Source organism: Ailuropoda melanoleuca, chromosome 3 (genome assembly GCF_002007445.2).
Source record: "Ailuropoda melanoleuca isolate Jingjing chromosome 3, ASM200744v2, whole genome shotgun sequence".
In the NCBI taxonomy this organism is placed as follows: Eukaryota; Metazoa; Chordata; class Mammalia; order Carnivora; family Ursidae; genus Ailuropoda; species Ailuropoda melanoleuca.
In genome coordinates this window covers 1,922,201-2,066,379 of record NC_048220.1, presented here as the reverse complement: position 1 = coordinate 2,066,379, position 144,179 = coordinate 1,922,201, and the positions used below count along the sequence as shown (strand labels likewise).

General features: G+C 43.7%; 3 protein-coding genes, 2 long non-coding RNA genes and 1 pseudogene across 15 annotated transcripts in view; 2 read left to right on the top strand and 4 right to left on the bottom strand.

Annotated features, from left to right (window-relative positions):
* The window catches only part of BTNL9 (butyrophilin like 9), a 25,615-nt gene extending 2,125 nt beyond the window's left edge, over nt 1-23,490 (bottom strand). The window contains exons 1-9 of one of the 3 annotated variants that reach the window (XM_002930421.4): nt 23,334-23,490; nt 19,468-19,602; nt 17,519-17,866; nt 15,900-16,181; nt 11,189-11,317; nt 10,965-10,997; nt 10,639-10,659; nt 2,224-2,244; nt 1,965-1,991 (exon numbers count right to left, since the gene is read on the bottom strand). In XM_002930421.4, coding sequence (XP_002930467.2) covers nt 1,965-1,991; nt 2,224-2,244; nt 10,639-10,659; nt 10,965-10,997; nt 11,189-11,317; nt 15,900-16,181; nt 17,519-17,866; nt 19,468-19,579 — 973 coding nt within the window. In that variant the 5' untranslated portion in view covers nt 19,580-19,602; nt 23,334-23,490. The remainder of the gene's footprint in view (nt 1-1,964; nt 1,992-2,223; nt 2,245-10,638; nt 10,660-10,964; nt 10,998-11,188; nt 11,318-15,899; nt 16,182-17,518; nt 17,867-19,467; nt 19,603-23,333) is intronic. The other 2 variants (XM_034655794.1, XM_034655795.1) reach the window with 2 other exon arrangements.
* A 30,153-nt stretch (nt 23,491-53,643) lies between these two features.
* Nucleotides 53,644-69,818, top strand: ZFP62 (ZFP62 zinc finger protein). Its single transcript, XM_034655791.1, has 2 exons — nt 53,644-53,770; nt 65,912-69,818. Coding segments are annotated over exons 1-2 (2,781 nt in total). The 5' UTR covers nt 53,644-53,769; the 3' UTR covers nt 68,692-69,818.
* LOC105234632 lies at nt 58,019-103,717 on the bottom strand. Of its 7 annotated transcripts, none has more exons than XR_002141470.2 (7): nt 103,158-103,717; nt 84,399-84,478; nt 83,656-83,872; nt 83,380-83,569; nt 82,917-83,046; nt 77,455-77,500; nt 58,019-59,128 (listed from the first exon to the last, which is right to left on the bottom strand). It is a non-coding gene; the product is annotated as an uncharacterized LOC105234632 (long non-coding RNA). The 7 variants fall into 7 exon arrangements; XR_002141469.2 differs by having other exon boundaries at nt 58,025-58,770; nt 59,093-59,128; nt 82,917-83,569; XR_002141471.2 differs by lacking the exon at nt 82,917-83,046.
* A 120-nt stretch (nt 103,718-103,837) lies between these two features.
* On the top strand, nt 103,838-122,793 carry MGAT1 (alpha-1,3-mannosyl-glycoprotein 2-beta-N-acetylglucosaminyltransferase). Of its 3 annotated transcripts, XM_034655793.1 has the most exons (4): nt 103,838-103,967; nt 104,755-105,187; nt 109,597-109,695; nt 120,156-122,793. In XM_034655793.1, exon 4 carries the CDS (start codon nt 120,284-120,286, stop codon nt 121,625-121,627), a length of 1,344 nt encoding a protein of 447 aa, XP_034511684.1. In that variant the 5' UTR covers nt 103,838-103,967; nt 104,755-105,187; nt 109,597-109,695; nt 120,156-120,283; the 3' UTR covers nt 121,628-122,793. The 3 variants fall into 3 exon arrangements, with proteins under 3 accessions (XP_034511684.1, XP_034511683.1, XP_019648776.2); XM_034655792.1 differs by lacking the exon at nt 109,597-109,695; XM_019793217.2 differs by lacking the exons at nt 103,838-103,967; nt 104,755-105,187; nt 109,597-109,695 and adding an exon at nt 110,145-110,398.
* Nucleotides 107,406-110,153, bottom strand: LOC117801427. The gene is made up of 3 exons (XR_004623917.1): nt 109,922-110,153; nt 109,613-109,671; nt 107,406-108,258 (listed from the first exon to the last, which is right to left on the bottom strand). It is a non-coding gene; the product is annotated as an uncharacterized LOC117801427 (long non-coding RNA).
* Nucleotides 122,794-136,058: 13,265 nt separating the features above from the next.
* On the bottom strand, nt 136,059-136,571 carry LOC109488492 (annotated as a pseudogene).
* Between the last annotated feature and the right edge of the window lie 7,608 nt (nt 136,572-144,179).

The window sequence follows — 144,179 nt, the reverse complement described above, 5'->3', positions numbered from 1 at the left end:
TGGATTTCTGTTTATTTTATCTTACTATGCTTTACAACAGAGAGATCAAGAAGTCACAAAAGAGCAAAAGTGATAGAAATTTCCAGAGCTCCATAAATTTATAGCAAGGCCTTTAAATTCTGGGTTTACATCAGAATAACCAGTAGTTATTCTTGCATAGAATAACTCAATTCTCTAAAGATGTTGATTCTTTCTAAATTTATCTATAAATTCAAAGCAATCCCATGCAAAACTGCTTTTGGTTTTTTTTAAGGAATTTTGTAAATGTATCCTAAAATTTAAAATGGACCTAAAAAGGTCCATCCACTTTTAAAAGGAAGCAGAAATGGAGGAAAACTTGTACTTTTGGGTACTATAAAAGCCATAACAGTGAAAACAATGAAGTAATAGGTGGTCAATAGATAGATCCCTCTACACATGAGAACCAAATATGAAATCACAGACGGTGTAGTAGATAGCACTGGGAAAACTGCCTCACTATATGAAGAAAAATTGCTGTATTCTCACCTAGCACCAAATAAAATGGCAAATTTCAGATGGATTAAAGACATACACACAACACATGTAAAATGAATAGAAGAAAGTGGAAGAGAATATCTTTATGACCTAAGCGTGAGGAAGGTTTTCTTCAACAGAACTTCAAAAACACATGCCATAAGGTACAAATTTGATGAATATATATCTGCATAAGGATATTAATCCCTCATTGGTATTAAACACTGTAAATTCCTTCTTCTAGTCTGTCATCTGCTATTAGTAGCTATGTCCTTGGTTTCCCATTGAAAAGAAACCATTAATTTTGATAAAATCTAATTCTCCAAATTTTTACCTAATGACTTGTGTTTTTGAAACTTGTTGATGTGTGTATATGTATGTGTGTATGTATATATGTCTATATATATAATATATATGTCTATACGTCTACATATATAAATTATATATATATATAAATATATATATATAATTTCCCCTTGAATTGATAAAAGAAAAGATAGCAGCCTCATACTAAAAACATCCAAAAGGGGCACCTGGGTGGCTCAGTTAGTTAAACTTCTGACTCTTGATCTCAGCTCAGTCTTGATCTCAGGGTCTTGAGTTTGAGCCCAGCACTGGGCTCCACACTGGGCATGGAGTCTACTTTTTAAAAAATGGCCAAAGGACATGAACTGGCAATATTCAAAAGAGGAAACCCCAAAAGTCAATTATCATATGAAGAGATGCCCAAACTTAGTGTTCAGAGGAGAACAGACTGAAAGAACAATGAGTGCAGCAATTCCCTGCCTGGGTGTACATCCCAGAGAAATCTCCACATAAAGCCAGAAGGTGACACATCTGAAGCTATTCATTCAGCGTTGCGTGTAGTGGTATGGAGTTAGAGGCAGGCTGGATGTTATTTGAAGAACATGGTTGGCTAAAATGGAGTGCACTGCAGCAAGGAGACACAGACCAGATAACGTGGCAGGGAGGGATACTAAAACACAGTAATGAGTGAGGAAAGCAAGGAACAGCACAAGACTGTAAACATCATTTACAGAAACGAAAATGCTTGGGCACAAAGCCGAAATTCACCTTTTGCAAGAATACATACAAAATAAAGCTACACATCAGACTGTTTGCTTTAGGTGGAGAATAGAGGAAGGGACAGGGAAAATTACTTACATATAGAGTAATATGCCCACTCTAGACCCTCAAGTCATTCTTTGAGGGTGGGCGCCAGGATCTAGGTCATTCCGATGTGCAACCAGAATTGGCCCCAATGGTTTATAGCATGCTTACACCTCAGAACAATAGAAAAGTAAATAGAAAAGTAAAACTTGAATATAACCTCTACTAGGTGACATACATTAATACATGCCATGTGCCTGTGAAAGAAACCAGAATGAAGTATGATTGGTTAGTCAGAGTGAGTGACTGGCATGTTGAGATGTAAAGTGGACAATGGGAGGGAGATGAGCTTCACTCACCAGCCTGGCCTTCAGCCCTTCTCCAGTCTGAAGCAGCCATGGAAAAACAGAATTAGAACATCAGGTCAGTGCTGCTTCCCTGCTCCCCCATTGCATTTTGCACCCACCCTTGCCCTTCTCCCCTTTCTCCCGCCACCCACATGGCTAGAAGAGTTCCACCCTAGGCATCATACCTGGTTGGAAAAAGAGAAGAACATACATGGCAAATCAGATGCTAAAAGGTGGACAAGAAGAAATAATCTGAAGAGGGGTCACTTACCAAGCTCTGTCTGAAGCTTCCCTGTAAGCAAAACACACAGAGAAGACATCAGTCTTTGGGTGAGGGGAACCACCTTCCCAAGGCAGCTAGTCACTTGGAGGAGGTTCCTTTGTCTTCAACTACTGCTCACCCCAATCCCATCTTAGTCTCTGTACCACCCATCTGCGTGATTCTTAGGCCTCATCCTATTCTTTTCTCTAAGGCAGAAATCTGCACAGGGCTAGAAAAGGAAAACAGGTCCTGGTACTGAGGGGCCTCTTCCCAAGGCTCATGTCTAGTTTGAAAGGCTACTGTTCATTTGCCCTGAAATTGAAAACTTTTCCTGGGGAGGAGGTCCTTCATAAATTCAGGCCCTGAGCACAACCTGTGTAAACCTCAGGGTCACTTACTGTGTGCATTATTTAAAGGACTGGGAGGACATCACACTCAATTACTTCCCCCTGGCCAGACTGGCCAGACATTAAGACTTTGATATTTTGTCAGTAGGAATGCATTCTACGCATTCTATGCATTTGACTTTTCCACCTTATGTCTTGTTTTTCTTTTTAATTTACTTTTTTATTTTTTAATATTTTAATATTTTATTTACTTATTTGAGAGACAGAGAGATAGCGAGAGAGAGAGAGCATGAGCAGGGGAGAGAGGCAGAAGCAAGCTCCCCACTGAGCAGCAAGCCCAACATTGGGCTCGATCCCAGGACCCTGGGATCATGACCTGAGCCGAAGGCAGATGCTTAACCAACCAAGCCACCCAGGCACCCTTCTTATGTCTTGTTTTAAAATTAAATAATTCTGGCTAGAGGCTTGGGAAGACAGTGGAGTAGGAAGACCCTGAGTTCACCCCTTCCCATGTTTTCAACTAGATTTCATCCACATCCAAGCCTGGCAGAGAGATTTGAAGACTGGCAGAAAAAATTCCACAACTAAACATAGAGACAAAACTGCTTCTGAAAGGTTAGGATGGTTGAAAAGGTGGAGAAAACAGAGAAATGGGCCCTCACACTAGGGAGCTCACACAGGGAAGACTGATCCCCATAACACTTGGCTTTAAACACCAGAGGGGCTGAATTCTGTGACTTTATAAAACCAGTGGGACTTGGAGCCTGTTGCTTTAAAAGTCAGCTGATTTAGCACTGGGTGAGGCCGGAGGGCAAGTAATAGCTGGGTCACTGACTTTAAGGAGAGAGCAGCCTGCACAAAGAGGCAACATAAAAATGGCAGTTTACACAATACTGGGGGCAAATGGGAGACAGATCTGTCCATAATAATTTTGGAGCATGTTAGGGGACTTCAAAAATGAAGGAGCTGGCAGGCACTATTTTCCTCTCCTGACCGCCCCCCCCCACAGGATAAACACAGAGCCACCCATGGGAGGTTGGGCTGCACAGACACTTGCTACCTAACCCATTAGCAGTGTGCCATGCCCACAAGTTCTCCTGAGGACTAGCCCACACTAAGCCTGCTAGCTTTGACTGTGGGCTCAGGGGAAATATTGTTAAAGCCACACCACCCTCAGCCATGAACTCCCAACCATCATTATGCACCAGCCACAGCTGTGCCCAGCCATCCTCAGGCTCTGCACCCAGCCTCATGACCCCAGGAGCTCCTGCACACAGCCACCAGCCACTGCAGCACTTCAGGGAGTCCAACATCGGGCCGGTGGCCCAGTACAGATTTTGCTAGCACTGCAACCCTACTCCTAAGTTCCCCAGCAGGCACACCCCATCAGAGCTGGCCTGCCTGGGTCCTACTAACACCACAGAGAGCAAACACAGCCCACAACAGCCCACAACAGCCCACAACAGGCAGAGGGTCACTGCAGATGGCTACACTGAAAGGAAAAGTGACTCAGACACAACAGCAGGGTGTAAGCAACACACATAAAATATTCTCCTGAATTGCCAGGTGTGGTAAAAAGTGGACAATGTACTGCAGGGCACTCCAGAACCTCTTCTTTATAAAGTGGTTACTTCCAAGGGCAGAAAACACAGCTGACTTTCATGACACACAGAAACACACACAGAAAGGCAGACAAAATGAGGAGACAGAGAAATTTATCACAAATGAAAGAACAGAACAAAACCAAGGCAGAGATCTAAGCAAAACAGATATAAGTAACATGGCTGACTGAAAATTTAAAGCAATGATTCTAAGGAACTCACTGGACTTGAGAAAAGACTGGAAGACATGATAAAACTCTTAACACAGAGAAGGAAAAACATAGCAGAGATAAAGAGCACAATAAATGAAATGAAAACACATTTGATGGAATGAACAGCAGGCTGGAAGAAGCAGAAGAATGAATTAGTGACCTGGAAGATAGAGTAATGGAAAGCAAACAAGCTGAACAAAAGAGAGAGAAAAGGATTATGCAAAATGAGAACAGACTTAGGGAACTCAGTAACCCCTTCAAGCATAATAACATTCGTATTACAGGAGTCCCAGAACAAGAAGAGAGAGAAAAGAAGATATAACAACTGTAAATACTTATGTACCCCAAATGAGAGCACTCAAATATATTAAACAGTTAATAACAAAGATAAAGGAACTAATCAGTAATAATACAATAATAGTAGGGGACTTTAACACCCTACTTACAGCAATGGACAGATCATCGAAACAGAAAATCAAGTAGAAAACAATGGCTTTGAATGACACAGTGGGACAGATGGATTTAATAGATATATTCAGAATATTTCATCCTAAAACAGTAGAATACAAATTCTTTACAAATGCACATGGAACCTTTTCCAGAATAGGTCACGTACTGGGTCACAAATCAGGCCTGAACAATTCAAGATCCAAGTCACACCATGCAACTTTTCTGACCACAATGCTATGAAACTAGAAGCCAACCAGAAGAAAAAGTCTGGAAAGACCACAAATACATGAAAGTTTAAAAAAAAAAAAAAAGCTACTGAACAATGAATGTATCAACCAAAGAAGAAATAAAAAATATACACGGAAACAAATGAAAATGAAACCACAATGGTCCAAACCTTTGGGATGCAGCAAAAGTGGTCCTAAGAGGCAAGTATATAGCAATACAGGCCTACCTCAAGGAGCAAGAAAAAGCTCAAACAAACATCCCGACCTTGCACCTAGAGGACCTAGAAAAGAACAACCAAAAAAAACTAAAACCAGCAGAAGAAAGGAAATAATTAAGATGAGAGTAGAAATAAACGATATAGAAACAACAAAAACAATAGAACAGATCAATGAAACCAGGAGCTGTTCTTTGAAAAAATCAATAAAATGTATAGCCCTCTAGCTACTCTTATCAAGAAAAAAGAGAAAGGACTCAAATAAATAAAATCACAAATGGGGAGAAATAACAACCCACACCACAAAAATACAATCATAAGAGAATGTTATGAAAAACTATAGACCAATTGAACAATCTAGAAGAAATGAATAAATTCCTGGAAATATATAAAATATGAAACCTAAAGGCAAGAAATGGAAAACTTGAACAAACTAATAATCAGCAAAGAAATTGAAACGGTAATCAAAAAACTCCCAACATATCAAAATCACAATGATATACCACCTCACACCAGTCAGAATGGCTAAAATTAACAAGTCAGGAAATAGCATACACTGGCAAAGATGCAGAGAAAAGGGAAACTTCTTACACTGTTGGTGGGAAAGACAACTGGTAAAACCACTCTGGAAAACAGTACGAAGGTTCCCCAAAAAGTTAAAAATAGAACTACCATATGACCCAGCAATTTCACTACTTAATATTTATCCAAAAGATACAAACATAGTGATTCTAAGGGGCACATGCACCCCAATGTCTATAGCAGCAATGTCCACAGTAGCCAAACTATGGAAAGAGCTAAGATGTCCATCGATAGATGAATGCATAAAGAAGAGGTAGTATATTATATATATATATATATATACATATATATATATATATATATATATATATAATGGAATATTACTCAGCCATCAAAAAGAATGAAATCTTACAATTAGCAATGATGTGGATGGAACTAGAGGGTATTATGCTAAGTAAAATGTCTGTCTGAGAAAGACAAATACCATATGATTTCACTCATATGTGGAATTTAAGAAACAAAACAGAGGAACATAAGGGAAGGGAAGGAAAAATAAAATAAGACAAAATCAGAGAGGGAGACAAACCATAAGTGACTCTTAACTATAGGAAACAAACTGAGGGCTGCCGGAGGGCAGGTGGCTGGGCGGATGGGGTAACTAGGGGATGGGCATTAAGGTTGGCACTTGATGGAATGAGCACTTGGTTTTATATGCAACTGATGAATCACTGCTCTCTACCTCTGAAACTAATAATACACTCTATGTTAACTAATTGATTTTAAATTAAAAAAAAAACTCCCAATGAACAAAAGTTCAGGACCAGATGGCTTCACAGGTAAATTCTACCAAAAATTTAAAGACAAGTTAATGCTTACTCTTCTCCAATTATTTTAAAAAATAGAAAAGAAAATTCATTCTGTGAGGCCAGCATTACCCCAATACCAAAACCAGATTAAGATACCAAAAAAGAGAGAGAGATAGAGAGAGAGAACTATAAGCTGATATTCCTGATGAACATAGATGCAAAAATCCTCAACAAAATCCTAACAAACTGAACCCAACAATACATTAAAAAAATCATTCACCACAATCAAGTGGGATTTATTCCTGGGCTTTAAGGTTGGTTCCACATCCACAATCAATCAATGTGATACATCACATCAATAAGAGAAAGAATAAGAACCATATGATCATTTCAATAGGTACAGAAAGACAAAGTACAACAGTGATTCATGACAAAAAACCCTCAACCAAATAGGTTTAGAGGGAACATACCTCAACATAATAAAGGCCATCAATGAAAAACCCACAGCTGATATCATCCTCAATGGACAAAAAGTGAGAGCTTCTTCCTCTATGGTCAGAAACAAGACAGGGATGTCCACTCTCACCACTGTTATTTAGCATAGTACTGGAAGTCCTAGTCTCAGCAAGCAGACAACAAAAAGAAATAAAAAGAATCCAAGCTGGCAAGGAAGAAGCCAAACTTTCACTTTTGCAGATGACATGATACTTTATATAGAAAACCCAAAAATGTCCGCAAAAAATTGCTAGAACTGATACACAAATTCAGCAAAGTTACAGGATACAAAATCAATGTACAGAAATCTGTTGTATTTCTATACACCAACAATAAAAAAGCAGAAAGAGAAATTAAGAAATCAATCCTTCCTACAATTGCCCCAAAACAATAAGATACCTAGGAATAAAATCTAACCAAAGAGGCGAAAGACCTGTTTTCTGAAAACTATAATACACTGATGAAAGAAATTGAGGAAGACAAAGAAATGGAAAGACATTTCATGCTCATGGATTAGCAGAACAAATATTGTTAAAATATCTATACTACCCAAATCAATCTACAAATTTAATGCAATCCCTATCAAAACACCATTTTTCACAGAACTAGTACAAGCTGTCCTAAAATTTGTATGGAACCGCAAAAGACTCTAAACAGCCAAAGCTATCTTGGAAAGGAAAAGCAAGTCTGGAGACAGCACAATTCTGGACTTCAACGTACAATACAAAGCTGTAGTAATCAAAACAGTTTGGTACTAGCACAAAAACCAATGGAACAGAATAGAAAACCCAGAAATGAACTCACAACTATATGGTCCATTAATCTTTGACAAAGCAGGAAAGAATATCCAATGGGAAAAACACAGTCTCTTCAACAAATGGTACTGGGAAAACTGGACAGCAACTTGCAAAGGAGTGAACCTGGACCACTTTCCTATACCATACACAAAAATAAATTCAAAATGGCTGAGAGACCTAAATTTGTGTCAGGAAACCACAGAAATGGTTGAAGAAAACATTGGCAGTAACTTCTTTGACATTGGCAACTTCTTCTAGATAGGTCTCCTGAGTCAAGGTAAATAAAAGCAAAAACAAACTATTGGGACTTCATCAAATTAAAAACATCTGCACAGCATAGGAGACAATCAACAAAACTAAAAGGCAATCTACCGAATGGGAGAAGATACTTGCAAATGATATAGCTGATAAAGGGCTGGTATTCAAAATGTAGAAAGAACTTATAAAACTCAATGCCCCAAACCCAAACAATCCAATTAAAAAATGGGCAGAAGGCAAAAAAGCTCCACATTTTTCCGAAGAAGACCTACAGATAGCCAACAGACACATGAAATGATGCTCAACATCACTCATCAGGGAAATGCAAGTCAAAACTACAATGAGATATCACCTCACACTTGTCAGAATGGCTAAAATCAACAACACAAGAAACAGCAGGTGTTGGCAAGGATGTGGAGAAAATGTTTGCACTATTTTTTTATAATAATTTTTTATTATATTATGTTAGTCACCATACAGTATATCCTCAGTTTTTGATGTAATGTTCCATGATTCATTATTTGCGTATAACACCCAGTGCACCATGCAATACATGCGCTCCTTAATACCCATCACCAGCCTATCTCAATCCCCCATCCCCTCCCCTCTAAATCCCTTAATTTGTTTCCCAAAGTCCATAGTCTCTCATGGTTCAGTCCCCCTTCCTTTACCCCCCTTCCTTCTTCCCTTTCTTCTCCTACTGATCTTCCTATTTCTTATGTTCCATAAATGAGTGAAACCATATGATAATTGTCCTTCTCTACTTGACTTATTTCACTGAGCATAATCTCCTCTAGTCCCATCCATGTTGCTGCAAATGTTGGGTAATCCTTCTTTCTGATGACTGAGTAATATTCCATTGTATATATGGACATCTTCTTAATCCAGTCATCTGTTGATGGGCATCTTGGCTCCTTCCATCATTTAGCTATTGTGGACAATGCTGCTATAAACATTGGGGTCCATATGGCCCTTCTCTTCACTACGTCTGTATCTTTGGGGTAAATACCCAGTAGTGCAGTTGCTGGATCATAGGGTAGCTCAATTTCTAACGTTTTAAGGGACCTCCACACTGTTTTCCAAAGTGGCTGTACCAACTTGCATTCCCACCACACGTTTGCTTTATTGGTGGGAATGCAAACTGATATAGCCACTCCTGAAAACAGTATGGCGGTTCCTCAAAATGTTAAAAATAGAAGTACCTTATGATCCAGCAATGGCACTACTGGATATTTACACAAAGAATACAAGAAAACTAATTGAAGGGGATACATGTACCCCGATGTTTATAGCAGCATTATTTACAATAGCTAAGATATGGGAGTAGCCCAAGTGTACATCGATTGATGAATGGATAAACGAGATGTGGTATATACATACAATGGACTATTACTCAGCCATAAAAAATGAAATCTTGCCATTTGCAACATCATGGATGGAACCAGAGACTAGAGAGTACTATGCTAAGGGAAATGAGTCAGTCAGAGATAGACAAATACCATATGATTCCATTCATGTGGAATTTAAGAAACAAAACAAGCAAGCAAAGGGAAATATATATAGAGGGAGACAGACAGACAGAGAGAAATCAAGAAACTGACTCTTAATTATAGAGAACAAAGTGACAGTTACCAGAGGGGAGGTGGGTGGGAGGATGGGTTAAATAGGTGATAGGGATTAAGGAGTGCACCTGTCTGTATGAGCACAGGGTGATGTATGGAAGTGTGGAATCACTATATTGTACATGTAAAACAAATATTACACTGTATGTTAACTAACGAATTAAAATAAAAACTTAAGAAAAGTAATCCCTCATGGGAAAGACAGCACTGTACACTAATTTAGACTATGGTGTTAATTACTTTTTATATTTGACCTTCCGCAGGACTAGATGGACTACAAGACAAGCTTCTCTAAACTCATAATTTCCTCTGGAGTTTTACTGGGGCATATAAGGTGGTTCTCGAGGTCTTCCCCACCCCACCTGCCCCCATGGTAGCTTTTTCCTCCATGCCCCCTTTCCTTTGGCTTTACTCTCCCTTCTTCTGTACAGACACACACAGCCCACGGTTTCAAGGTCTTGAGGCCCCTGGGGAGAAAAGCGAACCTGATAAATGAGTCACACTTTGGTGCAAATTAAAGGTGCCTTCCTTCCCAGTGGCATTCGCATTAAAAAGAGAAAGATATCCTGGGAAGATGAACCAGTGGGAGTAAACGTTTAATGGTGGAATTGTAAACAAATCATAGAATTTGCAGGAAAGGGGCAGGCCGGTTTGTCTGAGGGTCTGAAGTCAGACCTCCTTGGCAGCTGCGGGTGAATCACGTGGGAGTGGAGAGGTGGGAGGTGCAGAAGGATGCATTTAGAATTAGATGGTTGCCATCCATCGCTCTCTCCACTGGGAGCCTAAAGCTACTGAACAGTTTCCATAGCGCACGCACCGGGTTACCCCACTAGTCCGCAGCCAGCACTGGGGCCGTGGTACCCAGAACTTACCCAGTTCTGCTGAGAGTCTCTCTGGAGAAGAAACGAAGAAAAGAGGAAAATCTCAATTGATGAACACTGAGGGCTCACTTCCCTAAAGTGCACAGAAGGCCCCGGTGCGTTCTGGGGAAACAGGACCGGCTGCAAGCGTTGGAGGAGGGGGCTCCGCGGCAGGCGAAGGGGCAAAGCAAACCTCCACCACACTGCGTTTCTGTCCTGCTCCCAAGAGCCCCGGTGTCTGAAGCGCTTGCCTCCCCGACCCAGCAAATTCCCCCTTCTCCCACCACTTTCTGCTACTTAGGGAAGCGGGCAAAGAGTGCGCCTCGGTCCCTGCTTACCTTTGTCCTTCTCAGCCTGCTTCCTCAGCTTTTCTGAAAGGTCGAAGGAAGGGGAACGTACGTGAGGGCGAGTGGTCGCCCTTCCTTTCCACGTCCCACCCCAGCCCCGCGTTTCCGCAAGACGGCGCCTCTTGGGTGCCCCGTCCGCCTGCAGCACCGTCTTCCCAGCAAAGCCGGCGCCAGGCGGGAGACCCCCTCACCCCCACCCCCAGCCTGCCCTGTACCTTGGCACCTCCGTTGCTTCTGAAAGAAGTACAGCGCCAGCGTCAGGAGGAGAGCTAGGAGGAGCGGCAGTCCCACCAGAGTCCCGAGGAAAGCCCTCTTCCAAGGGGAGCTTCCGGGTAAAAATGCGTCTGGAAAACACCTCACAGGGAGTTGTTTCGCTCTAGGCCACTAAACCCTTCAGTGACAAGCCTATTCTGGACCCAGCGTGCAAGAAATCCTTCCAAGTTGGCAGGCGTTAAACCTCGTGGGCAGCACCGTAGCAATCTGTAAAATGGGCAGGAGAGGCGGGCCTCCCGGGCGCTCTCCGCAGGGGAGACCCTGAGGAATAGTGGCGGACTCGAACTTGCTTAGCAGCAACGGGAAAATGCAAACTGAAGGGTAGGGAAGGGAGGGGCTGATTGACCCCAGCCTCTCCCCCAGCGTTTGAACTTCTGTGACCACGGCCCTGCCCCCCCCCCAACTTCTTCCCACAATTGTCCTATTTCTGAAGAACACGAAAATCAAAGGTGTTGGTATCCGAAAACCAGTGAATTATTGCTCTCTACCCCCACTGTCAAACCCACAAGTCATTTTCCTTGCTTTTTTTTTTTGAAAAATTAAAACAACACTTCCATAAATCACCCTGTGCTCATCACTACAAGTGCCCTCCTTAATCCCCATCCCCTGTTTAACCTATCTCCCCTCTTAACCATCAGCTTGTTCTCTACAGTTGAGAGGTTGTTTCTTGGTTTTTACTCTCTTCCTCTCTCTTATTTTTTCCCTTGGCTCGTTTGTGTTGTTTCTTAAATTCCACATGTGAGTGAAATCATATGGTATTTGTCTTTCTTGGACTTATTTTGCTTAGCATAATACTCTCTAGCTCCGTCCATGGTGTTGCAAATGGCAAGATTTCATTCTTTTTATGGTTGAATAATATTCCAGTGTGTGTGTGTGTGTGTGTGTGTGTATATATATATATACACATACATGTATATATGTATATACATATATATCAATCACATCATTTCTTCTTGATCCATTCATCAAATGATGGACACTTGAGCTGCTTCCATATTCTGGTTATTGCAAATAATTCTGCTATAAACATCAGGGTGCATGTACCCCTTCGACTTAGTGTTCTTGTATTCTTTGGGTAAATATCAAGTAGAGCACTTGCAGAATCATAAAGGTAGTTCTATTTTTAACTTTTCAGGAACCTCCATACTGTTTTCCAGAGTGGCTGCACCAGTTTGCATTCTCACCGATGGTGCAAGAGGGTTCCACTTTCTCCACATCCTCGCCAACACCTGTTGTTACAATCTTGTGTTTTGATTCTAGTCATCCTGACTGGTGTGAGGGGGTATCTCATTGTAGTTTTGATTTGCATTTCTCTGATGATGAGTGATGTTGAGCATCTTTTCTGTTTTGTTTGTAGTTTCCATATCATTTATTTCTGCTCTAGTGTTTATTTCCTTCCTTCTGCTGGTTTTTGGTTTCATTTGTTCTTTCTCTAGCCCCTTTATGTGCAAGGTGAAATCTTTACCTTTGAGCTTTTTCTTGCTTCTTGGAATAGGCCTGTATTGCTATATACTTCCCTCTTAGAACCACTTTCGTTGCATCTCAGACTGCTATGGAAACGTTTCATTTTCATTTGTTTCCATGTACTTTTTAAGTTCTTCTTTGATTTTCTGGTTGACCCATTCATTGTATAGTAGCATGTTATTTGACCTCCATGCGTTTGTGCTCTTTCCAGATTTTGTCTCATTGACGTCAAGCATCACAGCATTGTGCTCAGAAAAGTTACATGGTGTGATTTCAATCTTCTTGATTTTGTTGAAGTTTTTCTCTATTCTGGAGAATGCTCCATGTGCACTTAAGAAGAATATGCATTCTGCTATTTTAAGATGGAATGTTCTGAATACATCTGTGAAGTCCATCTGGTCTAGTATGTCATTCAAAGCCATTGTTTCCTTGTTGATTTTCTGTTTAGATGATCTGTCTGTTGCTGTAAGTGGGGGGTTAATGTCCTCTACTCTTATTGTATTATTATCAATGAGTTCTTTCATGTTTATTATTAATCATTCATCTATTTGTGTGCTCCTATGTTGGGTACATAAATATTTACAATTGTTATATCATCTTGTTGAATAGACCCCTTTATGATTGTACAGTGTCCTTTGTCTCTTTTTACAGTCTTTGTTTTACAGCCTCTTTTCCAATGTAAATATCATCATTGCTCCAGTTTTCTTTTGACATCCATTTGCATGATAGATGTTTCTTCATCCAATCACTTTCATTCTGCAGGTGTCTTTAGGTCTAAAATGGGTCTCTTGTAGGCAGCATATAGATGGGTCTTGTTTTTTATCCATTCTGTCACTGTGTCTTTTGATTGGAACGTTTGGTCCATCTACATTCCATCTCACTTATTGTGCCCTCTGCTGTGTTTTTCCTTATCTCTGTGTTAAGGGTTTCAGTCATGTCCTCCAATCTCTTCTCAAGTCCAGTGAGTGATCATGAACATGCTTAAAATTCTCTATCATACATGTTACTTACAGCTGTTTCCCTTAGATCTCTACCCTGGCCTTATCTCGTTCTCTCATTTGTGATACATTTCTCTGCCTCCCCATTTTGTCTGCCTCTCGGTGTCTGTTTCTGTGTGCTGAGAATGCTTTCTGCTTTTGAAAGTAGTGACTTTATGAAGAGTAGGTCCTGGAGTGCCCTGCAGTATACTGTCTCCTGTCTACCAGGATCTGGCACTTTAGCAAAGCATCCTGTGTGTTTTACTTACGCCTTGCTGTTGTGACTGAGTCACTTTTCAGTGTAGTTGTCTACCCTCACTCTTTTCCTGTGGTGGCTGTGCTTGCTCTCTGTGATGTTAGTGGGACCCAGGCATGCTAGCTCTAAGGGGGTGTGCCCACTGGGGAACTTGGGAGTGTGGTGGTGGTCTTAGCAATATTTGTGTTGGGCCACTAGTCCAATGCCAGATCTCCTAAAGCACTATGGTGGCTGGGTGCTCTTGCCAGGCTGGTGGGGGTACAAGGCTGGTCGCAGTGCTCGATGATGGCTGGGTGCGGCTGGGCCTGGCATGTGATGGTGGCTGGTGGTGCATGGCTGGGCACTGCACTGCAGCTGGGGCAGCTAGGCACCTGTTGGTTGGGCAGGGTGCATGTGCAGCTTTTACAAAATTTGCCCTGATCTCTGGGTCAAGACTATAAGGGTCTGTGCAGCCCCACCTCCCGCAGGGGGCTCTGTGTTTATGCTCAGGCTGGGGGAGGAAAATGGTGCCTTCCAGCTCCCTTGTTTTTAGAGAAGTCTCCCAACACTCTCTGAAATCAGTATGAACAGATCTGACTCCCGTTTACCCCAGCTTTGTGTAAACTCCCTTTTTTTATGTTGCCTCTCTGTGCAGGTGCTGTCTCTCTAAAGGCAGTGACCCAGCTGTCACTCACCCTGCCAGCTTGCTCAGTGCTGACTCCACTGACTTTTAAATCTCCAGGCTCCAAATCCCACTATTTTTACAAACTTACAGAATGCACCCTGTGTAGTTTCTAATGACAAACATTATGGGAAATAGTCTTCCCTGTGTGAACTCCTGGGTGTGAGAGCCCATTTTTCTACCCTCTCTGTGCACACAGCCTCCCTCTGCCTTTTTGACCTTCCTAAACTTTCAGTTGCAGCTTCTTCTCTATATTGAGCTGTGAGTTTGCTCTGCCAGTCTTCGGATTGCTCTCTGGTTTATTGACTTGGATGTGGATGATCTCTAGTTGTGAATGTGGGAGGGGGTGAGTTCAGGGTCCTCCTACTCCACCGTTTTCCCAAGATCCTCTCCCCCTTACGGCTTTTTTAAAATAACATTTTCTTTTCTCTAGCTTACCTGATTGTAAGAATACAGCATATAATACATATGCAAAATCTGTGTTATTTATGTTAGCAGTCAACCGTATATTATTAGCAGTTAAGTTTTTGGGAGTCAAAAGTTATCTGTGGATTTTCAAAAGCTCAGGGCAAAGGGTAGTGAGCAACCTTAACCCCCTGAATTGTTCAAGGGCCAACTGTAATATAACTATTGATTTGTACCAATGTGAAGAATGACCCATAGGTTAGGTTTATCCTCAAGACTTAAAACAACTAGTCATGAACATCAAACCCTTCAATGTGCGCCTCATGATAAGGCTGTGATCCTAGATAATGGCCTCACCCTTCAACTCATTGCCCAACTATCTTCTTTCCTAACCTACCACTTTTAAATCACATGCACACCCTACCACGCCTTAGCACCCTTCCCTGCATTGTTTTTCTGTACAGCACCTAACATCTTCTAGTCTTACGATATAATTTACTCTTTTGTTTGTGTTTCCCCCACAGGAATGTGAACCTGAGGGCAAGGGTTTGGGGGACATTACTTATAAATATTGTTTGGGGGATGAAATCAGGAACACATGGGCTCTCATGATGACCTCTAATGAGTTGTTTCTGGGTTTTAGGGCAGAGCCTTTGGTGCATAATGTTGATTCCCTGGGGCCTCCCAGCATACTGTATGGGTGAGTGGTAAACTGTTGTGCTCTCAGGAGGCTCCTGATATCCAAAGTGCTGACTTTTCAGGTGTCAAGGTCAGTCCACCCCAGAGACAACCAGGCCCCAGTACCATTGTGCCTTTTAGATGGTATTTGGAAAAAAGCACATGGAGGACATGGTGGATAGGAAGATGAGGGTTAGTCAGCATCTACTAACCTGCTATCTGGATGGTGAACTCTTTCTTCTGGAACAGGAGGGAGTTCTGGATGGAGCAAGACACATTGCTGTGGGCACCCCCTTGGACAACCACAGATGTTTCCAGATTGAACAGGCCCCGGGCATCCTGGACAATGGCTTCCATCTCTGGAGACAGGCACTGTCCTTTATGATCTTTCCATTGAGCCTGGGGTTTGGGGTACCAGCCACTGGAGCTGCACTTCAGCTGAACGCCTCCCTTCTTGAAGCCCTCAAGGGAGATGTGAGGGTCTGAGCCCAGCCCTGGGAGAGGCAGGAAGAGTGGAAAAGATCACGCTCCCTCCCAGAAGTTCAAGCCACCATACAATGTCTGCAGTCATTATAAGTTATCACAAAGAGTGACTGCTCTTAACACACGTGTGGGCTCACGGCCCCCAACTGTGGGCTATAAATGACAGTCTAAATCGATGGTGGCAGGTGGGGCATGGGGACAGTATTACCCATGAGGGACATTTGGAAATATTGGGGGGCCATTTACCCAAAAAGGTCTCCTGGCATTTAGTCATATTATGCAAGAGACAGTCTCCTGAAGTAAAGAAACATCCCACCAGAAATTTCCATAGATTGTCCTCTGTCTCTCTTGAATCCCACCAGAGTTCAGGTCCCTGTGTCACACACACACACACACACCTTCATCTCCCCATCCTGTGGAGCTAACTTCATATTTCGAATATGCAAAACATTGATATGCTTAAAGAGCAATACTGTAAAAAATGTACATCACGAAAGCCCCAGACCTTTCTCCATCCTTTCCATTCCTGGCATCCTCTTCTCCCTTAGGTAACCAATTTCATCAGTTCCTAGTGTATCCTTCCTGTGTTCCTTCTGTGCAACATTTCTTTTTTCTTACACAAAAGTTTACATGCTATAGAACCTCGTTTGCACCTTGCTTTTTTTCTCTTGCCTACATCCTAGAAATCACTCCACGTCAGTTCTTAGAGCACCTCCCCATGTTTTCAGGGGCACAGTGTGGCTCACTCCATTGCATGATGGACCATACTCAACACCTTTGCTTAGATATTTATGTATTCCACTGTTGTACAATTACAGATGATGCTACAAAGATTATACTTATATGCACGCCCTTTTCACATTGGAGCTGTAGGCAGCTTATCTTCAGGGTCAACTCCTAGAGGTGGGGCTGCAGTTCAAATGGTAGCTGTATAGGTCGTCCTGTTAGCTGTTGCCAAAGTCCCATGCCCTGGAGCTTTGCTTTGCTTTCCATCACCAGGGTACGAAGCAGAAGGTCTGCTTCCCCACAGCTCCACCAAGAGTGTATATGGTCAAACTGTTGAGTTTTTGTCAATCTCAGAGGTAAAAAATGGCATCTCAGTGTAGCTTTAATTTGCCTTTCTTTCAGGATGGATAAGGGTGATCCTCTTTTTATGTGTTTAAGGACCATTTGTGTATCTTTTTTGTGAACATTTATTTTGTGCATTCTGTAATGAATCTTCCTTTCTAATAGTTTTTTTTTTAGTTAGATATGTTTTCCCTTTTTCTGTGTTTCTCTGTCTACTCTCGAGCAAAGCGGCTCTGTCCAAATGGACCTCTTACTCTGTCTCTTTGGCCAGGTCACATACCTGCTACCTCTAGGTCCCAGACAGCTTCCTTGGAGAAGTTGCTGGAGAGGAAACGGCATCCGTACAGGCCCTCATCAGCAGGAATGATGCCATGGAGCTGCAGGTTCACGCTGCCATCCATGATATCATCCTTGATGAGTCTGGTCCTGTTCTGGAACTGTGCCATTTGCTGGCTGTAGAGCTCTTGCCGCCCCTGGTACAGGTGCACCACATCAGAGGTCTGACTCCGGAACCAGCGGATCTCCATGTCCTCGGCATCCAGGTATGGGGACAGATGGCACGAGAACTCCACCTCTTCCCCCACAAGTGCCAGGATGGGCTCTCCAGGGCCTACTACCCTGACCTCCTCTAGGACGAGAAACCAGAATGACCCGGAAATCAGCTCTCATCCAAGGTAAGTTCTTATCACATTCCTTTGCAGCTCAGAAATCTACAGTAAACCATTCAGGTGACAAAAGACACTTTGCAAGACAATTGGCTTCTTGAACCAGAAATTGTCATGAAGATGCCAGGTTAAAATATACCTAAGGGATATTACAAGCAGATACAATGTATGGTGCTGGGCTAGTAATTGGTTTGAACCAACCAGCTGCAAATGTTGTTTTGGGGACAGTTACATAAATATGGCCAGAATATTAAATGAAAAGGAATCTTTGACCAAAAACAAAAACAAAAGCAAGTTTCAAAATAATATGTACACTATTCTCTTATTTGATTTTAAAAAATGACATGTTTGCTACTGTGTGGTGACTAACATAACATAATAAAAATTTTTTTTAAAATGACACGTTTGCATAAAAACATGTGCAGAAAAAAAAGGTCCAAAATGAGATATATCAAATAGTTGGATGGTGGTAATTTCTGCATGATAAGAAGAGATGTTTTCTTGTTTTTGCTTGCCTGATTTTCTAATTTTTTTGTAATGCACATGTACAGTTTCTGTAACAACAAAGTGTATTAACATAATCTATGGGGGCTCCTTGCTTCATGGGTTTTTCTATCTAAAGGCCGAATCTTGTCTTCGAGATTTTTATTTATTAAAATTTTTTATTTAATCATCCTCTTAAATGATGCCTCCACGTGGCCCCTCTACTCCCTGTTTCTGCAATTCCCATGAGAGTTGCTATTCCGTTGCAGACCCTTTGCACGTGCTGTTTTCTGCCATTCGGGATGCCCTCACTCCTCTTTCTGGCTTCACCTTTTCTTGTACCTCCTTTTCTTCCTTGAAGCTCAGCTAAGACCCTTTTCCAAAGCTCCCCCTTCATGGATTCCTCCCATCCTTCACTTTGCTCATGGAACATGGCTGTGCTTTTATTTTTGTTCACTGCTTTTGAGACACCTTGCTGCCCACTGAGTATAGCCTCAACACCCTCCCTACCAGCTTCCCTTTCCAGGTTCCCTCAAGCTGTATCTTCCCCCACACTTGATGCCTGGCCCTCTTCCTGGGGGCATGACCTGCCTCAGTTTACCCTCCATCTGTCATCTTCCTGGAAATTATGTATCCTTCAGGGGTCTACTCAAACAGTACTTCCTCTCTAGGGTTCTTCTTGGCCTTCTGGAAAAAACAAATTTCTCTCGTAGCTGTGCTCACAGATCTTTGGATATGTTTCTCTCGCAGCCATAGAGCTGAACAGCTTTTACTTCACATCTGTCCCCCTCCTTTGACCTTCTTGAGGACCTGGGATGTGCCTGGTCATTTTGGTTTCCCTGGCTTCCAGCTCAGGGAATCAGAGAATTGCATTTGCATAATGAGTTTATACTCTCTGTTGGCTGCTTCTTTCATGAAGGTCCTTCCTGCCTTTCAGAAGCTACAGTTTCTATGTGGGAGTGGAGCACCTGACACAGCCTGGCAGGCTGTGGATCTCAGCCCTGGGAGCAGCTGGCAGGAGGGTGGGCAGAAGCTGAAGGGCTCATGGCCTGGCTCGCTGGGCTGTGGGTTTGAAAACTACCTGAGTTCAGCTCTCCGGGCTGGAGGAGAAGAAGGAAATGGGTGAGGAAGAAGACATAGCTGGGCAGAGGAACTCGCTGCGAGAAGTCCGGGAAGACTAGGAAATCCATCATTTCTTCTTGGCGGTGGGGGCCACCTGGAGAGGAACAAAGAGATGCTGGAATGGTTGCAGGAGAGCTGGAACGCAGCCCAGCAGGCCCAATGTCTTTTGCTGCTTCATTTTTTTTCTTTTTTAATAATAGTTCTTACCACTCCCAGGGCCTGGCTTCTTTTCAACCATAGCTGGATGTGAGAGCTGCTTCTAATTTTACCAGGTGTCCCTGCTGACCTTGCCCAGACTCATGGAGCTGCAAGGGGACAAGGCCAAAGGGTCCCAGAGGAAGCAGCTTCTCAGCTTTGCATTGTTTAGAGCCAGGAATAGAGCCACACATTGTGTGGGGGCTCTGCTAAGATTCAGCCACTTTCCCCAAACAAAGGGAAATCTATAAGGATTCAGAGGTATTTTCGTTCTCCCTGCCCCTTGGCCTGGAACATGAGGTCCACAAACAGAGGAACAAACACAGAGTTCTGATCTTTCAGAAGTGGGGTGCATGCTTGGCAGCAGCCTGCCAGCTCCCACCACAGCTGAGATACCTTCCTCCAGGACTGAAGCCTCAGGGGGAGCCTTCAAGAGGTCAGCTGGTAACTGTCCTTATCCCTGCAAGACTGTGTCTTCCAGGCCACATTAACAGAGTTGCCCCATCTAGCCACATCCTCCATTAGTGGTCCACTCAACCCATCCTTGGCACAGGCAAGAGCTGTCCCCTTTCAGTCCTAACACCCCCTTGACACCTGTGGTGACATCTCACAGTCTGAGAGCCAGTGAGTATGGGCAACCCATACATCTTGGGATACATTCAAGCCTTTCCACATTTCTCCTCTGTTTAGTGTTGGGACTTTAAGCAGATCCTACAACTGCCCAAACCTCGAGTTCTTTGCCTGAACAATGGAAGAAACCAATGCCAACTCAGGGGGTCATTAAGCCTTCCATGGGAGAGCTAGGTGCTCTTTTGTAAATAGAAGCCAGCACCTCCTGCCTCTGCCTCCACCTCTCAAACATCTTGTTCTCCATCTTTTTTTAGAGACTGCACACTCTCCTTTCACTCCATCACAGCATCCACGAGGAGAAGGCAGACTTCTTCAGCCCCCAGGCTCCCCTTCTCCCTTCTTCTGCCACCCCACTCCTTTGCTTCATTCTCCTTCTCCTGAAAACATGTTCATGGTGTCCTGGCTGCAAAGCCCTACCCACACAGCAATAGCACCAGGGTGTAGACGAAAGACTTTAAAAGCTGCTGGGTCATGTAGCAGAGGAGTGATCAGAGGAGGTGTGCAGGTGAGTTAATGGTGTGTGCGTGGTGGGGGGAAATCCCTGAGCTGGAAGGACCCAGCCAATGGGAATACAACAGAGAGTGGGCAATGGTCCATGAAGCCAGTGGGCCAGGGGCTGGGGTCCTCCCCTCCTGGAGCTCACATGCAGGTAGCCAGGCAGAGGAGCAAGTTGGAACAGCTCCATTAATGCTTCAAAAGGGGCCCCTCAGCAGGAGAAGGTCAGAGGACTCCCTGGAAGGGTCTCAGCCACTTTGATGGCCAATAGCTGTTGGAATTACTAGTCACACAATAGTCAGCATAAACATAGGCTGTGGGCTGAGGTCTAGGCTCTGGCCAGACAGTCCAGCCTCTTGCCCTTTTGGCTGATGACAAGAAATGCAGCAAAGGAGCTCCAGAACAGGGAGTCCACCCTGGCTTTGCATTTTCTCTCCCTCTCCATTTCCTTCTCTTCTCTTTCGTGTCTCAGTATTTTCTTCTGGACCCTGGAAAGAGAGCCCATGCAGGCAAAATCCATCATGGTATATCAGCACCTGCTAGGACCTTCCCAAACAAGAGGGGCTCAGACGGCATTTATGGGTCCATTTATATCAGTCCGATTTTGAGGAATTAGTCAAGACTTGTGATAGGTGGTAACTCGGGTTCTCCTACCGCACAGTGACAGAGCATCAGACAGGTTTACAGCTGGGTGCCCCACTCTCCCTGAGCTGGGAGGCTGTCACCTCCTGGGGGGCAGTCCGTGTGTTCCAGACCCTGGAGCGACTAGTGGGACCACATTCTCTACTGTGATACACCCCTGTGAATTCCTTCACTGAGGCTGCAGTGGAAGGAGGTCACACACACACAGGCATATAATATGACTTGAGCACTTACTATCTACCAAGCACTTACCTGTAGCAGAAGTATTTATTATTATTATTATTATTATTATTATTATTAATAGGTCTGAATCACAGACAAGGAAACTGAGGCACAGAGAGGCTAGGCAACTTGCCTGCACATGCAGCCAGGAGGTGGTGGACTGGCGGTTTCTCCTAAGCTCTGCGCTCATGTGGATACTGATTCCTCACCAGCTTTGTCGTGTGTCAGGGCTGGAGGCACCCTCTGTTTTCCCATCCCCCAGAACATGACTCCAGTTAGGGACCATCCGACCACAGACCACAGCACTCACCCTCACAGCATCTCCCATGCACTGAAGAAGCATACTGAGTCCCCAGGTCTCAGCCACAAGACCAAGCAAGCAAGCATGAGCAACCAACCCACAAATGAATAAAAATCCCAAACTCCCGCTGCTGATAAAACAACTCAAAACTGGAGTCCCTCTCAGACCTTGCCAACAGCATCTTCTTGGACAGGAGGTACATGCCCTGTGGTCCTTTTGCTCCCAATGCACAGGCCTTGAAAAGCCTTTAACTTGGAGGGAGATTGGCGATTTCCTGAAGGGACTTCAGAGGGGCTGAACACCCCTTTATGCCCTAAAGAGCCCCCCTCCTGCCCACCGACTGCCTGAAGTCCACCCATTCTGACCTCACTCTCCAGCTTAAAGGCTCTGATCTGCACTGGAGTGCAAGTACCCGTGAGGGGAAACATTTTCCGATCTCAGCTAGTCACACCACAGTGTGAATGGATTGCAGACTATTTCTGGTGAGGAGGTTTTGCTGGGGACAGAGTCTGCACACACTGAATCCTGGGGAAGGTGGGGAACCCAGGGAGCAGGACAGCCAGAAAGAGGGTGTCAGGCTGGAGCCAGTCTTTTCAGGTAGTACATATTCTCTATACTCTCCTGGGAGACTCTGGGATGTCCCCTGAAGACACACAGAGGAATAAAGTTCACACACACTGATGATGAAGAAAAGCCTCCACATTCCACCCAGGGGAAGCTTGTTTCTTTGCATTCTCTCCTTGGCCTCACTTTAACGGCATCCGGGTCTTCTTTTTCTGCATCTCCAATTCCTGAACAACACCTGATGTTCTCTTGCAGCCCCTCAACTCTTGAGTGTCTCTTTAAAGATTATTCTTTGCTTTCTCCGTGTCTATGAGATTGGGCTGTGTAGCAGCTGTGTGTTTGTCCTTCTCCCAATCCCGCATCCTAGCCTGTATACCTTGAGAGGTAGAGTACTTTCCCACCTTCCCTCCAGTATCCACTGCAATGTCTTTCCCGCCACAAGCTGTCAATTAATTCTCACCGGCTTACTCTGGCTTGATTTCAATTGGCCCACAAGATGATTTCCACCCCTAGTCTCCAAGGTAAATGAACTGCCCCAAGAAGAGACCTCAAGGAGGCTGGAGACGGAATGGGGTCTGTCAGAATCCTACCTCCTCAGGTGAACCTGGCTGAGTGATTATCTCCCCTTAGCCACACTTGAAACAACCCATCCTGAAGCCAGGGTCAGCCTGTAACGTGATGCCAACCCATCTTGTCTAGTCTCCAAAGCCATCATTTTCTGCTTCCCATTTCTGAAAGGTGGAGGTTTAGACAGGTGTTGAGAAGGAGCCACATACCTGGCAGGTAGCAGCACAGGGTCTGGAATGGCAGATGATTCCTGGTGAGCTCAACTCCCTGCTAAAATGTCTTGGTCTCAGATACTAAGGCCCCCTGGACATGAGCTGGCAGCTGAGTTCAGGGAGCCAAATCATCTGTGACAGAATTACCCACCCACCTTCTACCTTAAGACACACGCTGCGCTCTCTGCCCTTTGCTATAAAAACCAAGATGGACAGAACAAAACAAGGAAGTCTCTGTCACATCCTGTCTCTGTGAGAAAAATCATGAATTGAATTTCCATGGACAATATCCCCCTAAGGTATTAGAAGGAGGGGAAAGGTAGCTGGAAGCTTTGCAGACACTGTGAACTGCAGAGACTCAGAGCAGGGATAAAATGCTCCAGTTGGCTGCCTGGGATCTTTGGGGCCCCCGGGAGACAGGATGGCCATCCCCAGCTAGCCCCTCTCTCCTCAATGTCACAGTGAAGGATGCGGGGACTGGAGTGGACTGGACTATGTACAAAGGGCTTGTGCTCAACTGTTAACCAGCTATGCCCTTGTCTGCATGGCAAGGGAAGTAAAGAAGATAGCATGGGAGCATTGCCATAAGTAAAGCCTGCAAGAGCTATTCACAAACAACTTGGAAATAGGGTGGGCCACTGTTTTGGGATTTCTCTAATGGAGTGGAGCTCAACAAAGAAGAAGCAAGCATTACCTCACACCACCCCATTGCCATAGGCCATGGTGCGGCCACATGGCTGAACCCCACACTGACATCTTTCCTAGGGGACAGGCCAGAGCTGGGGCACTGTGTAGCTCACTCACATTCAGGACACTCTCAGGGACTCCCAGAATTGCCTGACGTTTGGAAATGGGCCTGTGCAGAAGCAAGGGCTTTGAGTGAGTAGGTGGAGGCGAGAACAGTGAGCTGAAGCTGACACTCCATGTTCAGGCATCACAGGATTACGAATGCATAACGATATCCTAGGATGGCAAAGGGACTATGTGGTGAGCTCAAATGGTAGGTGTAGGTCCCTGGAGATGGAGAAACAGAGGAGAGCTCAGGAACAGATTAAGCATAAAATGAACACTTAACAAGATCAGGAGCAGGAGCAGGAAAATGATGAGGGTGAGGAGAAGGGAACAGATATTCTGAGTGGAAGGAGGTGGTTAGCATGTGTAGGGTAGGAAAAGACTATGGGCTTGTCCTGATAGTTTATGAAACTCACCAGCAGAAGGGAAAGCTGGACAAAAGCATGCTAAGTGAAATACGTCAGAGAAAGACAAATACCACATGATTTTGCTCATGTGGAATTTAAGAAACAAAACAAACAAGCAAAGGCAAAAAATGAGAAAGAGAGAGTCAAAGCAAGAAACAGACTCAACTACAGAGCACAAACTGATGGTTACCAGAGGGAGGTGGGTGGGGGGTTGGGTTATATGGGTGATGGGGATTGAGGAGGACACGTGTGATGAGCACAGGTTGTTATATGGAAGTGCTGAATCACTATATTGTACACCTGAAACTGATATTACACCATATGTTAACTAAATGGAATTAAAATTAAAACTTAAATTAAAAAAAATAGTTGGGATCAGATTGCAAAGGACTTTTCACATCACACAGTTGTTCTATGGACAGCCAGGAGCCATTTGGAAGTTGAAAGAACATGAAACGATTCAGGCTAGAGAAGAAAAATGGTGACCGTACAGATAGGCTATTCGGAAACTTTTATCTTGACCTTTTCATTGTCCTTCCCCTAGGGTCCTCCACGCTGCCTGGGGAGAAGAGAGACGGTCACATGAGAAGTGCCAAAGGCGCAGGTGGAGTCCACTTCTGTGGCTCTGGACACAGCCCCGCTGGAATGTGGGAGGGAGGCCCCGCCTGCTGCTGCCTACACAACATCTCCAGCCGGGACAGGACCCTGTGCTCCATCCTTCCAGCTGCATGGCTACCTCCATTCAAAGTCCTCAGGAAACACACAAAGGCCTGTATCCAAAAAGAGAATGACCTCTGGACTCCTGGAAGGCTGTGAGCAGGAAGGGAAGGACTTCCACCTGCCCTTGGACAGTGGAGAACCCACCCCGTTCAAGCCTCTCCATTGAGTCATTTAGACCAATTCTCCTTGGTGTCCACCAGCCCTCCCTAGGGGGTTGTCTGAGGGGACTTGGGGGTGGGGGAGTGAGAGACCCCTGTCTGCAGCTCAAGGGCCTTCCTGAAACACAGCATGGGGCACCAGAGGAGATGGAGCAAAAACTCATGCTGAACTCACAAGAAGATGAGTTATGGCCATAAGAGGGGCTTAGGATGAACTTGAGAGTGCAGAGACAGGCTTGGGAAGGCTGTGGAGCCACCTTCTCTCCGGCGTTTGAAAAACCCTGTTTGCCCCCATCTTCAGGGTCTATGCAGGAATGTGTGTCACCTCTGTCTCCACCTCTCCTCTCGGTTCTCATCCTAACTTCCACAGCCTTCTCTCTCATAGTCCCACCCCTGGTCTTCACCAGTTGGCACCTGCAGCCATCATCGCTGTCATAGAGCCTTCTACTCACCTCTTCTCTCTGCCAATCCATACTCTCTCCCCAAGATCCTGCTCAAAACTCCATCTTCCAGTGTCCTCATGGGTGAACTCCTCCTCTCTTGGTGTACAAACCTCTTCCTTCTTACTCTTCAAGTTGCCCCTAGAGTTTGAACTTGTGTAAATGTCTCATACAGGCACACTTGCCGAATGTCTTTATGGGACTGTATTTTCATCCACAATTCTGGCTTTTGGAATTTAGGGAGCAAGTCTCCCTGGCCCTTGGCATATTCTCATACACCAGCAAATTACTCCTTATGAAGGAGTCTAGTCATTTTCATGGACTGACATACAAAAGAAGAGAAAGTTATCAACAGAAAGGGATTTTGCTCTGTGTTCCTCAGGGGCAGAAAGAACGGATTTGAACATTGTTTCATGTGTCTGTTAGCCATTTGTATGTCTTCTTTGGAGAAGTGTCTGTTCATATCTTCTGCCTATGCTAAGTGAAATAAGTCAAGCAGAGAAAGACAATTATCATATGGTTTCACTCATATGTGGAACATAAGGAATAGTGCAGAGGACAATAGGGGAAGGGAGGGAAACCTGAAGGGGGAGAAATCAGAAAGGGAGATCAACCATGAGAGACTATAGACCCCTGGAAACAAACTGAGGGTTTCAGAGGGGAGGGGGTGGAGGGTGGGGTAACTGGGTGATGGGTATTAAGGAGGGCATGTGCTGTGTTGAGCACTGGGTGTTATACACAACTAATGAAACATTGAACACTACATCAAAAACTAATGATGGACTATATGTTGGCTAAATGAACACTTTAAAAAAATCCTTTCTGGAGTTCGAAAAGAGAAAGAATGGATTTGCTAATTTCTCATCACCGGCTCCCCCCACCCCACTCAGCCAAAAGCATGGCCCCCCTGAGCCTTCCTCATTACATAACTTCCTGTGTTGTTCTCCAAAAAGCTCAGACTGAAAGTCCTGTGCCTGTCAGCTAGCACGCACCCACTGTTGTACTTTTGTCACACAAATGGAAAAGCACACACACACATTGAGAGAGTGGGAGAAGTTCACTGCTCTCCGAGCTGCAGGTGCACATCTTTAGCTGGGTCCCGGGGGGGATGTGTGGAGTAGCTGGGGCTGCACATACTGCCCAACCAGCAAAGTCTCCAAGGGCAATGGGCATTTCTGGGATGACTTGGAGAGTGCTGTCCAAAGGCATCAGCTTTGGGCACTCCCACCTGAGAAGACGTCCTTTGCAGTAAAGAGTTAGCACCTTCTCACAACATGCTGAACTGCGTAGAATGAGAATTGGTTGTAAAGAAGCCACCAGATGAACGTAAGCCCTGTGACAACAGTGTTCACATGAGTCCTTTCCATTTGGAGGAGGGAAGTGGATGAACTCTGGTTAGTATACCTTGATTATGCTTTTTCACAGGGACAGCTCAAACACAGTTGGACAGAGGTGGAATTATATAGATTGTAATAATAATAATAAAAAAAAAGATTAGTCTGTTCTTAAAGATGATGCTTCACGCCCATGGGCACCAAACCTGTGCTTCCTACCCTCGTTCCAAGTGGGCTCCGCTGTGTCATCGACATTACTGCTGAACCGTTCTTGAATTTCTAGAATAAATTCTACTTAGTCATGGTGCAATACTTTTACAATGCTCTTCTCTATATACTAATATTTAATATCAGCTTTTCTTCTATATTCATTAGTGAAGTAGGATACAATTTCCCTTCATTTATCTTTCTCACCAGCCCCACCCCCAGTGTCATTCCCTTTCAGTTTGGAAGGAAGATTGTGTGCTGGGGCTCCTGGCTGACTCAGTTACTGGAGCATGCGACTCTTGACCTAAGGGTCGTGAGTTTGAGCCGCCATTGGGTGTGGAGACTACTTAAAGATGAAATCTTTAAAAAAAAAAAAAAGATGGTGCAGCTATCTTACAACAAGTAAGGAAACTTTCCATCTTCTCTGCTAGGAACTCTTTTTATGTGCCACAGCAGTGGCGTTTTGCTAGAATTAACTCAGAACCATCTGGGCAAGGGATTTGGGGACAATAGATGCTTAACTATTGTAAAAATGTATACTGGTAGTGTCTGTTCAGTACCTGAATAGACCAGAATAAACAAATCGATTTGGATCATTAATATTTCCCTGGAAAATTATTCATTTCACCTGTGTTTTCGTATTTATTGGTGTTTATTCTGTGTGATAATCTCATGATGTTTAAACCTCTATATCTGTTGTTTCTGATATTAATGTGTTCCTCCTTTTTTCTCCTTCCTTCTTTCTTTCTTTTGAAGTTTTGCTAAAAAGTTTATTTTTTTGACATTTTGAAAGAAAAAGCTGTTGTTTTCATTGAGCCTATTTCCTTATTTCTTTGGTAGCTGTTTTATCTTTTAGATTTTTTTTCTTTTTTTTACTTTTGGGGGAGGTCGTTTTATTATGCTTGTTCTGACCATTTGATTGACATGCCTGTGACCTCATTTATTTTGTAACTCTTGCTTTCTAGTAGGTACATGTAAGACTAGTCAGTATTCTCTGCATGTCCCCTAGACCACATCCTATATATAGTTTATTTGTTGTTTATTATTGAGTAGTCTGTAATTTTAATTTTGTTTTTTAAAGATTTTATTTATTTGAAAGACAGAGCAGGGGGAGGGAGAAGGACAAGTGGGAAACCTGACACAGGGCTCGATCCCAGAACCCTGAGATCATGACCTGAGCTGAAACTAACCAACTGAGTCACCCAGGCACCCTTGTTTTCCTGTTTAATGCAAGAACTATCTAGAAGAATACTTTTTGATTGCCCACTCCTTTGTTTATAAACTTTCTCTGTGATCTTGTTTTAGATATTATTTTAAATAAGTTACTATATACAATGTATGTAGACAGTGTCAGGCATATAATTAATAAGCGTTTGCTATTTTCTTCATTAGTATGATCCGTTATAAGAAACATAAGATCTTTTTCTGCCACAAGATAAAGTCTCCATCTTTTAATAGGAGAACTTAAATTGTCACATTTATTGTGGTTACTGATTTTCTTAGACTTATTCTCCCCTTATTTTATGCTCCTGTGAAACAGGCTTTCTTCTTGTGTATTTTCTTTCCTGACTAGGTGGGTCATGGAGTTTTATTCCTGCTCCTCTCATGGTTTGGAAGTTCTATAATCTATTTTTATCTATAATGACCCTTAACAATGTACACATCTACATATATTTTTTCTCAATGTCTAGAAGTGCTGGTCACTTGTGAAGGAGACAAAATATTGAGCTTGCCTTTATTTCTCTTCCCTTCCTTTCTGCTCTTCCTCCCAGGTTTGGTTGAAATCATCTGAAAGTTTTGTTTCAGATGCTCTTACATACAATTTTCCTTCCATTTTAAGAACTTTTTTTAAGGAATTACATTAAGCATCACAGATGCGTTAGCAGCAGTTACAGTAACAATCACCACTTTGGGAAATTTTGTTGCTCCTCTCTGTTTCTCATGTTACAGGTCTTGTCCATCTTTCCTTGCATTTATTTTGCTTGAAAAAATCCCCCAGTATTTTATTTCAATAAATTTCTTTTGGAAATGTAATTTCTCTGAGTCTCTTCATTTCTGAAGATTTTCTTTTACTTTCTTAGTTGGAGGATGATTGTTTAAAAATGTAGGCATGACCATGGGAGGAAAGAGGATCGTAACAGAGTCAAGGAAGGTACAGGATGGGATAAAAGAGATGATCGTGATCTCTCAGAGCAGAGTCAACTGACAGGAAGTCGTGATGTAAAACACATGGTTGAGACACGTGAAAGGTAAGCGAAACTCACTTATGTCAAGGTGCTTTTGAAGAGAGCCAAGAGGCCACTAGAGGTCACTAAGGAGCTGGGCTTTATGCACATTCTCACCAGACAAAACAATAAAATTTGAACTGGGCTAAACTGCAAATATTCCAAGGACTTTGCCCAAACACCTGCAACTTGCTACAATAAGAGACTTTGCTTAGTGATGGCCTTAGCAACCAGTGACATTCAGCCAACCTTAGTTTTCTGCTGCCCACACCAACCAAAAGTCTTTGGAAACGACCCAAACATTTCATTTTGTCTTTTGAAAACCCTTGACCTTTGTTCACTACGGGGATGCAATTTGCATTGCTCCCCACATCTGTGCTTCCCAATTTGTAATTCTAAGACATCAAATAAATGCTTTTGTTTTATTTCAGTTCCTCCTTTTTTCTCATTCAACTAACCTAAGGAAGTAACTACAGAAAAATCAAAATCAAAAGCCACAGGGCTCTCCCTCTGGGCCAAAAGATTGGGAGGGGTAAAGGAAAGAAGGAGAGCTTTCCTTTTTATTTTTCATTACAGTGCTTTTGTCCCATTTCACTCTTCATTGTGTAAGTCATAGTGAGCTAGTTTGATTCATCATGGAACCATTTCACTCTTCAAACATGAGCCTGCATTGCTTTCATTAGAATAAGTCCTTTTAAATACAAAGAAAAATACAAAGGAGCTTCTTAGTTCCAACCAGATCTGGGATGTGAAATCAGATTTTATGTGTGAGTGACTTAGCTCGTAGGCCCAGCTGCATAACTTTGAAGGCTTTGTCTTCACTCCTGACTTACTGATTGGGAATCTATCAGTGAGTGTGACTTCTGATCCAGTGCTCAGAAAAATAGGTCTGTTGAAGCCCGGAAGGGCAGATTTTTGGACTCTGAAGATACTGAGTCTATTCTAGAAGCTGAATTAGAATCCCAGGCAAACAGAGGCTGGGGTAGAGTCCCGGATGTTCCTGTTCATAAGACAGAAAGCCTGTGTTAAAGGCAAGCTTGTTTGCTAGATACTATTAAGAACATGGCAGCTTTTCAGTCAAATGAAATCCCTCCTTCCCAAACCCTCACTAACTATATGCTTCATCACTATGGTATTCATTCTCTTTACTTCCTTTCCTGTTGACATTACTTTACTATGGGTAATTTGCTATTTCAAGGGCTTCTTTGGGAAACTTAGCATCTTCCCAAACTGTCTTATCTAAGATGTATCCTCTCCCATCACCTTCATGCCCCCATCTTTTTATCACCTCCATTCTTCCCTTCAGCTCCCTTAGATCTTTCAATATGTCAGCCTTCATACCCCTACCTCCTGCATCCTTCTGTTCACCCCTGTCAGATCTTCCCTTCCCATTCTAGCCCCTCAACTCCTTGTAGTCACTCAAAGTCCGTGCTCCCCCATCAGGAGTGTCAGGGCCCAAAACCAACCACTTGAGGTCGAAAAGCAAAAAATCTAATTGGAGGAAGACTGGCTATTTAACCCACCATATGGGCTTTGGAGACACCCAAATTTCCAGGTCTCCTCAGTCCCTCAGCCCAGATTTAGTCCACAGTTTCTGTAAGATTACATATTGGGGCAAAGGCAATCTTAAAAGTCTCCTCCCACAAATACGGTGAAGAGTTTTAGCCCCCATATTGAGCCTGTAACCATAACTTCTTCTGTCTAGCAGAAACACAATTCTGATAAAAATATAGAGAAGGGCAGAGGTGAAGATCAACGCTTATACACACTACTGAGTTTTGTATTCTGTGTTTATGCCTGACTCATGGTTAAAATTTTAGAATGAAAACCACAAAATCTCTACTGTGTCTGTCTGTATGTTATGTGTATGTGTTAACCTCCAGATGGTGTTACCAAATTAATTTATAAAATCCCTTAAGGATACTCTATCCTAATTGGTTTAGATGAAAATAAGTGCTTATATAAATTAATGTTCCTAAAATTTCTGGGAATATAGAAATATTTTCCATATTCACTTGATTTGAGTAAATCTTTGATAAATAAGATTGTTTTGATATTGTAGGTTTCATGAAAAACAGCCATGTTTTCCCGATTGTTAGCATTAAATAAAATACAGGCATACATTCTTATTCTACTTGAACTTACTAATCAAATAAGTGAATATTATATTTGTTAGATGTGTAAGACTATAAAAATTATAAATTTGATTTTAATCAAATAACTTTATTCTAACAAACTTTATTTCAATAATAATTGTTTTATGTCTACTTAAAAGAAGTTTCCAATTTTTTTATTATTATTGAAATATAATTGACATACAACATTATATTAGTTTAAGGTATGCAACATAGTGACTCGACAATTCTATACACAGCATTTAGCGTAATAACTTCTAGGTCTATCCATGTTGTCACAAACAGCAAGATTGAATTATTTTTTATGGCTGAGTAATATTCCTGTGTGTGTGTGTGTGTGTGTGTGTGTGTGTGTGTGTGTGTGATCTTCTTTATTCATTTATTGATGGACATTAGGTTGCTTCCATATCTTGGCTGTTGTAAATAATGCTGTGATGAACATAGGGGTACATATATCTTTTTGAATTAGTGTTTTCATTTTCTTTAGGTAAATACCCAGCAATGAAATTATTGGATCATATGTAGTTCTATTTTTAATCTTGGGGGAAACTTCTATACTGTTTTTTGGTTTGGAGTTGTATAAGTTCTTTATATGTTTTGGGTATTACCCTTCATCAGATATATGCTTTGCAAATATTTCCTCCCATTCAGTAGGTTAATTCTTTGTTTTGCTGATGGTTCCCTTCACTGAACAAAAGCTTTTTACTTTGGTGTGGTCCCAATAGGCTGTTTTTGCTTATGTTTCCCTTGCTTGAAGAGACATATCTAGAAAGTATTGCTAAGGTTGATGCCCAAGAAATTACTGCCTATGTTTTCTTTTAGGAGTTTCATGGTTTCAGGTCTCATATTTAGGTCTTTAACCCACTTTTGAGTTTATTTTTGTGAATCATGTAAGAAAGTGACCCAGTTTTTAAAAGAGAAAAGAAAGTTGCCCAGTTTTATCCTTTTGCATGTAGCTCTCCAGTTTTCCCAACACCATTTATTGAAGAGACTGTTGTATATTCTTGTCTCCTTTATTGTAAATTAATTGGCCATATAAGCAGGGGTTTACTTTTGGGATCTCAATTCTCTTCTATTGATCTTTATGTCTATTTTATGCCAGTACCATAAAGTTTTGATTACTATAGCTTTGTAGTATATTTTGAAATCTGGGGTTGTGATAATCTCTAGTTTTTTTGTTCTTTCTCAAGATTCCTTAGGCCATGTCTCAATGAACATATAGGCACTGAAATTTAAAACACAATGCCACTTACAACTCTCAAGAAAAGAGAAATACTGTGCCAGAAATCTCCCCAAACATGTACAGCACTTATCTTCTATATGCAATGCACGTAACTGAATTGTTTTTGGCATTCCTGACATATCAGTATTGTAGTGATGGAGAACATTTTTGTGTTTGCCAGTTGTCAGGGATGTGAGGGTCAGGGGAGGAGGTGGTTGTGGCTATAAAAGGGCAACAGGAGGAATCCCTGTGATTATAGAACTGTTCTGTGGTTTGTCTGTATCAATGTTAACAACCCAGTTATAATATTGTACGATAGCTTTGCAAGATGTTACCATTGGGTTGGTATTGCTGTATTATTTTTTACAACTACATGTGAATCCCCAAGTACCTCAAAATAAAAAGATTGTTTAATACAAATTTTAAAAATGCATACACGTGTAAACACTCACGTTCCCACCTTCAGTCTGTCATCACCTTGAGGGTCTTGAGACTGCCTGGGGATCCCAGCAACATGCTGTTTCAGAAACTGGTATCTGTACTTCACAGAAATGGAACGGGAGACTTGACCTTGGCTGCAAGTTTGTTCTCACACTTTTTACAGGATGTTTTGGTGGATTGCACTTGGGGTGTGAAAGAACAAAAGGAGTTTGTGTTTGGTGCCTGAGCCAGTGTTTCACAGTAGTGCTGTTTACTGAAAGCTGGGGGAAAATAAACAGGCAAGTATCTAATGTGATGTCCGGTGTTGATATGTGCTTAAGAGAAACTAAAGCAGAGTCCTGGGCTGGATTGTGGCAGAGCGGGATTGGGGAGGTGATTTTAGAAAAGGTGCCCATGGGGTAAAGAGATATTAATAGGGCCCTATGCAAAAGAGGTTTCCATGGGGAAAAAAAACTGGAAAATAGTTAAATAAAATTACAGTTATGGCAGGATTCTCAAAGCCATGAGTAGTCTAAGGGCACCATGAATCCGAGGGAGTGCATGACCTGAAAAGGCCGCACTCCTGTGGTTTTATGTCCCTTCTGGGAACAGGAAGGCTGCTGTAGATTGAAGAATGCTGTTGTTGTGAGGTAGGGAAACTGAAGGGACTCCATTTTTAGAAGGGTCCCTCTCTGCTGTTTCTACTCTAGACCCCATTTACTCATGTTCTGTGCTTCACCTTCCATCTGAATTAAACCAAAGAAGCTATGTTCCTATTCCGAAGAGAAAGCAAGAAAGCTAAGTCATTCTCTGAGCTCGTCCTGGGCCCCCAAATACCTGATAACATCTAAGAACTGGATCCCAAACTTGTTCTAGGACATTAGCTTTGAACAAATCTCAGCTGACAATGGCATCCACACCCAATACCTTCGATGATTTATAAAGTAACACCTGTTTTTCACCTGCCATCTGCCCTTGACCAGAGCCTACCCTGGATTCCTGAATGAGCATCTACCCTGGACCCCTTTCCTATATAAACTGCTAGCCCCAAGCAACAAAGAGACTTACTTTCCTTTTCTTTCCAAGTCTCCCAAACAATCCACCTGCTATACTCTATCACTTATGCTATTTAATAAACTCTGCGTTCACTTCCTCCCGGGTCGAGTTTGATGTCTATCCTCAGCGAAGCCAAGGACCCCCTTCCCTGGTCCTGTGTGTCCCCCTCTGGGTCCAACGTCAGTCGTTCTAAGGTTCCTCCACAGGGGCATGTGACTCTGCTCTGGGAACCCCTGTGGCCCCTCGAGCCAGTCACCATCCCTCGGTGTCTCTCCTGCTGCAGAGATGTGGCATCTGCCAACTGGAACCCTGAGCGTGATAAAGGAAATTTTCAAGTTTTAATGGCTGTCGGCCCTGCTCCTGGTCTCCCAAGGAAGCCATACTCTTACCAAGATCAGAATGTCTTCACCAAACTTCAAAGTATGGGCTCTATTTCTGCCCTGAGCACACATTATACAACTGCTTCTTTAGCCAATGACCTAAAAGAAAGGTTTCAAATAAAGATAAGAGTAAAAATCTCCCTACGTTCCGTTCCCATACCTCCAAAGCCTGCAACCTTGCACCTACTAAAAGCGAAAGATAAAGTGTGTATTTTTCTTAAATGTCCTTCATCATGATGATTTGTAACTCTTGATGTAACAAAAAATCATATATAACCCAGGATTAAACATTCCTTCTCTGGAGCACCGTCTTTGTGAAGTTTGTGTATCCAGGGCAGCTGCCCTCACTTGAGCCTGTGATCTCATAAAACTCTCCTCCTTTCTTTTTAGAAATTCTAAAAGGTTTGTTCCTTTTGCAACCATGAGAGCATCCCCTGCTGCGGATATGAAAGGGGCTGTGAGAGCAGAGGCCCAGAGGCCTACCCTGGAGGGTGAATGTGCACAGTATGTCTGTGTATCAACCAAATACTTTCACTTATGTCTTCCTCTTTCCAAAATGTGATTGAGGCTTTTCTCATTTAACACACCCTCTGAAGCCCCGGAGCTTAGGAAAGGCCTTCACCTTCATCATTCCTTGCTCACAGTGACTTGAACTGTGCGGCTTGCTGAGCTGCCTGAGCAAGGATTGCTGTGATGAGGTCCAACAGTGTGTTCCTTCCCCTAACCACACCTTCCCTCAGCTTCTTTTTAACTTTTATTTTGGAAATGTTCAAACATATACAAAGGAAAATAGAATGAACCCCAATAGTACTAAACATCACTAGCTTCAAAAATCACCAATTCCTGGTCATCCCCTGCCATCTAAATTCCCATCTATCCCCTCAAGCTTCCACATAGTTTTGAAGCAAATTTCAGACATTATTTCACCTATAAATAAAAGGTGATAAATTAGAGATATAATGTGATAGTAACCATAACTTATCATCTCTTTAAAAAATTAATAATACCTACTTTCTATCATCCAATATCCAGTTGTTATTCTCATTTCCCCAACAGTCTTCCACAGACAACATATAGATATATTTGGTCTGTGTGTTCTATCAGCGTGCAAATAAATTCCAAATTTATAGTAAATTATAATTAGTTGATATATCTCTTAAGTATCTTGTAATCTGTTAGTTCACTCTCCTTTTACTTTTCCTTGCAATTTTTTGTGAAAGAAAATGAAATTTTTCTGGTAGTCTGTATGTTGCTGTATGTTACTGGCTCAATCGTTTTTAACATGTTTCTCTGTCCCTATATTTTCTGAAAATTGTTAACTGGATCTAGAGGCTTGATAAGAGTCAGGGTTTTTTGTTTGGTTGGTTGTTTTTTATTGTTTTGCCTTGTTTTTTGTTTTTGTTTGGCCTACATCCATCCATTTATTAGCAGTGGCAAGGACATCCCGTTAGCTAGGATGCAATAGGGGGTTACTCAGATCAGAAGGCTATCTGCAGAGGGGAGGAGGGAAAAGGGACCAAAAGCCGAGAAAGAATGCCTCTGTTTTGCACAACAAGCAGCTCCCACCAAGGAGACACATGGCCAGGTGTTCCAAGGAGACACCCTTGCATGAGCCAGTTTGGAGCTGAGGACCTGTGCGAAAGGCCCCTTTAGCTCATAACGCTAAGATCTCCTATCAGCAGGGTTTTCTGCTATTTTTTGAACATACAGTGTATGCACTAGCATGTTGACATCCTAAGTTTGCACAGATGAACTAAAGTGTCTAACTAACAAAATATTCATTTATAAGTTCCCTAATATATCAAGCACCCTGTCCCTGTCCCCTAGGACATTGAATAAAAGGTTCCTGCACTAACCCCAAAGGGAAACAGTGCTTTCAGAACTATTTCCCTCTTACTTGTTGCAATTAATAAAATAGCTTTTGCTCAAACCAAGAGACTTGGGCTGGTCCCCTGGCTGATGTACCACAACAAGCCGACCCTGTGTTCAGCGACAACCCTAACCTTGTCTTTACCACAATGATGATCAGGAAAGCATGTACAAAAGAAACTTCTGGTTAAGTATTTGGTTCTACTCATGTATAGGATAAATGCTTGATTTTTTTTCTTCCTTTATTTACCAGTTTTCTAAATAATGACGTGGTTCCTTAGCACCAAATGAGGTTTTAGTTTTGTTTTTTTTTTTTAGTGCCGTTATGAGTTGGTAGATTTCAACATATTGGATGTGTTTCAGTCCATTGCACTTATAATACCCGCTGAAGCTCCAATAGGTCGCCCAAAGGGAGCTGCATCAGGCTGACCCTAATTCCTCTCGCCTGGACCAGGGATGTCAGGCTCATTCCCTCCGCAATCAGGGTGACCCTGATTACTCCTGGGGACCCCTAGTTCCTTCGTGTGCAAAATGGGATTTATATAGTCATTCTTTTCTACAACCCTTTCACTTCTCCATTCCTATTTACGTTACCATTCCTAACAGTATTACAGCCGCCCTCCGTTTTAGGTTTAGCTCTAAGGCATCCTAAACTAGAGCTCGGGACCAGGAACCTAAGCTCTCTGGGTAAAAGGGCAGTAGGGCGGCCAGAACCAGTGAGATGCGGTCCGCCCATCCTCCTAGAGCGGAATCGGAACTGCGCCGGCGGGCCTCGCGAGCGCTGCGCCGCATCAACACCTCTGCCTGGTTCCGCGGGTGCAAAACGGGGGCTGGGGGACCACGGGTCGTATGAGGCGCCGGCAAGGGCCACGGGGCTGCAGCGGGCAGGGGCGGGCATACGCCTCCCGGGGCGCCCGCACGCTCTGACTGTAGCCGATCGGCACGCGGGACTGGTGGTGGCCGACGCACCGAACCCTAGGACGCGGGGCTGCGGGGCAGTGGCGGGAGCTTGGCCGGAAGGCTGCCTCTGCCGCGCCCTCTCTGCGTCTTGCTGGTCGGGATCCCTGAAGGCGTACCTGCCGCGGGAGTTCCGCGGCCGCCTTTTCGGAGAGAACTTTCCACGTGGCAGGGTGGAATTTCGATTTATTTTACCCTCTGGAAAGTTGGAGAGTTATTTAAATGGGGGAGGGAGGTAAAAGGTAGAAGAGATTATTGAATTTCGCCTTCTTCGTGTGGCCTTTCCAGGCTCTGAGGGAGCCCAGAATGTGCCGCCCCTAAATACGGCCCTTTGGCATGGGCATTATTTTGAGCTGAAGTCAGCTGAGAATCACCAGGTGGAGAAAGAGTTCTCTGCCCTCCCGTTATGCACCTGAGAGCAGGCCATAAATTTCCTTACGTGAAGGTGTGTTTCTGTTTCAGGAAGAATGACTCCTAGGCACCCCAGATAAGTCTGCAAAAGCAAGCTTTCCTAAATATCCCTTATCTTTCATCAGTTCCTCCATGTGTTTCCTAGTTATGTCCCTTGAAACCGAAAACCTCTTTCCTTGGAGATCCTTTGAGTCTAACTTCGTGCAATTTCGCTTCTTTTCTGTATACTCCCCTGTGTGTAAAATATGAATAAAATTTTAGGCCATTTTCTCCTGTTGGTCCGTCATTTGGGAGTTAACGTCACACGCTACCAGGCGCTAAATCTAAGAGCACAGAGGAAGTTTTTTTCTCCTTGACACGTGTGATACATAGTTACCAATTCAAAGTGAGTCAAACATTCCTTTTAAGCTCACAGACCAAATCCATCCTTGAGAATGCTAGAGAGCCCCCAAGTATTTGCAAAATCTGGGGTTGTGTTTCCATGGAAAACCTCAGTCTGTTCTCCCAACACGTCATATTTCTGTAGATTTCACATTTCCTCGTACATTTTTATCTTTGCATCAATGGAGAATCAGACTTACCCCACGTATTTGAGTTCTCCAGAGAGGCAGAAACAATAGGGGAGACAGACAGAGGTAAGACATTGGCTCATACGATTATGGAGGCCAGGAAGTCCCGGGATCTGCAGCGCACGTCAGCAACCTTAAGACCCAGGAAAAGCCACCATTCAGTTCCAACCCAAAGGTCTGGAAAAGTTTGAAGGCCACCAGGCAGGAAGAATTCTCTCTTACTTGCAGAAGGGTCAGACTTTTTGTTCGAGTTAGGCCTTCAGCTTTGAATGAGTCCCACCCAAATCAGGAAGGGTAATCTGCTTTACTCAGTCTACCAATTCAAATGTGAATTTCATCCAGAAACACCCTCACAGGCACGTGAGTAATGTTTGACCAAATATCTGGGCATCCTGTGGCCTAGTCAAGTTGACACAAAATTAATCATCACACCCCATCACCAGAGAGTTGCCTTTAGAGCATCCTGTGTGCTGCTTTATGGTCACAGGAAGACAGGAGGAGCTCTAGGCATCATAGGGACCTTGAAGCAGGAAGAAGAGGGAACAGGCAATATCAGCCCACTCTCTTCTGTGCTGGTTTTCTTTTTTCTTTCTTTCTTTCTTTCTTTCTTTCTTTCTTTCTTTCTTTCTTTCTTCTTTCTTTCTTTCTCTTTTTTTCTTTCTTTCTTTCTTTCTTTCTTTCTTTCTTTCTTTCTTTCTTTCTTTCTTTCTTTCTTTAAGAAAAAGCACTCCTGAGGTCCACAGCAGACTTCCCCCAGACACCCCAAATAGTCACCTGGCCTTTGGTTGCAAGAAGGCAGGGGGAAGGGAGGGGTTGGGAAATTGAATATTAGGAAAAGGAGAGTAAGAATCATTGTGTTTGGTCATCTGACACTAATCATGATTGGTTTGGGTGTATTGCTACCCCTTATAGTCTGGGGGCTGTATTAGCTGAGAAGGGAGATGGAATGGCTAAGGGAGGGGGTGGTGTGTACAACAGTATCAGACATAGTTCACAAATGGAAACCCCAATCTAGCCCTGCCTCTCTGAGTCTCCATTCTTGGCATTTTTAGGGTTTGGGATGTTTATAAACTCAATCACATTTGTATAGACAATTTCTTGGTTTATTTCTAAAACTTGATTCTCTTTATTATATTTGAACTTTAAAATAGTTTCATTCCCAGATGGCAGCCTTCTTTCTCTTGTTCCTGTGTCTCTTGGGTCTGGGGGAGGGTCCTGCTGTGGACCTTTTGTATGGTCAAATTGAAACTTCTCAAAGTGGAAGATGGGGGTCCTGGCACTGGCCATCTGTCTTGGTGGCTCTGTGGATCTGCCTAGATCCCAGGGCAAACCACTCTTTTCCAGAGCAGGTCCCTCCCTGTTACAATCAGAAGACTTCCCCCACCTTACCCTCCCACATGGGTTCTGGCAAATGGCCTAGATGTGCTTTCAGGTGATGCTTGTGACACCTCCCTCCCCCTATCATCCCATCCTCTGACCTGATGTCCCATGCAGTGCCTTGTCTTAGACTGGACCGGGGCCATTTTCTGTGGGATGCAGATGAGAGGTTGCTGCTTTCATGATTCAGATCATTTATGGTGCCCCACACCTGAAGAATTCAGGACCTAGAGTTTAGGATTTCTAACAAAAGATGGAGTCCAGCTGCAATTCGTCCTTCCACCTCCCCCACAGTCTGTCTAATCTATCACTGAGTCCCGAATGTGGAGCTCCTCCTTCAAATCACAGACACACACAACACACACACACACACACACGTACACACACCTGGTTTACCTCACCTGGGCATGATCACTGCCTGACCTGCTCTCCTTGACACTCCCTCAAGGATAGTTGGTGTTAACGTTCTCTCTCGGGGAGCCTTTACTATCCACATTGCCCAGTTACCCATGCTACCCCTCTGTTGTTGCATGTAGCACTGTATATTGCAATCACTTACATGCTGAAAGTCTAGAACACTAGGAATTTGTGGTCTGAGTTAGTTTTAGGACTGCTGTAATAATTAATGCTTCTTAAACAGAATGGCAGATAGGTCAATGCCCATAACAGACTCTTTTCTAAATAATTTTTTAAAAAGACTTATTTATTTGAGAGAGAGAGAGAGTGAGCAGGGGAGGGGCAGAGAGAGAGAGATAGAGAATCTCCAGTGGACTCACCACTGACTGTGGAGCCTGACGCGGAGCTTAATCTCATGACCCAAAGATCATGACCAGAGCCGAAACCTAGAGTCCGATGCTTAACCAACTGAGCCACCCAGGCGCCTCTCTCAATAATAATTTTTATGATAAAATAAAGTATTTCAAATCAATAGGGGATATAAACAATGCAACAATCAGCTCTTTGAAAGGGGACAAAATTCATATTCTGAAATGAATTCTAGGAAGACTGTTGTGGTTTTGAAATATATTCATGAGTTCTTTTATATTCTTCCTTTCAAGCAATGGAGCTTAATCCCCTCTCCTTAAGGGTGGGCTGGACTTAGTGATTGGCTTCCAACAAGGAGCGTAGTGCAACCTCGGAGACTAGGGCACTACCATGGCTTCTGCCTTCTGTTCACTTGCTGCCGTGCCAGGGGGACACTCCAGCAGGCCCACAGAGAGACCGTGGTGAGGAGCTGAGGCTGCCATGAACAGCCACGTGAGGAGCCATCCTGGAAGCAGCTTCTCCACCCACAGGCGCACCTCCGAGTGGAGGCAGCCCCAGCCAACATCTTGCCTACAGTCTCATGAGAGAACTTGAGTCAGAACCACTCAGTTAAGATGCTTTCAAATCCTGACCCAAAGAAACTGTGAGATGATACATTTGTGGCATTAAGTCACCAAGTGTGGAGAAGTAGTATGTTACACGACAACACATCATTAATACAAAGAACAAACAGCAAAATATTAAAAAAATAAATTAAAATACAACATAAGTGGGCGTTGGAGGGGAAAGAACCCTCTAAAGTTTAATGAAAGATTCCTGAGTACCTGAATGTAAGTGTCACCAGCCCATGTAATAGGTGAGGCCTCCTGTCTGCCTCGTTGGATGATGCCAGCTCAGGGTGCAAGAGTTCAGTGTGGCCATAGGGCCTCTCTCTTTCCCTCTTTCTGAAATTCCCTGACCGTAGCAAGATTTAGTGTTCACCAAATACCCACAAGTTCTCCCACTTCAGTCACCTTTGCAGCTGGAATGGAGCTTTGTGACTTGGTTCTGGTCCAAGAGACATGGGCCTTAAGGATATAAGGCACTTCAAGGCCTGCCCCTTAAAAATATCCCATAAGGATCTTCCAGCTTTCTGTCCCCCAACAGTGACAGCCCTGAAGTTCTGTGTTCCAGATGTTATGGCTGTAAGATGGAGAAGGACAGTCTGGTCGGCACAGAACTTTACATGAGCAACAAATAAACCTTGTGTTCAGCCACTGAGTTATAGGGTTTATTTGCTACTGTCCCTAGTCTAGCCCATCCTGACGAAACCGTTGCCTCTTTCTAGAACCTGTCTCTGGGTCACTGGGGTATTCCATATATTCCCTGTGTCTACACTGCTGTCCCCTCCAGCTCAGTTACAGTTCTTTGTATAGACAGATTATCCCCAGAGTTGTAGGGACCACGGCACCCATCATGCAGGTACAAATATGGACCTGAGCCTTGCCCATGATTTTCTATAGCCCAGCCAAGACCAGGCCATCATGTTTCACAAGACTCAACACCCACAAACCCTGGGCAGTCCTAAGGGGCCCCTACAAGACACCCCCTGCTAGCTCCTGGCATGCTCTACGTGTTCCCAGAAGAGCCAGATCTGGGGGACGAAGAAGTCAACCTATGACCCAGCATAAAGTCTCTCTTCCAAGTCTTTGGGTCCTATCTCTTCCCCAGTGGATAAAGGGGGATGATCCACTCCCTTCAGGACCCAATGTCTGTAGGAATGTGACCACAGCAACGATGGTAGTTAATGCTGATATCACGCTTATTGTATGGCAGGGCTCATTGTAAGTGCTTTACGTATACTAATTTCATTTTCACAATAACCCTATAGAGTAGGTACTGTTCCTACCTCTTATCCTCATGAGGAAGTGGAGACCCAGGGAGTGAGGGAGCAGTGCAGGGTTACACAGCTACCTAGCCCCATAAGAAACTCAGAGCCCATATGGAAAGAGCCCAGATGTCCATCGACAGATGAATGGGTAAAGAAGGGTTGGGGTGTGTGTGTGTGTGTGTGTGTGTGTGTGTGTGTGTGTATAAAATAGTGTATTACTCAGCCATCAGAAAGGATGAAATCTTGCCATTTGCAACCACATGGGTGGAGCTAGAGTGTATGATGCTAAGTGAAATAAGTCAGAGAGAGACAAATACCATATGACTTCATTCATATGTGGAATTTAAGAAACAAAACAGATAAACATAGGGGAAGGGAGGGAAAAATAAAATAAGATGAAAATGGACAGGGAGGCAAACAAGAAGAGTTGCTGAACTCTAGGAAACAGACTAAGGGTTTCTGGAGGGGATGGGGATGGGGAGATGGGGTAACTGGGTGATGGGCATTAAGGAGGGCACATGGTGGAAGGAGCACTGGGTGTTATATGCAACTGATGAATCACTAAATTCTATCTCTGAAACTAATATTATAGTATATGTTAACTAAATGGAATTTAAATAAGGAATTAAAAAAAAAAAAAACCAAAACCCGGAGCCCAACACTGACTCAAGAGAAATGCCTTAGAGCAGGATGCCATTTTCCAAGAGCTCACCCTCTGAATGAGGGAAATGAAGTACAATTCCTCTGATTTTCAACTTCTCCAAAGCCTTATGTAACTGTGAGTTGGTCCATGTATACAAGAGGAAGTTCAATTCTGCCTCTCTTTAAAAAACATTTCCTTCCTCCTGCCAAATTGGCAGAGGCCTGCATGGCATCTCCGTGGCCTCTTATTTGGTCTTGGTGTCCTGTGGTCTGGAGAAGAATGGCATCTCCAAGAGGAGACCAGGCAGCTGGGCTTGGACCAGCAGGTGCCAAAGACGTTCTCAGGACAGAGCATTTGAAAGATGGTAAAGATTTTATTTATTATTAATTTATTAATTAATTTATTTATTCATTCATTCATTCATTTATGAGAGACAGAGAGAGAGAGCAGGGGGAGGGGCACAGGGAGAAGGGGAGAATCTCAAGCAGACTCTGAACTGAGTGTGGAGCCTGATGTGGGGCTGGATCTCACAACCCTGAGATCATGACCTGAACCGAAATCAACGGTCTGATACTTAACTGACTGAGCCACCCAGGCACCCCCGAAATTGTTAAAGATCCCAGAGCCAAAAGTGCCCAGCTGTGTGTCCTTGGGCAACTGTTTACATTCTCTGTTTCCTCACCTGTAGAATAGGGTTCTAAAGACAGTGCCTTCACTATAGGGGTGTTAAGCAGTAGTATATCCATATATGTCGACCACTTAGAACAGAGCCTGGCACAAAATTAGCAACATAAAAGCACTCACTATTTTAAATTATCATTGTAGATGCAATTTCAGTCAGGACTTCTGGAAAGAAGATACACCCCTTTGCACAGGACCCACAAATGAACGGTAGTTGGGCTGCTATTCCTTCTCAATCATTTTCCAGGGATTGTGAGTAATCCTTAAAAACCACTGATAATTCGAGTAACTCCAGGTTCGTTCCTGTCTCTCTGGCAGCTCAACGGTGTACCTGCCATGCATGGATTTTACATATCCCTTTACATCTTCCAAATGTGAAAGGAACTCCCCGACGTTAAAAACATTAGGAGCATTTATGGCAAATTCAAAAGGTGAATTTCTTTGATAGAGAATGGTTTCCATGACAGACAAAAATTCCACAAAAGATGTTAAGACTATACTTAATCTAAAGAGGGGAGGTGGGGGCGCCTGGGTGGTGCAGCCGTTAAGTGTCTGCCTTTGGCTCAGGGCATGATCCCGGCATTCTGGGATGAAGCCCCACATCAGGCTCCTCCGCTAGGAGCCCGCTTCTTCCTCTCCCACTCCCCCTGCTTGTGCTCCCTCTCTCGCTGGCTGTCTTTCTCTGTCAAATAAATAAATAAAATCTTTTAAAAAATAAAAATAAATAAAGAGGGGAGGTGGCCCCTGGAGGATATCACTGTAAGAGTAAGCAAATTAAACAATCCTACATGTTTTGTTTTCGTTTGTTTTGTTTTGTTGCCTGCAAATTTAGGAAAAAACGAACCTGCTAAAACCCAGTCCTGGGCAGGTGAGTATGTAAAACACTCTGTACTCATGGTTGGGGGCTTCATAAATTGGTATAATTCTTGAGAGTAGTTTAGCAATCTGATTCAATTTGTTTTATTATGATTAAATATATTTTTAAATAATATAGCACATTCTCATGGTTCAAAATGCAAGGAGTATAAAAAATGATATGCACTAAAAATTATCCTTCCCACCGTTCTCCTCCAGCAGCTCAGGTACCTCCCCACAGACACCCATTTACTGATTTCTGGTGCAAACTCTCAGGGATATTTTTATGAACATACACAAATAGGTACATGTCTTTTTCACCCTTTCTTACACAAAGTATAGCATATTATAATTTGGAATAATGATTTCTTTGCACCTTAGAGATTTTCCTATACCACTTCATAAAGAGCCTCCTCTTTCTTTTTACAGCTGAATATTTGTCCATCGCATGGTATTATGGGTTATATCATGTCCCCCTGAAATTTCATATTTTGAAGTCCTAACTCTGAGTACCTCAGAATGTGACCTTATTGGGAAATAGGGTCACTGCAGGCATCATTATTTAAGATGAGGTCATTTTGGAGTAAGTTGAGATACTAATACGATATGATTGGTTTCCTCATAAAGGCAGGAAATTTGGAGGCAAGGATAGGTTGTTACACACCTAAGCCAAGGAATGCCAAAGATTGCCAGCAAACCACCAGAAACTAGGCGAGAAGCATGGAACAGATTCTCCTTCACAGCTCTCAGGCGGAGCCAGCCCTCTTGACCCCTAGCTCTTGGTCTTCTAGCCTCCAAAACTTTGAGCCAATATGTTTCTGTTGTTTAAGCCGCCAGGTCTGTGATGCTTTGTTATGGCAGCCCGAGCAAACTAATACACAAGGAAGTATACTGATTTCTTCTATCACTTCCTTACCTTGGACATTCAGAGTTTTTTTGCAATCTTTACTTTTAAAAATTCTTCAATGAAAAATATTTCCACACACCATTTCACACCAGCATGGTGCGTTTCTAGAGGAGAACTGATGCAGTAAAGGGCATGTGTGTGGTGACCCATTCTGCCAAGATAACTCCTTGGAGGTTGAGAAAGTCTATATTCCCACTGGTAGGGCAAGGAGAGGGCTTTCCCTCTGTTCTTACAACCACAGTTTGTTATCAAACTTCTGGATATTTACCATTCTGATAAGAGAAAAAAATAATATTTCTGTGCTTTTTTGGGTTTGCATTTTTTATTATGAGTCATTTGAATATTTTTCTGTGAATGTATTTTTCTTTTGGGTTGTTGGTCTTGCTTATCAGTTTTGGAGGAGCTCTTTGTGTATCAGGGACATTTAGCCTTTTAAAAAAAAGTTTTTATTCTAATTCCAGTTAGTTAACTTACAGTGTTATATTAGTTGCAGGTGTGTAATTTAGTGATTCAACACTTGCATACACACCTGGTGCTCATCATGACAAGTGCACTCTCTAATCCCCATCATCCCTCTATCCTCCCATCCCCCATCCCTCTCCCCTCCGGTAACCATCATTACCAACCACAATACTCTCTAGCTTCATCCATGTCATTGCAAATGGCAAGATTTCATTCCTTTTTATGCTGAATAAAATCGCATTCCATATATATGTATATACACACACATACATACACACCACATCTTCTTTATTCAACAATTGATGGACACTTGGGCTGTTTCCATATCTTAGCTATTGTAAATAATGCTGCTATAAACTCAGGGGTGCATGTTTCCCTTTAAATTAGTGTTCTCATATTCTTTGGGTAAATAATCAGTAGTGGATTGTTGGGTCATAAGGTAGTTCTACTTTTTTTTTTTAAGAAAGAGAGAGAATGAGCAGGGGAGGGGCAGAGGGCGAGGGAGAAAGAGAATCCCAAGCAGGCTCCACACTCAGCAAGGAGTCCAATGTGGAGCTTGATCACATGACTCTGAGACCATCACCTGAGCTGAAAACACCCAACCAGACACCCAACCAACTGAGTCACCCAGGTGCCCCAAGGTAGTTCTATTTTTAACTTTCTGAGGAACCTCCATACCGTTTTCCACAATGGCTGCACAAGTTTGCATTCCCACCAACAGTGTAAGAGGGTTCCCCTTTCTCCACATGCTCACCAACACCTGTTGTTTCTTGTGTTGTTGATTTCAACCATTCTGACAGGTGTGAGGTGATATTTCATTGTGGTTTTGATTTGCATTTCCTTGATGACTAGTGATGTTGAGCATCTTTTCATGTGTCTGTTGGACATTTGGATGTCTTCTCTGGAAAAAATGTCTATTCATGTTTTCTGCCCATTTTTAAAAAAAAAGATTTATTTATTTGAGAGAGAGAGAGAGCATGAGTGGGAGGGGCAGAGGGAGAGAGAGAATCTTCAAGCAGACTCCCCACTGAGGATGGAGCCCCAGGTGGGGCTTGATCCCACAACCCCGAGATCATGACCTGAGCAGAAATCAAGAGTCGGATGCTTAACCAACTTAGCCACCCAAGTGCCCCTCTTTCTTCTTCTTTGGGACTTCTGTAATACAAGTGTTATTATGTTTGATGCAGTCACTGAGGTCCCTAGGTCTATTCTCATTTTGCATAATTCTTTTTTCTCTTTTGTTCAGCTTGTTGGCTTTCCACTACTCTGTCTTCTAGGTCATTAATTCATTCCTCTGCTTCTTCCAGCCTGCTCTTCATTCCATCATGTGTGTTTTCATTTCGTTTATTGTGCCCTTTATCTCTGCTATGTTGTCCCTTGTCTCTGTGTTAAGGGTCTCATTCACGTCTTCCAGTCTTTTCTCAAGTCCAGTGAGTATCCTTATGATCTTGCTTTAAATTCTCTATCAGGCATGTTATTTATATTTGTGTCAGTTAGCTTTCTGGTTGTGGGCTTGTCCTGTTCTTTCATTCATGATAAATTTCTCTGTCTTCTCATTTTGTCTGCCTCTCTGTCTGTTTATGTAGGTTAAGAAAGTCAGCTATAGGGGATGCCTGGGTGGCTCAGCTGCTTAAGTGTCTGCCTTTGGCTCAGGTCGTGATCCCAGGGTCCTGGGATCAAGTCCTGGGATTGAGGCCTGCATCAGGCTCCTTGCTCAGCAGGGAACCTGCTTCTCCCTCTCCCTGCCCCTCCACCTGCTTGTGTTCATGCACTCTCTCTCTCTCTCTCTGACAAATAAATAAATAAAATCTTTGGGGAAACAAAAGAAAAAGAAAGAAAGAAGGTCAGCTATGTCTTCCACTCTTGAAAGTAATGACTTTATGAAGAAGAGGTCTTGGAATGCCCTGGTGTGCAGTGCCCCTGTTCCCCAGAACCTGGCACTTTGGGAGAGTGTCTTGGGTGTGTTTCTTACACCCAGCTGTTGTGTCTGAGTCACTTTCCTTTTCAGTGCCCTTGTTGTCGGTGCAGACTGTCTTCCTGGTGTGGGCTGTGCTTGCTCTCTGTGCAGGCCAGCTATGAGGGGGCATGGCTGCTGGGGAATTTGGGAGTGGGGCCATAGTGCTAGTAAAGTTTGAGTTGGGCCACTAGTCCTATGCCAGATCCCCCAAAGCATTATAGTGGGTGGGGGCTGTGTGCTAGGGTAGCCATGTGCATGAGGCTGGGTGTGGAGCACATCCATGGCTGGGCACGGTGCATGATGGTGGCTGGGGAGGCTCAGCTGGGTGTGGCATGGAGGCTGGGCAGGGCATGCTATGGCAGCTGCGCACCTGGTGACTGGTCCCTATGCTAGCTGCGCTTTAAAAAAAAATTTACCCCAGGCCCAGGGCTGAGGCTAGCAGTCTTGGGGTGGCTAAGTCTTTAGGAGAACTGGTGGGCTTGGTGCACTGCTAGCAAGTTAGGTAGCAAGTGTCTGTGCAGCCCCACCTCCTTTAGATGGCTCTGTGTCTATGCTGGGCACTGAGGGAGGAGAATGGCACCTGCCAGCTCCCCTGTTTTTGGAGAAGTCTCCCAGCACTGTCTGAAATCAGTGTGAACAGATCTGTCTCCTGTTTGCCCCAGCGTTGTGCAAACTGCCATTTTTATGTTGCCTCTCCACACAGGCTGCTGTCTCTTTAAGGGTGGTGACCCAGCTGTCACTCACCCTCCCCGCCTGCCTGCACAGTGCTGAGTGAGCTGACTTTTACAGTTTCAGGTTCCAAGTCCCACTGTTTTTACAAACTCATGGAATTCAGACCCTCTGGTTTTTACAGCCAAACACTATGGGGATTAGTCTAATCCATGTGAGCTCCCTGGTGCCAGGGCCCGTTTCTCTGCCCTCTCCATGCCCACAGCTGCCTCCCTCCTGCACGCAGCCTCCCTCTACCTTACTGACCTTCCTAACCTTTCAGCTGCAGCGTCTTCTTTATATTTAGTTGTGGAGTTTGTCCTGCTAGTCTTCAGATTGCTTTCCAGTTTATTGACTTGGATGTGGACGATATCTAGTTGTAAATGTGGGAGGGGGTGAGCTCAGGGTCCTCCTAGTCTGACATCTTCCCAAGCTCCTTCAATTTACCCTTTTTGATGTAAGACTCAAATATTTTTTCCCAGCTATTCCTTTTTTTTTTTTTTTTTGCTTATGGTGGTTTTGCCTTACAAAAATATTTTATTCTTATGTATATGAATTAATTAGTTTTTACTTCTATGATTTCTAGATTTTGTGTTATAGCAGAGAAGAAAACAAAACAAAATGTTCCCCACTCCAAAATGATCAAAGAAATCCCCTGTGTATGTGTGTTTGTGGTTCTTTTTTTCCCTAATACTTTCATGGAGGTGGTAGAAGCAGCAGTATTTTTTACTTTTAGGGATCACTAATATGGGCACATTTAAAAAAATTTTTGCTTAGTTTACTCATGAAAGATCACAGGAGCATGTGGGTGGAGGGGAGGAGAAGAGGGAGAAGCAAGCTCCCTGCTGAGCAGGGAGCCCAATGTGGGGCTTGATCCCAGGACTCTGATCATGACCAGAGTCACCCATGTGTCCTATAATGTGGGCACAGTTTACGTCTTTGATACGTCTGGAGTTTATCCTGACATAAAGACTGAGGTTTAAAGCCAACCTTATTTTTCCTTAATGCTTCATAGTTGTCCTTACACCATCTATTCCCCACTGATGTGAAATGCTACCTTTATCAAATACTAAATACCTGTCTAGGTTTATTTTTAGAATTTGTGTCTCAGAATTACACCAGCTTGTTCATATGCTATAATAGGGCCCCAACCTCATCACTTGCTTTTTTTTTTTTTTTCAGGCACTTTCTAGCTAGAAACAAATGATCTTCATTTTTCCACATGAACTTTAGAATCAATCATGTGTTACTGAAGAAGATTTCATTGCTATTGTTTATTGGGATCATTACAGTTATAGATTAACTTAGAGATGACATCATTCTGATAACAAGTCTTTCCATTCATGCAAATAGGGCATCCAAGAATCTTTCCATAAGTTTAGTCCATCTTTTGTGACTCCTAGAACACTGCAACTTTTCTTCACCTAGTTCTTCAACATGTCTTCTTAATTCCTGGGTATTTGGTCTTTTGCTTGTTCGCTTCTGTTGTAAATGTAATCTTTCCTAATATTACTTTAATTGTAGTTTGTACATAAGGAAAATATTGATTTCTTTATGTTAATTTTGAAACCACACCCCTTACAGAACTCTTTTATTGTCTATTCTAGGGTTTTGTTTGTTTGGGGTTTTTTTTTGGATGAGTTTCATGGGCTTTCCATAAATAAAATCCTTTTATCTACAAATAGGATAATTATACTCCTGCTTTCCATTATTTATATTCTGCCTTTTTTCCCTCTCATCCAGCTGCAGTAGGAAATAATGGTAGTGATGGGTTACATCCTTGTCTGATTCTCTGTTCTTCTTGCCAGCTGTTCCAAAGAAAGCATGGGAAAAGCTTTTGTATACTATTTATTACAGCACTGATTTATTTATTTACTTATTTACTTACTTATTCATTTATTTATTGAGACCCACTTGGAAAGATCCTCAAAGATCAACAACAGAAGAGTTAAGGAGATCATAGTTCAATGGAGTATCACAAAGAGTTGTTACATGAAAATGATACTATATAATATTTGTAAAAACAGTACATAAAAATTGCAGATGTAGTGCTATTCCAACCATCTAAAAAACATCTGCAAATTGGCAGTAGAAATGGAAGTTTATTAAGATGTTAACATTAGTGGTCACTAGGTAACAGGATTAAAAGTGGTTAGTGTTTCTAATTTTTCTTTCTTTTCCAAACTTTACATAATGAGCTTGATACATATGTTATAGTGGGACGGGGACTTTTATTTTAGTAATTCGTGACCAAATGCAATGACTAAAAGTGGAGTTGGTATTAAGCCCCTTTGGGGCTTAACATTAATCTGTACTTGAACTACTTCAAAGAGGTAGATGAGCTCCGAAGGAAGAGCAAACGCAGGACAATGTCACCACTGTACCTATTGGGTTCTTAGAGCCGCACCATCTAATAGACTGTAATGTAAGCCTTATAAATGATTTCTGAGTTTTTGGTAAACACACGAAAAAAAAAAAGAAACAGGTGAAATTCATCTTAATGATATATTTTATTTAACCCTATAAAACCAAAATAATATTATTTCAGCATCTAATCAACATTTTAAAATATTATTTTACATTCTCTTTTTCTACTAAGTCTTAGATATCAGATGTGGATTTTATATTTACAGCACATCTCAACTGAGACTAGGCACATTTCATGCGCTTTTTTTTTTCATTTCATGTGCTTAATAGCCATATATAAAAAAATGGCTTGCATACTGATCAGTGCAGGGCTAGACGCTCTGCTCTGACTTCTAAATATCCAAAAGAGACAGGTAGTGGAAAAGGCTAGCGTGTGTGTGTGTGTGTGTGTGTGTGTGTGTGTGTAGACACAAGGCCAACAAAAAGTGCCTGAAGTATGACAAAGCTCCTGGAAGAAAAACTATCACCTAAAATAACTTAAATACATAAAATAATATCACTTCAATTAAAATGATTTATTTAGCTTCCCAGTGATCCCTCCCACACACATACAACCTTTCACTGAGCGAAATCTCCCAACCTGGACATAAATATTAGGCACCTAGCTGCCTAAAGAGAAAACCCAGTCTTCCCCGCCATAGGTGGCAGGCCAACTAACACCCCAACCTTTCATCATGTGAATTCTTCTGGCATTTCATGAAGACTGCTTGAAGCAACTTCTAGGGGTGTGCTGGCCAATATGGAGGGCATTAGGTACGTGTGCCTATTTATTTATTTATTTAGGATTTATTTATTTTAGAGAGAGAGAGAGAGAGAGAATGCACCAGTGGGTGGGGAGGGACAAAGGGAGAGGTAGAGGGGAAGCACACTCCCTGATAGGGAGCCCCATGCAGGGCTTTATCTCACAACCCTGAGATCTTGACCCCAAACAAAACCAAGAGTCCCACATTTAAGGGATTGAGCCACCCAGGCACCCCTACATGTGCATATTTGAATACAATGTAATCAAAAACAGATTCTCACCACATTAGTCACATTTCAAGTGCTCTGTATAGCTACATGTTGGCCAGGGTAACTGTTGGGGTAGCTCTAGGGGAATCCACTCCCAAACTTCAACCCCTGCATGTGCTTTTGCCTAAAACTGCAGGGCTTGAGAAGGACCTGGTCTCTGCTCCTTCCTAGGGTCTCCCAGCTGTCTTGGTCTCCTCTAACACACTATGCAACTCGCACTGGCATGGGGTTCTGGCATGGAGCCACATATGATAAATAACCCACTGCTACAAGGAAACCCCTTCTATTCCCTCTATTTACCCCACCCCTACATATATAAAAATGAAAATTAGACATAGAATTGATACTGAACATGGGCTCACTCCAGCAAGAAGTGAAATTCATCCAAGTACTTTGCATAACTTGTTTTTTTAAATGCACCTTATTAAAAAAAGTTTGCTTCCAGACATTTTACCTTTTGTCTAAGAACTGATATTAAAAGTTAGCAATATATATAGTTTTGCTAATAATCCAGAAAACAATTAACATTTGAGTGGAAAAATATGTAAACCTCTAATTTTGTTACAGAGATGCATGCTAGAGTAAACAATAAAACAAGGCATTAAACTATTTTATACTAGGTTAACCTTCAGTGAGAATGAAAATATTTCAGGTTAAGATCCAAATCCTGTGAGGGACATAAAATAAAAAGACGGGTTCAAGGAAAAATCCGAAATGATGTAAAATTTGTTAAAAGCGTATGATAGTATTAAATTTAGAGTCTGTTGTACACGTCTGAAAAGAGCGGTTTTTTTTTTTTTAATGTCAGCATTCACAGCGTGCCAAAATATGTTCTTTGCAATTACTTGAGGAAAAACATCTAGCTGTTACTTCCTTAAAAAAGATCACTTTTAAAGTCCTTCCAGGCCGGGGGTTCAGGAGTCGGCACCGGGGGGTGCAATCTGGTCCTGGGGCGCTCTGGCCCGGCGCTGCGCCCGCGCAGCCCAGGCTCTTCTCTGGGCGCGCTCCGTGGCCCGGGGCTGGACTCTCGGAGGGGCCGGACCGGCCCACAGCCGCCGGAGCTCCGCTTCGCCTCCCCGCCTCACTCTGCAAAGCGTTCTGTGTTCAGGTACATAGGTCGTTCGGTGTTTATTCTACCTACCCACTCATTTGCCTTACTCCCTGCCCCACCCCGGAATATAAAGTCCCCGAAAACTGGAAGCTTCGCCAGCACTTTCCCGGCTGCGGCCCCAAGTCCAACGACCAGGCAAGAACCCGGTAAGCTGCACACAAACCAGCCTCCCTCCGCGCCCACGCCTTCCGAGCGCACCACGGGTCACGTGGCCGAAGGGGGAACTATCATCGAGTCCGTCCTCCGGCCTCCCAGAGAGGACTCGGAAGTGCCCTGGAGCCGACGCGGGCCCTTCCGGCCGGGCCGTCCGCGCTTTTGTCCCTCCGGCGGCCGGGCTCCCGCGGCGCCGCCACAGCCAGTACGTGAGTCCGCGGCTGCCCGCGCTCCCGCCCCCGGCCCTTGCCTGCCACGCCCTTCCCTCAGTGGCCGGGTCTTGGCTGCCCCTCGGGCCTCGGGCGGGATATGGGGGGAAGCGTCCCCCCTCCCCCTACGCACTTCGGGAGGCACGTTCCGGGGGAGTGGAGCGGAGGGAGGACCTCAGGCCGGCCGAGGGGTGTGGGGCGTGCCCCTGGAACAGACTGGTTTCTCTGTGGGCCCCACTGTGGCCGTGCGAGCGGCCAGGGCCGGGTTGGGGGTGCCCGGTGTCCGGAGACAGGCTGGGGCCTGGCTCTTGTCTTTTCTCTACTGTTCGCTGCTTTCCCGGGCCGGAAGGGAACCCTGGACACGAGCGCTTTAAAATCACCCCCTTGGCTTGCCCCCTTGCAGTGAAGTTTGGCCCCAGGACTTGTGATGAGGAGCGTTGGAGGGACCCCTAGGGGTGATCCGATTCGATCTCCCCCAGCTCCTCCCTCTCCCCCAGCTTTTTCCCCACGGTTGGAGGGATGATGTTGAGAGGCTCCTGCCACAGGTGCGGATGGAGCCCCGGGGAGCCGCCTCCAGGCCCTTGCTCTGGGGAACCTCACCTGTGTACAGACTGGGGGAGGAGCGGAGGAGCGGCCCGGGCTCCGAGAGCTGAGTTGTCTCGGGGGAGCGTCTGAGAGGCACCTGGACGCAGGGACAGCGGGGACCGTGCGGATGCGAAAGATGAAGGGGACGTGCCAGGGCTCGGTGTGCTGCTTGCTCTAAGACGTATGGACTAGGTGGCCACCGGGCTATTTTCTTTTCGAAAGCACGAGGGTTTTGTTTTGTTAATAAATTTTTAAGTACGTTTACTCCTTTGTTTAATATTAATATGGTTCAGATGTTTAAAATATAAGCCGGTACCAGTGAAAAGGTTTGCTCCCGCTCAGTCGTCTTCCCATGCCCCTCAAACCCCTAGATAATCACATTTGTTAGAGTGTAGCCATCCAGTTTCTTTATGCAAATACTGGCAAATGTGAATGTAGTTAGTTCCCCTTTTTTCACACAGGTGGCAGGGTACTCTCCAGAGTTCTGTCCCCTTGCTTCTTTCTCTTCGTGTATTTTAGGATCATCAGAACACAAAGAGCTTTTAAAAAACGAACAAAAACACAGCACTGTGGTATCGGATTGGCTATTGTTTGGATGTTTTGAATGTTCCATAATTTTTTAGATCTATTCAGAGCCATTCGGGTTGTTTTCAGCTTTTTGTTACTTCAACAATGGTGCACTCAATGACGTTCTACTAGGGCATATGTTAGCAAGGGTTTTTAAAGAAGGGATCAATCAAAATAATTTTTGTTTTACCTTAGCCAGTTATCGGTAAATTGTTAAATATGCCAAATCATGATTATAACAGCTCCTATAGAGTGTTTAAGGAAAAAATAAAATCAAGTAGGTTTTCTCTCTTGGACCTTGTGTTGATGATGCTTAGCCGTATGCTAGCCTAATAAACTAACTGTATTCATGACTCCCTTCCAGCCATTGTCTGCCCCTTTAGCTTCAGAAAATCTCTCAGCCTCCCTTTCAGAATATCTTTTGCTTACCTTTTCCCCCAGGATGACTAGAAATCTCTTCACCGCTACCAGGTATGAGAATGTTCTGTTTCATTTTTTACTTTAAGGAAAAATCACCTTTAATCCTTATTTCTACTTTTAAGCAATAGAACCAACTCATGTTAACCATTTATAGTTTATTCATAAACTAAATGCAGTAATAACTAAAGCACACACCATATTCTCTCTTTTCATCTGTATATCACTGTCTCACTTCTTGGTTCCATCTTTTATCTATGTCATTCTTCAACTTCCTAGATATCTTTCTCCTGAATTGATAAAGCATTTTGTGCCCACATGCCTTGTTTTTTCATTTTCTTTCTCTGGTCATTTCCAATTCAAATATAATATCCAAGAACTCAAGGTACAGAATCCAGGTGTCACACTTAAGGGCAGATTGACTTGTGGCATGTGTTTGGTAATCTGGAAATCCAGCGGAGCTGCTGATGTGTTGCTTGTTGCAGCCTGTTAATAGGCAGGACTTTCTGGGCAGAATGAGCCACAATTCTTTTGTGTGTTGTCCAGGCTCTTGAGAAGTGGTTCCTGACTCCTGGGGCAGGGACAGCAAGAATCAGGGGCCGGTTCTTACTATGTAGACAGGCTTTTTGGGGCATTGATAGTAGAACATGAACAAGTGCAGAGGTGGTGGGACATGTGTAATTTGGAAGGAGTGGATGGCATTCTAAAGCTGGCTGTTGGGTCATGCTTCCTGCTGACAACTAGAGAGGAGTTAGAGAGCAGTTTCCCAACCAGCTTGTAGAACCTTTAAGAAATTAAACCTTTCCAGCCTGCTCTATGCAGGAGTTGTGCTTTTTTTTTTTTTTCTTAAAGATTTTATTTATTTATACGACAGAGATAGAGACAGCCAGCGAGAGAGGGAACACAAGCAGGGGGAGTGGGAGAGGAAGAAGCAGGCTCACAGCGGAGGAGCCTGACGTGGGGCTCGATCCCATAACGCCGGCATCACGCCCTGAGCCGAAGGCAGACGCATAACCGCTCTGCCACCCAGGCGCCCCATGGAGTTGTGCTTTTGGAGTGATTATTTTCTCCTGTCATGGGGGATGTATAACTTAGCCAACACATCAGTCTTGTCTTTTTTTTAAGTTGTTATTTAAATTCCAGTTAGTTAACATACAGTGTAATACTAGTTTCAGGTACACAATATAGTGATTCAGCATTTCCATAGAACACTGAGTACTCCTCACAACCAGTGCCCTCCTCAGTCCCCATCACCTGTTTCCCCCACCGCTAGCCACTTCCCCTCTGGTAACATCAGTTTGTTCTCTGGAGTTAAGAGTCTGTTTTTTGATTTGCCCCCGCCTCTCTTCTTTCCCCTTTACTCGTTTGTTTTGTTTCTTAAATTCCACTTATAAGTGAAATCATACAGCTATTTGTCTTTCTCTGACTGGCTTATTTCGCTTAGCATAATTCTCTAACTCCATCTATGTTCTTGCAAATGGCAAGGTTTCACTCTTTTTTATGGCTGAGTAATATTCCATTGTATTTATATATACCATGTCTTTATCTGTTCATCAGTGGACAGACACTTGAACTGTTTCTGTATCTTAGCTGTAGTAAATGATGCTACTATAAACATTGGGGTGCATGTGCCCCTTCAAATCACTATTTTTGTATCCTTTGGTTAAATACCTAGTAGTGCAATTGCTAGGTCCTAGGGTAGTTCTATTTTTAACTTTTTGAGCAACCCCCATACTGGTTTCCAGGGTGGTTTCACCAGTTTGAATTCCCACCAGCAGTGCAGGAGGAGGGTTCCCCTTTCTCTGCATCCTCGCCAACACCTGTTGTTTCTGATTAATTTTAGCCATTCTGACAGGTGTGAGGGGGTATCTCATTGTACTGTTGATTTGTGTTTCCCTGATAATGAGTGATGTTGAGCATTTTTTCATGTATCTGTTGGCCATATGGATGTCTCCTTTGGAAAAATGCCTGTTCATCTCTTCTGCCCATTTTTTAATTCTTTTATTTGGTTTTTGGGTGTTGAGTTTTATAAATTCTTTATATATTTTGGATACTAACTCTTTATCAGATATGTCATTTTCAAATATCTTATTTCATTCTGTAAGCTGCCTGTTAGTTTTGTTGATTATTTCCATCCCTGTGCAGAAGAAGCTTTTTATTTTGATGAAGTCCCAATTGTTTCTTTTTGCTTTTGTTTCCCTTGCCTCAGGAGACATGTTGAGAAAGAGGTTGCTCTGGCCAATGTCAAGGAAGTTACTATGTGTGTTCTCATCTAGGATTTTTTTATGGTTTCAGATCTCATTTAGGTCTTTTATCCATTTTTTAAAGAGATTTATTTATTTTAGAGAACAAGAGAGAGCATGCACACAAGTGCGGGGAGGGACAGAGGGGGGAGTGAATCTCAAGCAGACTCCCTGCTGAGCAGGGAGCCTGACACAGGGCTCCATCTCATGACTCTGAGATCGTGACCTGAGCCAAAATCAAGAGTCAGACACTACTGCCTGAGCCAACCAGGGCACCCCATCCATTTTGAATTTATTTTTTGTGCATGGTATAAGAAAGTGGTCCAGTTTCATTCTTTTGCATGTTGCTGGCTAGTTTTTCCAGCACCATTTGTTGAAGAGACTGTCTTTTCCTATTGGATATTCTTTCCTGCTTTGTCGAAGGTTAATTGACCATATAATTTTGGGTTCATTTCTGGGTTTTGTATTCTGTTCCATTGGTCTGTATGTCTGTTTTTGTGCCAGTACCAAACTGTTTTGGTCATTGGAGCTTTTTAATATACCTTGAAGTTCGGGATTGTGATGCTTCCAGCTTTGCTTTTCTTTTTCAAGGTTGCTTTGTTTATTCAGAGTCTTTTCTGGTTCTCTACAAATTTTAGATTGCTTGTTCTAGCTCTGTGAAAAATGCTGTTGGTGTCTTGATAGGGCACATAAGTTTTGATTGGCTTATAATAACCTCCTCCAGACTCCAGTACTCAGTTCTCTCTCCAATTCATTCTTCCACTGCAAGTTGTATGAGGGATCTTTATTTCTTTTATTTTTTGTTATGAAAAAATTTAAACACACGGGAAAGTGAAATAGTACAATGAACTCCATACACTCATTGCTCAGGTTCAATAATTATCATAATTCTGCTACATTTGTCTCACCTTTCTTTTTTTATTTTTTCTTTATTAAAGTATTTGAAATTTTTTTAAAGATTTTATTTATTTATTTGACAGCACGAGCAAACATGAGTTGGGGGAGGGACAGAGGGGGAGGGAGAAGCAGAATCCCCACTGAGCAGGGAGCCCAATGTGGGGCTCGATCCAGGAGCCGTGTTGATTATGACCTGAGCTGAAGGCAGACGCTTAACTGACTAGGCCACCCAGGCACCCCTTAGGAAATTTCAGACATCATGCCATTTCATCCTAGCATACTTGAGTCTACAAAAAAAAAAAAAAAAGACATTTCTAACATAGCCACAATGCCATTATCACACCATCCTAAATTAATTCTGATTCCTTGATATTATCTATGAAAGGTTGGCAAACTACTGGGCCTACAGTCTGTTTTTGTATGACCTGCAAGCTAAGAATTCTTTCTACATTTTTAAAAGGATGTTTAAGAGTGCCTGGGTGGCTCAGTTGTTTGAGCGACCACCTCTTGATTTCCGCTCAGGTCATGATCTCAGGGTCGTGAGATCGAGCCCCATGTCTGGCTCATGCTGGATGTGGAGCCTGCTTAAGATTGTTTCTGTCCCTTTACCTCTTCCCCTCACTCCGCTCCTTGCGCTCGCTGTCTCTAAAAAAAAAAAATGAGAAAAAAAAAGTTAAAGGATGTTTAAAAGCAAACAAAAATTAGTGACAGAGTCATATATGACCCACAAAGCCTAAAATATTTTTTATTCCTTTTCAGAAAAGGTTACCAACTCCTGATTTAAAAGAATATGTGATCTTCCAAAATGCATACCTTAGTTTGCTATTCCTTTGCCTAAAACTCCTCAGGATCAAGTCTGCCCTTGTTAGTGTGAAGGGCAAACCCTGGTGCAGCCCTTCCTTTTGCCCACCTGTCCAGCTGTGCCCACCACCCTCTGCTCCAGAGGGCAATGAACACTAGTTCCTTTGCACCTGTTCCTCCCTCTGCTGGAACTACTCTTTCTGAAGCTTTCCTAATCCTTCAAAGCAGAGTTGGTCCCTTCTGTCTCCTCTCTGATCTGTGTCCTGTGTCTGCTATTTTTATCTTGTGTTAGTTTTTTTGGTTTGGTTTGGTTTGGTTTGGTTTGGTTTGGGTTTTTTTTGCCATATTTTATTTCCTGCAGATCTACTAGTCTGCCAGCTCCTTGATGACAAGATCTTACCTATATCTACATCCCTAGGACCAGCCCAGTACCTGGGCAAAAAAAGCAGGATATGGATCGTAATCTAAATTCTTGGGCAACATGAAGCCTCAAAGATAACAGATACTAGAATACATTTTATTGTTTGTAAAGAAAACTTAATATTTTGTTAGAAACTCTTGATTGTGTTTATATTTTAGCAGATGTCTTTTTTGGGGCTACTAGAACAAAGTACACACTGGATGGTGTATAAACAGCAGAAATTTATTTCTTATACTTCTAGAGACTGGGAAGTCCAAAATCAAGACACCAAAGAATCTCTGTGATGACTTTTTTATAAGAACACTAATCCCGTTCGAGAAGATTCTGCTCTCATGACCTAAGCACCTCTCAGAGCCCCACCCCCCACACCTGCCCCAAAACAATAATCTCTGAGGGTTAGGATTATAACATGAATTTGGGAGGAGGGGACTTAAATATTCAGACCATAGCAGCAGCATTTATCCTATTACTGACTTTTTATGTCTTGGCACTTCTCTGCCTATATTGACTGACCTTTTCTTAGACTCAGCATTGATAAATATGAATCTCATTGCAAACGATCAATTTTCAATGAAGAAGCACATTTATATTAATTTGCTTTGATATCAGTCATTAAGAGGTTGGGTGAACTACACTGGGTGATAGTACACTGTGCCTGCATCCAAACAGGAGGTTAATTTAAGCGTGCCTGAAACAGGGAGACTCCTGGTGTCTGCCTAGGTCAGAAGGGTAACCAGTGAAATATTTGTGATGTCATGCAGACCAGACCAGTCAGCAGCCACACAGGGAATCTCAGGGACTGTGAAGTGGATGAAGAATTAGCCTATCAGAGAAAGTCAGGGGAAGAGTCCCACTGGGTCAAGGATTAGTGAATGCAGTAGCAGTGAGGGGTGGGTTAGCGTGGCCCTTTGGTGTCCAGCCAGTCACTTGAGGTGGCCATATGCAGAAAGCTTCAAGCGCTGCACTAAGTAGCCTGGGAAGACTTGATATTGGGGAGTGACCAGGTGTGCATTTTTCAAAACTTAAGGTAGGGAGACTATGGCAGAATTTCAAAAGGATAATTTAGGAAGGCTTAAACTAAGGCCTTTAGCAGTGGGAATGGAATTGGGATTAGGGACTTGAAGTATTGGTAATAGAATCAGCTGGTCCTCGGGGCTCTTTTGGATATGGAAGGGTGAGGCAAGGAGAAGAGCCCACTCTGATTTAGGCAAAGGGGAGGACGAGGATAGACAGGAGGGTCTATAATTGAAGAGAGCAGGCTGGGCCAGAGATGATTGAGAGGTGGCTTGTAGGAATGGCAGGAGCCACCCAGATAGATCTGACTGCCCAGGGAGAATATGTGGGGTCAGAAGAGGAAAGGTTTAAGATGGAACAGGGAGGCTAGAGACATCTAAGAGACAGCAGGTGGGGGAGTCAATGCCTGGCCCCAAAGAAGCTAATGCAGTGTGGTCTGAATGCAAGAAATCAGATGGGAGATGGACATGACCACTTTTTCAAGAGATAACTGTGAATAGGAAGCAGGATGGCAAAAGCAGTATCTGGAGGGGAAGGTATAGTTAAGGGAATTTTAAATTTACTTTTTGACCTTTTTTAAGCTTTTTATTTTTGAAAAGTTTTAAATATATAGAAAAATGTCAAGAATAAGAATGGTAAAAAGATAGTGTTTACTCATTCACCTATAGCTAACATTTTACTTCATTTTGTCTTCCCTCTCTTCTCTTTCGTACATATAGTTTTTTCCTAAACTGCTTGAAGACAATGCATATGTCATGGCCTCCTGCCCATAAATATTTCAGTATATATTTACTAAGGATAGGGATGTTCTCTTGCCTGAGTACAGTACAGCTGTCACCTTCAGTACATTCAAAGTTGATACTATGCGATCTGTATTCCAGTTTTGTCAATTGGCACAATTATTCTTTTTATAATTTTCCTTCCAGTACAGACCCACTAAGGTCAGGTATTAAGTATAGTGGTCAAGTCTCTTTAGCCGTCTTTAATCTAGAACATTTCTGTAGCCTCTCTTGTCTTTTATGAAAATGATACTTCTGAAGAATACAAATACTACTTTGAGTAGAACAGTCTACATGTTGGATCTACCCAATGTCTGCTTGTGATTTTGAAGCTCAGGTGATGCATTCTCATAGGCGATGTGTCCTCAGGATGTCACTTCTGGAGCGCATGGTGTCCCTCTGCCACCATTGGTGATCTTAATTTAGAACACTTGGCCAAGGCATTGTCTGATTTCTCCACTGTGTAATTGCTGTTTTTTCCTTTTCATTCTAGGGGCAATATTTTTAGATCGTGTATTTACCGCCCCTTCTCAAAATTTACCCCCACATTTAGAATCCAGTGATAATTCTCTCCTGATCCAGTCTGCTCAGATAGTTACCGAATGCTGTTTTTTTTGTTTAAAGATTTTATTTATTTATTTGACAAAGAGAGAGACAGACAGCGAGAGAGGGAACACAAGCAGGGGGAGTGGGAGAGGAAGAAGCAGGCTCCCAGCAGAGCAGTGAGCCTGATGTGGGGCTCGATCCCAGAATGCGGGGATCACGCCCTGAGCCGAAGGCAGACGCTTAACGACTGAGCCACCATGCGCCCCAGAATGCTGGTTTTGGTTGGGGTTTTTTTTGTTTTGTTTTTTGTTTTTTCCAACTCTGCTCCTCTCCCCACATTTACCAACTGGCCCTGACATTCTGCTGTGAGTAAGTGGCCTCTCTTTCTCCCTTGTTTGTATATGTATGGATTCATAAATTCCCACTTTCAATGGTTTATAATTTACTGTACGTAATTATTATGGAGCCTAAATTGGGTGGTCGGGCTGGCCTATGGTCTTGTGACATGCCCCTGTCGTTTTTAAGCATCTCCTTACTTGTTGGAGTAACAAGATGCCACGGCTCATCTTGTGTGTATTCTGCCCCAGCCTAGAATCTGCCATTTCTCTGAGGAGCTCTGGTTCCTTTTAGTAGACAATGGGAGTAGAGACCAAGAACAGGGTGTTAGATGTGCTTATGACCACTAAGGTGTTTTTTGCTTCTTAGCTTTTCAGCAGAGAGCTAGGGAATATGTGTACATATATACACATGCAAATATACATACATGTGAGTGCATAGACATGTGCATGCACACATGTAATTTAGAAATCATGAATTCACACCGATACCTCTGATTCATCCCCACAGGGTTCTTTCTTGCCTTCCCCTATTCCATATTTATATTTCTTCCTTCAGGAAGAAACTGCTTAAAAATTCAGTTGTTTTCAGGGCTTCTCCACCACCCCCTCCATCCTTCCCAATACTGAGAGAATATAGTATATGATTACAAATTCTGTGATATTATATGCCTAAATTATGGGTTAGTTCTTTGTTTCTTTTTGTTCCCTTCCTGTGGTCACAATATCCATGTGAAACACAGATGAGTTCATTTGTTGCCGTGTGTTTTGTGGTTCAGCTGCTTTTCCTTTTTCAAATTCTCATTGATTTAATTTGATTCTTTGAATATGCAGAACATTATCATCCTTCTATAGTAAAAACTATGCAAAAAGCTGTACTTAGAGTGTCTCTCTTCCCTATCCCTTTGCTCTGTTCTCACCACTCCACCACTTACAGGTAATGGGGCTTTATTGATTTCTGGTTTCTCTCATTACTATAAAGATAAGCAGTTATATGTTTGTTTTCTTATTTTTCTTTCAAACATAAAGCATAGCATATATGCTGTTTTTCTCTTTACATGGTATCCTGGAAGTTGCTCCCTCTCAGTCAGTTGTTAGAGATGTTCCACATTCTTGCTTAGTACTCCATTGCATATGTGTGCCATAGTTTATTTAACTGGTCTTCTGTGCTAGGACACTCAGGTAGTTTACTAGATTCTGTAGTTACAAATAATGCTACCATGAATAGCTTTGTGCACATACACTATTTTGTATTGTTGGAAGTAGATCGTCGGTATAAATTCCTAGATGGGATTTCTGGATTGAAGTATAAATGCATACAGTTCACTTAAATATTGGCAGATGCCCCTCAACAGGGGTTATGCCCCTTTGCAGTCCCATTAATATATGAGAGCGCCTGTTTCTGCCACAGCCTACCCAACAGTGTGTTGTCATGCTTTTAATATGACAGATGAGAAGTGGTATCTTAGTGTAGCTCTTACTTGCGTTTCTCTTTTGAGTGAATTGAAAACGCGTTTAAGGGATATTTTAATATTTCTTTTTGTAAATTGTCTGTTCATGTCTCTTGTACATTTTTCTATAGGAATTTTAGTCTATTTTTTCAACTTTTAAAAAATTTTTATATAAGGGATATTGGCGCTTATATATGATGCACGTTGCACATACTTTTTTTCATTTGTCATTTCTCTAATTTTGCTTATAGCATTTTTGCCATGTAATTTATACTTATACAGCCAGTTTATCCATCCTGTCATTGAATGTGAGGCATGGTTTGAGAGCTGTCTCTTCTCAGGTTCTGAAGGCGCTCACTCGTGTTCTTCTGGTGTTTGTATGGCAGCATGTTTTTATATTGAGAGCTCTGCTCCACTTGGGGTGACATTCTTGAGTATGGTATAAAGAATGATCTGATTTTATCTTTTTCCAAAGGGCTTTATAGTTGTTCCAACACTATTCTAAAGACCATCTTTGCCCCAGTAATTTGATATATCATCTTTATCATATGGTTGGTTTCTGTATGTAATTAGGATTATTTCTGGACTTTGAATTCTATTCCTTTTCTCTGTACACTGGTACCATGCTGCTTTAGTTACAGAGGCTTTGTGCTGTATTTTAATACCTAATGTGGCTAGTCCCCACTCACAGCCCTTTTATGTTTCTCTCTAGCAATTTTTGTGTTTATTTATTTTTTTAATTTTAAGTAGGCTCCAGGCCCAACATGGGGCTTAAACTCAGGATCCTGAGACTGAGAGTCGCATGCTCTACTGACTGACCCAGCCAGCACACCTTGTATATTTATTTTAGCGGATTTGGTTCTATGGCTGTAGGAACTTACATCTTTCTCTCCTGAGGGCTGAGGATGAATAGAGGTGGAGGGACCAAGGCCAAAGGGAGCGAATGGTCCTGATGTGTGTGGGAGCAGGATTCAGAGCACAGATAAAAGGCTTGTTGCTGTTGATGGTTCTGGAATTCCACTGCCTTCCCAGTAGCCCTCACATTTAAGCAACATGGACTGCTCTGCCCCAAGTCATGGAGACAAGTGGAGTGCCTTCAGGGGGAACAAAGAATCCCTGCCTGAGCCGTAAAATCTGTTTTAGGAAGGAGTTTACCTTTCCTAAGTCCTGTGCTTTATACCCAGGTTCCAACCCTGATCAAATAACCCAACCTCAAATAATAAAAGTAATAATTATGCAAATAGTACTTAGCAAGTAGTAGGCATTGTTCACAACACTTTAAGTAACTTTCGCAAGGTCATGCAGCTGGATATTTGAACCCAGGTAGTAGTATTTCCTTTGCTTGGTGGTTTGTATTTTAGCTTCTAATCTTTGATATGCTGTGATTGCAGTTAGCTTGTTCATAAAGTAGGAATGAAGGCCTCTTTGCCTGGCACGCTGGAGCATGCCCTTCCATATAGATTTCCTCCCTGACTACCCACTTTCCAGGATCAGGTTTTCCTTGGAGGGGAAGTCCAGGAGGCCAGACCAACTCCTGGAAGTTGCAGTTTGCTTTCTTTCTCATGTCTGTCATGACTCTCTTCATGCTTTCGTTACCATTGCCCCAATACCACCACTTAGGTACTGATTTCTTCCCTTTTTTAGCTTTGCCTCTTTAGTTCTGCTGATTATGTCTCTTTGGTCTTACTTATTGATTTTTCTGTTTCCTCTTATTCAGAGATTTCTGCTACTCTTTGTTTTTTCATGACTAGGTAATTGTTTCCAAAAACTGATCAATGTTGTCCTTGGTTCTGTGCATCATTTCAACCCATTTCAACTTGCCCTCATGCTAAACTGTTATGCAAGAATGGAAAACTCTTTGTTCCATTGAAAATCCAGGGCTCTAACATTTTAACATTAGCTCCACAGGGGCAGAAATTTTGGCATATCCCCTCTTGTATCCCCTGTAGTTAAAAATGGTACTTAATCACACAGCATGCAGTCAATAAACATTTGTCAAGTGAATGAGTAAATTTGGATGTAATTCTTTCAGTTTCCTCTAAATAAAATGAACAAGTATCGTTTTCATTTTCTTGGTTTAGTGTCACATTTGAAGACAAGGGGCACTGAGGATGAGAAATCAGCTGAAAAGTATGAAAATGTTGGAAATGCAGAATCTCTGTGGCCAAAAGTGGAAGGTCTTCACAAGGATCATATACAGGAATATAAGGTTGGTGAAACTTGTGATTGGAATAGCAAGGTAGAGAGTCAGCTGGAAAACCCTGAGGGAAAAAGAATGAAGGAAGACAAAAGTGGCATCAGGGAAAAGATTGGCAAAGCCAAGAACACAGCAAATATAAAGACGGAACAGGAAGACGAGGCATCTGAGAAAAGCTTACTTCCAAGTTCAAAACATGTTATACATCAGACTGTCCCTATAGAACAGATAAGCAGTGAACAAGACAAATGTGTGGAGAACATTAATGGAACCTCTCACCCTGGTCTACAGCAGAAAACCAGTGCTGTTAAGAAGTCACACAAATGTGATGAGTGTGGGAAGTCGTTCAAATATAATTCCCGCCTTGTTCAACATAAAATTATGCACACTGGGGAAAAACGCTACGAGTGTGATGACTGTGGAGGGACTTTTCGGAGCAGCTCGAGCCTTCGCGTCCACAAACGGATCCATACTGGGGAGAAGCCGTATAAGTGTGAGGAATGTGGGAAAGCCTACATGTCCTACTCTAGCCTTATAAACCACAAAAGCACCCATTCTGGGGAGAAGAACTGTAAGTGTGATGAGTGTGGGAAATCCTTCAATTACAGCTCTGTTTTGGACCAGCATAAGAGGATCCACACAGGAGAAAAGCCCTATGAATGTGGTGAATGTGGGAAGGCTTTCAGGAACAGCTCTGGTCTCAGAGTCCACAAAAGGATTCACACAGGGGAGAAGCCCTACGAATGTGACATCTGTGGGAAAACTTTCAGTAATAGCTCTGGTCTTAGGGTCCATAAGAGGATCCACACAGGCGAGAAACCTTATGAATGCGATGAGTGCGGGAAGGCCTTCATTACTTGCAGAACACTTCTAAACCATAAAAGCATCCACTTTGGAGATAAACCTTACAAATGTGATGAGTGTGAGAAATCGTTTAATTATAGCTCTCTCCTCATTCAGCATAAAGTGATCCACACTGGAGAGAAACCTTATGAATGTGATGAATGTGGGAAGGCCTTCAGGAACAGCTCAGGCCTTATCGTTCACAAAAGGATCCACACGGGAGAGAAACCTTACAAGTGTGATGTTTGTGGCAAAGCATTCAGCTATAGCTCAGGCCTCGCAGTTCATAAAAGCATTCACCCTGGGAAAAAAGCTCATGAATGTAAGGAGTGTGGAAAATCCTTCAGCTATAACTCACTTCTTCTCCAACATAAAACCATTCATACTGGAGAGAGACCTTACGTGTGTGATTTGTGTGGGAAAACTTTCAGGAACAATTCAGGCCTAAAGGTCCACAGGAGGCTCCATACTGGGGAAAAACCATACAAGTGTGACGTGTGTGGGAAAGCCTATATCTCACGCTCTAGCCTTAAAAACCACAAAGGAATCCATCTTGGGGAAAAGCCCTATAAATGTACCTATTGTGAGAAATCTTTCAATTACAGCTCTGCCCTTGAACAACATAAAAGGATTCATACAAGGGAGAAACCTTTTGGGTGTGATGAGTGTGGAAAAGCCTTCAGAAATAATTCAGGCCTTAAAGTACATAAACGGATCCACACTGGAGAGAGACCTTACAAATGTGAAGAATGTGGGAAAGCCTACATCTCACTCTCAAGCCTTATAAATCATAAAAGTGTACACCCTGGGGAAAAACCCTATAAGTGTGATGAGTGTGAAAAAGCCTTCATCACATACCGAACCCTTATAAACCACAAAAAAATTCATCTTGGGGAGAAGCCCTACAAATGTGATGTATGTGAGAAATCTTTTAATTACACTTCACTCCTTTCTCAACACAAAAGGGTCCACACTAGAGAGAAACCTTATGAATGCGACAGGTGTGAGAAGGTCTTCAGAAACAACTCAAGCCTTAAAGTGCATAAAAGAATCCATACTGGGGAGAAGCCCTATGAATGTGATGTGTGTGGAAAAGCCTACATCTCACACTCAAGCCTTATTAACCATAAAAGTACCCACCCCGGCAAGACACCCTACACATGTGATGAATGTGGAAAAGCTTTTTTCTCAAGCAGAACTCTTATAAGCCATAAAAGAGTCCATCTTGGGGAGAAACCCTTCAAATGTATTGAATGTGGGAAATCTTTCAATTACAGTTCACTCCTTTCTCAACACAAGAGGATCCACACAGGGGAAAAACCTTATATATGTGATAGGTGTGGAAAGGCATTCCGGAACAGCTCAGGCCTCACAGTGCATAAAAGGATTCACACAGGCGAGAAACCCTATGAATGTGATGAGTGTGGGAAGGCATACATCTCACACTCAAGTCTTATTAACCATAAAAGTGTCCACCGTGGGCAGCAGCCCTATAATTGTGAGTGTGGGAAATCCTTCAATTACAGATCAGTTCTTGACCAACACAAAAGGATCCACACCGGAAAGAAGCCATACCGATGTAATGAGTGTGGGAAGGCTTTTAATATCAGATCAAATCTCACCAAGCATAAAAGAACCCATACTGGAGAGGAATCTTTAAATGTGACAAGTATGGGAAGTCACAGTGACACATCACAGACGAGAACTCATGAGGGAGGGAATGTTGTGGACGGGACCAAGATGAGCATATCTGTAGGAGGCAGAGCTTACCAAGTCTCAACTCAAATGGAAGAAAAACCTTACGAATGTATGAATATCTGAGCTCTTCATTCATGGCTTGTAACTTACATAGTATAAGTGAAACTGCGAGTACTCTTCAGTGTGACCTTCACGTGGCCAGCAAGGAAGCCTCCAGTGTCAAGGTGGTTGAGCCGTTATGGAACACAAAATAGTTTATACTGGGGATAAAACCTATCAAAGTGACGGTGATTTAAAAACCTTCAAAATAAGCAGACATTTCTGGACGTAAAACACATGGATGAGGAAAGGACTTCACTTAGAAGTCATATAGTTACCATCAGAAATTTCTTATTTGGGTAAATTCTGTGAATAGAATTGGGGGAAATTCAGGTGCAGCTTTGAATCTTAATTATACATTGGTCAGTGGGGAAAAAATACAAGAAGGGCCTCCCAACAGGCAAATTCAGGGAGAGAGAGGCTTCAGGGAATATAAATTTATTTAATAGTAGTGATCATAAAGTATAAATTTGATATAATTGAATAATTTGTGAGGGGTGATGATAAATTTTGAAACAAAGTTGGATTTTGTTGTAGGAAGAGTAAAAAGTATAGACGTGAATCTAGCAGGAAATAGTCATTTAAAAAATGCAAGTTGATTGGACTATATGGTTGTAATGTTGTAATACACTGGTTAAATGGGAGAAACTTTTAAAAAATGTCAAATGAACCCCCTCAATTAATGATGAAGTGTGATGAGTGTAAACCTCACACATTATGCTACAAATGCAAGGTTCTGCCGTAGACAGAAACTCAGCACATTAAATAACTAATGGAACACAAACATGAATTTGCACCTGCACAAAAATAATTGATTCAGGGATTCATGTGAATAGGAATGCTGAGGTGATTTTACTGGAAGAGCTAGAAAGCTAAGTAGCTATTGATAATTGAGGGTTTGGAGGAAATTCGTGCTTCTTAATAATCCTGTTAAATGTTTGGTTGTTTTGGAATGTGTTATTGTAAAGATTTCATGCACTTCCTGTGTATTGTCTGTTGTAAAATGTTATGAATACTTTGTTCAGGGCTCAGTCTGTCTTGGCCATGAAGAGCCAGATAGTCGTGGTGAGGTAAGGTGGAACTCCAATAAAGAAATTCCTCAAAAGTACACAGGCTCTGACTGACTCTGGATGGAGCAGTCCACAGAGAAAGCAGTTTGTGTGTCACATCTTTGTGGGGTGAGTGAGACCAGATGCAAAGCAGGGAGGGCAGCAGGGGCCTTATTCCACAGGATTCATAGCTCAGGTTTCACAAGAAGGTAGGTGGTATCTCTACCAGGAGAAGTGCAGAATGGTCTGACCCGCATACTGGGCCTGGATCATAGCTCCTGGGAGTGGGCAGGCTGTGGGACTGATCTGCCACCTCACAGAAATAGTTCTCGTGGGAACAAAATTTAACAAAATGTTGTTATGTGTAAAGCTGTTAACTAGGTATCTCAAAGGGTAAAAGAGTTGAGTAAGCTGTCCAAGAATACTCCGGATGGCGCCTGTCTGTAGAAGCTGAATTCTAGTCCTGTCTGTCTAGCTCCAAAATCCACTCTCCTTACCAGAGAGCAGTCTCTAGCTAGCTAGTTTCCTGGCTTTCTGGGATTTGTCTCTAGGCCCGTTCTAGCCTCACGTAGTTTCCATGCCTCTCTCTAGGGGTATGATTCTTTCACTTTGTCTCCAAGCCTCCACCAGTAGGTTTTGATGGAAGGGGAGGGACAGAGCTAGGAAAGGGAGAGGGAAGGAGCATTTCTGCTGCTCAGCTCCACTTTGGAACGCCCCAGCTACACTTGTTCTGTCCTTCTCGGAGCACTGACCCTCTCCACAGACTTGGATTAATGGAGTCAGCAAATACTCATTGAGGATTTGCTAGGCACAATCCCCTGTCCTAGGAGCTAGGCAGCAGGAGTAAATAAAGGATAGGTAAGGGAGAAAGTCCATAAGCAAAACCACACTAATGGGTGCTGAACTGAACTCTGCAGTGTTGGGAGGAGAGTGACCTCCACCAGCGGGGAAGAGGGAGGCAGCGGTGATATCCGGGTGGGACAGTTGGGTTGTTAAAGAGGGAGGAGTGGGAAATAGGATGGTCTGATTGAAGGCCTCATTGGAAAAGCTCACACATACTCAAAAGGGGATGGCTGTTTCGGGGTCCGTGCGTAGTGGGCAGAAAGGAAGGCCATAGAATATCAGTTCCAAGGAGTCGCCAGGTATCAAACTTTCATTTAAGGCCACCAATGGCTTGAGCATCCCTCCTCCATGCACACACACCAAGGTACTTGGGCTCTGCCTGGACCCAATGTACCACCTACAGTTGTGAGAGAAACCAATGAAATAACAAGGGCAAGGGTGGCTGCCACTCAAATGGGGATTCCGAGTGCTCCAGCCTGCTGAGCACTAGGATTTGCTGCTACTGAGGCCTCCACTGACTGACCCACAGGAAATGGACCTCAGGGCCTCTTGGCCTGGGCCTCCAGTCCGAGGGCCAGTGAAATGCTGCTCCAGCTGGTCTCATATGATTTCCCCTTGTGCCAGGTAGACTTTGTGCAGATTCAGTGAGCTGTTCAGGCTCACCTCAGGACGAGCGTGTTTCGGGAGCACCATCCCCCACCTCTTTCCAGAGAAAATGCCTGATGTGCAAGAAGAATTAAACTTGCCAACATGTAGGTAAATCAAAAAAATTTTTTCAAAAGGCAGGTCTAATTCAAAGGACTAAAGATAATTGAAATGTTGGACAATAGTAGGTTAAATTGGAAGCTGGAAGATTTGCATGAAAGTGGCCTAAAGTGCTTGTATTTTTTCTGAGGAGGTGAAGATGCTCTTAGCTCTGGATTTTGTCAAGTTAACTGTATGGTAAAATGTCATGGGCAGACCAGAAGGATAGAAGTCAAGTGTATAAAGTACCCAAAGATCTGGGGGCGCCAGGGTGGCGCAGTTGTTAAGCGTCTGCCTTCGGCTCAGGGCGTGATCCCCGCGTTCTGGGATCGAGCCCCACATCAGGCTCCTCTGCTAGGAGCCTGCTTCTTCCTCTCCCATTCCCCCTGCTTGTGTTCCCTCTCTCGCTGGCTGTTTCTCTCTCTCTCTGTCGAATGAATAAATAAAATCTTAAAAAAAAAAAAAGTACCTAAAGATCTGAACTGGAAAACCTCAAAGTCTGGAAAAGAGAAAAACCAGCATCGAAGACGATGGTACCTTCTGGTAAAGACAGGCAAGGTTACTTGGGTCAATTTCATACCAATGACAATGAAAGACTGCATTTTTAAAAATGTAGATGGCATCCCACCCCTCCTCTCAAGAGAGCATTGAGAATAAAAAGACTGAACAGACAGGACAGTTTAAAAATGAGATCCTGTCATCAGAAGGGAACACCAAAGCAGCTTCTGTCCTAAACTGTTAGCTGATGCTGCAGAGCTGGGTCCCACTGAACCAGCCACAGGGAGTGAGCGAGACAAGGTCAGGGCCAGGCCCACTGAGGTGGTGAATCTTACGTGAGAACTTTCTGCAGTTAAGCTGGGTTCCCAAAGTGCCACATCCTCAAGAGAAACTATCCCTCAGTCCCAGGGGGCTGTAGAGACAGTGGCCTTGTAACTGAACAGAGCAGTAGAAAAGAAAGTATCCCAAACTCCTTGTGGTCACTGACCAGCCCTTATGACCCAGGTAAACACAACCTGAGCCCTGGCCAAAGCAACAAGAGGCATCTTTGGAAGAGGACTTCACTCTAGACCTCAGGGAACATTTAAAGGTGATTTTTCAGGAGCATTTAATAAGTAAACAAAGATAATCTGGCACAAGGGGAAAAGGCAACATGACAAAACCAGAAAAGAACAGATTCACATAGACTTGACATATTATCAGTTATGTTGGTTTTTTGAAATTAAAATATTTTGGTATTTTTGTGGGTTTTTTTTTAATTAAAAAAATTTTTTTTGTTTAATATATTTAAAGATGTATTTGGCTACAGATTGTGACAAAATTAAAAATAGAATTGGTGAACTGAAAGATAAAGGTGAAGAAATCCAGAATGCAGCATGGGGTTAGAAAAATATGGGAAAATAGAGAAATGTTTCATTGGGAAGTTTTTACATATAAATATATGTAAAGTCACAGTCTCAGAAGGCAAGGACAGAAGAAAAGGGCCAAAGGGACTGGGGCTGAGAATTTTCCAGAGCTGATGAAAAACACAAGTCAACAGTTTTAAAAGCCCAAAGAATGCATTTACAAAAATCATATCTACATACATCATAGTGTAACTGCAGAAAAAGAGAAAAATTAACAGCTAAAGACAAATTACCTTCAAAGAACAACATACTTCTCAGCAACAACAGAAGGTAAAAGAGTGGAATGAAAACATGAGTATAAAGATAGAAAATAACTGTCAGCCTGGACGTTTATGCCCAGTGAAAATATCTTGTAAGAGGACAAAATAAATACATTTCAGGACAAAACTTGTTTTGTTTTCCCCTGCTGACCCTCACTGAAGGCAATTCTAAAGAATGCATTTTAATACAGAAAGAGAGTGATCCCAGATGATGTTCTGAGATGAAAAAGGAAGAGCAAAGAGTAAGAGGTAGGCAAATGTAAATGAAGATTTTTATACAAAACAAAGATTTAGAGTTGTTAAGATAGACTCAAAATAGCAGACAGCAATAGTATCTGTCAAGAGAGAGTAAAAAAAAAATGAAGTATTATATGAGGAAAGGCTTTGGTTAATCTCATAGACATTGTAAAATCTAGGAGAATCAAAATGCAATGTACATTTTTAATACTAGTAGAGGAAAAATGAATTTTTAAAAATCAATAAAAAGCAAAAGAAAAAACAGAAAAGAGAAGGAAAAACAGGTGGTAGATCTTAAGCCAAAAACATCAATTATTTCTATTCAAATGACAAAGATTGCCAAACAATGTCTTAGTCTGTTCGGGCCACTATAACATACCATAGACTGGGTGGCTATCAACAACAGAACCATATTTGAGGCTAGAAGTTCAAGATCAGAGTGGTTGGAGATTGGCATGGTTGGTTGAGGGCTCTCTTCCAGGTTGCAGATGTCTAACTGTACCCTCATGTGGTGGAAAGGGCTGAAAAGTTCTTTGAGGTCTCAGATAATAGCACTGATCCCGTTCACCAGGGCTCCCTTCATATGACTTAATCACTTCCCAAATCCCAACCTCCTCTAACACTTTCACACTGGGCATTGGGATTCCAACATGTGAATTTGGGGGGAATACAAACATTCACACTGTAGCAGGCAGGACAAAAGTATAAAACTCCACTGTGTACTGTATACAAGAGACTCACCTTAAATATGAGGACACTCGAGATTTGAAAGTAAAAGATTGAGACAAAGGTATTTGAAGCAAATAGTAATCAATAGAAACTGGTGTAGCTCTACTAATATTAGATGAAATAGATACTTTAAGTCATAAACTATTCCTACAGATAAAGGGAATCATTTATCACATTAAGACAAAAGGTCCAGGGAAGAGAAAATACTGGGAAGATGTAACAGTTTTAAGTTAGTATCTACCTAACAACAGCTCAAGAGTTGACAAATATATGCAGAATTCAAAGGAGAAATAAAAAATCTACAATCATGATGGGAGATTTTTGATACTTCTCTCAGTAATAGGACAAGAATATTAAGAATTAGTAAAGTTACAGATTTGAACACAATGATTTAGTAAGCAATCTAATACATGGAACCCTGCACCACTGTATGAAGGATACATTTTTTTTCCCAAGCACACATGAAACATTTTCAAAAATTGACCTACACAATGTTACATGTCAATTATATTTCAGTGAAGCTGGGGAAGAAGTTGACCATTTGCTGGATCGTAGAGTAAACCTTCACAAATTTTAAAGAATTAAAATCATACAGGGTATGTTATCTTGACTATGCAATTAAATTAGAAATTAATAATAAAAGGATACTTAGGCCATCCCCATTATATTCAGAAATTTACAAATACTTTTTTAAATCATGGTTCAGGGAAGAAAATATTTTGAACTGAATAATCAAGACCACCGGGATATTGCTGAAGCAGTGCTTAGGGAAACATTTATAGCCTAAAAAGATATTCTAGAAAATCAGAAAACCTAGTAGTCACCTAAGTACCATCTCAAAAAGAACAATCAAAATAAATCCCAAAAGAGTTAAAATAAGAAAGTAATAAAAGGTAGACTTTGATGAAATAGGAAAACAATACAGAGGATCAACAAAACCAAATGCATGTGTGTGTGTTTTGGAAAAGATAAAACTGACAAACCTCTGGTGAGATTGATCAAAGAAAAAAGAACAAGTCAGGAATAAAAAGGGCGAGTAAGGAGAACTGTAAAATTTTCTACTCTCTGAACATGCACTGACCTCCTGACTCCCTGCTACTGAGAGAATAACCCACTCCCTCTAAATTCCTAGAGTCAACAGTTCTGAGAACAGGATGTAACATGAGTGAGCCAACTCACAAACACAATCCATTTCTGAAGGAAATCTTGGAAATTATACATGGAAGCAATCTTAGAAGCAAGATACTGCTGAATAACCAGATCCAGAATCATTGTTCTCGAATCTCAGGTTGTATCTGTGTGTGGGGTGGTCCTTGGGATATTTTCTTGGCTTTCAGATGGGGCTGCCTTCCACTTCCTGACTGTCTGGTCGCTAGAGTCCTGGGACTGGGGCCACCACATGGCAAGACTTACTTCACACACCTTCATGCTAAAGCTTCTCGTTCCAGGCACACTTCTAAGGGCTCTAATAACACTAGCTTCTCCAACTCGCTACTATTATTATTCCAGTAAGAGACAGCTGAGGACACACAGCATAAAACAGAAAACTTAATTACTTGCCTAAAATGATCTTGGATAAGAGAAAGAGCCCTTATTTGCATCTGGACTTTGTGGTGGACAGACCACGTTTTGGCCACTATACTTTGTAGTCTCTCTACATGGGATTCACACCATTCCTTCCTGAGCATAACCGATACTCTCCACAGCCTGAGAAAACTGCCAGGTCTAAATGGGGACACTCTGCAGAAAGAATCGTGTTAAAATTTGTGACTTCTTTCTCATTGTCTCCAGGCTGAGGGACTCAGTTGAGGCTGAAGAAGAGGCGTGGAGAAAACTCCCAGCCCGAGTAATTCCCTGGAAGCAGTTATGCCCAATTTTTCAAGGTCGTGATGCAGACAGACTTCAGGTCCCCGCTGTCTGTCTTCAGCTAACTGGTCCTCAGTTAACCCTCTCTCATTTTTGAATCCCCATGAGGGAAAAATTCCCTTGCATTGCATGACTGGTACTCAGTACCACTTCACCCCTAGAGTGTCCATATGTAAACCCAGATGAAATTATTTTTCAGGTTCTAGGCAAGCAATCCATTGTTTCTAAGCAAATATGCTTTGCTTTTTCAGTCTGGAAAAGGGGTCAGCAGAAGAAGCCTCCAGCTCTACTCCAGTGACCAAGAGTGTGGGGTGGGACCAAGGCTGCTTCACACTTGCTTCTCCAGCTTAGGCAGCCTGCCCACTCATACGATATGCATTTTGCTTCTTCCCACCCCACCCCCTGTTTTCCTGGCAATAGATGGCCTGGAAATTAATACAGAAAAGGCTAGTGGGAGCCAAGCCTCTACCATCTTAACCATGGCTGTTTGGGGTGAGTGTCCCTTAAGATCTCCAAGGACAAAAGGAAGTCCAAGGGTTGGCTGGGCAAAGCCCTGGAGGAGGGTAGAAGTTCCTCTAGTCTTGGATATAAACGTTAGGACCAGTTTTACTATAATATTTTTAGGTGTTTGGTTTGGTTTTTTTTTTTATAGTAATGCTGCTTCAGATTCTTTGGGCTTTTAAATTTGTGGATTTGTATCTTCAGTTTTGGTAAATTCTCAGCCATTGGGTTCCCTCATACTCTTTCTCTTTCCTTCTGGGACTCCAGTAAACATATATTAGACCTTATCACCATAACCCCTGTGGTGAAGTAGTAACCTGAACCTCTCTTTTCTGCCCCTTTGTCCCTGCTCCCTGCCCAGGCTTCATTCTGGAAATAACTTATATGTCATTAGTCTCTCATTAGCTGTGTAATCTGCCATTAAGTAGATATTCTATTTTTCAGTTAGAGACTTTCCATTTGTTTCCTTTTTTAGAGTATGCCAAATACTCAAATTTATCTCTATTTTGTTTAAACATTATTTTAAAAGCTGTATCTGATGACATCCAGCAGAGGCTTTCTCTGATGCTGATCTCTGAGTGTGTCACAAATTCCCTGCATTAGATTCCCTCTGCCCAAATACTTAGAGAGGTTTCTGTTTTCCTGGTTGGAATCCGACTGATACACTGCTATCTGCCAAGTTCTCAATCCTGCACCTTACAACTTTCTACAGATTTTTTTCACTGCCTACAGCTCTCCTTTATATTTCGTTAACTTTCAGCAAAAGGGAGCTTGATTCAGGAGCTACAGAATTTGTGGTCTGTAGCCAGGAGTCTAAAGTGAACACAAACTGGAAAAAATAATCCCTTCTCGAAGACTCCTAGCCTTAGTAAATAATTTTTGGATAACATTTTTCTGGGGGGGCCACACTGCCATCCTCCCAATTTTGTTTCAGTTGGCCTGCAATCAAGCAAATTCATTTTCTCCTTCCACAAAAAAAATCTGAGATACAGATGTTAGTTATTTACTGAGAGTTAAGTCATCTTGAAGCTATTTCAATAACATATTTAAAAGTTTTCAATCAGTAGTCACTTACTAAAAAAAAAAAAAAGTTCTTAGAGCCTGTCCTCTGAAGATACAATTAAAACAAAACAAGACACTTCAGTGGGCACAAACCTTGGTGCTCCTAGGTCCCAGCTTCTTTCTCAGGAGGGGTTTTTCCCTTGAAAAATAAAGTTAAAGCATGTTACAACAAATACTATAATAGCAATACTCTAACATTTTTTTTCTTCCTGTGATGTTACTACCCTCCTCCCCATCAAAAAATGTTTTTTTAGCTACTTTTATGGGAAGAGTTACATCATTTCCCAGTTCTGCTCTCACTTCCCCCCACGTCTAGAATCTTGGGTGTTACCTATTTTGTCTGGGGAAATGCTGACTAGTGGGGCTCTGAAGAGCAAACTCAGGGCCTTCCTCAGCCCCCAGCCCCTTAGCTCTCTCTCTAGCTGACTGACCCTCTCGTGGCCTGTGCAGAGATCTGCCCTTGGGCACACCAGCCCTTGACCTAGACCACCCTCCAAGACTAACAGTGCCTCAGCGCCTAGTCCGTCAGGGGTAGGGGACAGCAGACCAACACCGTACTCGAACTTCTGCACAGAACACGGTCTTGATGACTAAATGGCCCCATGCCATTTGCTGTGGGGCCTCCATCTGGGGATCCCCGCTCACCTCTTTTAGTCAGTCCCAAACTACAGTATTTCGGGTGGGCTGCAGACTGGCATAAAGGTACCACAAACATACACCATTGTAGGGTTAGAGTAAGCTCCTGGTTTAGTTAACCAGCTTCAAAGTCTTATCAGAAGCAAGATGGCATCTGGGCAGGATTCAGAGCATCACAGTGATGTTCACCTTGGTGCCCTGGGTCCCTAAGCGGCTAGGATTGACCGGATCTGGAGCATTTTTTTCTTGTCAGGACACAACCATTTTAAACTCAAGGATAATATAACTTTTGGAATCCAAACCAATAATCTGTGCATTTATACTTTCAAGAATTTGTACAGAGAAGAGGCTCTCACTGGTGGAACCAGACCCAGCAGCACCAGGGAGCCCATAAGAAGGGGAAGTGTACTTGAGGTAGCACTTTGCACTGTTCAAAGGGGACAGTTTTGCTTCCAAACATTTGCTTTAGATTTTTCACAGAAAGGAAGCTTACCGTACATGCATTTATGTGGTTGTTCTCCTCTCTGTGAAAGGACATTGACATCTTTTGCATTCTTTCTAAGGGCTTCCTCATAACTTACTGTATAGTTATACCATAACTTAACCAGTCCCTACTGATAAACATTTGAGTTGTTTCCAGTTTTTTTGCTAGTATAAGCAGTTTTGCAATAAAATATATTTTCTCTCACAGAAATTTATCTGAAGGATACGTTTCTTTCTTTTTTTTTTTAGAATCATAAAAATTAATTTTTGGGGGGCCTTCAAAATGTTTTTTTTATCTGAGTATAGTTGACACACAATGTTATATTAGTTTGAGGAGTACCACATAATGATTTGACAAGTTTATACCTTATGATATGCTTACCACCAGTATCACCATACAACACTGGTGATGTTGTATATCACCATACAACATCATTGGTTATATTTAAAGGTTACATTTCTAAAGACAGAATTGTTGAGTCAAAATTTGCCTTAAATTTTTGATAGTGTAAACTTGCTATCCAAAAATCCTGCAACAACTTCTACTTCCAACAGTAGTGCATAGAACTTTTTATTTCCCCACACCTTCACTAACACTAGGCATTGTCGACATTTTTCACCTTTGACAAGCTGATATTTGAAAAATGGTATCTACTGTTTTTTTTCTCGAAACTGTCTCAAAGGAAAATGGAAAGTACAGTATAAAACTTCTATTCTTCCCAAACCATTTGAAAACTAAGTTGCTGACAAGGCACCCCATCACCTTTGAATACGTTTAGTGTCTATTTCCTACAAGCAAGGATCTTCTACCTCACCACCATAAAATCATCAAAATCAGAAACTTAACATTGACTCAGTACTACCATCCAATGCTCTGACCCCATCCAGGTTTCTTTAATTGTCCCAGGAATGTCCCAAGAATGTTCCAGGAATAAAACTATTCAGTTCAGACTTGTGCATTGCTAATTTAGTTTCTGCATCTTTTTGGTCTCCTTCAATCGAGAACAGTGCTCCCGTCCTAGAACAGTGGTTCTCAAGCTTGCCCAAGTGTCAGAATCATGTGGTGGGCTCGTTAATACACAGACGACTGGGCCCCAGAGCTCCTGATTTAGGGAGTGGCTACGAAGCTGCAGAAAATGCTCAGGTGAGGCCGATTCTGTTGGTCCAGGGACCTGTCCACATTGAAGTCCACCAGCCTGATGGGTCCCCGATTGCTCATGAGGCCGTCGGCAGGCTTGTGCACAAGGTGGAAGGTGAAGACGTAGTCCAATCTTCTTAGAATTTAAAATAATGCTTCATACTACCAATAGGTCATGTTTTTACAAAGGAATTACTAAGTGTGGTTTATTAGTTGCCCATTGCCACAATTTGGTGGCTTAAAACAACACAAATTTATTATCTTAGCATTCTGGAGACCAGAAGTTCAAAATGGGTGTCTTTGGCCTAAAATCAAGATGTCGGCAGAAGCTGCATTCTTTCCGGAAGCTGTGAGGAGAGTCCATTCCTTGTCTTTCCCAGCTTCTACAGGACGTCTGCAACCTGCTCCTATGGCCCCTTCCATCTTCAAAGCCAACAATGGCCAGACAAAGTCTTTCTCACGCTGCATCAATTCTGGGATAATCCAGAATAACATCCTCATTTCAGGATCCCAAACATCTGCAAATCCCTTTTGCCCCATGAGGCAATATATTCACAGATTCCGAGGACGAGGACATCTTTGGGGTCCGTCACCCTGCCTACCATAGTGAAGACCTCTAGCCGGCTACCAAGCTCTGTTCTTCCCTTCTAGGGGCACAGAGCTACACCACATTTTCCAGTCGTTTTTGCAAATGGGTGAGGTCTCTCAAAAGGAATGTGAGTGGGAGTGTGTGTTCTTTCCATACCAGGCCTGCGAGAACCTCCTTTACATGCTTCTCCTGTTCTTTCTGCTTTCTTGGGCCCTTGAGGATGTGGAGCCTGGGTAGTCACCGACCTGAACACCCATCCTGGGCTATCAAGTGAGCAAAAATTAAAATTCTATAGCACAGAGACTACATTGTAGAGCCTTGCATTTTGGCTCTACTTGTTTTTTTTTTTTTAAGATTTTATTTTTATTTATTCGACAGAGATACAGACAGCCAGCGAGAGAGGGAACATAAGCAGGGGGAGTGGGAGAGGAAGAAGCAGGCTCATAACAGAAGAGCCTGATGTGGGGCTTGATCCCATAACATCAGGATCACGCCCTGAGCCGAAGGCAGACGCTTAACCGCTGTGCCACCCAGGCGCCCCGGCTCTACTTGTTATAGTAGTTGATCCTTCAGTGGTCAGTCAATCCTAACTAATACATAAACAAATTAGAATATTTCTTCAGAGGCCCTTGACTCCTAATGCCCACATTTCATAAGACCTAAACCTCCTACTTCCCTAAGAAGACTGAGGTCCTCTGAAATAGGCAACCACAGTTTTTCACCTCCTCCCTTCAAACATTTATTGAGCAACAGGTACAGGGCAGGTGCACTAGGAATGCCTGCGATGCCTGCTTCTTTTGTCTCGATGGACATACTTTCCTTTTTCTCGTTGCTTTTTTTAAACCAGGGCTCCTTCTCCAGCTCTGCTGCCCTCACCACCTTCCTCAACTTTCTCCTCTCCACTGGCACTTTAGCTTCTGCTTTCAAACATGCTGGCCTTGCTCCCGGGGTTGAGTCAGCCTTGCCTTCACTCTGCTGCACCAGCAAACTGCTTCTCTGTTCCTCTGCCTCTTTCCACTATCAGACTTCAGGAGCTGGGGCCTCACTTTGATACACGTCTGGAGATGGGAGGGAGCACAGATTGACCTGGTCTGGGGGCTCAGGGAAAGGTACAATGAAGAGGCACAGTGTTCCAGCTGATGGCTGAAGCTGAGAAGGCATGAACCGAGCAAAGGAAGAAGAAAGTTACAGGCAGGCACACTGCTAGAAAATAAAGAGCCTGTAACTAGTTGCTTGTAACTAAAAAAAAAAAAAAAAAAAAAAAAAAAAAAAAAAAAAAAAAAAAGGGAATGCGAGAAAGAAAGAAAGAAAAGAAAGAAAGGCTGAACTTATAAGGCACCAGCAAATACACGTGGTAACTGGGGTGGGTCAAGGACCTGTGTAAAAGGGAGAAGGAAAGTGCTCTGGGGACAGGGCAGGGGTTGGAGGAGGGGTATGGAGAAGACTTGGGGAGCGCGGTGTACTAGGCAGGAGGCTAGAGCTCCGAAGACAGCCTGGATTGTGGCCTTTGCAAAGCTCTGTGGCCAGCCAGGCCCCACTGGCCGTGCTCTGCAGTCGGAGTTCAAACCCACAACCCAGCCAAAGCAGTCAGGCACCTCAGGAAGTGTGACCTGGGGTCCTGCGCCCTGCTCGGCTGCTCTAGGAAGCTTGGGGGCCTGGGTTATGACTACAGGCCTATTCTAATTTGTAAAACTGTGAGGACGACCAAGAAGATGGGTGATGGAACCAAGGCTCCTCTTCTCCCAGCTTGTGCAGGAAAAGATTTCCATCCCAGCCGAGGCGCTTGGGACAAGGCAGGGATGCGAAGCCCTGGGTCTGATTCCGTCTCCCTGTTCTAAGGGCCGTGCTGTACTGGGGCCGACCCACAAAGATCCCAGATACGGAAGTGCGGTGGGCTGTGAGCCCTGCAGAAGAACTCTTGGCACATAACCCCTTCATCCAAACCCTGCGTTAAGAGACGGGAAGAAACACTAGCATAGTGTCTAACAGGTCATGGCATGTCCCTGGGCTGTCTCCTCCAGCCCCCTGAAGTTCCTGTGTGGGAAAGCTTCAAGCTGCCAGAAGAATTTCGTTTATTCCAGCCAACACATGAGGAAAAGGCCCCTGTCTCCCAGTCTCTGCAGGAGGGTGGGAGCCTAGCTCCCATCAGCACCAGTGAGCAAATCCAGATGGCCTAATCCTGCACGTGTACCTTTCCACGTCCCTGGTTCTGCTCACCACCCTCCGTGACCGCACGCAAAGTCAGATGGGATTTTTCAACGTTGGGATTCTTATTTTCTCCTGAGATTGGAAACTGTTTGGTCTGAATGTGGAAGGCGGATCGGGTGGGAAAGCAAATGAGCTTCATGTGTGAGGCGGCGCAGCCTGGCTCCAGTCGGTTACCGACCCCCTTAGCTCAGGTTCTGCTAGTCAGATGGTGACGACCAGCTCCAAGGTGTAGCAAGTGCCCCACTGATTGGAGCTTCCCCTTCCGCGCTGGCACACTAATCTCTAAAATGGTCTTCAGACTTGCTAATGTGTAGAAACCCGTTTTTTTCAGATAGAAATTTAGATCATACTCTCAAACAGATGAAAGTAGAGCTTCTTCAGTAGGGTGGGGAAGTGGGGGTTGCCCACGGGGTCTAACAGACTCTCCAGAGGGGGCCGAATCACCTCCACAGAACCAGGGAAGAGAGAAACCACTGGCTACGCCAAGGCACGCAGTCTCACCTTCTTCCACTTCGCAGTCAGACCCCATCCGCTCCCCAGCAGAGTTTGGGCGGCTCATGTTCCGGCTTCCCTCAAGCTTCTGGCCAATGGGATGTGAGCACAAGTAAAAGGGCAGCTCTCAGGGGATTCCCTGAAAAGAAAGCTCTTAGTCCTCTGCTTGCTTTGCCTTCTTCCGCCTGGCTGGGAAAGGGGACAGCTGGAATGGCATCTTGAACCCACAGGTAGATTCCAGGTGTGGACGGTGTAAAGCCGGTATGTCAGCGTCATTGCCCAGTGACCTTGTGGAGCAGAGCAACTGTTGCTCGGGACCACCCCCACCCCCCATTATACTATCACCTGAAAGGGAAACAGAGGCCTGTCTTGTTAAAGCCAGTGTGTTTGGGTCTTTTTGGAAAGTGGCTCAGCCAGTTGTGTAACCAGGAGACCAGGGCTCAAAGGAGGAGTTTGGTAACTTCTACATTACCTCCTTTAAGCCTTCAGCCGTGCTCAATTTATGGAAGACCCTTGCACTTATGACCCGTGTTCCCATGTGGCTTTGGCCCACTTTTAAAACTTCCTCAACTCCACCCCGATAAAGAAATCTGCAGGTTTGTTGAACGAGAGGATCAGAAGAGTTGGGTCATCCAGTCAGTCATAAACGTAGATGCTAATTTCTGAAATGGTATAAGAACACAAAGGAAATTAGTAGAAAATCTGATTTCTATTTCCTTTTCTTGCATCATTTCCTGCCAACTCCCACCTTTTTAATTTATTTATAAGGGAATTCTTCCTCACTCCTCTTTTCCCTTGGATTTTCTCTGGAGTGCCTACATAAGTTGTTCAAACATGTGGCATTACACGGGTCCTCAGTGATGTCTCATGGAAAAGTAGGGCAAGCTGACTGATGGCGACTTGAGTACCGGGAGATGGTGACCCCACAGGAGAGGAGGGAACTTCTTGCTGAGACACTGGAAAACCTCAGAAGGAAAACAAAAAAGGTCAAGAGTCACCTACTAGTAAGAAGCAGCTGTAAAAAGAAATGTAGTGTTTCTCGGACTTTCTTTTCAAATTGCAATCTTAATAATTGCCATCCTTTATGAGTCAGCCATAGGTCTAGGTGTCTCACGGACACAACATCTAATCTTTACAGAATCACTCAGGGCAAACATTCTTATTCACGCTTTACAAATGAGACTGGAGTTCAGAGTAAGATTAGGGATTTGAACCTGGCCTTGACCCTTCCCCCCACCCCTTCCACTTTAGACAAGAAATATGAAGTATTAAAATCTGGCCTTGGAGGATGTGATTAATTTTATGTGTCGTTTTAGCTGGCCGTAGTGCCCAGATATGTAGTCAAACATCCTTCTGGATGTTTCTGTGAGGGTGTTTCTGGATGGGAGATTAACATTTCAGTTGATGGAGGAAAGCAGATTGCCCTCCATAATGTGGGTGGTCCTCATCCAATTAACTGAGGGCATGCATAGACCAGACCCACTGACCTACCCTGATCCAGGAGGAATTCTGCCAGCTTCGGGCATTCAGACTTCAAGCGCAGCATCAGGGCTGTTCCCTGGGTTTCCAGCCTGCAGATTTTGGAGAAAACAGTGTGCTCAGAGATGAATGCCGGTAGATTACAAACCAACAGAACCAGAGGGGAAGTGAAGGAAGTTGCTTCTCTGCTCTGGGCTGTACTAAACTGCTTTCCTGCATCTTCAGGGGTTTCTCTGTGCATGGCACAGGGGTCAGTGAGCTACGTAAAGATGCTGAGCCAGACTGGTGTCCTCTCCCAGTGTGTAATCGTACGTCTGTGGCAGAGTTCCTCTTCCTGGGCTGGGGGTTTTTCCCAGTCTCCTTTGCAGTTAGGGGAGATGATGTGACTGGGTTCTGGCCAATGAAAGGTGGGTGGTCTGATGTAAACTGCTTCCTGGCTTGGCCCAAAAAATATCTGTAATCCTTCAGCTCTCGGTTCCACTGTTCCCGCCACCGGGGAGGTTCAGATTCAGAATGAGTTGGGTAGAAGATGGATGAGGGCCACCAGCACCATATTAGACTTTGTATGAGCAAGAAATAAACCTTTAAGCACATCAGCTCACTGAGATTTGGGGTTTACTGGTTCCCTGTCCCTAGGCGGGTCTGTGCTGACAAAGGCAGCATCTGTTAGCCTCTGTTGGCTGGAAGAAGCTAGGCTGCTCCAACAAAGAGAGTCAATGATACGGTGTTTTTAAAAGAGGGCGACCGACTGATGTGTTGACACAAGCTGTGTCAGTGTGATTATTTTCACAGGTGTCTCAGCTTGGATGATAAATTATATGGACGCCCTGCTTAAAGAACAAAGAACTTTAAATCTCTCTCACTTCCCAGTCCAAAGGGAGCACTGCTGCCTGATAGCTCTGTCCTGAGTCCCTTTCATGTAATTGCTCTGCAGACTTCAGGGCACTGGGGTCAATCTGGACGGTGGCAGCTGGGCTGTGGCCACGCAGAGGTTGTCATCGGTGACTTTTTGATCTTACTTTTTNGTTACCGCTCCGCCACCCAGGCGCCCCAAGAACAAAGAACTTTAAATCTCTCTCGCTTCCCAGTCCAAAGGGAGCACTGCTGCCTGATAGCTCTGTCCTGAGTCCCTTTCATGTAATTGCTCTGCAGACTTCAGGGCACTGGGGTCATCTGGACGGTGGCAGCTGGGCTGTGGCCACGCAGAGGTTGTCATCGGTGACTTTTTGATCTTACTTTTTGAGAGAGTGAGAGAGAGTGAGTGTGCACAAGGGGGCGGGAGGGCAGAGGGAGAGAGAATCTCAAGCAGACTTCACGCCCAGTGTTGAGCCTGCCATGGGGCTTGATCTCATCACCCTGAGATCATGACCCAAGCCGAAATTAAGAGTCAGATGCTGAGCGTGCCTGGGTGGCTCAGTCATTAAGCGTCTGCCTTTAGCTCAGGGGCTGATCCCAGGGTTCTCGGATCGAGCCCCACATCGGCCTCCATGCTCAGTGAGAAGCCTGCTTCTTCCTCTCCCACTCCCCCTGCTTGTGTTCCCTCTCTCGCTGGCTGTCTCTCTGCCAAATAAGTAAGTAAAATCTTTAAAAAAAAAAAAAAGAGTCGGATGCTGAACCAACGGAGCCATCCAGGTGCCCCGACTTTTTTATTCTTTAATCTTCTGATTCCCGTGGCTAAAGAAAGACCACGGTGGAGGCCACAGTGTGAATGTACCCCTAGCCCAAACACGCTTTGTCATGTAATTGAAACATGACACTGTCCTGATGGTTCAGTAACGCTGATTCTGACCTTAGCCAAGATTAAGCTTTCTTCACGTCAGCATAACCTATAGCTTCCTACTGCCCCCCACATGCTTAAGCTTACGCTGTGCTTCTACCCTAAAAGGAACATCAGTTTCTAGTAACCAGTCACAAGAGAAAACCGTGTACTTTCTCATGCTCTGTAAGCTGCCCTGTGACAGCTGAGAGCCAGCTGTAAGCACTTTGAAGTCTTCCTGTTCACCAATAGTTTGTGTCTGCTCAAATATTCATATCAAATAAGTCTCTCTGGATTTTCTCCTGACACCATTCTAGACGTAAGCACAAGGAGACCAGACTCTCGGTCTTTTTGTTTCTCACTTCTTATTTTGAGAACATTATAGATTCCCAAGCAGTTGCAAGAACACAGAGATCCTTTGACCTAGTTTCTCCTAATAGTAACATCTTGCAAAACTCTAATATACTATCACAACTAGGATGTCAGTATTGGTACAAGGCCAAGACCTTGTATAGATTTCCTCAGTTTTACTTGTACTCATGTGTGTGTGTTATTTAGTTCCATGAATTTTATCATATGTGTAGATTTTTTGTGACCAACGCCACAGGCAACGTGCAGAAAGGCCGACTTTGCTTCTATTCACACTCCCTTCCTCCCAGGCCTAGAGCAGTGCCTGCCTCAAAGAAGACACTTGGTAACTGCTTGTTGAGCAAATGAGTGACTAGCTAGGGTTCTCAGAAGCCAGGAAGGAGATGCAAAAATCCTCCCACGTAAATGACGTCCATACCACAGTGCAGAGGTAGGCCTGGGGACGGCTCTGCCATCTGCCGCTGGGCCACGTGATTGCTGCAGCCCACCATCTCCTCGGGATGGGCAGGGGAAAGTCAGGGCATGCCTAGTCCTTCCAAGGGCAAGGCCCAGAGGTTGCACACATTGCTTCCCCTCACATCCCTTTGTGTGTTGAGTTCTAAGAATTGAGTTCTAAGCCCACATCAAGCTAGGAGGGAGGCTGAGGTCGATGGTGCTATGGACCTGCCATTGTTCCTGCCCTCCCTGCCTTTGCCGAGGTTCCCCAAGGCAGGGAGTGCTTCCCTACCCCACTGATGTCCGGCTCTGGGCAGGGGAATGTGGGCAGGAGTGACAATGTGTCAGTTCTGAGCTGAGGCCTTAAGTGGCCTCTCGTGTTCTTCCCCGTGCCACTCAGCCTGCATGAGCAGCGCCTGCGGCAGGAAGCTGGGGGTCCAGACGATAAGACAAGTGGAGCTGCCCTACATCTGACCATGGCCTGAAGCAGAGCTGCCTCTGCTCAACTGCAAGAAAAATAAAATTAAACAGCTTTTCTTTGGGGGGGGAGGGGAGGAGAAGAAGCCACGGAGATTTGGGCTTGCTTTTTAGGCAGCACTGGTGAGGCAGAAACTTCATGCAGTGGCCGTGAGTTCAGCCTTCACTGAGGAGCTCCACTGCTGAAGGGGCCAACACGGCCGCCTGGGCGGCTCGGTGGTTAACCATCTGCCTTCAGCTCAGGTCATGATCCCAGGATCCTGGGCTCCCTGCTCAGCAGGGAACCTGCTTCTCCCTCTCCCTCTGGGTTCTGTCTGTCTTTCTCAAATAAATAAATAAAATCTTAAAAAAAGAAGAAGAAAGGAAGAACACACAGTGTACCAGGGAGGGTTCTTCCTGGACAGAGCAGAGACCACACCCAACGTGTGGAAGGCTCCTTTAGGAGTCCGGGGCATGGCCGAGCCAAATGTAACATAAGGGGGAGCACGTTCCTGGGACTGTATTGTGGGTGGAAACCCTGGAGATGGGCTGACCTGGGCCAACTGGAATGGTGAGAGCAGACTGGGAGCCCCTCTGTCTGGAGGCATCTTGGAAATGAAGGGCAGGTTCTGCATGGGAGAATGATGATAATGGAAAACTGTGTCTTAACAAATAAAATGGTCACATTAACTAAACGAAGTTTTGCAAGAGTTTTCTCTGTGAGTCAGAGGTCGTTGTAATACTAGAAGCCTGAAATACATGTGTTTCACCATATTAAATAGTTAATAGGTGTCTGTCTGTTGCTACTGTGGCTGTAGAGAAAGCTGCCATTCCGGTCGGCATCCCATACAAGATTAGGAATGCAGGGAAAGACAGCTGATGCGTCTACCATATCAATCAGACTTTACCTCTAAGGAGCATTTCTCCGTGGTGCCTCAGCACCTCAGCGCTCACAGTTCGCGTGATAAATGCAGAATTTAAAGGAAGCAGCTCTCCATATTACTTGCTGACTGTTCTGCCAAGAATTCGGGTGTACAGACTTGGCATCGAATTTTTTCTACCTGGGAAACTGCTAGAAAAATGCAAGAGGTAAAAACTTTGAAAGCACAGCAATTTAGGGGTGAATATCCATTCTGAGGTAGATGAATTCATCCCTGATAAAGTACTGGCTGCTTACTTGAAACAGAAGAAAATAAAACATAGCTTAAAGCATTTCTTCAAACACAAATATATCCTAAATTTTACCTAGGTTGTCTTTGTTGTTTGTTTATTTTGGCTTTTTGGTATTTATCTTCCTACTTTATCACTGAAAAATGTTGAAAGACTAGAACCACAAATGCCTTCCATCTAGATTCAATGGTTGTTAATGTTTTACCCTGTTTGCTTTTTCTCCTTCTCTCCCCCACCCCCGACATACCAAAATAAACCAGTTTTGAAAATAAGTTATTAAAATGACCTCATGATCTCTAAATACTTCAGCACGAATCTCCTAAAAACAAGGGCAATCTCCTATATAACCATGGTGCCACTATCACACATTAGAAAATTAACAATTTACAATCTACAATCACAACTAATATCCAAGCCATATTTAAATTTTCCCAGTTGTCTCCTACAGATTCCTATGCAATTCCCCCATGATCTAATCAAGGTTTGTGGATTCCATCTGGAGGTTAATCTGGAAACTCTCCCCCACTTTAACTTCTGTTTGGTTTTGACCTATGATGTCGATTTTTCAAGAATCCAGGCAAGCAACTGAGAGAAAGGCACACATTCTTCATTTGTCTGATTGTACCTGGGTGGTGTTATTTTTTTTATTGTGTTATCTTAGTCATCATACAGTGTTGGTGGTGTTCTTTAACATTTGCTTTTAAGACTGTATTGTCCTTAAAATGGAAGTTATTTCTGAAGACTCCATTAGGTTTAGGTTAAACATTTTTTTGCAGGAATACTTCACAGACATCTCAGAAGAGTGTTCATGTATCGGGTTTTTCCACGAGTAGTGATGCTGAGGTGATAACTTGGTTGACAAAGTGACTGCCAACTCTCCAAGGAGAAGTGTCTGCCTGGAAATGGAGACTGAGGCAACGTTTACAGGCTAATGTTTTATGACAGGTGCAAAAAAGGTGGAAGGAAAGAATCGAAGCAGAGAAAGAGGGAGAACGAATGCAATGTGGTTTCTTGCCAAGCTGGCCCTGGTTTTGTAAGCAGCCCCACTTGGTCATGTGGGACATCCTTGGACGTGCTTTGTGCACTGTCTCATATGAGTGGAGTTGTTTTCTGACACAAAGCCCACAGCATGTAAATGTCCCTGTATGTCTGGATTGTGTTACCAGTGCCTCTGGGCAGCCACCGGGAAAGTAGGGCTTCTGTGGGTCCCACCGTGTTGGACTTGGGTATGGGAGCTTCTGTACACGTTTCTGGTGTAATGACAGCCTTGCTGAAGGCAGAGAGAGATGTCTGTCATTGTAGGAGGTGAGGTGACAAGATGGAGGCTGGAGCTTTACCACCATCACTGGGACCTCATCAGGGCAAGTGAGTCCTGAGAGGCAGACAGGCAGGGCCAAACGCATCTGTGGGAATGGGCATACATTGGATCCAATACCAAAAGGAACATCTTTCTCTTTGAAACTGGTAATGATCTGTGGAGTGATAATTTGCTCCTGTAGGAATATCCTATTGCCCAATTACTTTTTATGTAATGGTTTTAGAACCCATTGATTATTCTTGCCTGAACCACTAATACATTGGGAGTTGCAAGGCATGGGGGCTGGTGGTACCCACTGCCACTATACTAAGGTGTCATTTCTTCTGGGTGCTTCAGGAACACAACTAGGATTATATTTTTGTGTATATATATGAAGTAGCATGAGTTCATATTGTTATTGGCATTGTTAAACAGTATTTTTCTTCAAATACTGTTTATATTTTATCTTTTTCCTTTGATATTGGAAATTCTTGGTTCCCAATAATATTAATGTAGGTATAGTCAGAGTAGTGTGTCCAGGTTACCCAAAGTAACTTTCTTTTTCATTGTTGGTTTAGTAACTAATTTTATATAAAGTTAGATCATTTGTTTCTTTTAAGGTCTAGATTTAATGGATTTTCTTTATGATTAGCTTTTGTTTTTGAGTATATAAAACACATGGTTCAAAAATCAACATTGTATCAACACATTTAGTCAGAGAAGCCTCACTCCCATGCACATCCTCTCCACTGTTTCATTTTCATTAGTTTCTGGTTTCTCCTTTACTGCATTTCCTTTTGCAAAAATCAGCAAATACAGAGATATAGTTGACCCTTGAAGAACACGAGGGTTAGGGGTACCGACTTCCCATGCAGTCGAAAATCCATGTGCAACTTCTGACTCCCTTAAAACTTAATTACTAATACCTTACTGTAATAAGTATTATATATTGTATTCTTATAAGAAAGTAAGCTAGAGGTTATTAAGTAAATCATAAGGAAAATACACTTACAGTACTGTATAAGTGGACCCATGCAGTTCAAACTGTGCTGTTCAAGGGTCCAATATACATTTTAATTTCCCCTTCTTTCTTACACAAAATGCAGAACACTGTATACTCTGATCTTTGACTAGACTTTTTTCTTATAATAACATATATGCAAGGAATTATTCCATACTTGTTCGTAGATTTAAGTTAAATGCTAAAATTCATTAACTGTTTACTACCTACATATGTCAAGTGTATTAGTCAGGGTAGGCGAGGCAATGTTGTAGTAACAAACCAACCCCCAAACCATTACAAACCCCCAAACCATTTCAAATTGGTTTCTTGCTCACATAAAGTCCTACGTGGACACCCCTCTATGTCTTATAGCCACGTGACTTGGAACAGATGTGCCCCATGGTCGCCAGGCTGAGTAGTGAGGCCTGGAAACAGCCCAGGCTACAGCCCAGTCACCTGGCCCCAAACCAATATGAGGGAGGTTGAAAATGTGTCTCATTCCTCAAGAAGAGGAAACAGAAATGGAATTTGGTGAATTACGTAGCGTTGTCTCTGCCACACCAGACTTCACATTCATTCTCTCATAGAAATCCCACCACAGCTCTACAAGGTAGGTACTTTTATTATGCGTATTTTACAGCAAAGGACCTCGAGCGTTCCTGTGTGTCAGGATTAATTTTAGATCCAGGTGTATCTGGTGTTTTCCACTAAAAAAACCCACAGCAAACCCATTTCATCCATGCATAACAGCAAAATTCACAGAAACATTGGAGCTCAGGGCGATTGGTGTAGGACAATAAATATTTAGGCTTAGGATTAAGAAGCTATTTCTTACAAAAAAGTACAAAATAAAAATGAAATCCCTGAAACAATAAAGGGTAAAACACACACAGCGTTTCAGTATCATTGGATGATAAAACAGCTTTATTTATAATTTCTGAATCAAGAGCTAATCTTATAGACATTTTTTAAAGTGCAAAGTGAGACTGTAAACATTTTTTCTTCCCCTTCCTAAGTAAAAGCATCATATGTTCACTGCATGAGAGAAATGACTCTTTCAAAACCAGCTGGGATAGTTCTGAGTAATTAAGCCAAGTAAGCGCCAAGGATTTTAAAGTTGAAAAACCTTTGTTTTAGAGGAGGAAATGAATAAAATTCAAAGGCCATTTGGATGGTGTGTTTAGTCCCACATTATTTGTTATATTTATATAGTATTTTTATAGTATTATATTTATTGCCTGAAATCGGGTGCAACAATACTGGATCCCAGTGTATGTTTTTAGTGAGTGAGTGCAGCAAAGTGAACAAAATGACAAAACTAGGAACTCCACTTTAAATGAACCATCGGCCATCCACATATGCAAGGGACTGCAGATTCCATGAAAAGCTCAGCTGGTTCCAGAAGGTGATTTTTCTAGAACAAAGCAAAGCTCACCCTCACCTGTGAGTGTGAAGCAAACTCATCCCGGCTGTTGATTCAACACAGTTTTCACGATAATGCCCTGCAAGTATCAACCTCTTGTCAGTGGTTTCCATTTTGGACCCTAACTACAGTAAGAAATATTGTTAGCCACGTACACACACAGCCACTCACAGATGCAAAGTTTCATGAGACATAATAAGGGCAAAACACCCTGATCCTGTCCCCTCAACCTACTTTACTCTCTACCCTCTTTCCCCCAAATACAGGCATCCCTGCATTCACAACCTCTAAGACCAGCTGTGTGAAATCCTTAAGCTATTACTGCTCTTTGCTTTGACTGGCCAATCAAACCAGCCTGTGCCGAATAGTTATTTTCTCTTCTTGTTACACAGCTCCCAGAAGGAAGACAGGCTCCGTGCTTGGAGAAGGTACTGTCACCTCAGAATCAGTAACCAAACCCTGGAGCCTGGAGGACTCAGTGCTGTTTACAGAAGTCGCTACTTCCTTTAAGTCCATGTTCAAAAATGTTCAGGCTCGCTTAGCACATTGACGCATGGCTAGCAAAGCAAACAAACAAAACCAAGTTGCCCAGTTACATTTGAATTTCAGATAAACAATAATTTTTTAGTGTATGTCTTATGCAAGAACAGTAATTCCTTGTTTATCTGAAGTTCACATTTAACTGGGTGTTTCATATTGTATCTGACAACCCAACTGGCCGCACACCCTGTTTTCCTTTACTTTGAACATTTTGAATCTTAAGGATAGATCTAGGCCGGACAGGATGTGGGCACTGCTCTTGGGAGGGGGGACATTTTGGCTTAGCCTCCTTCTGCTCTCCTCCGTTTTAATTGCTGGCTACACTCCCCACAGCCCCCTTCAGGGTTCTCCCATCCTGGGGTCACCCTCTTAGACATGGCATTGGATAGGCAAGGTGGCACAAACCCTGCTCCTGCTGTGTCCACTTGACCTTGGCATCCAAACCTCAGAGATGCCATCTCTAGCTCAGAGACAAAGGACAGTCGCCAGCCCTATCTAGCTTTTTCAGAGAATCACAGTCTCTCCTTCCTGCAGTCTCTATAAGTGATCCTTTCCATGAGGGAGAGCCTACAGGGAGGACTGAGAATTGTGTCCTACTCCACTCCTCCTGAGCCGACATCACCAGCCTCCTTCCTGCTTCCAATTCTATGTATCTCAAAGAAAAGCCTTGCCTTTCCATCAAAGCACACTAACTCTCCACACAGGCCAAGCCTCTTTATCCCCTCAGAATCAAAACCAATCAAAATCAATCAGAACTTGGTTTTTCTTCTCATTACCAACACCCGCCCCCCCCCGCCACCCCAAGAAATTTGGTCATTGTCTGAAACTGCTCACAAAGGGCTGGTTTAGGGAAGTGCTGGGATCTTCTCTGCCTCCGTGCTGGTCAGGTTGTTCCGGCTGTGCCCTTCACATTTGGTTAATGGCAAGAGTAAAGCTCACCTCCTGGTTAAGGCTTTGAGTCTGAGTCGCGAGCTTAGGGGCCTTACAGGGCCTCCCCCCACGGCTTGGGTTGGGTTGTAAGGTAGTTACTGTGTTTCTTCAGTGGGTGGTGAGCAGCACAAGGACAGGGGCTCCACATTTGTGGAATTAGTACATGAAGTAGAGTCTGCTGCAGGTGGGCAGACAGGGGCAGCTGGAAAGTATAGGCCATGATCCTTGCTGTCCCTTTTGCTTTCATCAGACCTTTTCAAGACACTGGCCTTCCTCCCTCTGATTGCCAAGATCCATCAGGATTTGTTGTTCAGGCCACAATTTCTTCTGGGTCCCTCTCTCCCCTTGTTAACAATTATTATCCAGACCTTTCTGCCAGGGCCATCTGGGTCTTCCCAAGTGCTATGAAAAAAAAAAAAAAAAAGCCCAACGCAACAAAACTAATGTCTAAATGGCTGCCACTGGGATAAGTTTGATATTCTGTATTAAAAAAAAAAACCCTTATAGATATTTATTAAGTGCTGCTATTTGTGCCTAACACTGTTGGGGTCACATGAGGTTAAGACACAAGTTCCTGCATTCAAGAATCATCATAGAAGTCAAGATTTGAATACATTAAAAAGGCATTTCAGGATGACCCTAAAAGACTAGTAGGTAATAAAATGCATTTGACATGACTTATAAAGGTCATCTAATGACACTGTGTTTTATCATTTGTGGAATCAGAGGATTTGATCAGATTTTCCCTAAAGTTTCCTTACTCGTTCCAAAAAAAATTAGATTGTCCAAATCTCATATAACAAAATAACAAGATACTGTATTCACTACATGCCAGGCACTATTGCTTATAAAGACTGACTCTTCCAGTCTTCATAAGAATACCATGAGGTGGCCATTATTCATTTCCCACTTGGCAGGTGGGGAAATTTAGGCATTGAGGTTAGGAATTTGCCCACGGCACAGAGCTCTACAGTAGAGCTGGCATACAAACCCAAGGCAACAGGCTCTCAAGTGTACAAGACACAGATATGTCATCGTGTGTCTCGGCAGGCCTTCGCTCTGGCTTTCCCATACTTAATTTTCAGGTTGCACTTTCCTTACATTTTAAATGCAGAAACAATATATTGTTCTTGGAATGCCAATGCTATTTTCCACTACCCTACAAACTTGGTCCTCTGGGTTCAAACTTGTACAATTTGCAACCCAGTTTCTAACATTTTAGAAACTATGCATCTATGAAACTATGGCTTTATCTCTTTTTAGGGATTTGGTTTACTGGAATCTGTAAATTTCACTCAGATTTTACCCTAATGTCCTGCCTCATTCACTATGTCATGTTTCTTTCCTCATTTTCTCAAAATGGATCAGGTTAAATCTTCAACATTCTGTCTCTCTCTTCTGCCCTTCTTTCTTAGTTTTGATTCCACACCTTCCCAAGCAGGATTTGCGTATAGTGCTTCACTAAAACTTTGGTTTCCTCTGTGGCTGCTCACATCTAGCTACATCTTACAACTGTTCACAGTCCACTCCAGTCTCTCAAGGTACAGCTGGGGGTTGGGTGGAGCTGAAGAATATGGAAAGGAATAAGACCAGGGACAGCTGCACCACGATGAATTCCAGGACAAGCAAAGAAGAACCAGTGCTGACAGCTATTGTGGTTTCAAGGAGGGAGTGGCATTTGAGCTGGTAATAAAAGACTTCCAAAGATTTTGTGGGGATAGAGAAGGACAGAGTAGAGCCCAGGCAGAGGGAGGGGAGATGAATTCGGAGTCTCCGTGTCCCTCAGACCAAAGATCCCTGGTCTCTTCCCTGGAATGAAGTGCCAAAGTCCAGAAAAAAGTAAACTGTTATTTTTTCTTGGACTATTCCCCTCACTCTAGGTTGTAGCTGAGTATATCTGACCCATTTCATATATATACATAAACACACACACGCCCAATTCTCTCCTGAAATTCCAATTGTTTTTTGCCCACTCAAGAAAGCATGTTAAATGCAAGCATGTGGGGTGCCTGGATGGCTCAGTAGGTTAGGCATCCGACTCCTGGTTTCAGCTCAGGTCATGATCTCAGGGTCGTGGGATCCAGCCCATACATCTTAAAAAAAAAAAAAAAAAAAGGATGCAAGCATGCAAGCCTGATATTTCCACAGACATGACCTCAAGTGGGTCTGATTATTTAGCAGGGTCAATCACCTGAAAAGATCAGTCTTTTAACAGGTCCTAGGAATGAATCAGTGTGTGACACAACACAGAGGTGATTGCCACACTACAGTGAGAGTTGGGAGGTGGCAGGCACAGGAAAGGATTATTATTATTATTATTTTTAATTTAATTTTATTATATTATGTTAATCACCATACAGTACATCCCCAGATTCCGATGTAAAGTTTGATGCTTCATTAGTTGCGTATAACACCCAGTGCACCATGCAATACGTGCCCTCCTTACTACCCATCACCAGTCTATCCCATTCCCCCACCCCCTCCCCTCTGAAGTCTTCAGTTTGTTTCTCATAGTCCATAGTCTCTCATGTTACAGGAAAGGGTTATTAACCCCCAGAAGCCTGTGGCTTTTTTTTTTCTCCTTAGACAGTTTCCAGATGATTTCTACTGAGTGTTTGCTGAGGTGTTGGGTTGCCTTCAACTTACATTCTTCCATTATTCCAAAGTAGCCTATTGTGGGGGTGGGGTGGGGGGGAATGAAGGGACACCTTTGTCCCAGAATAAGATGGAAAACAGTGAATCACACACCTAGCAAAAGAGCAGAAATGGTCCTTTGAAAGATTTATGTATGACCTTCCCTTTTTATGACTAATAAAGATTATTACTAAAAGTTATTTAAAATGTTTCCAATAATTAGAAATGGCTATTCTCGTTTAAAACGCATTTCAAAAGAGATAAGGGAATTATGATAAGGTACAATGATAGTTTGGGGGTAATAGTTGTAATCGTTTTCTCCCAAGTACTTTGAACTGCTCCTGTACAGGGAGAAGCTTTGAAGGATTCGGTTGGGGTATGTGAGAGCTGGTCACTGCAGTCAGAACCTTTAGAATCCAAGCACCCTGACACCAAAACCAGCTTAGATTATAAGGAGTAAGAATATTCCTGTTTGAGCTTGGATCTGCTTGAAGTAAAGCATTCATGATCCCAAACCAGGGGTTACTCTCTCCTTCCCTTTAAGACCTTACTGGTGACCCACTTAACCCCTGGAGATACTCTGGATTAATTTTTTTGTCCCTCTAAACACTTTTTCAGTATTTCTGAAATGTCTTCAGTTTTTTACCTGTAAATTTCTTTGTTCTATCTTGAGAATAATTCTCTTTCCCTGTGACTGATACATCCTGAAGGCAAAAGGCACTTCTAATTTGGACTGGGCTCCCTTGACTTCTCCCTTCTCCTTCTCCTCTCTCCCAGCTACTCCCACCACCTGTGAAGGCTCAGTCCGGGGAAACCAGCCTCCTGGCATCAGGATCCAAGGTTTTTTACTCGCTAGGTAACTGCACAACCCTCACTAATGGAGCCGGTCTATGGAAATGATGACCCGAGCTGCTCTTCGTTTAAATGCAAATTCACAGATTTAAAAACAAAACAACCCAGTGATAGTTAGAACTTAAAATTGTTAAAGAAAGGTGTTTAAAAGCAGACCAGCTTTCACTATGGCCTAATCACACTTTGAGAGCCCTGAAAAAGGGACAGGCCAGGTGAGAAACAGGAGTAGCTTCCTAATAAGGGCGAGAGGGAGAAGGTGGGCCTCAGGGCTTTCTGTTCTCAGATGGAGAGGGCATTAAGTGATCTCCCATGTGATCTCAATGTGCCCACCACCCTGGCACTTTCTGATTACTATCTGTAAACTCCTAAACCCCATAGATATTTACATTGCTCTTTGCAGTTTTAAAAGAGTTCCCACAGCCTTGGTTTCATTTGATCCTCATGAATACCTTGCCAGGGATGAAGGATACATTTCATTATCTGCACCTTGGGAAAGGAAACCAAATCTTCCACCACAGAAATCAGAGGAGCCAGGATCTGAGCTGGCAGGTAAATGTTCACTGAATTAAACAAATACAGAAATATATGAGTGTTTTAAGGTAAACAGGTGTCTGCCCTAAAGAAACTCATAGTCTATTTGGGGAAAAATGCGCAAAATTAAAAATAATTAAAATAACAATGCCTTAGAGGGGAAGGGGGTGGGGGATTGGGATAAGCCAGTGATGGGTATTAAGGAGGGTATGTATTGCATGGAGCACTGGGTGTTATATGCAAGTAATGAGTCATGGAACTTTACATAAAAAACTTGGGATGTACTGTATGGTGACTAACATAATAAAAAATTATTATAAAAAAAATATAAAAATAATGCAATTTAATAAGGGAAGACCAGATACAAGATGGTCAGTGCATCCTTCACTGTGAAATGAAGAAAGCACTACGATTCTATGTGTACTTAAGCAGCTTTCATCCCATGACTGAATTGAAATCCCCAGTGTCCTCCACCAGCCACCCAACCTTCATCTCAAGTCTCTGTTTAATAGTCTGGGTTTCACCAGGATTCCTTACGTGTCTGTAAGAAGTCTAGCTTTACACTTAGCTATGGTGATGTCTGAGCTTGTCACATCCTCTTAAGTCCTGTATTCGCAACCTCCCCACCCTCTTGCTTTTTTTTTTTTTTTTAGCCACAAGGAACATGAAAAAGGGAGTGGGGGATATCTGTCTTCAGTGTTCCAGAAAAGTCCACCCTCTCCTCCTGGATTTGCTGAAGGGATTAGAGTTTAGAAAACAGTGTGGTGACTAATGAATAGACACTAAGAAAAACATTAGAAGGAGGGTGTTTTAGGAAAGAACACCAACCAGGCCAAAGACAGAGTGAGAGAAGACAAAAGACAGAACATGCCCACGGTCAGGACTAACTTCTCCTGACACAGAAGCATCATGGTGTGATAATTATGTGTGCATGGATAGGGATAACTAATAGGGATAACAGATCATTTAAAATTGAGATTTCCAAAAATCTAGGATGGCACTGGGTATCACTGCTCTCCAGAAAACACAAATTATCCCCAAACGCCTCCTCCCTCATCTGGGGATTCTGTGGCGTTTTTTTTTTTTTTTTTAAATGTTTTTTTATTATATTGTGTTAGTCACCATATAGTACATCCCCGGTTTCCGATGTAAAGTTCGATGACTCATTAGTTGCATATAACACCCAGTGCACCACGCAATATGTGCCCTCCTTACTACCCATCATCAGCCTATCCCATTCCCCCGCCCCCATCCTCTCTGAGGCCGTCAGTTTGTTTCTCATAGTCCATAGTCTCTCATGCTTCTGTGGCCTTTTATGTGGAGACGATGGTCCTGTCTCCTTATTCACTCCTTTTTTTTTTTTTTTTAAGATTTTGTTTATTCATTTGACAGAGAGAGAGAGACAGCCAGCAAGAGAGGGAACACAAGCAGGGGGAGTGGGAGAGGAAGAAGCAGGCTCCCAGAGGAGGAGCCTGACGTGGGGCTTGATCCCAGAACGCTGTGATCACGCCCTGAGCTGAAGGCGGACGCTTAACGACTGAGCCACCCAGGCACCCCTTTTCATTCACTCCTGATATCACATTGGCAAAAACAGATACAAAAGTCCAGAGTCCACTCCTAAGTATTAATTTATTCTGCAGCTTCCCCTGCTTATGCTCTCTCTCCCTCTCTGACAAATAAGTAAATAAAATCTTTTTTTTTTTTAACAGATTTTATATATTTATTTGAGAGAGCGAGAGAGCGTGAGAGAAAGCACAAGCGGGGTGGGGGGTGGCAGGCAGAGGGAGAAGCAGGCTCCCCACTGAGCAGGGAACCCAATGCAGGACTGGATCCCAGGACCCTGGGATCATGACCTGAGCCGAAGGCAGACGCTTTATCGACTGAGCCACCCAGTTGCCTCATAAATAAAATCTTAAAAAAAAAAAAAAAAAACAAAAAACCACACGGGTTCCACTTTACTAGTAAAGAAAATATAACTTAAAAACAATACAAAACCATTCTTCTGTCAGATTGGCAGAGATGACAAAGAACGGTAACACGGTGCTGGTAGGATGCAGAGGACCCTCCTGCCTGCTGGTGTCAAAGCAGTGCCACCTTTCTGCAGGTCTCTTGCGAACATGCATCAAAGCCTTCAATAATAAGTGCAGCTTTTGACAACAGTTCCAGGATTTTATCCTGAGGAAATAATGAGGGATGTGTACAGAGATTTAGCTACAAGTAATTTTGTGAAAAGTTGGAAACAACCCAAATGTACAAAAGACAGGGACTATAATTATGGTACATTTGTGTAATGGGATACCAAGCAGTCATTAAAAATGACACAGAAGTATATTTTTTGACATGGAAAAATGTTCATAATAGATTAAGCTAATTATAATATGATCCTATACATATATATACATATATATACACACACACACTTTATTTCTGGATGCTTTAATTTTTTCATTTTGCTTATTTATGGTTTACTGTTTTTCTGTAATGAATGTCCATTTATTTTATAATAATTTTTAAAAACCAGGCAATTATGTGGAAATAAAAGGACAGAAGAAAAGGCATTAATAAATTCTGAATTCACTGGAATTAAACTGTAACTGATCATTAATAAATAAACAAATCATAAAGTGCTAGCATTTACCTTGAATTAACTAGATTTAGTTTTTCTGCCATCAGAGGTAATAAGGACTAGAATAAAAATTGACTTGAGTTACAGAAAATAAAGTTACAATTCAGGTATTACCTGTCTTTGAGCTGTGAAATTTATACCTGTTATGTGTTTGTATGTGTGTCTAGAAAATATCCACTACATTTAAAAGTGGTCCCCGTCAGCAGGGTGGGATTAGAGGAGAAAGGATAATTTTTTCTTGATCCTACTCTGTATTGTTTGACTTATTAGAACAAGCATGCAAAAATCTAAGTATCTTTAAAAAGCATATTATGAATATTTAGAAATGTGAACAGTATCTATGGTATAGTGTGAAAAAAACTATAATGTAAAATATACTATGTCATGTATCTACATGTGAGAAAGGCCTGGATGGGAATACTCTATCATGAAAATAGTTGTCCCAGTTCATTTATTAGTTCATTTATTCCACAAATATTTGTTGAGCACCTACTGACAGCTAGGCACTTGGGATATAACAAGGAATCAAACAGCCAAATATGACTCCCCTCATGGAATTTATATTCTACAGGGGTAGACAGACAATAAGTAGTAAGCATAATAAATAGGTTAGTTGAGAACTGAGTGCTATGGAAAAACTGGAGCTGATTAAGATAGACTGGCACTGCAGTGAGAGGGGGGAGGGTTACATGGGTTGGTCAGGGAAGGCCTCACTGAGGTGACATTTGAGAAAAGGTTTGAAAGCAGTGAGGCAGTGAATTAGGCAAATATCTGGATAAGGAGAAGGGACAGCCAGTGCCAAGGTCCTGAAATGGGCTCAAGGAAAACCAATGAAGGCAGTGTGGCTGAGTCAGAGTAAGCAAGAGGGAAAGCAGGCCAGAGATAAACAGGGCAGTTATTCGGTGCCGGGCTCCACAAAGACTTTGGCTTTTGACTCCAAGTGAACTGGGACACCACTGTGTGGTTTTGAGTGGAGAAATGTCAGGATCCCTTTGGCTGTTGTATGGAGATTAGGCTTTTCTGGGGGCGGTAGTGCAGCAGAGACCCGGTTGGGTGAGAGATGGAGGTTGCTGTGGGGATGCTGAGGTGTTGGATACTAGATATAGTTTGAATGTAGAGTCAACAAAATTTCCCAATTGGGTAGAGGACTGAGAGAAGTGTATGAGGATGGCTCTTAAGGTTTTGGACCTGGCAATGAAACGGAGTTGCCATTAATTCAGATTTGAAAGACAGCTGGATAGAGTAGGTTTAAGTTGGGGAAAGAACTTATTTGTGGACCTGTAAGGTTTGAGTGTAATAGCAATATAAATTCTGTTTTAAGAATGTTTCTAATATTATGACATCTCTCCAAATAAATTATTTCAAGACTCCTGACTCAGCAATTATTACATTCCCAGTACTGAAAATATGCATTAGTCACTGCTAGTCATCTGGAGAAATCATGGGAACAGAAGATATGCCAGAAGACTGGAGCCTAGGTTCCAGTTTTCAAAAACGGGGAAGAAACCGAGGGCTGCAAATCCATCCACAGTCCTGGCAATATTTTAGAACATATGAACTCCAAAAATTAGTTATAGCTCCTCTTGGATTCAGCTTGGAGTCGAGCAAGTCAGACCAATATATGAACTAGAAAAACCCAGACTTTCCTTCCATATGTCTTCTTTCCTATTCTATAGAACTCTTCACTTCAGATAACTTCTGACACCAAATATGTGCGGTTTTTTAACCCCACCTAGCAATTTTCTGAGACACCGGCTGGTTGTCCTACCGTTTAACTCAATTCTGACACTATGTACCTGGAGATAGCTAGCATCAGATCCCAGAGTCCCATGAGACTGACCACACTTCAGATACCAATCACAAGTAGCAGGTCCCCAAGTTACCCACAACTTCTGTCTGACTTGGCTACAAACTGGCAGTTCCCAGGACCTCCTCCCCTTGAATTTGACTGTTTGCTACAGCAGCTCACAGAACGGAAAACACCCATTTACACTCACCAATTTAGTAAAGGACATAATAAAGGATACGGATGATCAGCCAGATGAAGAGAAACATAGGGTGGGGTATGGGAGGGCGCCAAGGACCCATGGAACCACAATCAATGACCCTATATTAGAACAAAAGATGCTCCTAGTGCTCTTATCACTCAGGAGATCCCAAGGGTTTTAGGAACTTTGAGGCAGGAACAAAATGAAGACCAGATATACATATCCCTTCTTAGAAATCATAACATCTCATAAGGTAGGCCAGAAGACTGAAGCCTAGGTTAACGTTTTCAGAAAGGAGGAAAAAACAGAAGCTGCCAATCCGTTCATAGTCTTGGCAAGATTCTACTACACGTCATCAAGGGGATGACATATGAACTCCAAAAATTAATAGTAGCTCCTCTTGCATTCAAGTTGAACTTAAGAGCAAGTCAGGCCAATGTATTTAGAAAAAAAAGCAACCAGGGCCATCTTGGGACTTGGAAGTCCACTGCAGGGGTGGAAAGGTTTCTTCAGAGAGAGGTCTCAGGTGGAACGCGATAGCGGCAGTACTGGGTAGTGTTACAGACGGGGAGGTGGGAGGCCGTCTCTACGTAGCACTTTCTAGTTCTGTAGCCGCAGGCTGCCTTGCCTCTCTGCTGTTCAGGGGGTGATAACCAAGTATTAATACTCCGGGCATTAATACTTGTAAAGTGCTTCGCACAGCGTGTACAACGTGTACTGAAGGCGCGGGACGGGGGGCATTCATTTTAGAGCACTCTTACCCTTTTCTTTCTCTTTTCGGACCCAAGGAAACGTCCTGCCTGGGCGAGAGAAGCAGCGAGAAAAAGGAAGCGATGAACAAAATAAAACTTCCCTTTGGTTCTGCTACAGAGCTGTCAGCACAGGAACGGTTAACACGGGCCTCGGGGCTTCCTGAATTGTTTCTCGCCGAGACGACCCACAACCGGAGAGCGTAGCTGCTTGAGCCTTTGGCAGCAACCCTTCCGCCGGCGGTTGCTAAGCGACCTAAGGCGGGCCAGGGGCCAAGCTAACCCACCCCGCCAGGCCGTGCCCAAGTCCCACCCCGCCAGGCCGGCCAAGCGTCAACAACCGCGACCGGCCGAGACGCCTCGACGCATGCGCTCTTCCTACGGCGCGGCGCGAAGTGACGCGCGCTCGCATTCGCCGTTGTACTCTCTGCCCCGCCCCTTCTTGTGCTCTGGCCCTACGTTCAGTTCTCTTCCAGACCCGGTCGTGCCCACACCTCGTCTTCGGTCTTGTGAACAGTGCAGACCTACGTCCCTCGCTCCCGTGGTGGCGGTCGTGATGGGCGGTGGGGAGGGGGAGCGGGCTGTGGTGGAAGAATGAGGCGGGATGAAGGGAAGTGGCAGCGTCGCGGACTCACTTCCGGAGCACGGGCGGAAGTGGCTGCGGTGGATGGTGGGAGGGGGGAAGGGAGCGCGAGGGGAGGGCCCGGCCGCCGGGGGTCGAGGGGGTGGGGCCTGGGCCGCCTGTCGGGACCCAGCCTGGGGCCTGGACTCCGACCCGGGAGGGCCACGGCTTCCCGCTGAGACCGGGCGGGCGGGATCCAGGTAACGACCCCACGCAGACGGGGGGAGGGTCGTCCGGCAGTAGGGGGGTGGGGGTCAGAGTCTAGGGAGGGTCGCAGTGTCACTCCCTTTCCCGGTGAACACGGAGCACGGGGTTCGGAGGAGAAGGGTAGGAGGAGTTAAACTCATGGGGGGGGGGTCATGTGAACGCCACGCCCCTACAGGAAGGAAGGGTGTGCGTGTGTGTGTGTGTGTGTGTGTGTGTGTGTGTTTAGGAATAAATTTAGAAGGGAGGGGGCGACGGTGTGTGTGTGTGTGTGAATAAACTTAGAAGAGAGGGGGCTACCGGGGTGGGCTTCCCAACTGAGAAATTGGAACACTGTGCAGCTATTGCTGGCAGGACTCAGGCCTCTATTCCAGGAGAGTGCTCTCAGTGGTCCTGGGAAGGAGTTTGAGATTAGGAATTACATCCCTGGCACAGTTTTGGAAGCAGAGGGGGAGGTGAGGGTGAAGCGAAAGGAGCAAAGAATGTATGTGGAAGGTGCCAGCATCTAGGTCTGGAATGGATTTAGTTCATTCTGGGAGAGCTGACCGGGCGATTAAAACACTGAACACTCTTAAGAAGCTTGGGAGATGTAGGAGATTAGTGTGTGGCAGTAACAAGACAAGAGAGAGAAGGAAGAAGGATGTTCTTTTCTATGTTTCTTAGAAGACAGTCTCCAGTGATGATAGAGCAGGGTAGAGGAATCTAATTTAGGTAAGGGGTCTTAGGAATCCATTTGGGTGTATAGTAGATTAGAAAGTGTCATAATGTTTAAATATTCCACAGGTTAACACTGAAATCAGCCTTCTGGCCATGCCAGCTCTATGGCCTGTTTCTTCTCATGAACCCCAGCAGAAGACAGACCGGCCAGTCCTCACAGTGGATGACTTCCCTTCCCTGAGCAAGCGATGGGATAGAACCTGGGATCTGCCCAACACCAGACTCTGGGCTTAATAAGCCAGCTGAATGAAGGAATGTAACAGACCCCTGGGAGGGACACTGAACCCTGCAGTGGGGGGGGGAGGGGCCTGGACATACCCCTTCCCCCCCAGACTCCTCCCCCTCAGAGTCCACTCAGCCATGGACTTTGGACCTGGATAAGAGGAGAGAAGCTGCACTTTGTTTGGTGTATCTAATTTGGGAGACGAAGTTTTGGAAATGGAGTGCTGGAAGGGGGTTTGATGATCTCCAGGGGAGCAGCTGAGAGAAGAGAAGAAAGGTAAGGTGCCTGTCTCACTTCCCACTTGGTGTCTTGCTGCTCCCGTGCAGAAAATGTTGAATGGGGCAAATCTGGGGACGCTGCCATTTAGGAGGAGCCTGATGAGAACCCTTACCCTGATGGATACACCGGAAGCTTCCCCTCTGTGTCACTGTCTTCGAGTGCAGACTTGTTCGCAGCCTCTCTTTACCCAGGCAGGAGGAGTACCTTGTAAGGGGTTGTGTGCAATGGCAATTGTGAAGTTAGGCCTAGGAGAACATGAAAAGAATCTAGGCTTCTGAGGAGAGGAAGGGCCAACACTGAGTCAACACATTTTGGGCTAAATAAGACTCTAGGATGGATTACCTAGGCAGAGACAGGCTGCTGTGCTTTGGGGAACTAACTGAATAGAACTGACTTGGGGGGAGGGTAGAAGATGGTCTAGATAACTTCCTAAATTGTCTGTCTTCTTCCTCCCTTTCTAAGGGGGTTTAGGCCATGAAGCCTTATGCAGACAGCAGAGGACCAGAATACAGGTTTGAGATCAGTTGAATTTTTGTTCTAGCTTTGACTTTCTTATTATGCAACCCTAGATAGGTCGGTTAAGCTCTGCCATGTTCTGTTCACCTGTAAGACGGGGATAACTAACTTTACAGGTCCCTCACAGGTTGTTACAGGGAGCAAATGAAATGATAGATTTTGAAAAGTATCCAGGGCCGTGTACATGGAAAACAGTATCATTGACATTGTTTGATAATGCTTGTATAATTCGTACATACAGAAAAACTCTGAATTAGGAGTTCTGTTCTTTTATTGAATTAGTGTATTGGCAAAAGCCTTGGATGTCCTCAATTAAAAGCCTGCCCTGAATTTGTCTCATCTTGTTGCTGTTAAACAATTCCTGGGATATCAAGTGGTGGAAAAGGTGAACCTAGGAGAACTTGGATTGAGGGATTCTGGTCCTAGTGATAAGTGTGCCTGTTTGGGGTAGCCGATTAAAGAGTGGTGGAGGAAAGTGTAAGTCTCAGGGGCCAACTGTGTATCTAGGAGATGGAGCTCCATTTCTTGGAGTAAATTTTGGGCCTTTTCTTCCTGTGCCATATCCTGGTATTCTCTCCTGCTCTTTAAGATGACAGTTTTTTTGGACTGCCATCTCTTAGCCCTTTATATTTTTGCAGGCTCTGTTCCCACAGACCTATTCATAGTTACTTCTCACCTCCTTCCTGCTCCTTCCTTGAACTCCAGTTTACCTATGCCAAGATACCGATTTTCTCAGTGACATCAAACAGAAAGGAGATGTGTTGGAAATTTTGATAGACACTGGGGTATGGTGGCCTGGGGGCACGGGACAGGAAGCTTGGCTTCTAGCATCCCTTTGCCTCTTACTAGCTGTGTAACACCTGGACCTAACATTCACTGGGGGCTGGCAGCAATAACTAAGGTCATTTGCAAGCTGAAAATCATGTGTTTATGACTTACTTTCTTTTTTCCTCCTTCTTCCTTTCTTGCTCGCCTTCCCCCAGTGGTGAGCTGTTCCTTCTCTGGTCTGAGGCTGACTTGGGGCAGTACCTTTCAGGCCAGGCTTCTACTTTAGAAGGTCTAGATTTCAGGGTGGCACATCACCTCCCCCACCTTGGCCCAGCAGATTACTGGTGCCAGTCCTTGCAAGGCATATCCAGTCTCAGAATGCCTTTGCAGCCCTCATCTTACCTGGAAGACCTGTGAGTGCTTAGAAACACTTAAAGTACCATAGAGCTGTGCTCTGTTTATATGGCGCCTATGTTATGTGGAGTGTCCGGCTGTTGGGTCACTTTTCTGTCACTACATTGTTGTAAGGATGAGAGAGCAGGGATTATTTCCCCAGTTTGATTTGTAAGGGGAAGCTACAGAAGCCCTGAGCACAAAGGGCTTGCCCAAGTGTGGAGAGGCAGACACTGTAATCGCCTGCCCAGTGGTGGGCTGCTTCTACAGCATCTGACCTGATAAGGGCCATCTGGATTCTGCTGCAAACCTTCAGGGAGGGAATTCAGTGCCCTGTCAGCTTCTCAGGTAAGACATTTCCTCCCTAGACTGAACCAGAATTCCTCTCCCCTGCCTTTTTCACTGAAAGTACTAGTCCTGTGCTCTGCCTGACCTTGTCACAAGATAGCCTTCTCAAGGCAGTCATCGGCCTTCTCACAGGGGTACCAGGAACTCAGACCACTTAGCCAGGACCAGTGATAGATTTAACCAAAAGTTGTGGATGTGTTTTAACTGAATTTATTTATACCATTCTCTCATACAAAAGGAATTGTATGTGGCTAACCAAAAGTCTCATTTCAAAGGCTTTGCTCACTGGTCATTGTATTAATCTTTTCCCTTTTCTTTGATCTTGATGAGTTGTGTTTCTGGGTCTCCATGGGGAGTGGGGATGTTGGGAGAATGGGAGAGGGAAAAATAGACACAGCACTGATTTAGAACTTTGATTTGACTTCTTCTGATGGTTTCCAGCCAAGATCTGTCTTAAGTTCAGAGCATGAATTTTTTCCAAATTATAAAAAAAATCAGAGTATCTTAGGTATGGTTTATGGGAAGGCAGTTGGAACAGTTTTCACTTCCTTCTCCTTATCTCCCCAGTCCTCTTTTGGAGGTAGTGGTGGTGGGCAGGATACAGTATTTTCACTTCTAATTCTCTCTTATCTTGTGATCAGATCTTCCTATTTCTTCCATTTTCATGTTCTCCAATTTCAGTTTCATTCCCAGAATTCAGGCACTTAACTCCTTGTTTCTGCCCTTCTCCCCCCACCCCCCCAAACACCTCCTCATGAAATCTCCATCAAAAGCCCAGGGCCTCTTTTCCCAGTCCAGTGTGGCACTTACCACCCTGGCTTCTTGCCTCTCAGACCAAATATTTTCTCTTGTTTCCATCCAAGAATTCAGCCCAAACCAGTTCTCTAACCAGGCTCTTTCTGCTCGGGATGGTCCTTTTGCAGCTGGATAATTTCTACCCTTAGATCTTCCTGTGAGCTTTGGAATTTCAGCAAAGGATTGTAGTCATTGGGTGTGAGTTCTGGTGCACAAACAATTCCCCATTCTTGTCTCCATTGAACTGCCTTTGATAGAGAAGGATTATTATTAGAGGTGGGAATGTGACATCTCATGGGCTGGTTGGTCTGCCTCACTTTTCGGCATCCTACTATGTCCTTTGTCCTGGAGGGTGATTTTAGCTCCTGATATCTTGTATCTACAAACCAGTATCTCCCAACTTTTTACACATTTAGGAATTATCATTTTCCTTTTTACTTTGACATGGAGTGTGAGTGTGTAGGCTTCCCATATCCCCCAACTCCCTTCATAAGGAAAGCATAAAGAGGGGGCGCCTGGGTGGCACAGCGGTTAAGCGTCTGCCTTCGGCTCAGGGCGTGATCCCGGCGTTATGGGATCAAGCCCCACATCAGGCTCTTCTGCTATGAGCCTGCTTCTTCCTCTCCCGTTCCCCCTGCTTGTGTTCCCTCTCTCGCTGGCTGTCTCTATCTCTGTCAAATAAATAAATAATAAAAAATCTTTAAAAAAAAAAATCTTAAAAAAAAAAAAAGGAAAGCATAAAGAGAGGGCAGAGGTGCAGAGACAGTGGCTACTGGCTGGCATGTGAGTGTGGGCTTGCATTTCCTGTCATGGCCCATGAAGTCCGCTCAGCTGGAAACTTTGGAGACACACACACACACTCACAAGTCTAGCCTCAGTGAGGTGTCAGCTCTTTTCTCACTCTGCTCCTTCAGGGCTAGGCTCCAACTGCTTCTACCAGAACCTCCCTGCTGCCCCACTGTGCACCTGTCATGCTGGACACACAGCCATCTTAGAGCATCTGCACTCAAGGGTGTGTAAGAGGAAGGAGTGAGTGCAGGCATGCCTGGGTCTAAAACCTGGCCATGGTCCTCACTAGGTCTTGCGACCCTCAGCCCGTTGGCACTTACTCTGTGGTTCACACTCCTGATCTGTAGAATGGGATGATGATGCGCGCTCTGCAGAGCTGCTGGGAGGGTTCAGCCTGTGGAGGCCTCTGTGCTTTCGGTTTATTTCCTTAGCCCCAGGCAGGGGGCGCCTTTAGGGCATGCCCTGCTCTTTTGTTTCTCTAGAACCTTTCATAATTCCTGGTTTCATGTAGCAACAAGTTAGTACGTGAAATCAGTCAGTAAGCACACACTGCTAAGTTCCTGCCTGGAACACAGGAGGGAAGTGGATTGGGGGAGGGCCTGGTGCCTGTAGAATGTGTCCTCATCACTTGGTAGGGGTGGCCCTAGACTGGGTGTCCATTAGTAGCCAGTAGTTCTCAGTTCCCCACCCTCACTTCCCAGGATCAGACACAGACATCAAGGCTTTTCCAGGGTGCCCCCTCACCCCGTTTCACAGGGCTACCACAAAATCCTGAGATTAAGTCCTTTGTTCCTTAGGTCTCGTGGTTCTTACCCCCAGGACAAGTCTGTCCTCTGCTCCTGTACTCAGAGTGAACAGCTCTCATTCCCCACCTCGAAAGAAAAAAAAAAAAGAAGGTATTTAAAAAAGAAAACAACAGCTGGCCCTTTTCTGCTTTTGGCAGGTGTTTCCTCTCTGGCTTCTTTTTTGGCACCTTGGTTCTTGTCACATCCCTGCACCGTGGCCCCTTTTGTTGCCCCAGCTCCTCCCTCCCGGAAGGTAGAGTTTAGCAGGTTGATGAGCGCTGTCCCCAGAACCTTGGCCCTGGATTTGGTGAACGCACCGTCTGGCTGCCCGGCCTACCTCAGGCAGGGCTCTCCGCATCAACTCTGAGGCTCCAGGCTCTGGGGCTGGGGAGGAAGACTCCAGAAATCTCCGCTGGACCGGGTGGAGGGTGTGGCTGGGGTCGGGATTGTGAGCAGGGAAGGGCCCAGTGTAACAGCTGTCAACACAGCGCCTCCTGAAGTTCAGAACCCGGGAAAACTTGGGATGTCCAGACGGCGGGTAATTGCCGACTCGGGCGGAGGAGGCGGTCCCGGGGAGAAGGGGCCCCCGGCGAGTATGGGCGGCCGGTCCCGCCCCTCGGCCCTCCCGGCCCCGCCCTTCTCGGGGAAGGGCCACGTTGCTCTCCTGGCGGGCCGGCCCGGCGCATGTAGGAAGGGCCGGCCGAGAGGAAGGCGCCGGCATCAGCGCGAGCGCCTGGAACGCGCCAGGGCCCCGGGCTCGTTCCCAGCGCCCCGGGGCGGCCCAAGTTCAGGGCCGGGAAGTAGGGAGGACCTGGTGAGTAGGGGCCCGAAAGGCCGGCGTCCGTCAGTTCTGAGGCTTGTCCCGGGGGGGGGGGGGGGGGGGGGCCCCNCCCGCTGAGGGAGGCCCCGCGGGAGCGCAGAGGGCGCTCCAGGGGGCTCGGGTCCCGGTTGGAGAAGCGGCTCCTTTCCGAGCGCTTCGTGTCCCCCGACAGCCCTGGTGCCCGGCCGCCCCAGCGAGAAGGACTGGGGCCGGCCCGCCCCGCGTTTCGGCCGCGCACCCATCCCGAGCCGGGAAGTCGAACTCAGCGTTCCGTTTTCGGAATCCCGGGCCTCCAGCCGTTGGAGGGAGGGTGGGCTCCGCGGGGAGGGAGGCGGTTGTGAAACTCGGTGGTAGGGCGTACGTGGGTGCGGGGCCAGAGGAGGTGGGATTGCTGGAGAAGTTTTGGGGAGCGGGGAGGGGCTGGTGGCCTTTCCCCAAACCCCACCCCAGCGTCCTTTCCACTAGTTACTAGGGTTCTTTCTCCTCAGCCGCAAGGAAGAATTGACTCAATGTGAAAAATATGTCAATTGGGAAGAAAACTTTTTCCTACCTGTTAGCTAACGTGTGTGGAGTCGGGGGTTCCTGAGACGTACAGAGCCTCCCATCTTATAACCTGGAGCAGAAGGGCTGTGTGGCCAGTTGATCTGCGTCTGTACTGAACAGTGACCTCCAGGGCGAGGCTCCACCTTGGTTAACCCTTGTCCCTGTGGCCTGTTTAATTACTCTTTGCTTTAGATCCTCACTGGCTGAGAGATCCAGCTTTATTTTCTGTCGTATGTAACAGTTTTCAGTCCATGGAGCCTTTTCTCTCAGATGCTTCCATCTCCTGAGTCCGCCTCCCATGGTGAATCACCCCTGTCTGACCTCATTACTGGAGACCATTGAGCTCTTCTGGATTCCTACTTCTGTGTCCTTTTCTCAGAGTTAGAAAGCACTGTAGTTATGTTTAACCTCAGTGGCATATGTGACACCTTAAACTCACTTCCTGTTTGGGACATTGGGGAAATTGTCGCTATCCTTTTTATCAGCAGAAACCAGGGAACCTGGGGAAGATGCAAATTGATTCTTTTTCTGTTCAAATAAGGGAACCAAGGCCCAAGTGGGTCGAGTGGCCCAAGGTTACCTGGTTTCCCAGGCCTTCCTGTTTTTGTTGCACTAACATCATGCTTCCTTTCAGCCTTTTCTTTTTCAGGATGAATAACCTGCCTCCCTTCCTCCTGGGTCTTACTCTCTAAGCTCTTGAATTATTTAGTGTATCTTCTCTGACTTCTTTTCATTTCTTCCGTCCTTGTGAAAGTATGGAGCCTGAAACGTGATGCAGGAGTCTAGCAGAGGTCTAATAATGAACAAGAAAGTAATTCAATTAGGTCTCCATTATCTGAGGTGTATTCTGTACTTTGGATTTTTTAGGCAGTGCTTTTTAACATGGTAAGCAAGACAAAGATAGACGGGAAAGCCTGTCAATATTACTTTAATTCCCATACTTTTTTTGAAGCTAAGTATGACTTCTCCATTCTTGTTCACAAAGAGAAGTTAACTGTCTGGTCTTCTCTTGATGTTTAAGAAATAGTTTTGCCAGAGAGGGGGTACTGGCTGCAGAATGCCATGGAATCAGGGTATTGGAAAGGGATCTTACAGCTTCTAGGCAGTCCTTCAGAGGAAGAAACAGACCCCCAGGAGTTGGTGGGACCTGCTCAGAGCCTCCTGCGTTTTGGCTGAGGGTTTTACACACTAAAAATGCTCACTCCTTACCTTTCACCACAGTGCAGATGTCCTTGTACTTGGTGGTGTGGATCAGCTGTGTCACTTCTCTAAAGGAGTGTGAAACTCTAGCAATCAGAACTAGTTTTGAATTTGTGCCTTTTGGGCAAATGTCATTAATAACAGAACATCAGGCGCTCAGGTCAGTGTTAAGGACTATTGTTCTATTTTAGAAAAGGAAGGTGTGGCAGATTATATTTTCCCAAGACGGTCACCCCATAAATACCCCATTCCACTTGTTACAAGTGGACATTGTTCTCCACCCACCAGTGGTGGGATCTTTGGTTTTCTCCCTTTGAGTGTGGGCAGGTGTTCACGATTCCTTTGACCTATGAGTAAAAGGCTGGATCATGAAAAGGATACAGTTTCACCTGGTTTATTCTCTTTCTTGGGACACTCATCTTTGGAACCCAGCCATCAAGTTCAGAGGAAACCCAGGCCACGTGAAGAGGCTACATGGCCGTGCTGCAGCCAGCACTTCATCTAACTGTGCTAACGTCAGCCTGCAGACCTGTGACAGAATAAGCTTTTGAGGGAGAGTCTGCTCTCGGCTTTTGAGTCTTCCAGCTGAGATCCCAGACATTTTGGAGCACAGACAGGTCAGGCGCTCTGCCCCACTGTCCAAATTCCTGACCTGTTGAAACTCTCACAGTTGAAACTCTCACAGAGAATAAATGACTGCTATTGAACATTAATGTGTTTATTGTTCAATAATAGCTATTGATGAGGAAGGGAATATGAGTAGAGGCAGACCCTCAGATTTTGGACTTGGGGCTTTGAGCACAGAGGACCTTGTGCTTATCACGGGGTACTTAGATTCTATTTTACTCATTATTTTAGGTACTTATTGCTATATTACACATTGCCTCAAAACTTAATGGCTTAAAACAACAGAATCATTTTATTCCTTTCTTAGTTCTGTGGTTCTTGTTCATGGTTGTTCATGAGGTTGCAGCCCCATGTGGCCAGGGCTGGGATCATCTGAAAGACTTCTGCCCATGTCTGGTGGTTGATGCTTGCTTTTGGCTAGAACCCTAGCTTGGGTCGTGAGCCAGAATGCCTCTAGGTGTCCTGTCCATGTGGCTTGGGCTTCCTCCAACCTCTGTGGCCGTATTCAAAGACCACGCATCTCAGGAGCAACAGGTGGAAACTGTATTGCCTTTCATGGACTAATTTTGCAAATCGTTCATGGTCACTTCCTCTGTAGCCACGGATCAAAGAGAGGGAACATAGATGTTGCATCCCCCACCTCTAGTAGGAGGAATGGCATTACATCTTTGTAAGAAGAGCATGTGGGATGGGATATGTGGTGATCATCTTTGGAAAATGTAATCCTTCACTCTTATGCTGCTTGTTTGGTCTTCTTTCTCCCTGATTCAGCTAATAATGCAAGCAGTCCGCCATCTAGTCACTTGAATTTCATATGTGTGTCAAGCACTGTAATAGGGTTAAAGGTCATAGAGCTTTTTTCCTAAGGAGTAAGGTGAGAACCACATAAGCACAGCCACAGATTCACAGTGTGGAGGGGAGAAACCGGAGGTGTAGAGAGTGTGGTGTGAGGGTAGTTGTGGGAAGGCCTGGCTCTGCCTGGGAGCTTATGGAAGGATTTGCCGAACTGGGCTCTAAAGGATGTGCGAGTGCCTACAGTGGGTCCATAGGTGGTATTTCAGGGTGAAGGAACAGCTGGAGCAAAGACTGCAGCATATAAGTGTACTCACTGGGGGAAATCAGTAGCTTGCTGAAGCCAGAGAATGAGGTTCAGAGGTTAGTGGTTGGAGGTGAGCTTGCAAAAGGATGTTTGAGTTAATTTGTTCTGAAGGCCTTGTTTGTCATAATGAAGTTGAGTTGTATTCTGTGGGCAGTGGTAGCCCTGATGGTTTTTAAGGCAGGTTAGTGTCTGACCAGCTCTGCACTCCAAGAAAGAAGGATGCTCTGTTGCTGTTGGGAAGGTTGTTTAGGGGGAAGCAAGATTAGTGACAGGTAGACGAGTTGAGAAGCTACATCAGGAGTTCAGGCTTAAAACAGTAGCTCATAAGGAAAGAGAGTTCAGGTTCAAGGGCTTGAAATGGGACTGTGGCGGTGAATGAGTAACTGTCTCTTCAATTTTCATAATTCGGAAATGCTTGGGGCTGGATATGTTTCAGCATTTAGAATTTTTTGGATTTTAAAAAGATGATCTGGTGCATTTATGATGTAGTGTAAAGTGTGAAACAGCACACCATAATCCAGCATCTTGATTTCTGTGGCAAATGTATAAATAGTCACACTAAATGGATAATAAATACTATAAATAGGCTTACATTAGATCACATCAGATTTCACCAAAGGTTTTACTGCCAAATGAGTGTAGGAAACTTCTCTTTTTCAGTGCTATTGGGGCTTGGGAATTGCAGTTTAGGGATTGTGGGTGAGTGGCATCCACACAGAAGTCACTTTTTATAGGTCATTGGCAAATCTCTTGATTGTCAAAGATCCTAGCAGAACAGCTTGACTGCACTGGGGGAGCTGGTCCCAGCTTGTAGCTGAGGATATTTAACAGATCTTGAGCAAGAAGTTGCACTGAGGTCAATGATTATGAAGGAGAGGTAGACTTCACATTGTCTGACATCTTCCCTGGCAGAGATGTGAGTGAGAGCACACCAAGTGAAGGAGGGAGGGAAGAACAGACCAGTCGTACAGGCACATGCAGAGGCCTTGAGGCAGGCTCAGGTGTTTGTAGCCCTGAAGGATCTAGTAGAGTGGAACAAAGAGAGCCAACTAGAGAAGGGACAGAGGAATGACTGGCTAGCATTTATGTCACAGCTGGGCACTATTCTAAACACCTGATACAGATGATCTCACCCAGTCTTTACAGCAGTCCAGTGAGGTATTCTATTATGATTTCCATCTTAGAGGTGAGAAGATTGAGTTTCAGAGATGTGAAAAAATGTGGGGTGATGCCAAGCATTTGTTTGGCTTGCCCTTGTTACTCCTGATGGTAGGGGTGAGAGCAGTACTTCCTCGACAAATGTGTTGGCTTGCTGGCCAAAGGCTGGGCTGGTCTTTGGGGCTTTATCATCCGTCGGGCACCGCCAGCTGCTGGAGAGCACATGTGCTTGTGTACACACACACACCATTCGTTAACTTCCAAATAGAGAGGAGGATCCGTCCCGGAGAGCATGTGAAGAAGCAGTAGGGAACGGCACTGGGACTCTGAGTCTGTGTAGAGAAGCAGCGGGGCCTGGGAATAGACATTTTGTGTTCTCTATGGAAAGTGGAGTAAATTCTGTTTCACAATTTAGAAAAAATGGTCATGGTCTGGAGAATGAGGGCCTGAGCCCTAAGGTAGAGGCCTGGGCAGGACTGGGACAGCTGTTTCCTGTGGGCCATCCAGCCACGCTTGATGTTCACAAACTTGCTTAGAGTCCAGTCCTCTGAAAGATTGAGAAGATTGCTTTGATCTGCATGGCTTAGAAGGATGGGGGGAGGGTTCTAGGCTTCTGGAAGTGGATGTGGCCACTAGTTCCTAATGTCTGGAGAACAGTGAAGGCTTTTACATGTCATCTGCAGGGTAGAGAGGATGTGGTTCCTTGGGATTTTGCCACCAGTCTAAGAGCTTGCCGGTCTGAGGTGGCTTGTCGATAAGTCAGAGACAGGTCTGCTCCTCCAGCCTTGAGAATAGCATTTCAGAGGATGGAGTTCAATCTCTTTTTTCCTTCCTCCATCCCTTTATCTAAAGACTTTTCCTGCCCAGTCAGTCAGGAGGCAGGAATTCAGGGCATAGGGAATCCTGGCCAGGAGATTGGAGGGAAAGATCCAACAATGACCATATCCTGAGGGGGAGTGAGGAAGAAACTAGAAATCTGTTGTCTCTCTCTTCTAGGAAACTCTGATTTGTATATGAGCACTGATATAGCATGGGAATTTAATGACACAGTAAAGTGGAAATGGACTTGAGTTTTCGAGGAGATTGGTGCTATGGAGTTGTGGGGGTGGATGGTTTCTCAGAGGAAGACAGGTGGTGGCGGCGGTGGCGGCGGCAGCGGCACTGGTACTGGTACTGGTACTGGCAGGGGCTGGGGGAGTCTCCCCAGGAGGGAGACAGAATCCAGGTTCCTTTAGATACCCTTCAGGATCAACACTTTAATCCTTTGACACTGGATCTGCTTGCTCTCAAGAGCCCAGAAGTGCAGAGATGAGATCCGGAACCTGAGATTTTGGCGTTTGTGAGGCAGAGGGTAACTGGCAGAGCAGCAGGCACAAGAGGGCACATACCTGAAGTTTTAGGTGTGAAGAGTGGAGACTAGAAGTAGGAAAGCCAGGGAGAGAGTTGCATGGTGGGTAATGTCAGCTGTCTGGAAATTGGAGGATGTGGTAGATCCTTTCGAGTAGTGAGTTCTGGTGGAGTAAGATGTGTGTCCCGGTCCCTTCCCAGAGCCTATCAGAGAGCAGGTGTGTGATGAATGATTAAGGAGTTGAGTGATTACAGAGTTGAGTGATTAAGGAGTTCAGGACAAATGGATTGTTTCAGTTGCCCCTACTGATCTGCCTAACTGGGGCCATATTGGACAAAGCTAATCAGAGCTGTGAGCCACGTCCCCATATTGAGTTTAAGAAAGTTTATTTGGAAATAATTTCAATTTATAAAAAGGATGCAAGAATTAATGGTATAAGGACACTCATTCCTTTACTCAGATTCACTCTGTTATCATTTTGCTACATCTGCTTGCTCTCTATGTATACATGATATTTTTTTTCTGACCCATTTGAGAAGTTGCATCTGTCATGGCTGTCTGCTCCTGATTACTTCAGTCTGAATTAGCTAAGAATTGGGATATTATTTTCCATAACCACAGTATGGCTATTTGTCAGTCCAATTGATACTTTAATTGACTGTACATTCCAATTTTGTCATTTGACCCAATAATGTCTTTTTTTAAAGAAAAAGTTTTATTGAGGTATAATTGACAGAGTCAAGTGTACATATTTACTTTTTTTTTTTTTTAAAGATTTTATTTATTTATTTGACAGAGATAGAGACAGCCAGCGAGGAGAGGGAACACAAGCAGGGGGAGTGGGAGAGGAAGAAGCAGGCCCATAGCAGAAGAGCCTGACATGGGACTCGATCCCATAACGCCGGGATCACGCCCTGAGCCGAAGGCAGACGCTCAACCGCTGTGCCACCCAGGCGCCCCAAGTGTACATATTTAAAATGTGCAGTTTGATAAGTTTGTATGTGTGTATACACCCATGAAACTATTACCCCAATCAAGATAATAGCAAAGTTTCCTACTGTCCCTTTGTAATACCTTCCCTCACTGTCCTCACTGCATCCATGCCTAGGCAACCTCTGATCTGCGTTCTGTCACTATAGATTATTTTGTATTTTCTGGAGATTTATGTAAGTGGAATCAGTGTATATGCTTTTCTTTCGGTCATCCACATATCACATGATTATTCGAGATTCATCCATGTGTTGTGTGTATCAATAGTTTATTCCTTTGAATATTACTCCATTTTACAGGAAAGCCACGGTTTGTTTATGTGTATTCCTCTGTTGATGGTCGTTGGGTTTTCCCAGGTTTTGATGATTATGAATGAAGCTGCTATAAACATTCCAGATAGTTTTTGTATGAACGTATGTTTTTATTTCTCTTGGGTCTATATCTAAGAGTGGACTTGGTCGCTCTCTGTCTAGCATTTTGACAAACTACCAAACTGGTATAAAAGGACATTAGTTCCATACCTCACACCATATACAAAAATTAACTCAAAATGAACCATAAACCTGGAACTATAAAACTTGAAAGAGAAAACATAGGAAAGGATATGTTTGATTTTGGCAAAGATCCTTTTAGATATGCGAAAAGCATGATCGGTAAAATATGAAACCCTTGATAATTGAATATCATTAAAATTAAGAACTTCTGTTTTTCATTTGACACTGTTAGGACAACTGTTTGAATTTTTGCATCTGATGGATGAGAAATTTTATCTTAGTATAGTTTAATTTGCATTTTTCTTATTATAAGTGAAATTGAGTATCTTTTCATATGTCTAAGGACCATTTCAATATCTTTTTGTGAGTTGCCCTTTTCTAAAGATGAGTTTTGGCTTTTTAGCCCCTCAGTTTATAAGTTCTTTCTCTTAGACTATTGGCTTTTTATTTGTATGTATATAGCAACTATTCTCTCCCAGTTTGTCTTTAACTTGGCTAATGATGTTTATATCTTGCAAAAGTGTTTTACTTATTACTGCATCTTGATTTTGAATCCAAATTAGAAAGCCTTTCTCTGCACCCAGGTTATAGAGGAATTGACCCATATTTTCTTCTAGCACTTGTATAGTTATATTTTTTATATTTAGATCTCTAATCCACTTGGAAGTTATTCTTCTGTACAGATCTAATTTTGTTTTTCCAAATAGCTATATAGTTTTTATAACAACTAATAAGACCATTTTTTTGCCCTAGTAATTTTAAGTCTCACCTGTATCATATATTAGGTTTCTACATGTATTTGGGTCTATTTTCTGTAGTTTAAATTGTATTCCTTTGGATGATCTGTGTATTTACCAACTAGCATCACATAGTTTTAATTATAGAAGCTTTGTAATGTGTAATATTTTAATGGCTGGTAGGGCTAGTCCCTCTTTCACACCTTGTTTTCATTATTTTCCTAGATGATCTTGTACTTTTTTTTTTCTTTTTTTTAAATTTAAATTCAGTTAGCCAGCATATAGTGCATCAGTTTTTGATGTGACGTTCAGTGATTCATTCGTTGCATGTAACACCCAGTGCCCATCACATTACTGTCAGTTTGTCTAGCTCCCAAAAAACATATTTTTATTGAGATTTCTGATGATGCTGAGATGTCCTAACCAAGAACAAGGATATGTAAGTCCTCTTTTGTGTCTCTCAGGAACCATAATCTTGTTCATGTAGGTTTAGAATATTTCTTGATAAGTGTATTCTTACAAGTTTATCATTTTTATGGCTGTCATAAATAGGGTTTTCTCATCCATTGTGACTTGTAATGAGTTATTATTTGTGGATATGAAGGTTATTGATTTGTGCGTGTTAATTTTTATATCCTGCTACTTTGCTCAATTCTTCAGTTGTTTGGGTTTGTTATATCATTAATTCTGCTAGAGTTTCTCAGGCATATTCTTACAGTATCAACAAATAGAGATGGTCATGCTGCTTTTTCCACTTCTGCCTTTGTCTTCTGTAGTCCATTCACATTGGTTAATTCCTTCAACTGAATGTTAAATAGTCATAAATGGTGGGCAGCTTGGCTTTGCCCCTGACCTTTGTGGGAATTCCTCTAGTGTTTCCTTGTTAGGTAAGGTCTGGCTTTAGCCTAGAGGTGTGATGTTAGAGTTTTTATTTGTATTTCTTTAAAAGATTTTATTTATTTATTTGAGAGAGGGGAACACTGGCTCGTGAGCTGGCAGGACAGGCAGAGGAAGGGAAACTCTCGCAGGCTCCTCGCTGAGCCCGGAGCCCCTGCCTGCTCCATCTCAGGACCCTGAGATCTTGACCTGAGCTGATACCAAGAATTGATGCTGCACTGACTGAGCCACCCAGGTGCCCCTGATATTAGAGTTTTTAAGTCAGTAATCTTTGAGCAGTTTGATTTGAGGAATGGGAGACAGGTGGTCTCACCTCCAGCCCTGCCCCTAACCTCTGGATGGAAGATGGAACTGAAGTCTGTCAGGTATGGAAGGGAAAGTAGAATTCCCTTGCTTCCTCCTTTACAGCATCTGTCTCTACTAAGCCCTCAAACCATATTGCTTTTCTGAGGACTCCTGGACTCATTCTGGAGTGGGGAAGTATCCCAGATTAGGAGATGGGCAGCTGTTTCCTAAGAGAGCTCTGGGGTCAACCTCCTGGCCCCTTCTACCCCACCGTTGCTCCTATTGTTGGCAGCCCCTCCAGCCCCTAGACCTCCCCCCCAGGATGGCCCTGTGCCTTTGTGATGAAGGTCGGTTTTCTCTGTCCTGTCCGCAGGTGCATGGCTGCGTCCTAATCCCGAAGGCCAGAGAGCGCGTCCCTGGGGCTGCCGACGTGACGTGAAATAGGCCAGCCAAGGGCAGCCTCGCGCCCCACCCCTGCCGTCCCGCCCTGCGGGGGCCAGGATGCTGAAGAAGCAGTCTGCAGGGCTTGTGCTGTGGGGCGCCATCCTCTTCGTGGCCTGGAACGCCCTGCTGCTGCTCTTCTTCTGGACGCGCCCGTCGCCCGGCAGGCTGCCGTCGGAAAGCGCCTTGGATGACGACCCTGCCGTCCTCACCCGCGAGGTGATCCGCTTGGCGGAGGACGCGGAGGTGGAGCTGGAGCGGCAGAGGGGGCTGCTGCAGCAGATCCGGGAGCATCATGCCCGCTGGAGCCAGCGCTGGAGGGCGCCCACTGCCACCGTGCCTGCCCCGCCGCGCGCGCCCGCGTCCTCCGCGCCGGCCGTGATCCCCATCCTGGTGATCGCGTGTGACCGCAGCACGGTGCGGCGCTGCTTGGACAAGCTGCTGCACTACCGGCCGTCGGCCGAGCACTTCCCGATCATCGTCAGCCAGGACTGCGGCCACGAGGAGACTGCGCAGGTCATCGCGTCGTACGGCAGCGCCGTCACGCACATCCGGCAGCCGGACCTGAGCAGCATCGCCGTGCCCCCCGACCACCGCAAGTTCCAGGGCTACTACAAGATAGCGCGCCACTACCGCTGGGCGCTGGGCCAGGTCTTCCACCGCTTCAAGTTCCCGGCCGCTGTGGTGGTGGAGGACGACCTGGAAGTGGCGCCGGACTTCTTCGAGTACTTTCAGGCCACGTACCCGCTGCTGCGGGCCGACCCCTCCCTCTGGTGCGTGTCCGCCTGGAACGACAACGGCAAGGAGCAGATGGTGGACTCGAGCAAGCCCGAGCTGCTCTACCGTACGGACTTCTTCCCGGGCCTGGGCTGGCTGCTGCTGGCCGAGCTCTGGGCCGAGCTGGAGCCCAAGTGGCCCAGGGCCTTCTGGGACGACTGGATGCGCAGGCCCGAGCAGCGGCAGGGCCGGGCCTGCGTGCGGCCCGAGATCTCCAGAACCATGACCTTTGGCCGCAAGGGTGTGAGCCACGGGCAGTTCTTTGACCAGCACCTCAAGTTCATCAAGCTGAACCAGCACTTCGTGCCCTTCACCCAGCTGGACCTGTCCTACCTCCGGCAGGAGACCTATGATAGAGATTTCCTCGCCCGTGTCTACGGCGCTCCCCTGCTGCAGGTGGAGAAAGTGAGGACCAGTGAGCGGAACGAGCTGGGGGAGGTGCGGGTGCAGTACACCGGCAGGGACAGCTTCAAGGCCTTTGCCAAAGCCCTGGGAGTCATGGACGACCTCAAGTCCGGAGTCCCCAGGGCCGGCTACCGGGGCATCGTCAGCTTCCTGTTCCGGGGCCGCCGCGTCCACCTGGCCCCTCCGCAGACCTGGGATGGCTATGATCCTAGCTGGAATTAGCTGCGCCTTCCTGTCCCGCCGAGCTCCTTCCTTTCCGTATCACGGGCTGAGATGGGACCGTGTCCCTGGGCTGCATCGTCCTCTCTGTGTGTCTCTCTTGGGTACACTTACCTTTTCTTTTTCTTTTCTTTTTTTCTTTTCTTATTTTTCTTTTTCGAATGGCATTCAAGAGCACAGAGGGTAAGGTGAAGGCCATTCTCCTGTTCTCAAGGGGGTCAAATCAGGGGAACCTTTCAGGGGTATGTTGGGCGGTATTAAGCATGAAACCACTGTGTGGTAGGGGGACACTTGGGCATGTTGGGGCCACAGACTTCCATGTTCCAGGTTTTCTCCCAGAGCATCTGCAGAGAAGTGGGCAGCCTTAGCTCTCTTGACCTGCTCTCTTTCCCGTGTCCTGGCTCTTCCAACCAGGGTATGAGCTCACCTCCTGTATCTGCTCCCTATTCCCACCTTCCCCCAGTTTGAGGGGTTGTTGGGTTATTTGAAAAGGGGACTTATCTGTGGCCAAAATGAGACTAACCAAAGGGGTGTCATCATCAGAGTCTGGTGGAGCTATTGAGCTTTCAGGGTTTACCGCCACCCACCCCTATTTCTCTTCTACTGCTTTCCTTATCCCTGACCACCTCTCTGCTCTTCCTTCCTTGCAGCTTAGCAGTTTGTGATTCTAGGATGAAAAGTGGAAGGGGTAGAGCAAGACTTCTCAGCTTATTTCCAGAAGTGGGGGGGAAACGTGGTAGGGAGAAAGCCTTGGTGTGCTGGGACACGCCTCCCTCATCCTGCCTCAAAGAAACAGACTCTGTTCCTGGGTCCTGGCCTTTCTAAAAATTGATCCCTTCCCTGTTGTTGTAGGAGGTATCACGCTGGCTTTGTGGAAGAGAGATTAGCTCCTCGTGTCCTTTTTCCCCTGGGGTTTGGTGCACAGGCTCCTCCCTGAAGGTTGAGGCATCCAGAGGCCCTCTCAGGATGAGGTGGAGCAGTGGAGACAGGATGGCTCCTGCCTCCCTCCCCTATCCCCCTGGGCATTCCCTTGTCTGCTCAGATTAGGATGAGGATGGCAGGTTGGAGAGCAGTGTGTTTGTTTTTGCTTCTGGGCTGACCTCAGTTCATGGAAGAAAGTTGAAGCTACAGAATTATTTTCAAAAATAAAGGCTGAATTGTCTGAAAAACTGTGTGTGTGTTTATGTCTCCTGGAACAGGAGGAGAGGGCGGAGAAGGCGGTGAAGGGTAGAGGAAGAAGGAAAAAGAAGGGAGAACAAGGGCTGAGGCAGAGGACTGGATGGCAAGAGGAAGTGGATCAGCTAAAGGGAGGAAAGCGGATGACCGGAGCTGGGAGGGGCTGGGTGTGAGAGAAAGGCCAGGCATGGAGGTGGGGGGAGGTGGTCCATGGCTAGAGTCCCTGCTGCTAATCTCTGGAGTAGGGCTGTGAGCCCTTGGTGGACTTGAGCTTTCTGTCAGCCTGCAGGACTGGTCTGGGAGGACCCAGGCCATCCCTGACAAAGTGGGTGCTGTGTGCTGGGTGCCACATTTCCTGGGCCTCCTGGGCCTGCCCCTGAGCTCTAGGATGCAGAGCTGATACCAGGGTGAGCACTGTCAGTGAGTGGCTCGCACAGTCCTGACCGTGATCGCAGTGAGAATGCCTTTTGTACTGCCGCCTAGAACACGCACACACACACAGCTGGCCAGCAGTTCCTGAGACTGACATCACGTGAAACACATGCTGAGAGTTTCTGTTCTCTGTTCTTTCTTTTTTTGATGATGCATTAGTGGGTTTGGAAATCCTGGGTAGATGACTTTGTTCACTGATACCATTCTGGAGCTTCTCACATGTGAACTGTGGAGGGAGTGGGTCCGGCCTCCCTTTTCTTGGGCTGAGTGAGGAATGCTGAGTGTGCTAAGGCAACCGAGGTCAGACATTCACTTTAATCTTCCAGATTTTTGTAGAGCTAGTTTTGTCTTCCCATGTGCTCCTAGATGGGTCATTTAACCCTGTTTTGGGGGAGGGAGATGGTCGTTATCCATGATTTGCAGACAGGGAAAGGCCCAGTGACACCCTGGGCCAGGAGTACTTTGGCTGCCAAATTCCGTGTTCTTAGCACTAAATGTATTCAACAATTGCTCACCAAGCACATTGTTCTGAGAGCTCTGTGGTTAACATGAACTCATTTAATCCTCAAAGCGGTTGTGAGTGGTAAGAACTCCTGTTTTACAAGTGAGGAGATGGGCACAGAGAGGTTCCTTTGCCCAAGGTCACACACCTAGTTGGGGTTGAGTGGTGGATTCGAACGGGGCCCAAGCTGTTAACTACCACCTAACGCTGGACTGTCCCCTTTCTTTTTTTTTTAAAGCTTTTATTTATTTATTTGACAGAGAGACAGACAGCGAGAGAGGGAACATAAGCAGGGGGAGTGGGAGAGGAAGAAGCAGGCTCCCAGCGGAGAAGCCTGATGTGGGGCTCAATCCCAGAACGCTTGGATCACGCCCTGAGCTGAAGGCAGACGCTTAACGACTGAGCCACCCAAGCGCCCCTGGACTGTCCCCTTTCTATCCTTTACTGCTTCCTCAGGGATGCCTCCTCAGTCTCCTCTGTACTCTGGTCTCCCCTCCATCAAGCCTCAGGGTGGTGGATGGGGTGGACTTCCAGGCCAAGCAGCACACGGTCCGCCTGAGGTGGTCGGCTGGGCGGGGGAAGCCCCCCCCCCCAGAAAGATTTCAGAGGAGGTGCCGCTCTTAGAAGATACTGGCTGATTTCTCCGGTTCCTCCTAAAGCAAGGAGAACTTTCAGGGGTCTCTGTGTCCTGTTTCTCCTCCTTCTCATGTAGGTCCTCAGGCCACGTTTGCCTGGTCAAGTCATCTGCTGGTGTGGTTCATGTGTACGTGGCTGCTCTCCCTGAAGAGCCATGATCCTCCCGGGATGCAAAGCTTGTAGAAATACTGAATGCAGGCCCTGCAGGGAGGCAGTGTGCTTGTGGGAACAGCTGCTGCTCACACCAGGACACCACTTCTCTGGCTTGGCCTTGGCACTTCTGCCTCTGCCTTGTCCCGCAGCCTTTCCTCCACTTCCTGCTCCTGGTTCCCGAGAACCACTGTTCCGCCTTCCCTCCATGAGTCTTCCCTCCACCAGTCTCTTGGCCTTTGCCGTTGTTAAATAACAAATATTCAAGTAAATTTTAAAGATCTAATTGGCCTTATTGAATGGTTCATGATCAGGCAGCATCCTGTCTAGGAAGTAGAAAGGAGTTTGTTTTTTTTTTTTTATCAAGAGTTACATTTTTTTAATGATTTTTTTATTATATTATGTTAGTCACCATACAGTACATCCCCGGATTCCGATGTGAAGTTCGATGATTCATTAGTTGCGTGTAACACCCAGTGCACCATGCAATACGTGCCCTCCTTACTACCCATCACCAGTCTTTCCCATTCCCCTACCCCCCTCCCCTCTGAAGTCTTCAGTTTGTTTCTCATAGTCCATAGTCTCTCATGTTTCATTCCCCCTTCTGATTACCCCCCCTTTCTTTATCCCTTTCTTCCCCTACCGATCATCCTAGTTCTTATGTTCCATAGATGAGAGAAATCATATGATAATTGTCCTTCTCTGCTTGACTTATTTCACTTAGCATTATCTCCTCCAGTGCCGTCCATGTTGCAGCAAATGTTGAGAATTCGTTCTTTCTGATAGCTGAGTAATATTCCGTTGTATATATGGACAACATCTTCTTAATCCAGTCATCTGTTGAAGGGCATCTCGGTTCCTTCCACGATTTAGCTATTGTGGACAATGCTGCTATGAACATTGGGGTGCATATGGCCCTTCTCTTCACTACATCTGTATCTTTGGGGTAAACACCCAGTAGTGCAATGGCTGGGTCATAGGGTAGCTCAATTTTTAACTTTTTAAGGGACCTCCAAACTGTTTTCCAGAGTGGTTGTTCCAACTTGCATTCCCACCAACAATGTAGGAGGGATCCAGAAAGGGAAGGTTTTTAAAGGCAGGACAAGGAAGTCATAAACAGAAAAAAATTGTTATTTTGGGTAAGGTCACCTCCCTTTGGGGAATAAAGGGGTCTTAGGTGGATTACCTCATCAGTGCTGACTAGGAAATTCCAAACTGGTTAAAACTACATTCCTGGGGAAGATTGAAACTGCAATCCGGTTAGGTGTGAAGTTCTGTTTGGTCCCATGGGTTTAGCCCAAGTGACTCCATTTTGGATCTATTATTTCTTTTTCACAGTCTTCTCTCTTTTCTGGATCACCCTGGTGGAGTCTCACTTGTGAGGTGAGTCACCTTCGGTGCGGACAAATGGTTGGAGTCCTTGACCATGCTCTCCCCGAGCTGACCCACCTGGGTGAGCTAGGAATCCTGTCAGGGCTGAGGGGCAAGGGCTAGGAGGGGGACATGGGGACCAGGGTACAGTAGGGGACCGAGGGTGGGAGCAGGGGCTGAGACTGGGGCCCTGGCTGGGCTGTGTTTAATGTTAGATAAAATGCCCTTTTAAAATGAAAAGTAGGGGCACCTGGGTGGCTCAGTCGGTTGGGTGGCTGCCTTTGGCTCAGGTCAGGATCCCAGGGTCCTGGGATCGAGCCCCACATTGGGCTCCTTGCTTAGCAGGGAGCCTGCTTCTCCCTTGCCTGCAGCTCCCCCTGCTTGTGCTCTCTCCCTCCCTTTCCCTTTGTGTCAAATAAATAAATAAAATCTTTAAAAAATAATAAAAAACAATGAAAAGTATAATTTACTTTTTTCTTATTACAAAAGCAATACATGTTCACTTTAGAAAATCAGGAAGCAGATAATAATAAAAACATTCACACTTCCACATTCCCCTCATCTCTGTTTATACCTACCAGGTTTCTTTCTTGCATAAATAAATAAAACATTTATTTGTCAATAAAATGCATGAAGTTACAGAAATATTTATTTGGCTTTGTATGAGTTGAACACTTAAAACTCTACACATTGTTTCATAACCATGTCAAATATTTACCTTCACCTTGATTTTCCTCATTTACCCTCTTTCTTCATAATCTTCAACAAATACTGGGTTTCAGGCTTCCTGACAAGATTTCTGTAGAGATCAGTGGTTTGTGTCCAGTGGGGCCCTTGAACCTCCATCTGTTGTCCCATCCACCCTCTGTCTAACCTGGGCAAGTCAGAGTTTATACTTGGAGCAGAGAGGAGGGGAGGGGGGAGCCCCACCTCTTTTGTTCTGAGGCACAGAGACCAGGCCTGTCATATGAAGGACCTACTCTAGACCCAGCTCTCTCACTGCCTTTATGTCGGACACTGGACCTGCCATTTGTCCTGCCAGAGCCTCTTCATGTGAGGCAGGGACAATAGTGCCTCCCTTTGGGGTGGTTGTGAAGGCAACCATCCAAGTCCTCGAGAAATCCCTATTTTTGGTGCTCTCTTTGTCCCGGTTTCATTTTTGATCCCACCTTACGGTGGGAGGAAGCAGAGTGGGTACAAGCATAGCCGTTGAGAGAAAGGGGCCTGGGTGGGTGGTCCTGAGGCTGGTACTCTCCATCCCACTGTCCCTTCAGCTTACTTGAAATCTGGCTCTTTATACCAAAACGGTAAGACAGGATGTTGAATTAGATTCAGCTGCGTACAGCAGCAAGCTCTCGTCACAGTGTCTTATGTAAGTGAGAGCTAGGTGGTACAGGCTCCAGGACAACTCCTGCGTCTTCTGTCTCTCTGTCTCACTCCTTAGCAGGAAGCTTCCGTCCTAGATGTTACTGTTTGGCTGTGGGAGCTCTGGCCATACTGCTCACATTTGAGGCAGGAACAAAGAGAAAGGAAGAAGGGCAAAAGGTGAATTCCTGCTGCCACTGCTCCCTTCCTGGAAGCCGGCAAACAGCCTGATTATAACTCCCTGGCCGGAACCGGGTCACACAGACATACCAGTCTGCTGAAAAAGTAACTGTTCAGCAGAAGCAGATCATGATTCCTCTGACTAAGGAAGAAGGCAGTGATTGTGTGGGAAGTTCCAGGACCTCTGGCCCACAGTGGGCCAGGGAGACTGAACTTGTGACAGTGACAGAGAGGATTTGAGAGGGCAGGATGGTGGGGAGATTTTGAGGAGTGCATTAGGAACCCTGACCTGGAGAGGGGCAGAGTTTAAGCCTCATCTGGCCCTAATCCTAGTGGACCCTGTGAGAAGCACGGCCAATGTGCTTTCCCAGGGTCACACGTGACAACTGAAATTCTTAAAGGCCACTTAACCCCAGAAATGCTTATTGACAAGGGAGCAGATTATTTTTTCCGTAAGTGTTTTTTTATGAAAAGATTTATTTATTAGAGAGAGAGACAGAGAGGGAGAGCACAAACAGCGGGGGGCGGGGAGGGACAGAGTGAGAGAATCCACAAGCATATCCCCCCACTGAGCACGGAGACTTAGGCAGGGCTCCGTCCCAGGACCCTGAGATCATGACCTGAGCTGAAACCAGGAGTCAGCTGCCCGACCAGCTGAGCCACCCAGGTGCCCACTGTTTTTGACAGTGTATACCCCACGTCCTTCCTAGACTCTCTGCCTGCTGGTGCACTGTTGTGGGAGACCGCCAGGAAAAGTCAGGGCCTGGCACCTTCTGACTGATACCCATTTGATGTTATTATTCCTTCCTTTTTTTTTTTTTTTTTTGATGTTATTCCTAGTGTTCTTTCTTTCTAAGGGAAGGAGAAGGGACTCATTCTTGTGACCATTGCCTAAGCCACGTACCCAAGGATGTGTTTGCCTTTTCCCAGGAAATGCCCCGCACACCTGTATTAAAAAGCAGAGGAACTTTATCTGACGGGGTGTCAGTCTGGCAGCTGGAATAGAGACCCAACATGATCCTGGCCTAAATAAGATGGTCTGTTTCTCACTTGCTCAAAGATCCAAGTGGGTGGTGTTTCTGGGCCAGCACATCCACACCCAGCAGAGACTCAGTCTTTCATGTGTCATCCTGATATCTTCAACACACGGATCCCAGCCCCCGGTCAAAATGGTGTCCTGGCTCCAGTCAGGAAGGAGGAAAAGAGGAGAGGACAAGCCTCTTCTGTTTTAGAACGAAACCCAGAATTTGTACAGAAGACATTCCCTCCCCAGCTTTCAGGGGAGACTGAGGAAATGGAGCAGCAGCTCTGTGTTCAGCTAAAACTTCTCCCACCCTGTGGGTCAGCCTTCACAGGGTACAGGCAATATAGCAGAACCTGTCAGAAACCTCTCCTTGAAGGTAGCGTCTGCTTATTATCTTTAAAGTTTCTGTTTAGGGAAAGGGAGAAGCCCCTCAGCCCGACATGGGGTAGGCGAGTGGAGATCAGGCCTCACCAGAGTCCTCAATGCCCCCCTGGACAAAGACAACAGGAGCAACACACTGTGGGACCAGCCAGCTCAGCCTGCATGAAGCCATGCAGTGGGACTGGGGTTAGATCATGAAAAGGGACCCAGCTTCTGCCTGGTTTGCTGGGCTGCTCAAGCTGGGAGCCTGGAGCTGTGCAGAGCTGCCATGTGAGAAGTCTAATGACCCTGAGACCATCTTGCTGGAGAGGCCGCAGCCATGTGAGTGAGCCATCTTGCATATCGAGCCAGCCGATATCTGAGTGCAACTGCATGGGACATCCCAAGTGACAACTGCCCAGGTGAGCCCTTCCTGAATTTATGACCTGCAAACTGAAACGGTTGTTGTATGATGCTACGTTTTGGGGTAATTTGATAAGTGACAATAGTACCTGGTATTCTGTGTTCTGTCATGGAAATGTTAGAAGATTTTATGTAATCAGAAGGGAATGTTTGAACAAATACTTCAAGAATAAGAATTTTAAAGATTTACTCATCAACACCTAAGAGTAAGGGTATTTGAGAGACTGGTTCTAATATTTAGGTAGACGTGGTCCTTGCATTTATAGATTTTTTCTCTTTTTTTCTCCCAGAACTTTTCTCAGTTTTATGTTCAAGATATTCCCCCAAGTTTTATTACACAGTGTCAAACGCACAGAGAAGTTGAAAGACTAGTGCCAAGAAGACTCATATTTCTTCTACTGAGATGATACAACAATTAATATTTTTCCATATGGCAAATACCTATAATTTTCTGTACTATTTGACTAGAAATTTGAAGAACAAATTTTATTTTCAAATAACTTTTTTCCTGATCAAAGTAATATATGCTCATAGTACAGCTCTGGTAAAATGTACAAAAATAAATAGAAAATAAAACAGCCCTTCTCCAAAATAAACTCTTCTAGATCTGAAAAAGAGAAAGAAAAAAGGAAAGAAAACAGTTTACCCCTAACCCAACTGACTTGATTCCTTGGTTTGGGGAACAAGTTGCGTATCTGAATTCCGTCTTCCTTGGGCGGGGTGCCCTCTACTGACAGCGGGGTGAATTGTCAAATAGTGGGATTCTCATTTACCTAGTCTCTTGTGGGTTTTTGCTTGAATTGAATCCCCAGATTCCTTATTCAGGGATGAATCAAGAAAGTTGAGTTTTTGATAAAGAAAGGGAGTAATCAGAAGGGGGAATGAAGCATGAGAGACTATGGACTCTGAGAAACAAACTGAGGGCTTCAGAGGGGAGGGGGGTGGGGGATTGGGATAGACTGGTGATGGGTAGTAAGGAGGGCACATATTGCATGGAGCACTGGGTGTTATACACAACTAAGGAATCATCAAACTTTACATCAAAAACCAGGGATGTACTGTATGGTGACTAACATAATATAATAAAAATATTTTTAAAAAATTAATAATAGGAAATAAATTGTTAATTTTGATTTTTAAAAAAAGTTGAGTTTTTGAAACCACAGAGCATATCCTTATGGACCCCAGCCTGGGGATTTTCCCAGGGTCTTGGGCGAGGCCTGACCTCAAACAGCTGGTCTGACCTTCCTGATCTGGCTATGTTGCCCCTGTGAATGGTGGACACGGGCTCCAGTCCGGGCCTGGCAGTTCTCCACCCCAGAAGGACCCGTATGTGTGGCTCCGAACACCTATCTTCCCCCACGGAACTAATGACCCTGATTTTTCTTAGATCCTTTTTCTGTTTCTTCCTTTGGTTTATCCTCCTCATCCCTTTTTCTCTAAACACGTCTTGTTTACATTTCCCACCTTCTGGGGCCACTGGCGTGAATTCATTTCACTTTTCTTCTTTTTTCCACCAACTTATGCCTCATTGAAAATTAGCATATTCAAGTATTCACATTTATATAGCAAGGTTTCTTGAATTATTTAAATTCAATTTAGTTAACATTTAGTGTGTTGTTGGTTTCAGAGGTAGAATTTAGTGATTCTTCAGTTGCATATAACACCCAGTGCTCATTCCATCAAGTGCCCTCCTTAATGCCCATCCCCCAGTTACCCCATCCCTTCACCCCTCTCCCCTCCAGCTACCCTCAGTTTGTTCCCTATAGTTAAGAGTCTCTTATGGTTTGCCTCCTTCTCTGTTTTTATATTACTGTATTTTTCCTTCCCTTCCCCTATGTTCCTCTGTTTTGTTCTTAAATTCCACGTATGAGTGAAATCATATGGTATTTGTCTTTCTCTGACTGACATATTTCACTTAACATCATACCCTCTAGCTCCATCCATGTTGTTGCAAATGGCAAGATTTCGTTCTTTTTGATGGCTAAGTAATATTCCACTGTGTACACAAACCACATATTTTTTATTCATTCAGCTGTCGATGGACATCTGGGCTCTTTGCATAGTTTGGCTATTGTGGACTTTACTGCTATAAACATTGTTCCAAATAGCTATCACATTGAGCTCACATTTAATTACCTTTTCGTCTGCCTTCATCCCATGTTAGGAACTGAAGTGATTTTACAGTTAAGGTAAATGAATAAAGTAATTAAAAAATTTCAAGGTTTACTGTCATACTCTTTCCACCAGGGGAAATTCAAGGGATAGTTTGGCTTTGTGATAAGAGTGTGGTGCGTGGAGTGAAGGAGGGAGGGAGAGGCATTTGAAGATCTCAAAAACTGAAAGCATCAATATAGAGTGGGCAGAAGTCCAACAGAGGGGTAGGACTACATCACTCTGACATTTTGGCCCATACTCCCCCCTTTGCCTCACTGTTTCTTCTTCAGACAGCTCCTTCCCAAGGGGCTCCAGAGCCGTGCTATGGAATGTGAAACTGTCCCAAACCCTTTGCTCTATCAGCCATCCAGAGAACCTGATGTAATGTCTAGAAGAGATGTCTCATACAGTGCTCTTCACTTTAGCTAACCTGGATCTGCTCTCACCTTCCCCCCACTAGCAGGTGGTGAGCCTTCTTAAATACCTGACCTTTGCCACTGCCCACGACGTCAGACCAATTTTCAGTGGGTCCCAGACAACTGCCCTGACCCAGGCCAAACACGTAGAAATGAAAATGAGCTCCATCTAGACAGGTCTCGGATCCGTCATTAAAATTAAATTTTGTCATTCAAATATGCCTTTAAGAAAGTGAAAAAAAGGGGCGCCTGGGTGGCACAGCGGTTAGGCGTCTGCCTTCGGCTCAGGGCGTGATCCTGGCGTTATGGGATCGAGCCCCACATCAGGCTCTTCCTCTGGGAGCCTGCGTCTTCCTCTCCCACTTCCCCTGCTTGTGTTCCCTCTCTCGCTGGCTGTCTCTATCTCTGTCAAATAAATAAATTTAAAAAAATCTTTAATAAAAAAAAAAAGAAAGTGAAAAAAAAGTCACGAGCTGTGAAATAATCATTGTAATATATATAATTGACAAGGGTTTATAACAAAGGATAAAGAACTTTTACAGATCCAGAAAATATAGTCAAACATTTTTATTCAGTAGAAAAAGGGCAAAAGACATGATATGCGATTCTGAAAAGAGGAAAAGCCTTTAGCCTATAAATAAATATATGAAGCAAACCCTAATTTCTATTAATCGGGAAAATGAAAACCACATTATGAGAATTTTATAGCCACTTCATTGATCAAAATTAAGATATTTGACATTACCAAACATAGAAGTAGATCCATTGTTGGGGATTAAGCGAGTGTAATTTAGAGTAACCACTGGGAAAACAACTTGAGATGACTTTGGTTGGTTGAATATTTGCACACTTTAACCCTCATGAATAGAGCCTGGAAAATTCTTGCACATGAGCCGCAGGAGACGTGTGCAAGTATGTCCAAATCAACATTGTTCATTGCAGCAAAAAATTGAAAACACTAAGATGCCCATTTGTGGGTGCAGATAACATAAATTATGGTGTAGCCACACCATGAAATAGTAGTGCTAGGAAAAGGAAGTGCCCCACAATTAATGGTGGCAACCTTGCTAAGTCTTGGTAACAACGGTGAGTGAAAAAAGTCCTAGAAAAAAATGTACAGTATAATACCATTTGTAGAAGGATTATATACAAGCAAAACTGAACAATGTTGGTTAGGCATAATCTCTGTGAACCTCCCTCCCTACTTATCTGTGATGCAAGGGGATTAAAAATAAAAATGCAGAATAGCACTTACCACCAGTGGGGATGTGTGGGGACAGGATGATGCAGAAAATAGGGTCAGGGTGCAGTCGAGAGATATAAATTATTATATATATGTAGTTCTTGTGTCAGAGTGTTCATTATATTATAAATACATAAACTAATTCACACATAAATAAAACATGATGTGGGATTCTATTGTGTTTTTTGATAATTTTTTATTTAATTTTTTATTATGTTATGTTAGTCACCATACAGTACATCCTTAGTTTTTGATGTAGTGCTCCATGATTCATTGTTTGCATATAACACCCAGTGCTCCATGCAATACATGCCCTCCTTACTACCCATCACTGGGCTAACCCATCCCTCACCCCCCCGCTCCCCTCTAAACCCCTCACTTTTGGGATTCTATTATTAAAGATGAAGAGGAGAATGGATATAGAAGGTGAACCAGCAGGTGACTCTTGGATTTCTTTCAGGTGTAACTAAACAGAAGGAGGTGCCATTTAGAGTTACAGAAAAAATTTGAGAAATGAATTGTGAGTGTGAGGATAATGAGTTCACCTTTGAACATTTTATTCTGAGTTGCCCGCATGACATCCAGTGAGCAGTCTAATCTGTGGGTCAAGATCTCAGAGGAGAGGTCTAGGATGGAAAAATAAATTTATAGGTCAAAAATTATGGGTTGTGGTTGCAACGTTTGGAACTCAGACATGGATGAAGGCAAGCTTTCTCATACAATGATTGGCCATTTGGATATCCTCTTTTGGAAATTGTTCTCAAGTATTTGCCCATTTTAAAAAATGGGGTGTTTGTCTTTTGATTTGCAAATCTTTAAAAAACATAATTCTGGTTATAACATCTTTTTGTTTATATCTACTGCACATATATTTTCTCAGTCTGTGCCTTCCTTTTTATTCTCTCAGTGGTGTTTTTTGATAAACAAATGTTCTTTTTTTTTCTCTTTGAGTTTTTATTTAAATTCTAGGAAGGTAACATATAGTATAATATTGGTTTCAGGAGTAGAATTCAACATACAACACCCATTGCTTATCACAAGAGCCCCCCTAGCCCATCTAGCCCAACCCTCACCCACCTTGTCCATCAATCCTCAGATTGTTCTCTATTGTTGAGAGTCACTTATGGTTTGTTTTCCTCTCTTTTTTCTTTCTTTTCCCCCTTTCCCATATATTCATCTGTTTTCTTTCTTAAATTCCACATATGAGTGAAATCATGTGGTATTTGTCTTTCTCTGACTGACTTATTTTACTTAGCATAAAATTCTCTAGCTCCATCCATGTCATTGAAAATGGAAAGATTTCATTTCTTCTGATGGCTGAGTAATATTCCATTGCATATATCTACCACATTTTCTTTATCCATTCATCCATCGATGGACATCTGGACTCTTTCCATAATTTGGCTATTATTGATAATGCTGCTATAAACATCGGGGTGCATGTGCCCCTTAAAATCACTGTTTGTATCCTTCAGATAAATACTTAGTAGTGCAATTGCTGGGTTGTAGGTAGCTCTATTTTTAACTTTTTGAGGAACCTCCATACTGTTTTCCAGAGTAGCTACACCAGCTTACATTCCCACCAACAGTACGAGAGGGTTCCCCTTTCTCAGCATCCTCGCCAACACCTGTTGCTTCCCATGTTGTTAATTTTAGCCATTCTGACAGGCGTGAGATGGTATCTCATCGTGGTTTTGATTTGCATTTCCCTGATGATGAGTGTCTGTCAGCCGTCTGGATGTCTTCTTTGAAAAATGTCTATTCATCTCTTCTGCCCATTTCTTAACTGGATTCTTTGTTTTTTGGGTGTTGAGTTTTGTTTTGTTTTGTTTCAAAAAAGGAAACATCAAATTTAAAGGAAAAAAATAAGAAATTGTCTGAGAAAACAACAGAGCAAATTAATTCCTGAAAAAAAGAGTTCTGTGTCTTGGTAATCATATTTATTTATTTATTTATTTATTTATTTATTTATTTATTTTTAATGTTTTTTTAAATTATATTATGTTAGTCACCATACAGTACACCCCTGGTTTCTGATATAAAGTGCGATGATTCATTAGTTGCGTATAACACCCAGTGCACCATGCAATACGTGCCCTCCTTACTACCCATCACCAGCCTATCCCACTCCCCCACCACCTCCCCTCTGAAGCCCTCAGTTTGTTTCTCAGAGTCCATAGTCTCTCATGCTTCATTCCCCTTTCTGATTACCCCCCCTTTCTTTATCCCTTTCTTCCCCTACTGATCTTCCTAGTTCTTATGTTCCATAGATGAGAGAAATCATATGATAATTGTCTTTCTCTGCTTGACTTATTTCACTTAGCATTATCTCCTCCAGTGCCGTCCATGTTGCAGCAAATGTTGAGAATTCGTTCTTTCTGATAGCTGAGTAATATTCCATTGTATATATGGACCACAGCTTCTTAATCCAGTCATCTGTTGAAGGGCATCTCGGCTCCTTCCATGATTTGGCTATTGTGGACAATGCAGCTATGAACATTGGGGTGCATATGGCCCTTCTCTTTACTACGTCTGTATCTTTGGGGTAAACACCCAGTAGTGCAATGGCTGGGTCATAGGGTAGTTCAATTTTTAACTTTTTAAGGGACCTCCACACTGTTTTCCAGAGTGGCTGTACCAACTTGCATTCCCACCAACAATGTAGGAGGGATCCCCTTTCTCCACATCCTCTCCAGCAATTGTTGTTTCTTGCCTTGTCAATTTTTGCCATTCTAACTGGCGTAAGGTGGTATCTTAGTGTCGTTTTGATTTGAATTTCCCTGATGGCTAATGATTTTGAACAGTTGGGAAAAAATTGAAATGCCCTTCAGATTAAGAATTTTTGAGTTATCTGCAAATTAAGTCATTTCAGTAGTGGAAGAATCCTTGGTCATTTCTTATATCAAAATTTACACAGTTTTCTATTTTGAATGTCTTCTACTTTTAAAGAGGCAGTCATACAAAGTCTTCTATATTCCATACATGATAAATTCCTTGTTTCAGTCAACTCTTAATGGTGGGACAATTAGTACAACACCATCTCCCCAGACAAAAAGCATCAGAATATTGCATTTTGTTGATTTATACATCGTTTCGCATGTTTTCTCATCAGTTTCTATAGTGGTCATCATTTCCTCCACATCATATTTAAATGCTGATCATAAACACGTAATCTGGGGCGCCTGGGTGGCAAAGCGGTTAAGTGTCTGCCTTCGGCTCAGGGTGTGATCCTGGCGTTATTGGATCGAGCCCCACATCAGGCTGTTCTGCTATGAGCCTGCTTCTTCCTCTCCCACTCCCCCCGCTTGTGTTCCCTCTCTCGCTGGCTGTCTCTATCTCTGTTGAATAAATAAATAAAATCTTTAAAAAAAATAAAATAAACACGTAATCTGCTTTGAAGCTCTCTCATTTCTCATTTTCACATAAATTCGCTCATCCATGCTGAGCCTGATGAGATCCAGGGACTCTTCTGCAGTGTTAGTAGTTTGTTGCTGGTCCATGTCATCCACCATGTTTCAAACCCTGCTTCCTTTCCCCTGGTGTTGATTTGATAAGTTCTTTATAGATTTTGGTTGCTAACCCTTTATCAGATATGTCATTTGCAAATATCTTCTCCAATTCCATTATCTGCCTTTAAGTTTTGTTGATAGTTTCCTTCACTGTGCAGAAGCTTTTTATCTTGATGAAGTCCAAATAGTACATTGTTGCTTTTCTTCCCCTTGCCTCTGGAGATGTGTCTAGTAAGAAGTTGCTCCAGTGAAAGTCAAAGAGGTTATTACCCACCTGTATCTTTGGGGGTAAATACCTAGTAGTGCAATTGCTGGGTTGTAGTGTAGTTTTTTTTTTTAATGTCTTGAGGAAACTCCGTCCTGTTTTGCAGAGTGGCTATACCAGCTTGCATTCCCACCAACAGTAGAAGAGGGTTCCCCTTTCTCCACATCCTCACCAATATTGGGTATTTCCTGTCTTGTTAATTTAACCATTCTAACTGGTGTAAGGTGGTATCTCATTGTGGTTTTGATTTGTATTTCCCTGATGCCAAGCGATGTGGAATATTTTTTCATGTGTCTGTTGGCCATTTGTATGTCACCTTTGGAGAAGTGTCCGTTCATGTCTTCTACCCATTTCTTGACTGGATTCTTTGTTTTTTTGCGTGTTGAGTTTGAGAACTTCCTTATAGATTTTAGATACCAGCCCTTTATCTGTAATGTCATTTGCAAATATCTTCTCCCATTCCGTGGGTTGCCTTTTAGTTTTGTTGACTGCTTTCCTGTGCAGAAGCTTTTTATCTTGATGAAGTCCCAATAATTCATTTTTGCTTTTGTTTTTCTTGCCTTTAGAGTTGTGTCTTGCAAGAAGTTGCTGTAGCCAAGATCAAAGATGTTACTGCCTGTGTTCTCCTCTAGGATTTTTATGATTCCTGTCTCACATTGAGGTCTTTCATCCATTTTGAGTTTATCTTTGTGTATGGTGTAAGAGAATGGTCCAGTTTGATTCTTCTGCATGTGGCTGTCCAACTTTCCCAACATCATTTATTGAAAGGGATGTCTTTTTTCCATTGAATATTCTTTCCTGATTGTCGAAGATTAGTTGACCACAGAGTTGAGGCTCCATTTCTGGGTTCTCTAATCTGTTCCATTGACCTATGTGTCTGTTTTTGTACCAGTATCCTACTGTCTTGATGATTACAGCTTTGTTATAGAGCTTGAAGTCTGACAGTGTGATGCCACCAGCTTTGGTTTTCTTTTTCCACATTCACTTTGGCTATTTGGGGTCTTTTATGGTTCCATTCTAATTTTAGGATTGTTTGTTCCAGCTCTTTGAAAAATGTTGATATGGATTGCATTGAATGTGTAGATTGCCCTGGGCAGCATTGATATTTTAACAATGTTTGTTCTTCCGGTCCATGAGCATGGAATGTTTTTCCATCTCTTTCTGTCTTCCTCAATTTCTTTCATAAGTGTTCTGTAGTTTCTAGAATACAGATACTTTCCTCTTTGGTTTGGTTTCTTCCTAGGTATCTTATGGTTTTTGGTGCTATTGTAAATGGAATCAATTCCTTAATTGCTCTTTCTTCCATCACATTGCTGAAATGCAACTGATATCTGTGCATTGATTTTTTTATCCTGCCACATTGCTGGATTGCTGTATGAGTTCTAGTAATTTGGGGGTGGAGTCTTTGGATTTTTCACATAAAGTATCATGTCATCTGCAAAAAGAAAGAGTTTGACTTCTTCTTTGCCACTTTGAATGCCTTTTTTTTCTTTTTATTGTCCGATTGCTGAGGCTAGGACTTCTAGTATTTTGTTGAACAATAATGGTGAGAGTGGGCATCCCTGTTGTGTTCCTGACCTTAAGAGAAAAGATCTCAGTTTTTCTCCATTGAGAATGCTATTCGCTGTGGGCTTTTTGTAGATGACTTTTATGATGTTGATGTATTTTCCCTCTATCTGTATGTTTTGAAGAGTTATAATCAGGAAAGAATGCTATATTTTCTCAAATGCTTTTTCTGCATCTATTGAGAGGATCATATGGTTCTTGTCTCTTCTTTCATTAATGTGCTCTATTGTGTTGATTGATTTGTGAATGTTGAACTACCCTTGCCTCCCAGGAATAAATCCCACCAGGTCATGGTGAATAATTCTTTTAATGTACTGTTGGATCCTATTGGTTAGTATCTTGGTGAGTATTTGGCATCCATGTTCATCAGATATTGGTCTGTAATTCTCCTTTTTGATGAGATCGTTGTCTGGTTTTGGAATCAGGGTAATTCTGGCCTCATAGAATGAGTTTGGAAGTTTTCTTTCCATTTCTATTTTTTGAAACAGATTCAGTAGAGTAGGTATGATTTCTTCTTTAAATGTTTGGTAGAATTCCCCTGGGAAGCCATCTGGGCCTGGACTCTTCTTGTTTTTTGGGAGGTTTTTCATGGCTGCTTCAATTTCCTTGCTGGTTATTGATCTGTTCAGATTGTCTATTTCTTCCTGTTTTGGTCTTGGTAGTTTATAAGTTTCCAGAAATGAATCCATGTCATCCAGAATTCTTAGTTTGTTGGCATATAGCTGCTGGTAATAATTTCTAACAATTGTCTCTATTTCCTTGGTGTTGGTCATGATCTGTCCCCTTTCATTCGTGATTTTATTTTTATTTTTTAATAATAATTTTTTATTATGTTATGTTAGTCACCATACAATATATCCTTTGTTTCTGATGTAGTGTTCCATGTGTCATTATTTGCATGTAACACCCAGTGCACCGCGAATATATGCCCTCCTTAATACCCATCACCCGCCTATCCCAATCCCGCACCCCCCTCCGCTCTGAAGCCCTCAGTTTGTTTCCCAGAGTCCACAGTATCTCATGGTTCATTCTCCCTTCTGTTTACCCCCCCTTCATTCTTCCTTTCCTTCTCCGACCGATCTTCCTGATATTTCTTATGTTCCATAAATGAGTGAAACCATATGATAATTGTCTTTCTCTGCTTGACTTATTTCGCTTGTGGTTTTGATTTGAATTTCCTTGATGGCTAACGATTTTGAACATTTTTTCATGTGTCTGTTAGCCATTTGTATGTCTTCATTGGAAAAGTGTCTGTTCATATCTTCTGCCCATTTTTTGATTTGATTATTTGTTTCTCGTGTATTGAGTTTGAGAAGTTCTTTGTAGATTTTGGATGCCAGTCTTTTATCTGTAGTGTCATTTGCAAATTAATTTGGGTCTTTTCTCTGTTCTTTGGGATACGTCTCACCAGAGGTTTATTGATCTTATTAATTCTTTCAGAAAACTGGCTCAAAATGAGTCTCTTGTAGACAGCATATGGATGGGTCTTGGGAGCATTAGCCCATTTACATTTAGAGTAACTATTGAAAGATATGAATTTAGTGCCATTCTATTGCCTGTAAAGTCCCTGTTTCTGTAGATTGTCTCTGTTACCTTCTGGTCTATATTACTCTTGAGGTCTTTCTTCACTTACAGAATCCCCTTTAATATTTCTTGCATGGCTGGCTTAGTGGTCACATATTCTTTCAGTTTCTTCCTGTCCTGGAAGCTCTTTATCTCTCCATCAATTCAGAATGACAGCCTTGCTGGATAAAGTATTCTTGTCTGCATGTTCTTCTCATTTAGTACCCTGAATATGTCTTGCCAGCCTTTTCTTGTAGATCTCTGTGGACAGGTCTGATATTATTTTGATGTTCCTCCCTCTGTATGTAAGAAATCTCTTCCTCAGCCACTCTCAGAATAGCGTGCATCTAAGATTTGCAAGCATCACTATTATATGCTGGGGTGTCAGCCTATTTTTATTGATTTTGGGAGGGGTCCTCTCTGCCTCTTGGACACGAATGCTTGTTTCCTTCCCCAGATTAGGGAAGTTGTCAGCCATGATTTGCTCAAATATACCTTCTAGTCCTCTCTCTCTCTCTACCTCCTCAGGGATTCCAATAATTCTGACACTGGGGCCTTTCATGGCATTGTTAATCTCTCCAAGCCTTTTTTATGAGCTATTAGTTGACTATTTCTGTTTTCCACAAAGTCCTTCCTTTCCATCAGCTTATCCTATAGATCACTATTCTTTCTTCTGCCTCACTGGCCCTAGATGTTAGAGTATTCAGTTTAGACTGCATCTCATTCATAGCATTTTTAAGAGTGGCCTGACTTATTTCTGCCCTTAGAGATTCTATATTGTCTCTTACATTTTTTTTCATGCCTAGCTATTAACTTTATGATTGCTATCCTGAATTTTCTCTCTGACATCTTCTATTCATATCGATTAACTCTGTGGCAGAGAACACTGCCTCTGGTTCTTTTTTTGTGTGAGTTCCTCCTTCTAGTGTTTCTTCCCAGAGGACAATGGGTAGATGAATGAACAGAGTCCAAAATATCAATAGGACCCAAACAAGATGCACCCTAGAAAAATCTGGAGTGTTTGGAAGCCACCACAGAAAAACAAATAAAGCCAAAAGGATACACAGGAAAAAACTGAAAAGAAGAAGGAGAAGGGAAGAGAGACTGTAATCTTGCAGTGTGGACAAAGCACAGCGATCCACTTGTTCCTGAGTGAATTTTGGTCTGTGTGTTAGAAGACACTACATCCCAAAATTGCAAGGAAAGCAAAACATATATATAATTGAATAGAGTGTAAAAAGGAGTAAAATGAGGCATATATCTATAAAATGTAGATGTGAAAAACAAGTTAAAAAGCAACTATGAAATATAAGTTGGTATAATAAGCATCTAGTTGAAATGGGGAAAAGGTAAAAGAAAGAAAAAGCATAAGAAAAAGAAAAAAGAAAAGAAGAATTTTATCTGAAAAATAAATGAGTCATGAGGCAACACCTGGAACTCAATATACTATTTTCCCCTGGCGTTGGAATTTTACAGTCTTGTGGGATCCATAGGCTTCTCATCCACCTGTTCTTCCAGTCTGTCTTCTGGGGGAGGGTCCTGTTGCGCTGTTTCTCAGGTATCCCTGCCTGGGCAGAGTTGTCCCAGGGGGATGGGCGCAGTGCAAACTGGTCAGAGAGATGGGCTCAGTGCAAACTGTCCTCTGTGTAGCTTTTGTTCCCTGGAAGTTTTCCATGCCTCTTTAGAGGATCAGAACAAAAATGGCCATCCCCAAACCTGGCCCAGAGCAGAAAGATCACAGTCTGCCCTCCTTAATAAGCCCTCTGGGACAAAAGTCTCCACTTCTGTATTTGCCAAAAGCACAGCCTCCCATGGTGCATGCCCACTGCAGCTCTCTCAGAGGTAGTCCCAGGGGCCCAGGAGTGCCACTGCCCTTTGTGACTCTAAAACTGTAAGTGGCTGAGGGCTCGCAGGCACACCCAAAGCTCCTGGATAGTGTTTGGGTGTTGCCCTAATGTCCTTTCCAGACCGTCACTGCCCTGCAAGCTTTTGCCCAGTCATGGGCACAGCTGTTTCATTCCTCCCAGGGGATGGTAAATGGCCCCCACATTCCAGTCCTTTTCAGGATGCTCAGGAAAAGATTAGCAACTGGCCCTGCTCGAAGTTTATGGCAACCTGAGCTGAGAGTCCCTTCCTGGGCTCAGTGACCATAAACTGCTTCCTGGCTCCACTGCTTGGGCACTCTACAGGTTCAGGCACCCTCATTCGCTCTGTGACTCCTTGGATCCTGATTCCACAATGTCCCACCTAGAATTCTGCCTTTTCATTGCGGGAGCCCCTTTCAGAGGGATGTCCCTCACTAGAGCAGATTACTACGGGTTCCAAATTTGTGCTCCAGTGTTATATCACCTTCCAGGAACCAGCTTATGGAGGCTCCCTCCCCTTTCTGTTTATCTTCTGATATCTCCCCTCAGATTCATGACTCCACATGTCCTACTTTGCAAAAAGCAGTTGCTTTTCTTCTTGTAGAGATCCAGATATATATTCTTACATCTCAGGCTGACTTAGTGGGTGTTCAAAATGATTCGATAGATATCCAGCTAAATTCAGGGGGCCAGTTGAAATGGGGTCCTCTACTCCTCTGCCATCTTTGCCTCCCTCTGCCAATGAGTTCCTGAACCCTTGGAGATACATTGGGCAATCTGACATGGTGTACTATTCATTTGAAGGTAAGGTTTTTGGTAGTTTTTGGTTTATTGACAGGTACTGAGACCATACAACTCACCAGAAACATTATCTAGGAAAATGATCATTCACATAGAAAAGTTTGGCATCCAGGTGTCCCTCATCTGTTGTTATCTACGAATCAGGTAATTTCAGTTTTCCCTGTGGTTGTCTCCTTCCTACAAATCCCAAAGCTAGGGCTGTCCTGATTCTACAGGTGACATGACACTAATGGGCATTGGGGAGATGAGCTCAGGGCATCTCTTCCCTATAACTACTTATAGTCTCATTTCACACAAACAAACTCACTGTCAAGTCTCACTTGGGTAAGTGACCATTTCTCAGTTTTATTAACAGTGAGTGCTCAAGTGTTAGATGGGAGTTTTTGTTAAAGTATTAGAATTCACTTCTCGTACTTTCAGTCTTCTATCTTATTGAATTATAACTACCATTAGTTGACATTACCATATTAAAGGTAAATTTATTTAATGTTATTAGGATATAAATTTGTAGATTTATGGAATATTTGTGATGTTCTATTTGAATTTGAATGCTTTTTATTATTTCTTGCTTTCCCTGCCTATGCTTTTCCCCAGAATTGCTGAGAATATAGTGCCTTAAAAGAATGATATCTTTGTCAATAAGCATTGTGTTTTAAGTCAGTCAGAGAAAGACAAATTCCATGTGATCTCACTCATGTGTGGAATTTAAGAAAGAAACTAGATGAACATATGGGAAGGGGGAAAAAAAGGAGAGAAGGAAACAAACCATAACAGACTCTTAACAATAGAGATGGAGGGAGCTGGGTGGGGAATGGGCAAGATGGGTGATGGGTATTAAAGAGGGCACTTGTAATAAGCACTGGGTATTGTATGTAAGTGATGAATCACTGAATACTACTCCAGAAACCAATATTGCACTCTATGTTAACTACCTAAAATTTAAGTTAAAAATTTTTTTAAAAACCATATAAAACAAAGGGGAAAAAATAAATTGCAGTCTGCACTAATTTCAGTGGTCACAGAATAATAGATGCTTTTCAGTTATTCAGTGGTATCTAATACTTAACTTACTTATTCTTTAGGCATTTGTACCTTTTACAAAAATATTTTGTGCAACTGATCTATGTAAAAAGTTTTTTTTTCCTTCTTGAAATTGCCAACTCTTATTTCTCATGGTATTACTATTGCCACTGAATCAACCAACTTACCTGCACCTTGTCACTTGCAATTCTCATAAAGATGCTCTCAATGAATAATCATAGGTTTTACAATGTTTTTATAGACTATGGTGAAATTAATGAGGAATATAATGTTATCGAGTAACACAATAATAAAACAGAAAAGGTGATTTTGCCATATAGATTATGCTATATATATATATATATATATACACACACACATATATATAGCATTATGTATATAATAAAAGTTATTATATAATATATATAATATATATTATGTATTATATATGTGTGTGTGGCAGTCTGCAAACATCTGTATAACTATTAAATAACTTATTAAAAATACAATTCTAAATGCAAGATTTTTTCT

What these genes read in the sequence shown, in the direction of transcription:
- MGAT1 (XM_034655792.1), top strand. Translation starts at nt 120,284, where the DNA reads ATGCTGAAGAAGCAGTCTGCAGGGCTTGTGCTGTGGGGCGCCATCCTC.